The 115,054-nt window shown below is 48.5% G+C and overlaps 3 protein-coding genes and 1 pseudogene across 3 annotated transcripts; 1 reads left to right on the top strand and 3 right to left on the bottom strand.

Annotated features, from left to right (window-relative positions):
• Positions 1-8,187: 8,187 nt before the first annotated feature.
• BCDIN3D (BCDIN3 domain containing RNA methyltransferase) lies at positions 8,188-14,620 on the bottom strand. Its single transcript, XM_053557370.1, has 2 exons — positions 14,367-14,620; positions 8,188-10,715 (listed from the first exon to the last, which is right to left on the bottom strand). The coding sequence occupies exons 1-2, from the start codon at positions 14,598-14,600 to the stop codon at positions 10,080-10,082; spliced, it is 870 nt and encodes a 289-aa protein (XP_053413345.1). The 5' UTR covers positions 14,601-14,620; the 3' UTR covers positions 8,188-10,079.
• Positions 14,621-21,559: 6,939 nt separating this feature from the next.
• On the bottom strand, positions 21,560-28,897 carry LOC128561882 (cytokine receptor common subunit gamma-like; annotated as a pseudogene).
• Positions 28,898-30,664: 1,767 nt separating this feature from the next.
• FAIM2 (Fas apoptotic inhibitory molecule 2) lies at positions 30,665-62,243 on the bottom strand. Its single transcript, XM_053556683.1, has 12 exons — positions 61,959-62,243; positions 59,182-59,377; positions 56,567-56,670; positions 56,070-56,134; positions 55,601-55,654; positions 48,984-49,034; positions 48,637-48,676; positions 48,070-48,107; positions 47,427-47,514; positions 47,058-47,153; positions 45,359-45,412; positions 30,665-30,929 (listed from the first exon to the last, which is right to left on the bottom strand). Exons 1-12 carry the CDS (start codon positions 61,971-61,973, stop codon positions 30,780-30,782), a joined length of 951 nt encoding a protein of 316 aa, XP_053412658.1. The 5' UTR covers positions 61,974-62,243; the 3' UTR covers positions 30,665-30,779.
• Positions 62,244-106,898: 44,655 nt separating this feature from the next.
• AQP2 (aquaporin 2) lies at positions 106,899-114,198 on the top strand. The gene is made up of 4 exons (XM_053556301.1): positions 106,899-107,338; positions 111,757-111,921; positions 112,299-112,379; positions 113,195-114,198. The coding sequence occupies exons 1-4, from the start codon at positions 106,979-106,981 to the stop codon at positions 113,402-113,404; spliced, it is 816 nt and encodes a 271-aa protein (XP_053412276.1). The 5' UTR covers positions 106,899-106,978; the 3' UTR covers positions 113,405-114,198.
• The last annotated feature ends 856 nt before the right edge of the window (positions 114,199-115,054 follow it).

The following is a 115,054-nucleotide window of genomic DNA, read 5'->3' as shown; positions in this document are numbered from 1 at the left end:
TGGGTATGCAGGTTCCTGTTGTTATTGAGTTCAACTTTATTCCATGATGGTCTGAGAAGATGCAAGGAATAATTTCTATTTTTTTAAATTTGCTGAGGTTAGATTTGTGGCCTAGGATGTGGTCAATTTTGGAGTATGTTCTGTGGGCTGATGAGAAGAATGTGTATTCAGTTTTGTTGGGATGAAATGTTCTGTAGATGTCTGTTAAGTCCAGATTTTGAATGGTTAAGTTTAAATCTAAAATTTCTTTGTGTAGCTTCTTTTTGGAGGATCTATCCAGCACTGCTAAAAGGGTGTTAAAATCTCCAACTACTATGGAACTGGAGGAAATCAAGTTGCTAATGTCTGTTAGAGTTTCTCTTATAAATAGAGGTGCGTTGTGGTTGAGTGCATAAATATTAATAATTGAATCTCATTATATTGAGTATTACCTTTAACAAATATGAAATGTCCATTCTTATCCTTCTTTATTTCGGTTGGTTTAAAGCCTATTGCATCTGCGAATACGATTGCAACGCCTCCTTTTTTCTGCTTTCCATTTGCCTGGAGTATAGATGACCATACCTTCACTTTGAGTCTATATTTGTCTTTTAGTGTAAGATGCAATTCTTGTATGCTGCAGATATTTGGCTTGAGTTTTTGTATCCAGTCAGCCAAACTGTGCCTCTTTAGAGGACAATTTAAACCATTCACATTAATCGAGAATATTGATAAGCGTTTCAAAAGTCTGGTGGACATTTTTAATCCTTTTGTCACTGTGTAAGTTGGAATTTGATCAAAATTTTCTGGGTGGGTTTACTTTTGTGGTGGAAGATTACGCTGGTCTTTATGGAGATAGGTCTGAGAATATCCTGGAGAGCTGGCTTAGTTATGGCAAATTTCTTCAACATGTGAATGTCATTGAAGTATTTAATTTCTCTGTCATAAATGAAACTCAGTTTAGCTGGGTACAGGATCCTGGGTTGAAAGTTATTTTGTTTTAGGAAATTAAAAGTCGATGACCATCCTCTTCTAGCTTGAAAGGTTTCAGCAGAGATCTGCAGTTATTCTAATATTCTTGCCCTTGTAGGTGATGGTTTTCTTTGTCTGGCTGCTTTCAGAATTTTCTCCTTCATGTTAACTTTAGTGAAATTGATTATGATGTGTCTGGGGGATGTCTTATTCAGGTTGAGTCGTGCTGGAGTTCTGAAACTGTCTGCTGTCTGAATTTCAGAATCTCTTGGCATGTCTGGAAAGTTCTCCTTCATGATCTCATGGAGAAGAGACTGTGCCTTGTGAAGCCACTTTGTCGCTTTCAGGGATCCCTATAAGACGAATATTGGTTTTCTTCGAATTATCCCAGAGCTCTCTGAGAGAGTGATCCATTTTTGCCCTCCATTTCTCTTCCTCTTTGAGAGTTTGGGAGCGTTCGAAAGCTTTGTCTGTAATGTCAGAAATCCTTTCTTCTGCTTGCTCCATTCTGTTACTGAGGGATTCTACTGTGTTTCTCAGATCTTTGAGGGCTGCAACTTCTTGTCTCAATGTGTCAAAATCTTTGGTCATTTGGTCTTTGAATTTGTTGAATTCTTGAGATATCTTTTGGGTTACTGTTTGGAATTCTAATTAGATCTTATTTGCTATCCAGATTCTGAATTCAATTTCTGACATCTCAGCTATTTGTTTGTGCATGGGATCTTGTGCTGTGTCTGCCCCACTGATCCTTGGGGGAGTTGATCTACTCTGATTATTCATATTGCCAGAGTTTTTCTGTTGATTTCGCCTCATGATTGTTTTTCACCGTTGCCTCTGGCTGTCCTTAGCGTTGGGGAGGTGTCTCTCCAAGATTAGACCCTAGCAGGATCACTCTATTGTTGCTGCATCTTTGTAGGGAGTGACCCTGTGTAGTTCCTCTGGGGCTGCCCCAGCCAGGGAGTTCTGGTTGTGGAAGCAGCTCCGGAGTGTGACACACCCAGATCCCGCAACAGGGCGGGAGGTGGTGCACACGGTTCTGGGAGTGCCTAGCACCCAGTGACTCTGGCACTGAGAGACTAAGGCTCCAGCAGTCTCTGGCCAGGAGAAGGGCTCTGCACAGAGGCAGGGAGGGCTCCGGAGGGCACCCGGCTACCAGAGTCCCTGGCCAGGTGAGTGGGCCGGTGTGGAGACAGGGAGGGTACAGGAGGGAGGATGCAGGGTTGCGCAGCTCCTGCAGTTCCTGGTCAGGGCATGCGGAGGTCCGGTGGGCACAGGTCAGGGGTCGGGGATTGTGGTGCAGCTCTTATGGAGGTCTGGGCGGGGCCAAGCCTAGGAGTTTGAGGTTGCTATGAGCTGTGATGCCACGATACTCTACCCAGGGCAACAGCCCAAGGCTCCAGTGTGCCAAAACCGGTCTCACTCTGCCCCTGAGGGTTAAGGCTGTAAGGCAGCTCCCGTCCCCACCTTTAGGCTGCTCAGTCACTAGGTTACTAGCTCCTGCCCGATACTTGCTCTGCCACCCTGAGGGCGGAGCTTGCAGGAGCAGTTCTCTCACAATGGCTCCCTGCGGCCCACAGCCAAACACTATTAGCTCCGTCTGGCTCAGTGGCTCAGTCTGGGGCCCTAGACAATGACCAAAGTTCTCCGCACTCCTGCTCAAGCTCTCCCCAAGGCAGTTCACCTGAGTGCCAAGTCCAATAACACTGAAACAGTTCACAGGTAAGGCCTTTCTGGTTTGCAGTCTCACTGCTGCTTATATTTACGGCTGCAGGCGGGATTAGGTCGATTGAACACATGCAACCACTTGCCAGTTTTCCACTGTTTTTGTCCTCCTCTTGGGGTCCAGAAGTCCCTTGCTGACTCCCTGTATCCTCAAAGGGATGATTATAGGCAGATCCCACCAGCCAGAGATGCCTGGAGTCTTTTTTTTTTTTTTTTTTTTTTTTGTAGAGACAGAGTCTCACTTTATGGCCTTCGGTAGAATGCCATGGCATCACACAGCTCACAGCAACCTCCAACTCCTGGGCTTAAGAAATTCTCTTGCCTCAGCCTCCCAAGTAGCTGGGACTACAGGCGCCCGCCACAATGCCCAGCTATTTTTTGGTTGCAGTTCAGCTGGGGCTGGGCTTGAACCCGCCACCCTAGGTATATGGGGCTGGTGCCTTACCAACTGAGCCACAGGCGCCGCCCGATGCCTGGAGTCTTATCTCCCCAGACTCACTGTGCCCAGTTGCAGGGAAGCTGTTATTCGGCTGCCATCTTGGATTGTTCTCCCTGTTTTCTTAGACCTCACTTTCTCCCAGGTATCCTCTCTCATAGGTAGGTCTGAGATTGTGTCAGTTTTCTTTTACTTCCTGTTTTTCTTAAATTAAAGGCACAGTTTTTGTCTTTCTTTTAATGTTCAGATGAAAAGGGTCCAGCAGCCTTTCACTGTAAGCCAATAGGCAGAGATGGGGATGGGTCCACCAGACTTTGTCAGAAGGCCAGGAGTTCTGGAGAACAGTGAGAGTAGCCTCTCTAAGACTGTTCCGTTCTCTTTTCAAAATCACAGTTTTATATGTAAACGTTCAAAGCCACCATTGGAGATTTTGACAAAACTTGATTTTGAAGGAATAAGAAAGATGTACAAAGTAAGAAATAGAGATAGGAAATACTAAAACTTTTTCAAGGGTGTGACTCCTAGACCCCTCTCAGAGGAAGTGCTATCACTCTATTAAAAAAACAAAAACAACAAAAAAAAAACTCTTCCAAAATATTGGCTGTGCTGTGAGGGAAAAAATTAGGCAGATGGGTGGGACATTGAGGGATGACAGTTATTTTACAAAGACACTACTTTATTTACCTTAAAAAATTACTCAGTTTTTAAAGAGTAATCTGTACATATGGCTAAACAAATATTACAGAAGCAATTGTTTGCTGCATTTCCTACCCCCAGCAATGAGCCATTTTAACCTTTTAGCTGATTCTTCAATATAACCAGGAGCACCTTATACTGCTTTGTTTTTTTTTGCTTTTAATTGTTTTATCACCTTCTATGTGTATATTCCTTCTAAAAGACAAGAAAATAGCACCTTACTTCCTGAACTTAAAATACCTTGGAGACCTTTCTATAGTAGCATGTACTTGATCTTTTTTTTTTTTTTTTTGTAGAGACAGAGTCTCACGGTACCGCCCTCGGGTAGAGTGCCGTGGCGTCACACGGCTCACAGCAACCTCTAACTCTTGGGCTTACGCGATTCTCTTGCCTCAGCCTCCTGAGCAGCTGGGACTACAGGGGCCCGCCACAACACCCGGCTATTTTTCTGTTGCAGTTTGGCCAGGGCTGGGTCCGAACCCGCCACCCTCGGCATATGGGGCCGGCGCCCTGCTCACTGAGCCACAGGCACCGCCCTACTTGATCTTTTTAATTTGTTTTTATTAAATTATAGCTGTGTACATTAATGCATTTTAAATTTTTTTAAGAGTGTTATCTTGCTGTGTTTTCCAGGCAGACTTATATGCTCAACTGACCCTCCTGCCTCAGCCTCCAGAGTAGCTTTGACTACAGGCATGCACCACTGCCCCCATCTTTTTTTTCTCCAGACAGAGTCTTACTCTGTTGCCTCAAGTGATCCTCTTGCCTCAGCCTCCGAGCAGCTGGGACTATAGGTGCCCGTCACAACGCCTGGTTAATTTTCCTATTTTTAGTAGAGATAGGGTCTCGCTCTTGCTCAGGCTGAACTCCTGAGCTCAAGCAGTCCTTCCACCTCAGCCTCCTAAGAGTGGTAGGATTACAGGCATGAGCCACCATGCCCTGCCCTTAACTTTGTTCTTAACAATTGCATAGCAATCTATTTGTGGTTATACCACATTGTTTCCTACTGAAACGTTTAGGTTATCTCCATCTTTTCACTTTTATCAACTATGATGGCACATATATCCTTGCATGCTTATGTGAGTATATCCACAGGATTTAAAAAAAAATTTTTTTACATATGCATGTGTTTATTAGGTTTCCATTTTTTTGCCTTCACAAAATTAAAAAGCTTGAAATTTAGTAACAACATTTAAGATAAGGACTAGAAACAAAAACCTTGTAAAGAACGAATGAACATAAATACCTTCAGAAAAGGAATCAATTTTTTTTTTTTTTTTTTTAGACAGTCTCACTTTGATGCCCTGGGTAGAGTGCTGTGGTGTATGACAGCAACCTCAAATTCTTGGGCTCAAGCAATCCTTTGCCTTAGGTCCCCGAGTAGCTGGGACTAAAAGTGCCCACCACAATGTCTGGCTGTTTTTTTAGAGACCAGGTCTTGCTCTTGCTCAGGTTGGTCTCGAACCCATGAGCTCAAGCAATCCACCTGCCTTGGCCTCCCAGAGTGCTAAGATTACAGCCACTGTGCCTGGCCCATAGGATAAATTTCTAGCAATAGAATTCCTGGGTATGTGCAGTATACATTTCGTTCATTTGTTTTTTGAGATAGAGTCTTATTATGTTGCCCTCAGTAGAGTGTCGTGGCATCACAGCTCACAGCAGCCTCAAACTCTTGGGCTTAAGCAATTCTTTTGCCTCAGCCTCCCAAATAGCTGGGACTGTAGGTGACCGCCACGATGCCTAGAAATTTTGTTGTTGTTGTTGTAGTTGTCGTTGTTTAGCAGGCCCCAGCCAGGTTTGAACCCACCAGCCCCAGTCTATGTGGCTAGCACCTTAACCACTGAGCTACAGGCGCCAAGCCTACAGTATACGTTTTGATAAATATTGACAAATTGCCTTTCAAGATAGTTGTGTTAATTTTTATTCCCACTAACAGGGCACAAAAATATCTATTTTCCTACCTTCTCACCATCACTATTTTTTTTTTTTTTCGAGACAAAATCTCACTCTGTTGCCCTGGGAAGAGTGCTGGGGCATCATCATAGCTCATATCAACCTCAATCTCTTGGGCGCAATATACCAGCCTAGAGTAGTTGGGACGCAGATGTGTGCCACCATGCTGAGCTAGTTTTTTCTATTTTTAGTAGAGATAGAGGCTCACTTTTGCTCAGGCTGGTCTTGAACTCCTGACCTCAAGCAATCCACCTGCCTTGGCCTCCCAGAGTGCTAGGCTTACAAGTGTGAACCATTGAGCCCAGCCACCATCACTGTTTTAAAATTTTGTGAATACTGTACTAAGTGATGAAATGTTCATTTTTATTATTTGCATGTAATTAACAAGATTAAATAAGTTTTCAGCTGTTTATCTGCTATTATTTTCTGTGAATGACTTTTTTGATAGATTAGTTGTGTATTATGAAATAGGCCCCTTGTCACACACATTGCATAGTTTTCCTAGTTAGTAGTTTGTCATGCAATTTTATTGGATTTTAGGTTTTTTTTTTCTTTTTTGCCTTATGTGGTCATATTTATAAATCTTTTCCTTTATGGTTTTTGTTGTTTGGAAAGTAGGCCAATTTTTAAAATTACCTGTATTCTCTACTGTTTATAGTTTTCTTTTTTCTTAGATATTGCATCCAAAATCTACTTAAATGGCATAGATCGCTGTTATTTCCCACTAGTGCCCAGAACAACATCTCCATTATAGACCAGTTGGTTCAATTCTCAATGTGCAAAACACCCATTCCTGTGTGCCCTTGTCAAGTTTCCTATCTAAGGGTACACAGGGTATGGTCCTTTCCCTCTTGCTCATTGTTCCAAAAGCTGTATTACTTTCAGGGACAATTCAAGTCCCACATTCTCCAGAAAGTCTTCCATGTCCATTGCTGTCCACAAAGACTTTTCCTTTAAAAAGCTCACAAGATTGCTTATTAGCTTGTATGAGTCTCTCCTTTCTCTTCAACATGTTTGCTGAATGAATCAAATCTAACCTTTGGAAGTCCTGAGGGTTTAATCTACTTTTCCCCTATCCCCATCCACACAGCAGCTAAGACCATACTGGATATATGGAAGAAATTTGATAAAATACTTGATTTCCCATTAAAGTGCATTTATTAGCCACACGTGGCTGGCTAATAAGCATCTGAAGTACAGCTGGTCCAAAGTGAGATGAACTGTTAGTTATACTTACATGCCAGATTTTGAATAGTGAGTATAAAAATTAATGTATTTCATTTTTACAGACTGTATGTTGAAATGCAGTATTTTGGAGATATTAGATAATATAAAAATATATATATATTTTGCGATAATATAAAATACATATTTTTAAATGTTTAAGTATACTCAGGACCATTCTGTATTTCTTGTCTCTCAAGAAGTTTCACCGTGGTTAGTGTTGCTTCCTAAATTAGGCCAGTGTGAAGGTAAGTAAGATATTCTCCTGTCTCCAAGGGCTCTTACAGACTATTATGCATCTATTACCTTCTTGGTCCCTGGGCCTCATCTTTTTGAGCATTAATTATCTATCTTCTTTGAAACTACTGCCATAGGCTTGAAATACAACAGCTCTTCCCATCAGGTCAGGTAGATAGAATGATACAAGGGAACAGATCAAGATGCAGAAGTATCTCCCAAAGCTTTCAGCTGAAGATTGTTTTTTTTTTTTTTTTTTTGTGACAGTCTCATTATGTGACCCTCGGTAGAATGCCGTGGCATCACAGCTCACAGCAACTCAAAACTCTTGGGCTTAAGTGATTCCCTTGCCTCAGCCTCCCAAGTAGCTGAGACTATAGGCACCTGCCATAACGCCCAGCTATTTTTTAGAGATGGGGTCTCACTCTTGCTAAGGCTGGTCTCAAACTCATGAGCTCAGGCAACCCACTAGCCTCGGCCTCCCAGGTACAGGGATTATAGGCATGTAATCCTAAAGGCATGCCCAGCCCTTAGCTATTTAAGATTTTTTTTTTTTGTAGAGACAGAGTCTCACTTTATGGCCCTCAGTAGAGTGCCGTGGCCTCACACAGCTTACAGCAACCTCCAACTCCTGGGCTTAAGCGATTCTCTTGCCTCAGCCTCCCGAGTAGCTGGGACTACAGGCACCTGCCACAACGCCCGGCTATTTTTTGGTTGCAGTTTGGCTGGGGCCGGGTTTGAACCCGCCACCCTCGGTATATGGGGCCGTCACCTTACGGACTGAGCCACAGGTGCCGCCCGCTATTTAAGATTTTTAAGTTAACCATGTAAATAGAGCTTCTGTGTATCCTTTGCTCACAGGGGCCATTTTCTGCCACCAGAGTTGTTTGGGACAGGTGCCACTTGGCCACGTAAGTCAGTCTATATTAGTTTCCTGTTACTGCTGTAACAAATCACCATAAACTTGGTGGCTTAAAACAATACACATTTATTCTTAGTTTTTTTTTTTTTTTTCAGTTGAGACAGTCGCACTTTGTCACCCTTAGTAGACTGCCATGGCATCACAGCTCACAACAACCTCAAACTCTTGGGCTCAAGCGATTCTCTTGCCTCAGCCTCCCTAGTAGTTGGGACTACAGGCACCTACCACCATGCCTGGCTATTTTGTCATTGTTCTGTTTAGCAGGCCCAGGCCAGTTCAAACCCACCATGCTGCAGCCCTGGAGCATGTGGCCAGTGCCCTAACCACTGAGCTACAGGCACCCTCTCTTACAGTTCTGAAAGTCAAAAATCTAAAATCAAGGTGTTGGTAGGGTTGAAATCCTCCTGGAGGCTCCCAGGGAGAACCTATTTCCTTGCCTTTTTTAACTTCTAGAAGCTACCTGCATTCCTTGGTTTGCAGTCCTTCATCACATCACTCCAACTTCTGCTTCGGTTACTACATCTATTGTGGGTCAAATCTCTCCCGCTGCCTCCCTCTTATAAAGATATGATTATATTAGGGTCCATTCTGATTATCCAAGTTAATTCCCCCATCTCAAGATGCTTTTGTTGTTGTTGTTGCAGTTTGGCTGGAGCCGGGTTCAAACCTGCTATCCTCGATATATGGGGCTAGCACCCTACTCACTTAGCCACAGGGGACACCTCGTCTCAAGAGGCTTAATGCTTAATTACACCTGCAAAATTCCTTTTACTATCTATAGTAACATTCACAGATTCCAGGGATTAGGATGTGGACATCTTAGGGTACTATTAGCCCACCACAGCCCCACATAAATTTCTTTGCACTGTGTTGGTGAAAGGTGATAGGAGAGAAAACCCACCAGGGTCATAAGGTTTCAAAGTGTTCCTAAATTAAAATCTAGAGAGAAGTGAGTAAATTCAGCTCTGTAACCACTGGGATCACTCTGAGACCAGCATAAACTGGCCTCATTTCCACTGGCTCCATATCTCTCCCTCCTGATGTTGTTTCCTTTAAAAAACTTTGTAGCACTGAAGCTGAACTTTTAAATTCCTCATCCTAGAAAATTATTAGAGGTAGTAAGATGGATGTTTTCTACAAGATGCAATATTTTTCTCATAAGCCTTTGGTCTAACAAACGTAGTTGTGATCTGTGGCATGGTTACAGAGTATAATAACACCTTATTTTTGTCTAACATTCTATATTCCACAAAATACTTTCACATCCTTTAGCTTATTTGGGCACAGGAAAAGGATGGTGTTATGCGTATTTCTTTTTTTTTTTTTTTTTTGTGGTTTTTGGCCGGGGCTGGGTTTTAACCCGCCACCTCCGGCATATGGGACCGGCGCCCTACTCCTTGAGCCACAGGCGCAGCCCGTGTTATGTGTATTTCAATTGCACAGATTGAGTAAACTGTGGCTGCAAGGCAGAGAATGGATTGGAGGGTAGATGACTTAACACAGCCCTTCCTGACAGACACCTTACCCATTTTGCCAAAAGTTTCTGCCAGATTTTAAGGCTGCCTGCTTATGTTAAATAGTTAAGGAAAGTGATCCTGATTCTAAATATAAAACTCTTTCGATATTTCTTTCCTGGTCTTCCTGCTCTCCCATCTCTCTTCCTTCAGAATCTTTTTTTTTAATTTTTTTTGTAGAGACAGAGTTTCACTTTATCGCCCTTGGTAGAGTGCTGTGGCGTCACACAGCTCACAGAAACCTCCAACTCCCGGGCTTAGGCAATTCTCCTGCCTCAGCCTCCTGAGTAGCTGGGACTACAGGCGCCCGCCACAACGCCCGGCTATTTTTTTGTTGCAGTTTGGCCGGGGCCAGGTTTGAACCCACCACCCTCGGTATATGGGGCTGGCGCCCCGCTCACTGAGCCACAGGCGCCGCCCTCCTTCAGAATCTTAATCTGTTCTTTTCTTTCCCTTCTTCTGTCAGTGATTCAGGGATTGGAAGAGTCTCTGTAGTTTGTGTTGTCCTAAAGAGCAGAAGGCTTCGGTCCCAACTAGTGTTGCCAAAGCAACATACTAATTCCATGCCATGGTCCTGGGTCAAGATCTGCACAATCTGATTGGCCATATCACCTCGGATGGCAAGGGAGTGGAAGTGGTCAAAATCATGGAGTCCCAGCTTTCGAAGACGCCTTGCAGCTGCCCGGTAACACTTCCAAGGCTGAGGCTCCACAAGGAGATAGCGGCATAGAGAGGAAAGATGGGCCAGGAACTCCCACAGGCCATGGTCCCCATGGTTTAGATGAATCCACATGGTCACTGACATGCAGAAACCAATGTCAAAAACTGAACGTCCAAATTGGCTTAAGAAAGAGTTCAAGAGAACCTTCCGGGTCCTTTGATTCATGAAGTCCAGGGTGATAAAGGTCAAGGCATCAGGAAAAGGACATTCTTTTTCAGCTCGCTCCACCAAGACTGGATCTATGTCACAGCAGAGGAGACGGAGTTCTCTTGAGGCATCTAAGCAGATCTCCCCATCATGTAGGGAAAGGAAGTGTTTGTATAGAGCCACACTCAGATCCTAGAGGAATCCAAAAGAGCTTTGTCATTGTAGTTCTCAACCAGTGAATTAGAAGAGAAGTCTGTATCTCTCATCCTCCCACTGAGAATGCCACTTACCCCTGGCTTTAAAGGATATGAGGCCCCTAAACCATAACCTAAGGAGGTTGTGCAAAAATTTTCCGCAGAGCAGGCTCTCAGTGCCTTCCAGGGGTCCCGGGTTATAAGACATCATCCCTACATTTTCCTTACACTGACAGTAGATTGGATCATATAGTTCAAAATTATAGTCAAATAGATATAGTAAAGGAGCCTAGAGCAGTATTTTCCAGTGATATGCTGGTAAACTATCTTTTTGTAGGTATCTCAGACCTTAGGGAAGAAAGAAGGGGTCCAGAGCCATAACTAGTGTCCTTTAACCAGGAAGGTGAGGAATAGAGCAAGCACCACCTCCTAGAAACCTGCTAATCACACCTGTGGTTGGAATTGTGCAAGGAAAATATTTATTTATGCCTTTTGTGCAGGCGAAGAAAATGCACAATGGAAAACACTCCCAATAGTAGTAGCATGGACAAATACATCTGGTATAGTCATTAAGATAGAATACTAAATAGCAGTTAAAAACAAAATAATTCAGTTCAGTGCAACACAGATGATTCTCACAAATACATAATGCTGAGTTAGTTAAAAAGCAAGCCACAAAATAAAATATATGATGAGTTTCCACCTATAAGAAATTTAAAAATGGGTAAAATTAAACTACATTGTTTAGAGAAGATAAACAGTACAATATAAAGAAAAGCAAGGAAATGATTATAATAAAAGTCAGGTCTTTTGTTACTCTGGGTGGATATAGGGTAAATTTATGAATAGGAAAAGGCATATGGAGGACTTCTGAGGTGCTGATGTTTTATTCTTAACCTGAGCAGTAGTCATAAAGGTGTTTGCTTTATCATAATTAATAAAAATATAGGTTTGTATTTTATGTACTTTTCTGTATGTGTGGCATAATTCACAATGACTGACTTGTCCACTGTCTCATGGTTAGGCTGTATTAGGTACTTGCCTCTATATCAAGCTTCTCAAACCTTATTTTATTTTTTTTGAGACAGAGTCTCGCTTTGTCACCCTTGGTAGAGTGTGTGTTTTACCATCTCTAACTCACAGCAACCTCAAACTCTTGGGCTCAAGCGATCCTCTTGCCTCCATTTTTAGTAGAGACGAGGAGATCCTCTTGCCTTACTCTTTGCTCAGGGCTGGTCTTGAACTCCTGAGCTGAAGACCGTCTCAGACTCCCAGAATGCTAGGATTATAGGTGTGACCCACCTCACTCGGCCTTCTGGGCTTCTCAAAATTTAATGGGCAATCACTTAGGGATCTTGTTATGCTAAAGATGCTGATTTAGGGGCGGTGGCTGTGGCTCAAAGGGGTAGGACACTGGCCCCATATGCCAGAGGTGGCAGGTTCAAACCCAGCCCAGGCCAAAAACTGCAAAAAAATAAATACATACATAAATAAATAAATAAAAAGTGTATAAAAAAATAAAGATGCTCATTTAGTAGATTTGGGTTGATGACTAAGAGTCTGTATTTCTAATTAGCTGGCAAATGATGTTAGTGCTGTAGTTGAAGCAGGCCCTTGACCATGCTGCTTCTCCCTACCTTTATATTTACTTCTTCACTATCTTGCTTCTCTTGTCTGTTCTTGGGTGTGGTCCCATTTCATAGCTGTCCCTTCTCCACCATCTCTCTTCACTTTCTCCATTTTCATTTCTCTAATCCTATAGTCTCCTGGGAGCTTAAAAAATATATAGACTCAAGGGCTTGATTCCCTGAAATCCTCATTCAGTAGATCTAGAATGGGACCTGAAAAATTTTAAAGTTGAAAAAAGCACCCATAGATTATGGCACATCTATATACTCAAACACTGTATTATGAAGCTGTTAAAAAAATGTGGCAACATAACTAATTTCCAAGATAATCTCTAAGTTATTAAATGAAAAGCAAGGTGCAAAATAGTGTATTATTATTTGTAAAACTAAAAGAGGGCTGATATTTATACATACATAAATACTGGTAAACGCACAGGACAGATACCCAAGGAATTACAAACGGTGGGGCCACTGCGTGAGGGAAAAGGATTTAGGGTTAGGAGTACAGTTACTTTTTACTACATGCCACCCCCCCCACTTGAGACAGAGTCTCACCGTGTTACCCAGGTTAGAGTGCCGTGGCATGCACCTAGCTCACAGCAACCTCCAACTCCTAGGTTCAAGCGGTCCTACTGCCTCAGCCTTCCAAGTAGCTAGGACTACAGGCCTCCACCACAACACCTTCCAAATTTTTCTATTTTTAGTAGAGACAGGGTCTTGCTCTTGTTCAGTTTGGTCCAGAACTTCTGAGCTCAAGGGATCCTCCCACCTCAGCCTCCCAAAGTTATAGGATTACAGGTTTGAGCCACTATGCCTACCCCTCTCTATATTTTGAATTTTTCTTTTTGTTGATTTATCAAGTACAAGCATTTTTAAAAATATACAAAATAGAAAGTTCTCTCAACATACAGCCAGGTTTGGGAACCACCAACTATGTCTTTATACTAATTTCAACTTTAAAATCTCTGGTGGTTTCCTAATGCCTTTCATGAAATTTCAAGCCTTAAACCCAGTCTTTCTTTTTTTGATGCTTTTTACCCTCTGATTTTCTGTATCATCACAGCGTACGAGTATTTGCAGGGGATACCTGGACACCCACCCATCTACTCATTCTAGTCTTTAAGACTGTATCCAAATGTTACCCTCCCACTTAGCTGTGTCCCTCAAGGTCTTCCAATGTCTACTAAAGGCTTTTCTGCCACTATAAAATTCTCCAGACCTCCAGCTCCTGGTCTGGAATGATTGTAATGGTAAGGTTAGCCTGCCTGCTCCCCTAAGCTATCCCAGTGGATAGAAATAGGTGTGAGAGAGATGTTTACTTATTTTGCGTATGGTTTGACTATAATTATAGGAGAAATAATACTTTGTGGTGAGAACAGTGGCAATCCCTAGCGGTGCCTGTGGCTCAAAGGAGTAGGGCGCTGGCCCCATATGGCAGAGGTGGCGGGTTCAAACCTAGTCCCGGCCAAAAACTGCAAAAAAAAAGAAGAGTGGCAATCCCTCCCTTCTCCACTCCCTCGGTAGAATGCCGTCCTCTCCACTATACTAAACTCACTGGTTTAAAAATACGCAACTGGCTCCAGAGTCTGTCTCGCACGAGTCTTAATTCTAGGCACGATTCTGTCACCCCCTAGATCCTCTCTCCCTAGTTCCAACCCCAAGTTCCCAAACGTCTCTGGAAGTCCCCTCTCCCCAGCAAGGTCGCCAGGAACTTTGCATAGGGGCCATTCCTGATACAGTGACCCTCCCTACCTGGGGTCTGGCCCAGAGGAAGGCTGAGAAGGGACGCCAAGAACTTGGAACATAGTTGAGAAGGATTCCTCCCCAAGATTCCTAGGTGAGATGGTGGTGGGACCCCGGTGGACAGGTACCATCAGTACAGGATCGGCCAACACTATGCTTTATGCTCATTTGGTGAAAGTTTTGGTGGGTGTGACCTAAACCCAGTACAGAACCACAGTGAACGCGTAAGTAGCCAACCGCTGGGCTTCCGGTGCTGCCATCCCTCCCCTGTCACTCACCCCGGAGTTACACCCCACGTCGAGCCCCAGGATCGGCCTTGTCTCGGGACTCTGAGGGAAGAGCCGTCGAAGCAGCTCCGGGGGCAGGAGGCGGAGCCGTTGCTCTGGAGGGTGGAAGCGGGAATAATGAGGGAAATTTCCGAAGGGGGCAGCCCCAGGGTCAAAAACTCGCGGGTCCTCTTCCGCCACGGCCTCCTTAACTACCCCTTCAGCCGGTCTCGTGGACGCCGCCATTAGCCTTGGCTCCGCCTCTGGGTCCCTGCGGAACCGGAAGCTGGGAATCAGCGGCAGGCGGGCGGAAGGGGGCCAGCGCGCGTGCGCCGAACGGCGGAGGCAGAGGGACGCGTGGGAGTCGCGGTGGATGGGAAAGGTTGGCTTTTTCTTAGAACTGTCTGTGCCCGATACCCACGTGACGCGCGAGGCTTGCGATTGTTTTGATCTTTTCTCACAACACCAGAAGGTTGTTACTAGAATCATCGACATTTTTTACAGGGAGGAAGCAAGCACCGAAAATTTCAGCGTTTTAGTCAAGCCGACATAGTTTGAAACTGGGGCCACTTGTCCCAGAACGAGTACTTTGTTGGGATCTCGGAAGTCGATTTTGGTCCAACTTATCTTCTTTACAAATGTAGAAGATGAGACCCAGAGAAGAGAAATAGTTTATCTGGGATCACACAGTAAATCTATGACACAAGAACTTACACGCGGTTCAGGAAAGGGTGCAAAAATTTACAGAGGTGACCGACTCAGAGAGAATATTTTGTATATAAAGATGCATTTAGCAACAATTTCCCTTTTTCCCTATGTATGGCGACTTTAGGGTTGACTTTTGGCACACTGTTAATGAGGACACTGGGAACAATGAAGTGTCACTTGTCCACTGTTACAGTTAGAAATGATGGTACTAGGATTCAGACCTAGGCAGTTTGTCTTCAGAGGGTGTGCTTACAGCATTATGTTATTCTCAGCTTTGAGTCCTTTGTGCTTACCATAATGCCTTCCACAAAGATGCTCAACCAATATTTGTTGAATGAAAACTCAACCGAAGATGGAAGTAGGCACCTAAAGCTAGATATGTTTGGGGGAAATTAAGATAAAAAAGAGAAACGAGGTAAAATGACACACGTGGTGGAATGGGGCGAGGCAAGTTATGGGCTGAGCCAGAGATTGGGAAAAAACAGCGGGGCCATGTGGCAATGGCGCCAGCCTGTAATCCCAGCTACTTGGGAGGCTGGGAAAGAGAATAGCTTGAGGTCAGGAGTTGAAGGCTGTAGTGGACAGTGATTGCTCCTGTAAAGAGTCATTGCTTTCCAGCCTGGGCAACAAAGCAAGACCCTGTCTTAAAAAAAAAAATAGCTGGTAAGGCGAGAAATTGAGGAGTCAGCCTAGGCAACCAGGGGTCAGCAAAGTTGCGATGACCTCCCTGCACCTGGCCAACCCACCAGGTGGCTGCACGAGGCCAGCAATTTAGGAAACTTATAAGGGATGAAAACATGACTCCTGCAACAGTACCATCGGGGGTTAAAATAAGCTGTTTTCCTCCAGGTTTTATTTTATTCTTTCATCTCTGCCTGGCCTGTTGTTTCACTATTTTCTTATAAGATTTGGGGACATAAGTTAATAACCAAAAGTCACAGTGCAATTGAGTAAACCACAGTACTCAGCACACCTTCCAGAAAAGAGCAAAAGGGAAATATCACCCTTTTCTCTCCAGTTATTGAACGATTTTGGTGAGCTGAACTTACCCATTTTTTTGCCACTAGATGACGCTAGCACAAGTAATAGACAACCTTAATTTTCAAGGAGCTGGAATCACTTTGCTTTTGTAAATGGCTTTTTGCTTGTTTAAACCCAGCATATACACATTAAGAATAGAGTATGAATGTCTTACCACGCCAAATAAGTAAGCGAGGAGATAGTTCTGTTAATCAGTTAGATGTAGGCTTGGCGCCTGTAGCTCAGCGGTTACAACGCTGGCCACATACACGGGGACTGGTGGGTTTGAACTCAGCCTGGGCCTTGCCAAACAACAATGACAATTACAACAAAAAAATAGCTGTGCATTGTGGTGGGTGCCTGTATTCCCAGCTACTTGGAAAGCTGAGGCAAGAGAATCACTTAAGCCCAAGAGTTTGAGGTTGCTGTGAGTTGTGATGCCATAGCACTCTACCGAGGGCAACATAGACTCTCTCAAAAAAAAAAAAAAAACTCAGTTAGATGTAAGCATTCCACATTGTATATCAAATAGCACATTGTACCTTATAAATGTATTAATACTATGATTTAATAAAGAATTAAAAAAATCAAATCAAAAATAATAAAATAAACTTGGTATATATATATCATACATATATACATATCCATATGTATGTATATATAATGGATATGTATGTATGTATATTATGTGTATGTATATGTGTATATATGTACATATATGTATTTGCCAATAAAAGAGTTTTAATTTCATTAAGGACATGAGCATTCTTTTTGTTTTTGCAGTTTCTGGTAGGGGCTGGGTTTGAACCCACCACCTCCGGCATATGGGGCCAGCACCCTACTCCTTTGAGCCACAGGCACCTGCCACAATGCCTGGTTCTTTTTTGGTTGCACTTGTCATTGTTGTTTATCAGGCCCAGGCTGGATGTGAACCCGCCAGCTTCCGTGTTTGTGGCTGGCGCCCTAGCTGCTGAGCTACAGGTGCCGAGCCAATGAGCATGTTTTGAGTTCTTTAAAGACTGTTCACCAGAAGGAAAATAGGCAACAGGGCCAGAGGATGAATGGCAGAATGGCATATTTCACCTGATCTTGTGGTTCTAGCAGAAGGAAAGATAAGTGTGGGCCTAGTAACATTACTGGTGACCTAAAATGCCTCAGAGGTGAACCTATAAAGACGCACCTGAATGTGACCAACTTTTCTAACCTGTGTGCATTTTTCAGAGCTTTATTAGAGTAGGTGACTGGCCTAAGTAACTAGCCCCAACACCTCAAACATTTGAGCAGCACCTAAGAGGTTTTGTTGCACTTTGATCAGCCAGGTTTTGTGGAGCCCGATGTTTATATAATTCTAGGGGCAGAGGTGAGGGGGCAGAAGAGACCCTCTCTTTAAGGAAAAAAACCTCACCAAATTAAAATATAAAGCTAGGCTCAGCTCCTGTAGCACAGTGGTTACAGGGCCAGCCACATACACCAAGGGTGGCAGGTTTGAACCCAGCCCTGGCCTGCTGGACAGCAATAACAACTGCAACAAAAAAATAGCCGGGTGTTGTGGCGAGCATCTGTAGTCCCAGCTGCTTGGGGGGCTGAGGCAGGAGAATTGCTTAAGCCCAAGAGTTTGAGGTTGCTGTGAGCTGTGACACCACGGCACTCTACCAAGGGCGACATAGTGAGACTCTGTCTCAAAAAATAAATAAAATATAAAGATAGTCATGAAAGTGAATATTAACTTATAATGAGAAATCACAATAAATTACAAATTTTAAAAAGCTAACTACCACAAATATCATAAAATATTCTGATAATTTTATTAATTAAATGCCAGTCACACTTGAACATGTTTTTCTGACACTTTTGGCTGCATGCTCTTTGATTGTTTCTTTACATAACAATAATTTGATAATACCATTGTAGAGAGAAAGACTAGAAAGATAATCCAGTCTTTTCTTAGCCTGGTGGATCAAATTTGTCTTTTATTATTTGATAGTTTTGAAAAGTTTCTTTCAGGTTCTTTCAGGTTTGTTTGTTTTTTGAGACAGTATCTCACTTTGTCACCCTAGGTAGAGTGCCCTGGTGTTCATAACTCACAGCAACTTCAAAATCTTGGGCTCAAGAGATCCTCTTGTCTCAGCCTCCCCCGTAGCTGGGACTACAGGCACCTTCCACAACGACTAGCTAGTTTTTAAATTTTTAGTAGAGACAGAATCTCACTCTTGCTCAGGTTCATCTTGAACTTATGAGCTTATCCACCCACCTGGGCCTCCCAGAGCGCTAGGATTACGGGTGTGAGCCATGGCACTGGCTTTTTCTTTTGAGACAGTCTCACTCTGTTACCCAGGCTAGAGTGCCGTGGCATTTGCCTAGCTCACAGCAACCTCAAATTCCTAGGCCTCAGCCTCCCGAGTAGCTGGGATTACAGGCGCCTACCACCATATCCTGCTAATTCTTTTCTGTTTTTAGTAGAAACAGGGTCTTACTCTTGCTCAGGCTGGTATCAAACTTCTGAACTCAAGGTATCCTCTTGCCTTGGCCTCCCAGAGTGATAGCATTGCAGGTGTGAGCCACCTCAGCTGGCCCCAGGTTTACAAGTTGTAATTGCCAATGTTATATACATTTGTAGGTTTGTTATTAAATAGAAGAGAAATCTTGATCAAATTTCTTTCATAGAAAGAAATAGTCCCACTATGTCTTCCTCAGTAGCATTTCAAATTTTCTTGTGCAAAGAATAATTTTAGATACATATCCAAATTGAGTATCTTTATTAGCCCATTTGTCTTTGAAAACCTCATTATGAATGACACATAAGTTTTTTATTATCTGCATTGATATCAATAATTTGCGTTGTCATGAAACAATTAAATACAGGAATCCTGATAAATTATAATTTGTATAATTCCCATCCAAAAAGAAAAGAATGCCTGGTGCATTTGTAATTGTACATATATGCTGTGTTATTGAATATATTGCTGACAAGACGTAACTTGTTTTCACTGGTGTCATTAGCAGACAAAATCTTCTGCTTATATTTTTACATGGTTGATGATGTGGAAACTTTTCTTCACTCTAGCTCCTTTTTTTTGCAGTTTTTGGCTGGGGCTGGGTTTGAACCTGCCACCTCCGGCATATGGGGCCAGTGCTCAACTCCTTTGAGCCACAGGCGCCGCCCCATCACTCTAGCTTCTGACTTCATTTATTTTCAAACCTTGATTCCAACCTCCTCCATTCCCACATATTTCCCATGCTAGGTACTGTGGGACACATTTGTACCTTTTTGTTTTTTTAGACAGAATCTCAGGTGTTATGCTTGGTATAACGTGCCATGGCCTCAGCTTAGGCTTACAGTAACCTCAAACTCCTGGGCACAAGCGATCCTCCTGCCTCAGCCTCCTCAGTAGCTTGAACTACAGGCATGGGCTACAGGAATGGGCTGATTTTTCCATTTTTAGTGGAGACATTTTAGTGGAGTCTCTCTTTGGTCAGTCTGGTCTCGTACACTGAGTTCAAATGATCCTCCTACCTTGGTCTCCCAGAGTGATAGGATTACAGGTGTAATCCTATAAATGTACCTGGCCATATTTATACCTACAGGTTACAAGACCAGATAAGTTGGTATGGTGGGGGGCTAAGAGTACTCCAGGAAGGCCAGTGACAACTATGCTTGAAAAGAACTGTAAGCCATAAGAATAGGTTCTCAGTCAAGTGTATTCCCAGCTAAACTTCCCCTTAGCTGAATCCCAAAATGCCTATGGCCCCTCTAGTGCCATCTAACACAGAAAGATGTGAAGGAAGGGAAGTCAAAGAGGAATTAACAGCAGCCTTAACTGCAGTTAAATATTTTACTTTTTCAAATTTTACAGAAACAAATGACTTCATGAACACATGGCCAGAATCTTAGAAAGGTCCTGGGTGAGAGGAAGAACCCCAAAACTTGTGTTTCATTAACTCCATGGTAAATCAATCTCTGTCCTGCATGGAACATGTTCCTAAGCATAGTTAAAATGAAGATGTAGGCCAGGTCGGGTGGCTCATGCCTGTATTCTCAGCACTTTGGGAGGCCAAGGCAGGAGGATTGCTTAAGCCCAAGAGTTTGAGGTTACAGTGAGCTGTGATTACCCCATAGCTCTCTAGTCTTGGCAACAGGACAGACCCTGTCCCTTAAAAGAAGAGAAAGAGAGAGAAAGAAGAGGTAGATGTAGAATTGGAAATATCCAATTTGGGAAATGACTCACATGTATAATGGTTTCTTTTTTTTTTTTTTTTTTTAGTTTTTGGCCGGGGCTGGGTTTGAACCTGCCACCTCTGGCATATGGGGTTGGCGCCTACTCCTCTGAGCCACAGGCGCCGCCCGTGTATAATGGTTTCTATCGCCTCCCAGGTAACATAGCACAGCTAGCATTCTAGCCCACGGCGCAGCCCGTCCTACACCCTTGTCCTGTCCCTGTCTAATCACACCCTACAGCCTCTGCTGCCCCTCACCACCACCAGTGTAGGGCTCAGAGGGCCTCAGAACTGAAGATTAAGCAGGAATTTCAGTTTAAAAAACTGAATCCATGTTCTCATAGAAACAATGTTTCAGTAAGGGACTCACATGTGGACTTTTGGAACACAACTCTTCTATGAATGGGGAATTTAATCTTTATTGTAGTTGAGAAATTCTACAATTAATCCTTTTAGAGTTTTAAACCACTTGGAAATAATATTCATACCATTTATAAACAGAGCATAATAGCAGAATGGCAACCAGGAGTGCACCCATTCTAAACCTCTCATTTTCAGATGAAGAAACTGAGACCCAGGGGCCAAAGGCAATTTCTCCAAAATGGGGCCGAATTATTCAGGGTAAGCTAAGGGCTGTAACTGCAAATCTCCAAATCTTAGTGACTTACTACGTTAAAGGCTTATTTTTCCCCAGATCTCAGTGCCCACCTCTCCGACTCACAGAGTTTTCTCAGAGCCTTCTCTGTTTCTCAGAGACTTCATGGAATCATGTGGAAGCTTTGCCTTTCCCTGGAGACTTTGGAGTTCTCCAATGACTCCTCTGCATCTGGCTGCAGGTGAGAGAAGAGAGAGCCTGGAGAATCTCAAGGGAAGATTTGGGGGCCAGATCCAGAGTAGGTGTTCCTAACTCCCACACAAATTCCATTGGCCAGAACTCAGCTTCCCAGGTCACCCTAGGTGCAAGAGGCATGGAGAATGTAGTCTAGCCATGTGTCCAGGAAGAAGAAATTATGAATCTGGGAGAAAACTAGTCTCTGTCTGGGAAGAATGGGAGAGGAAAAAGAGAATGAATATTTGTGAATATTGACTAGAAGACTGGTACGGGGCTTTTATACACTACTTCATTTCATCTGTACTAGACTTCAAGTTCTCCTCGTTCCCACGTTGGTATTTTCTTTTCTTTGTTTTTTGTTTTTTTTTTTTTTGATCAACAGAAACTTTATTTCTCTTTAATTCAGGAACAATTGAAGGGTAAATGGAAAGAGGGATGGAGGGAGAAAACAAATGAAGGGCTAGATTGGGGGACATGAAAAACATGTACAGGGCAAAGGGGCAATTCTCAAATAGGGGATACTGAATAAAGGGATGGTTACATGGGGGCACAATATTTAGTATCAGCCACAGAGGAGTCAGACCCAGATAAAGGGAAGTTAGTGCCTTGGGTTTCTTGGGTTTCTGTTAGGGGGTCAGGGCTCAGGTTTAAGGCTTCAAGGTATAGCATGGCGGGGGCTATGCCGGTTGCCCCCAGGCCCCTTCCAAGGGTCCCTCCTTTTGAAGGAATCTCACTGACGAGGCAGAGTTGTTCACTGTAGTCCGGCTGCAAACTCTCTGCCAATCCCTTAGACACACCACTCCAGGCCGAAAAATTCCCGTGATATTCAATAACAAGATCCTCTCGGTTCTTGAGGGTGGGAATTCGGGGCATTGTCCGTTCCAGCCAGCAATACCCACAGATGAGGCAAATAATCAATCCCATGGAACGAAGGGGGATAAGCACAGCTTCCAGTGTAAACAACGAAGGATTCTCCCCACTTGGTGTTAGCCCAAAGGCTGGGAAGGGATACAACGAAGGATTTTCCTTTGAAGTATTGCTCCCCCAGTGGATTGGATGGCTCCATTCACTCCAATGCTGAGCACTTCCACAGAGTGGGTTAAAGCAGCTCTGAACAAGGAATGTGTAGAGTTTCTGCCCATCCACACTAGGTAGGGAGAAGTGATGTCTGTGATCCACTGATTGTTCAGTCCAGCTGTGGTCCCGGTCACTCCGTTACTACACCAGGTGCTCCAAGCAATGGTCCAAGTATGTGTTGTTCTAGCTGAGAGTCACTCAAATTGCGAAGGGTTAGATTCTTTGGAGCCCAGGGGATTACCAGATTCTGCAGTTTTAGTACCGTGTAGCCTGCCTCATGGGTTTCCGTGGGTCCTGAAGCTGGACAACAAATGTTTGGTAAAGATGGATTTTCTTTTTTTGCAACCAACAGCCGACACTAATCACTTCAGAGAATAGACAATGGCCACACTCCTGGACATCATCGTCAGAATTCTTGTACCAATAGCGCAGAGTCAGGTTGGTAGGCTGGGGCTCAGAGCTGATGTTCCAAGTGCAGTTCACGTATACAGCATTGAACACAAAACACTGAACCTCTGGGAGGGGCAGGGAGGAAACATTGAGGGACCTAGGAGGCATAGAAATCTGAAAGAAATCACCTGTGGTGTCTTCATTCCCATTGAGTGTCAGGACTGTTGTCCACGCTGGTATTAACCTCAGTCCCACATGGATGGCAAAATGGAGACAAGGGCATTTGGTAGCTTCCGTTTCTCTCCCAAGACATATTTTAGACCTCAGGAGGCTCAGTAAGCCAACGATCTGACTCCGCTGATTGCTAAGAATTTGGAGAATGAGGATCTTTTAGATGGGCATGCTCTACCCTACTTTCCACAATCTAAACCACTTTTGTCCCTTTTGAAATCCCACAGGCCCTGCAGGTGATTACCAGCTAATCTCATCAGCTATTTTCAGAGTCTTCTCTTTTTTCCCTCTTAAATAAATCATCTTCATTGTATCAGTCAGAGTTCTTGGTTGTAAGGAACAGGGACGGGCTCTGATAAACAAAGGAAAATCATTGTGCATAGTGCTGTGGTCAACAGGGTTTATAGTCTGGAAAACATAAATGTTAAATATTGATTAATCCATAAATATGGAAATAACCAAGCAGAAGGACAGGGTACGGGTGGGCGTATATGTGTGTACATACCCTTGATTCCTATCTCTCTCTTTCTCACTTAGTTTTTAATCCTTTCTGATATTTTCTCTGTCTGCCTTTATGTTTTCTTCTTCAAATTAATTTACTTTCCATATTAGTTTTATAGTTAGGAAGAATCCCAATATAGGTTGTTACCAAGAAAAGGTCAGAAACTATGTCCTCAGCCTCCCTTCTTAACTCACCACAGATTTAGCATCTGGGAATTTTTCTAAATGTTATTTGAGCCTACTTATATTTTTAGTATGTGCCACTGCTTGGGCATAATGAATTCCACCCAGGTCACCCTGTTGTGCAAAATATTTCACAGAATCGTAGAACCTTACATTTTCATTTATCATCATTCAAACCCCAGGGATTCCCTATGTTCAAGAATTTCAGGCTCAGCACCCGTAGCTTGGTGGTTAGGGCACCAGCCACATGCACTGGGGCTGGTGGGTTTGAACCCAGCCTGGGCCTGCAAAACAACAATGACAACAACAACAAAAATATAGCCGGGCATTGTGGCAGGCACCTGTAGTCCCAGCTACTTGGGAGGCTGAGGCAAGAGAATCGCCTAAGCTCAGGAGTTGGAGGCTGCTGTGAGCTGCGATGCCACAGCACTCTACCTAGAGTGACAAAGTAAGACTCTGTCTCTAAAAAAAAAAAACAAAAAAGACAAAGCCCTCTGTCTCATTGGTCCCCAGTGAGGCTGCTGAGGGATAATATCTTAAAACCCACTGTATGTTTTAAGTTTCAATGGGCACTGCCTTACTTCCAGGTCCCAAATTCCATTCTAGTAATCTGTTGCCACAGAGCAAACTACCTCAAATGTAGTGGCATACAACCATAACCATTTTATTATCTTCATGGATTTTGTGCATTGAGACTTTATACAGGACAGAAAGGGGATGGTTTGTCTATGCTCCGTGGTGTCTTGGATTTCAACCAGGAAGACTCAGTGGCTGGGGATTGGAATAGCTGCTGTTAGAAAATCTGCTTCCAAGATGGCTTCTTCCCTCACATGGCTGCTACCTTGGTGGGCACAGCTGAAAGCCTGGGCTTATTTGGGTCTCTTGGCTAGAGCAACTACACCTGGCCTCTCCAGAGTGGTGGTCTCGGGGCAGTCAGACTTCACGTGTAATGGCTCAGGAGAAAAAGAAGCCAACAAAGGGGTACAATGAGGGATATGGTGAGACTCACTCCTTCTGGCAGGGTTTTCCCAGAAAAAAAAGTCAAGAGCCTGCAGAGGAGTTGGGATTTGTAGCCTGGGAGGAAAGCATCCTAGCCATCTGGGGGTGGGGTGAGGCATAATCTATGAGAGGACAGACAGGTTTGCTGGGAGTAGCCAGACGTGAATAAGGACAGATGGCAGATGTGAGCTGGGTCATGTCCCTTAGTCTCAGTAGGGCCTGAGAGTGAGAAGGAGAAAGTTCTGTGTGAAGACTGCCCCAGGGGTGGGGTGTGGGTATGAGGTCACCATTCAGGGCAGTAGCTGCCAGGAGGAAGTGAATGGTGGAGTGTGTTGAATAGTGGACCCCCAAAAGAGATGTCCAAGTCCTAAATACCACCTGTGCCTATGAATGTGACCTGTTTTTGGAAATAGGATCTTTTTCCAAAATAGGGATATTGAGTTGAGCTCATCATCTTGGATTTGCAGTGGACCTTAAATCCAAAGACAGGTATCCTAATGAAAGAAAGGAGAAGATTTGAGACAGAGAGATGCAGAGGAAAGGCCATGTGAAGATGGAGGCAGAGACTGGAGTACGGAGTGCCAGAGCCGCCAGAGGCTAGGAGAGATGTGGCTCCCTCAGAGCCTCAGAAGGACCCAGCCCTGCTCACACCTGGATCTCAGACTTCCAGCCTCCACAACTGTGGCAGAGTGAACAATTTCAGTTGTTTTAAGCCATCCAGTTAGTGCTGATTTGTTAGCGCAGCCCCAAGACACTCACACAGGTAGTCTGGTGGGAGATTTGGGGAGACTGAAGGACTTTGATGGCAGGAGTTAGCTGGGATCCCAGTGTCTCCCCAGTTGAGACTGCTCTTCCCTTCCACCACCTTCTGCCCCTTGGGCTTCACGCCCTGACTCAGAGGCCTTCCTTTCCCTCTTGAGCACCTCAGTGCTTCTCCTGCTGAGCTTCCCTAAAGAGCTCTGGCTTGGGACTCCCTGCTACATGGTTTGGAGCTGTCCTTCCTCCTGCATCATGGTTGGTTTCTTCTCCCTTTCCTACCTCTCACGGTCCAGGGAGGTGCTTTGCACACAGTGGAACATAATAAAAGTTCCCTCCCTTTTATTCTTCCCTTAGAGTCCCTTAGCTCTTGCCCCTGCTCCTTTTCCTGCTCCAGCTGAATCTGTGCCAAAACCTGGTCAGAGATAAGGATGACACTCCCAAGGCTGCCCTCCTGCTTGCTGCCCCAGCCCCAGGGTCCCCAGGAATGTGGTGATTGATCGTTCACCCACATTGCCTTCTAATCCTACTCCTAGTCACTAATTTGTGCATGAACTCGGAGAATTCCCTGCACCTCTGCTCCTTAGTCCTCTCTTGGGATGAATGAAAGGGTTGCTTGGATTCATTCATTTGTTCCTTCCCAGTGCTGGGAATCACTCAGAGTCCAAGTGGGTCATGGGCTTCATGTGAGAAACAGTCTAAGAGCAAGCCTACAGTATAAAGCAAAGACAAGTTTATTTAGGAAGTGCAGAAGGTCTATTCCATAAAGGAGACGCTTAGGTCTCCCTGCAGAGGAGAACGGCACCTTTGGTTTTTTTTGTGTGTTCGTTTTTTTAAATTTAAGCAATGGCTTATTCATAAGCTAAGTAAGAGAGGAATATTTATGTTATTTCTTAGAAAGGGACAATGATTTCCTAAAACTGAGAACACTCTGCCTTTTTTACTTTTTAGGGTCTCTCCTGGAATGTGTTGGTGTTGGTGGGAGTTTCTTTTACCATGTTAATATATTATAACCAGGGCATGACAAGCTGTAGTTCCTTGCCATCTTGGTTTTGACCAGTCTTAACTTGTTCTGTCAGCACAACTGTCTTTGACCAGGGTGGGTAGGGGCATTGGGCTGTGTCAAGCAGTGCCTGCTGGTTCCCTATCTCACTCCCACCACACAGAAGTTGCTTATTGAGACTATATGCTGTAAATCTGGTGAACTCTGGGTGAATAAGACAGCTCCTGCCTTCAAGGAGCTCTAGTTTTTGTTTTGTTGAGACAAAGTCTTCCTTTGTTGCCCTCGGTAGAGTGCCATGGTGTTGTAGCTCACAGCAACCTCAAACTTTTGGGCTTAAGCAATTCTCTTGCCTCGGCCTCCCAAGTAGATGGGACTACAGGCGCCCGCCACAACGCCTGGCTAGTTTTTAGAGATGGGGGTCTGGCTCTTGCTCAGGCTGTTCTTGAACATGTGTGCTCAGACAATCCACCCACCTCAGTCTCCCAAGTGCTGGGATTACAGGCGTGAAGGGGCTCTAGTTTTAAAGCTATGCTCTTGGGGATCGGTCCAAGTACAGCACAGGCTTTCTCTCTAGGGAAACATATTTTGGCTTAAAATAAGGAAGAATCTTCCATCAGAACTATCCAGAAAAGAACATGAAAGGGAGTGAGCTCTCTGTCCAGAGGACTCTTTCTGGGATTCTTTCCAACACTGGGAACAATCTTAAGAGCCTACTTAAAGGGTGTATTGAGCAGGAGGACCAGTAGCATTTTTTCCACATAAAAATAAACATGGAGATTTAATCTAAATGTAACTATACTGGGAGAAGCAGTTCTTTCATGCTGATCTGAGTTAGACCTCACACACATAGACCCATGAACCACCTGAGACAAAAAACACAAAGCGGGCAAAGGAGATGGCTCAGGTGGCAGAATTGCTTTTATTTTTGTCTCCAGTCAGTCCCAGACCCCACGAAGATGAGGCCAGGGGACGGGAACAGGCACAGGACACTGGGGAACTTGGAGTAGCTGAGGCCAAAGGACAGCAGTTGTGTCTGGGGTGAGGCAGACAAATGGTCCATGGTGCTGTGTCTGCCCCAGACGCTCAGCACAGCTCAGAGATGTGACAATCATTGGACAAAAGGGAACAGCTGGTGGCTGATGAGAAGACAGGCTGGCAGCCAGATCCTTCCCCAATCCCCCTCTGTAGGACCCTGGGTTTCTCTCCTGCAGAACCAGGCCCTGATCTTCCTCAAGTGGCCACAGAGGGGCAGCAAAGTGCCAGTGCAAAATCCCTCCCACCCAGGACACCTAGGACTTGTCCCAGGGGGAGCCAAGGAGAGTGGCACAGAGTCTTTTGAAAAAAGGATGTCTGTCTCATTCTGACTCTCTGCGGGGGAAGAGTAGAGAATGGAAGAACTAAGACTCTTGAGGCCTCCCCAAATGATGCAGAGGGAGCTGTGCGTGTGCCCCGGAATTGGTGCCAAGACCTGTGTGTGCCTCTCTGGCCCACAGCAGGAGGATCTCTTCTGTTCCCCTCTCATCACAGATGATCAGATTCCTGGCTGCCTCTGTCTTTATAAAATCCAACCTATCCTGGGTCAAAAATATGAGGGGCCAGCAGGCTCTTTCCTTCTCTGTAGCTTGCAGCACCTGCTCAGCTCCGGTTTCCATAATCCTGCATTCCTGTTCCCCACCCTTCCTCTTTCCACCACCCATCAGGTGTTCCTGGGCATCCCCACCCCTTAATCGGAAGTGGAATGCACAGGCTTCAGCGCTGGCCCTGCTGCCAGTGTACTGGGCCTGGCCGCCACTCAGGCCCCAGGGCAGGAGACTGCAGCATCTTCTGCTGGGCTGCCCACGTCTATGGAGGAGCAGTCTCTGAGATGCTGTGATGTATGCCAGTGACATTGCTTAAGGCTGAGGACTTGCCTTTCCTCCAAGCTTTTGGTGCTCAGCCTCAAGCTTTTCAATCCCCAGTTTTGGCATAAATTATCCCAGGGAGAGGAGGACTCAGGTAGATCTGGGAAGCATAACCAAGGCCCAGTCTGACAGTGGCAGGACAAAACCCTCTAGAACTGAGGCCAGAGATCAGGAGAGGAACCTGATCAAGGGGCCTTGAAGGACAAGCGGCAACTGGGTGAGGAAATCAGTGGAAAGAAGTATTCTAGTGCCTGTCCCTGCCCCATCCTGGTGATGGACTTCCATCTTGCAGATAGGAAAACTGAATCACAGCAAGAAATATTTGCCTAATGCCATGAGTCCACTGGCAGTGAGGCTAGAAATCAGAAACCAGAAACCCTGCCTCCCAGTTCATGTCCAGAAGATGGAAACTTCAGGGTACAAAATCTGGTGGGGGTTGGAGCAGGAGATAGATGGAAGGCCCAGATGGCACTAAGGACAAGAAATCCCCAGAGATATCAGGGCCTGCCCACTGCCTCTCTGGGCAACTGTGTGGTCTCATTCCAGCCCCCACCCAAACTGGGAGGCAAAAGTGATGCCACTTAAGTGAGGCAGCATGAGTCTGAACCCCAGATCCACCACTTGCTGGCTGTATGACTCAGACTCATTCTCACACCTTTCGGGGCACCTCGGCTATTCCCTCTGCAGCAGCGGTGTACAGAGAGCTGCCTTTGTGGGACTGCTGCATGGATTCATTTAGACCAGCACTCAGTGGGCATCCCACCCATGCCCTAACTGCTTTTGCCCCACACACACATCATCCGCTGGTTCTTGGTTCCTCAAATATCCAAGATGGAACAAAGTTTCAAATGCTTTTACAATATTTCTTGAAAGCTGGAAATAGGACGGTAGGATTGGGAATGAACAGACAGCATACCTAGTCCCTCTTAGGGCAAAGGGAGCCCCAGCAGAGGGGGAAGAGAACAGAGCCCTGGAGGGAGGGGCCTGCTATGTGCATAGAGCCTCCCTGTCTGCACACAGTAACTTTCCACTCGCTCCCCAGGTGTGGGCCCCATCCCCTTCCCGGCAGGCACTCCGCCACAGGCCCTGTGGCTGACGCACACCCTGCTTGAGATCCCAGCCGCCTAGAGGCTGATAAGGAGCCCAGTCCTCATCACATGGGACCAGCTGGAGGGACTGGCCTTGGCTGTTAGCATCAGCTGGACAGCTTCCAAATTGGAGAGATGCAGAGATAAGGTGGGAGGGCTTGGAGACTCTGGGCTGAGTGAGTGACCAGTGAAGCTAGGGGAAGGGACATGGGCACTGCCAACTGCTAAGGCCTCAGGAGGCCTGCTGGGAATAAGCCAGCAAATGGCAGCAGATGTGGGAGAGGAAGGGTCAGGAAATAAGAGGTGCTGAAAGGGCTCTGGCACAGTCTCGGGGCAAGGCTGGGGCAGGGCAGGACTCCCTCCAGATGGGTCTGGCCCAGCAGCTAGAACAACTGCCTCTGTCCCAAACATCCAGCCAGTGGGCCCAAGCACACCTCCCTCAGCCTCAGGCCTGTGGGAACAGCCTCGGGGGTGGAGGGAAGAGAGTGAAAGGGTATGGGTCTCTAGCCCCAGTAGTGCTCTGTCATGACCCAGGAGGGTAAACCAAGGCAAACAGCAGATGGCCCTGGCTTCCTGGCCTTTACCATTGCCCTTGGCCCCAGAACCCAAGTCCCTAGAACAAGCCTCTGGTCCCTGAGCTCAGAGAAGATGGGCAGGCTGGGACAGTCTTTCTATCTACCCATATTCCCTCTCCTGCAGAGCACCCCTTCTTCCCTCCCAGCTGTGTCCCCATCCTCCCCTTTTTTTTTGAAACAGAGTCTCACTGTCACCCTGGGTAGAGTGCCATGGCATCGTAGCTCACATCAACCTCAACCTCCTGGGCTCAAGAGACCCTCTTGCCTCAGCCTCCCAAGTAGCGGGGACTGTAGGCACCAGCCACCATGACCAGCTAGTTTTTCTATTTCCAGTAGAGACATAGTCTTATTTTTGCTTAGGCTGGTCTCAAACTCTTGAGTTTAGGCAATCTACCTGCCTCAACCCCCAGAGTGCTGGGATTATAGGTATGAGCCACTGCACCCAGCCCCATCCCTTTTCTTATAAAGCGTCAATGCCTGACCTGGAAGAGAAAGAAAGGAGGGGCTAGACTGGCCACAGGACAGTGTGCCCCAAAGACATATGGTTGTGGGCTCCCTAGGAGGAATCTTAGGAGGGGTCACAGGTCTCAGCCAGGCTGCCTAGGCCTCTTTTCCACATCTGAAATCCTGCTGGGCTCTTCCCACTTGTCTCATGGGCCCTCCAATACAGAGGAGCCTTCAGCCTCGACTGTCCTGGTTTAGGAGATGTAACTGGGAGGAAGGGGGCAGGACAGGGACAATGTGGCTTCAGTTCCACAGGGCCTGATGGCATATGTACAGGCTGGGGGAGGGGGGGACTGGGCTATGGGGAGTGAGCAGCCTCGCTACAGCTGGGTTGGCAGCTGGTTTTATATCTGGTCTTGTAGGAGCACCGGGGGTGGGGGGGGTGGTCAGCGGACCAGGGAGTGGGCATTCTCTGGAGGAAGGTGGGGCTGGGGAAGGCTTCTCATTCCCGGTTGGTGCCAAAAAGCTGCAGGAAGAAGGTAAAGATATAGATGATGTCTAGGTAAATGTTGAGGGCTCCAAAAATATACTCCTCCGGGCTCAGCGAGTGGCGTCGGTTACCCATCAGCAACTGGGTGTCAAATGCCAGGAACTGGGGGAAGTGGGAAGAGAGAGAGAAGCCAGAAGTCTGATTAGTATGACACTGACTAAAGTAGCCCACCCTGATTTCATCACCCTCACATGCTGCCTGGCACTCCTGTGACAGCCCGGAATATGGAACTTTCCCAGCATCTTCCATCCCTAATTTTATTCAATAGCATCTTCATCCCTAATTTTACCAAGCACCTACTATGTGCCGGGCAGAGGGAGACAGCAGAGAGCAAGGCAGACAGGATGCCTGTCTCTGTAGAGCAGTGGTTCTCAACCTTCCTAATGCCACAGCCCTTTAATACACTTCCTGTGGGTTGCAACCTTCCTGTGGGTTGAGAACCACTGCTGTAGATCGTGCGTCCAAATGGAAGTAATTGTTAGTATGCTGAGTATAACAAAAGAACACACAAAGTGCCGGATTGGGGGGCTTATAACAAGGAGCCACACCCAGTGCGTGGCAGGGAGTTAGGGAGGGCTTCCTGGAGGAGGGGGTCTGCAAGCTGAGGCTTAGTCTTCTTGCCATTCCCTCAGGACTGTGCTCATATTATTCCTAGATGAAATGAGGTCCAGAGATGTTAAATATTTGCCCAAGGTTACACAGCTTGGAAATGGCAAAGCCAGGATTTGAGCAGGCCACCTCCAGAGCCCCCCATGCCTAACCATTCTGCTCTGGTGCTAATGGGCAGCACCAGGGTTACTGTGTTTCCTCCCAGGAAATGTGCTCTCCCCTGGGGCACCTTCTTGGCCCAGGGACTATGGACTATGAACCGATTCCCTTAAAGATGGCTCCTTGGTCCCCTCGTGCCTAGCAGGCCTTCCCAGTGCCTATGGTGACTCCTGCTCCTCCCATGTGGCTTTCCTCTGGGGTCCTATGAAAATTGTTAGCCATGGCGCACGTTTCTGGGGCAAGAGGCCAAAAGCCCACCGATGTCTCAAAGGTTATGAGCTACTGGTCCACACAGGACTGGAATTCTTTTTTTTTTTGTAGTTTTTGGCTGGGGCTGGGTTTGAACCCGCCACCTCCGGCATATGAGGCTGGCATCCGACTTCTTTGAGCCACAGGTGCTGCCCAGGACTGGAATTCTTTAAATTGATTCACATTCCTGTTAACTGAGCTGTGCCCAGCTCTTCCATCACTTGTGTGTGGATGACTTGTACTCCTGGGTCCTCTGAAACTCATTTGTTACACAATAAATATGAACAGGACAACAGCTGTGTGCCAGGGACTAGCTGAGAGCAGAAGAGATGAGAAACAGAAAGCCGGGCCTGCCTTGGGGAAGCTCTCAGCTTCATGGGGGACCTTAAGAATAATTACAGGAAAACCCAGTAAATGCCTAATTAGGGTGATAGCCCAGGGAGCTACTGATTGGGCCGGAGGGAGGTGTCCCAAGGGAGGTGGCATTTCACTTGGGGCTTGAAAGATGGGTAGGAGTTTGCTAGACTAACTGAGAAAACCCCAGGGGAGGCCTGAGGGTGTGAAGGAGAAACTCATTGTGGTAGAAGCAATGGGGAAAGGGGATCACAGAGGGAGGGGCTGGAGCCTGCCCGTAAGCTTGCACTTGGCCTGTAGGCTGGTGGCATGCCCTGTTCCTTTTCCTTCACTCTAGCCACCTTCTTGACTCCCAGACTTCAGAGTAGCTTTAGAAACAGCCCCATGGAATCCTAGAAAAATCTCTGTTCCCCACCCCAACCCAGAGCACACAGGAGCAACGTCAGCACCTGGGATATCAAGGCAGGTCAGTTGAAGGTGGAGAGGTGAGGGTGGGGATTATAAGTACAGGCTTGAAAGTCAACCTGACTTGGATTCCAGTCTCTGCTTTGCCACTCTCTAGCTGTGGGCCCCTGGGCAAGGTATTTAATCTCTGTGAGTCCTCATCTGTAAAGGGGAGATGAGAGTGCTTGTCTCCTGAGGCTGTTTGAGAGCAAGGTAATGCTGGCAGGGAGCCTGGTATGGCGTCTGACACATGGCGAGCACCTAATGAATGGTAGCTATTAATTTGTCTATTGTTATTATCTGCAGAAGGAGAGTTGCCCTCTTGATGAGACTCAGGTGTCTCAGGGAGGAAGAAATGTTCCTCAGGGAAGCTGTGTGGTCTTAACAGAGAGAAAATGGGGAGCCATGGCTGGGGCCAAGGGACCCTGTACAGGGAGTGTCAGGCTCCTGAACTCAGCAGCACTAAGGGGGCAGCGGGGACAGGAATTGGAATGCCTGCTCAGTAGTGGAGCCACTCACTTGATCTCAATGTTCCCATTTACAAAATGGGATAGGAACAATGCCCACAGCATGGTGGGGTTTTGAGGGTAAAAACATGACAGTTACGTGGCATCTACTCTCACTATTCATTAGTGTGAGTTCACTCCATTCCACTCTGCTCCTCTGTATTTAATTTGCATTCCCAACTAAGCTTCCCTCTGTAGCTAGCACGAGCAGGCAGAGGGACCAACTCAAACACTACAGGCTGCTCAGCAGTCACGGCTGCCAGCAGAAGTTAATAAACTGCTGATCTGCCTTATCAATCAGTAGCTTGCTTGGTTGATTTCCCAGAGCCTGGTCACCCCTGGGCGAGCTAATGAAATCAAATCTCTCAACCTGGAAGATTGGACCGGCCCAGGTCCAGGAGTGGCCCCTTCAAGGAGCACCTCATCCAGGAGGCCCCTAGAGCAGCCAGCTGACTTTTCTCTTAGAGAGAAGGGGAATGAAACAATTTCTGTCCCTGCCCTTGGCCTATGGTCAGGGATGCTTATCTACATGGAGCTCTCTGGGATGACCTAGCTCAAATTTCAACTCCACAGCCTGCTACCACCCTTCCCATCACTGTGACCTCCTGCATGTGAGTCAACCAAAGGCTTTGTGTTCATTTATCCCCAGCAATATTTACTGAGCACCTACTATGTTCTAAAGAATGTGCTCCTTAGAACTGACAGTCTACTGAGGGTAAAAGACATTATCGGAGATTCTGTCATGGCAATGCAGTCATTTTAGGGCAAGTAGTTTGCTAGTGTCTCTGTGGGTGAGGAAAACATTGTTAACTAGAGTCTTGGCTGAGATGTCTTGGTTATAGTTAGCATCTTAGCTGGCAGCTCAGACCTTAGCTGAGAGCTAGTAACTGAGTTGACTACTAACACCCAAGAGGGCAGCAGGTGCTCAAGGTAGAAGTCAGTGGAACACAAGACCCTGCAGGAGCCCGTGGGGTGGGCCAATAGGCAGCCGTGGGACCAGGACTTCATCTCATCTCCCACCCCCCCATCTGCCCTAGGAAGTGGTATTATCACTATTTTACTTATGAGGAAAGAGAGAGGTGACTTGCTGATAGTCGCTCATCTCGTGGTGGGACCAGATCATCTGTCTCCTGTTCTGGTAGAGATGGGGGCAGAGTGGGCTTACTGGGAGGGAGGGGACAAAACTTCCCTGTTTTACCCTGTGGCCAGGGTTGGACCTGATCAGGATCCCCTGGCCATGCACTTGGCCTGACCCTGCTGTGCCCAGGATACAAGCTTTTATGTCTATTGTCCTCATGTGCCATGGCAAGCCAGCTCAGAGCCTCCAGCAGGCAAGCACTGAATACAAAAAGCTGGGGTTGCAATGTGTTGAACCAGCATAAAATATAGCACGTGGACTATGTCTGTCCTACAGAGAAGCCAGCATGAGGGCACACAGTGGCACCCCCCAGGCCATTCTTTGCAGTCAGGGTTCTAACAGTGAAATGCTGGGATCAACCCAAACTCTATCCACAGGACAGTTAAATAACCTGTGGGCAGCAGTACATAGCAGTATCTCTGTTACTACTGAGAAAAAGCAAGTTGCCAAAAAATCCATGTCATCTGATCCCATTAAACTACGCCTGTTAGAGGAGCCTGCATAGCAAACATCTAGGAAGTACACACAGAAAGGTCTGGGAGGAGAAACAGCAGTTCCCACTGGGAAAGGCAGAGAGACACACAGTCAAAACAATGCTTTATCTGTACTATTTAAGATAGTGAAAAGTGAAGGGCAGCACCTGTGGCTCAAAGGAGTAGGGCACCGGCCCCATATGCCAGAGGTGGTGGGTTCAAACCCAGCCCTGGCCAAAAACTGCAAAAAAAAAAAAAGATAGTGAAAAGTGAAATATGTGAATAAATGTATACAGTAGAACCTCCATAGTTGACCACCTCTCTGAATTGATCACCTTAAGTTGAGCTAATTCATAGATCAGACATGGGCCACAAGTACATATCAGTATGGTAAGCCTTGTTCCTTATATTGACCACTTTGTTACAGTCCCTGGGGTGGTCAACTTACAGAGGTTCTATTATAATTAGAAATGAAAACAGAAAGGTTAAAATAACACAAAAGAAGCCTTCATGAACTCTTCCATTTAACCCTCACCATAAGCCTCTGTGACAGGTGTCACATTATCATCTCTATCGGTTGCTGAGGAGACGAAGGCAGGAAGTGTATGAGTGACTTGCCCAGGTCACCCAGCCAAGAGGACAGCTCAAGTCTTCTGGCACCACTCTCCCACTCTCTTCCCACCATGTGACATTGCTATGGAACGTGGTTTGTGCATGTGTGTGTTGATGTGTGTGTGTAGAAGGATGAGAGAGATGGGCAGTCAGGCCCAAAGAGCTCATGGCCAAGAACAATGGAAGCTTCTGGGGGGTGGGGGGATACAGAGAGTGTGGACCCACCTGCCCCTGCTCCGCTTTCTGAGCTGAAGGGGAATATGGGCTTTGGGGACTTCTTAGAAAAGAGACAACCAGCCACAAATCCTGGTGCCCTGAGCTGGGCCACAGGACAAGGTGAATAAGGATGGGAGTGGAGAGGAGCTGCTGAGTGGAGACCTGGGATCTATTTCCTGATGCCAATAGAAGGTACTTCTCTCTTCACTGCCTTAGGTGTCAAAAATGTAAATGGCACAGTCAACATTTGTACCCCCAGGAAGGCCACTAATGAAACAGGTACGACAGGTATTCTAGCCAGAAAGCCTGGCCTAGGATGAAAGGGAAGTAGTTATAAAAGTGTAGAATGATGCAACTATCATATATCAAAAAACGTTTTTTTTTTGAGACAAAGCCTCAAGCTGTCACCCTGGGTAGAGTGCTGTAGCGTCACAGCTCACAGCAACCTCCAACTCCTGGGCTTAAGCGATTCTCTTGCCTTAGCCTCCCAAGTAGCTGGGACCACAGGCACCTGCCACAATGCCCGGCTATTTTTTGGTTGTAGTTGTCATTGTTTGGCGGGCCTGGGCTGGATTTGAACCTGCCAGCTCTGGTATATGTGGCTGGTGCCTTAGCCTCTTGAGCTACGGGCGCCGAGCCTATATATCAATTTTTAAAAAGTGAACCAGGAGTAAAGGGAAGCCTCAGTAGCCTGTGGCAACAAATGGAATAAAATATTTGGTGCATTAAACCAAAAAGTATGTAAGGGCCTGTGTGTGTGGTATGAGGAAGGTCATGAGTCCAGTATAATATAATCCTATAGACCTGGGTTCAAATCTTGGCTCTGACCTTAGGAAACCTACTAACAAGTCAGAGTTATTCGTCACTGATAATACACCAGACACTTTCTAAATGCTTTACATGTATTAATTCATTTAAAAGTCACAGCAACCTACATTGGGCGTGGTGGCTCACATCCTTAATCCTAATACTCTAGGAGGCCAAGGCAGATGGATCCCTTGAGTTCAGGAGTTTGAGACCAGCCTGAGCAAGAGTGAGACCCCCATCTCTACTAAAAATAGAAAAACTAGCCAGGCATCGTGGTAGGTGCCTGTAGTCCCAGCTATTCGGGAGGCTGAGGCAAGAGGATCATCTGAGCCCAAGAGTTTGAGGTTACTGTGAGCTATGATGATACCACAGCCTCTACCCAGGGTGACAGAGTGAGACTCCGTCTCAAAAAAAAAAAAAAAAAAGTAAAAAAAAAGCAGGAACATCAAAGTCACAGCACCTATGAGGTGGGTACTACTAAAATTAAAATCCTAAGCTCCCTACTCAACTGAATGGACTCCTCTCAGCCAATAGGACCCCAGAAAGAGAGCAGTGAGTTCCCAGGCATGACAGGGAGAGATAAAGCACAATTACAAATGCACACAATTTCCTATTTCATAAATATTCATGACTCCCTATAGCTTGTTGAATATGCATACCTGACCACCTGCTCAGTGTAAAATCTTTGTTTCTTTTGTCTGCCCCATTGAAGCACACGTGCCTGGCTTCTGGCCTGAGTTCTGCATTCCAATCTGTTGGGATGGCCGCCCAGCAGGCCGCTACCCTTCATGAGAAATAAAGCTCTCCTTTTCCAAAGTATAAACCGTGTTAATTATTTTTTTTAGTTGACAATTATTATCCCCATTTTACAGATATGCAAATTGAAGCACAGAGATATAATATAATTTGATCAGTCCACACAGATAGAATGTGTGTGGAGAAGGAGTGTGTGTGTAAAGAAGGAACTTGAACCCAGGTACCCTGGCTCCAAATTCTGGTGCTCTGAATGACAAGGTTAACATTTACAATAAAAGTAAAAGCTACCCTCTGTTGAGAAAGTACCAGGTGCTAGGAGGTGCTAGTTTTCTTTTTCCCCTTTGTATATTACCTTATTCAATCATTGTCATAGCCTGTGCAATAGATAACATTAGCCCCATTTGATTTTATTTCATTTTTTTCTTTTGTGAGACAGAGTCTCATTATTTCACCCTCAGTAGAGTGCTGTGGTGTTACAGCTCACAGCAACCTCAAACTCTTGGGCTCAAGTGATTCTCTTCCCTCAGCTTCCCAAGTAGCTGGGACTATGGGCACCCGCCACAATGCCCGGCTATTTTTTGTTGTTGTTGTCATTGTTATTTAGCAGGCCTAGGTTCGGTTCGAACCCGCCAGCCCTCGGTGTATGTGGCTGGTGCTCTAACCACTGAATTATAGACGCCAAGCCCATTAGCCCCATTTTAAAGATGAAACAAATTAGGCACAGTGAGGTAGTCAAGTAGCTTGTACAAGGTCGGTCATAAGAGGATGACCGAGGCCTTGGATGTGATCTGGTGGGGGCACTGCCAGCTGGACAGCTCCCTTTCACTCTACACACCCCTGGCCCTGATGATGGTGTCTCTTCCCTCCTCTGCTCTAAGAACCATCATTCTGGGTAAGAGAGCAGTGAGGCCTCCTCCACTCTGGCCGTCTAGTCTTCCCGTCCCCACCCCACCCCCAAAATGAGATATAAGGGTCTTCTTTTAAGAAATGAAGGGACTTTGTGGCAGGCGCCTGTAGTCCCAGCTGCTCGGGAGGCTGAGGCAAGAGAATCGCGTAAGCCCAAGAGTTAGAGGTTGCTGTGAGCCGTGTGACGCCACAGCACTCTACCCGAGGGCGGTACAGTGAGACTCTGTCTCTACACACACACAAAAAAAAGTTTGACGACCTCTGCAAGGAGTAGTGTGCTGGCCCCATATACCGGAGGTGGTGGGTTCAAACCCAACCCCAGCCAAAAACTGTAAAAAAAAGAGAGAGATGAAGGAGCTTAGAAAATGAGTAATACAGGGACTTGGTATGAGAGGAAGAAACGAGATCTAGCTGGCAACATTTGTTATACGATAAACCTCTGGATAACACCCCTCAGGGCAATGTTTTTATTCAGACCTTTAAAGGTGCCAGACTCTCTACTAACCTGTCCCAGATCAAAAAGGTTTGCCTGCATTTAACAGAGATTCTCTACAATGCAAATCTCTCTTCCTGCTTCTTCCCTGACCCCAGACAGCCTTATATCATTATTCCTATTTGCCTAGAGCCATCTTAAAATATGACAAAGAAATATATTTTGGTGGCTCAGTCGGTAAGGCGCCGGCCCCATATACCGAGGGTGGCGGGTTCAAACCCGGCCCCGGCCAAACTGCAACCAAAAAATAGCCGGGCGTTGTGGCGGGCGCCTGTAGTCCCAGCTACTCGGGAGGCTGAGGCAAGAGAATCGCTTAAGCCCAGGAATTGGAGGTTGCTGTGAGCTGTGTGAGGCCATGGCACTCTACCAAGGGCCATAAAGTGAGACTCTGTCTCTACAAAAAAAAAAAAAAGAAATATATTTTGGGTTAAAATATTTCTTATTTCCTTCAGCCCTAAAAATACACCTTCAAATCTTGGTGTGGTGGCTCACGCCTGTAATCCTAGCATTCTGGGAGGCTGAGGCTGGAGGATCCCTTGAACTCTGGAACTGGAGACCAGCCTGAGCAAGAATAAGACCCAAAAGTACCAAAAGTACCAAAAGTAGAAAAAGTAGAAAAAATTAGCTAGGTGTTATGGCGGCCACCTGTAGTCCCAACTACTCGGACGCTGAGGCAGGAGGATCTCTTGAGCCTAAGAGTTTGAGGTTGTTGTGAGCTTCTGATGCCACAGGGCAGAGTGAGACTCTGTCTCTCTCTCAATCAATCAGCAAATAAAATAAAAAATATAAAATCCTCAACCTCTTCTATGGAGAGCCCAGGCCACAAGAGATACTCTGTGGGCTGTGCTTTTCCTGGTTGTGTCCTTTTAAAAATCTTTGGCTTAATAAACCTCAATAGAGGGTGGTGGCTGTAGTTCAGTTGGCAAGGGTGCTGGTCACATACACCTAGGATGGCGGGTTCAAACCAGGCTGGGGCCTACAAAGCAACAATGACAACTGCAACCAAAACACAAAATAGCAAGGTGGCAGCATCTGTGATGCTGGCCCCATATATTGGAGGTGGTGGGTTCAAACCCAGCCCTGGTCAAAAACTGCAGCAAAAAGAAAAAAAAAGAGGGGGGGGATTTGCATTTGGCTCAGCGCCTATAGCTCAAGTGGCTAAGGTGCCAGCCACATACACTAGAGCTGGTGGGTTCAAATCCAGCCCAGGCCTGCCAAATAACAATGACAACTACAATCAAAACATAGCCAGGCGTTGTGGTGGATGCCTGTAGTCCCAGCTATTTGGGAGGCTAAGGCAAGAGAATCACTTAAGTCCAGGTTGCTGTGAGCTGTGATGCTATGACACTCTATCCAGGGTGATAGCTTGAGGCTCTGTCTCAAAAAAAGAAAAAAAGAAAAAAATAGCCAGGCATTGTGGTGGGCACCTATAGTCCCAGCTACTTGGGAGGCTGAGGCAAGAGAATTGCTTAAGCCCAAGAGTTTGAGGTTGCTGTGAGCTGTGACGCCACAGCACGAGGGTGACAAAGTGAGACTCTGTCTCGAAAAAATATAATAAAAGAAAATAAACCTCAATAGAGTGTGACTCTCTTCTTATCATCATAGATCACTCAGTTAACAGATATTCCAAAAGTTCTGAGATACAGGAGAAATGTAAAATCCACAGAAGCTTTGTGTCCCCAATGGTCAGGGGTCAACACCTAGATTAGAGGCCCAGCATCACTACAAATTTGTGCCTCAAGGTGGCTTTCCCATTTGTGCTTGGCTCATCCAAACACCATCAGACCCTGAGGCATCTAGCACTGGCCACATGCAATCTCTTTGCCACTTCATACCTGACTCTGGGACCCTGAAGTGGCCTCCTAACTGGTCTCCCAGCCTCTGGCCTATCCACTTGGCTTCTCACTAATTGATGTTTCTTATTGATTGTTAGCAGTTCCTGAGATCCTCAAACCTGAGGACCGGGCAGGGAGCAGAGAACTCTGTCCCTGTTGAGCCATCATCTAATTTCCAAAGTCCTATGCCTAGTGTCTTCCCTCAGTCTCTGAGAGTTGGCTTTCTGGTTTTGGTGGTTCAGAGACCCTAGCTTCTTCCCAAAAGGACCATCTCTGAGATGGAGCAGTATGTCCAAAGTCACATGGGCCTTGGAGGCCCAGCCACAGCTGGAAAGCAGCTGGCCAGGCCCTTTCCCTCCACATTTCCTGTTCCAGCCCCTGCCCCATCACCTCCACCTAGCCCAGCCCAATCCTCACTCTCGCTGTCTAATTTTCCATGAGTTTCTAAAAAAAGCACTGAAGAGGCCACTAGAAGGGAAAAGGAGGATGCAGCCACTCTGAGGCTAGTGCCTTTCAGCTGACTCACCCACTTCTATGGCACTTGGGTTCCGGCATCCAGCATGGGGTATGGGTGAGGCCCCAAACCCAAGGCTGCCTGAGAATGTACCAAGACTAGAACTGGGTGAGGAGGGGCCTGCTCCTCAAGGCTGGAACAGAGTGCCAAGGTTGCAGCCCAGTCCAGCTGGGTGGCCTTGCCTGAGAGAAAGCAGAATCTCAGGGGAGAGGTGGAGGTTTCAGGGAGAGAAAATTGTTGGATTCTCACAACCCTTCTAGAGCCCAGGCCGGTAAGAGTTTGGAGGGAGGGTCCCAGTTAGGATCTGGGCCAGTTCGATTTAGGGTCTGGGCCTCTTCTGACACTTCTTTTCACCCCCTTTTTTGTTTACCCCTTTCTCACATATTCTCCTCGAGGCAGCACCTGGGCAGGGATGCCTGAGTGCAGCCTACAGCTGAGCCCCTAACTGAGCTGAGGGCTCCCCAAAGGCTAGGTGACAGGGGATAGGATGGGCAGAGAGACCAGGCTGTGGTTCAAGGACAGGCTAGAGCTAGGGGACCCGAGTCCATAGGACCTAGGGAGACAATGAGGTCACAGCATGTTTCTGAGTTGGGGTTAATGGGAAGCCATGGAAATTTTAGTTCTTATGGGGCTGGGCCTTTGAGGGCCTCTGTCCACCTGCAACTAAAAGGAGGGGAGGGGAATGAATCCAGCGGCCCCTCTCCTCAACCTTCCCCTGCCCAGAGACCCAAGGGACCAGTTTTTCCTTTTTTAACCCAGATGGAGATGGGGGATTGATTTCTACCATTGTTTCTATAATCCTCAGGGTGATCCCACCTGAGGCCTTCTGGTGTGTTGATTTCCTAATCAGATAAATGGCACTACGTTCCCCTCCCCTATGACTCATGCAAGACTGACTGGTCAGCTCTGCTTTCTCTGCCTTGTGGCCCCACTGCCTGTGGGTCTGCTGACCCTGCCCCTCAGCCACACTTCCCAGGAAGCCCTTCATGACACAAACATCTCCTGTGTGCCAACAGTGTGCCAGGCCCTGTTCTAGGCACTGGGGCTGCAGCAGTGAACAAGCAGAAAAAAATCCTTGCCCCAAGGAACTTAAATTCCTGGAGAGGGATAAACAGTGAGCCACAGATCAGAAAAAGACATAGTGTCCCAGAGGAAGAGGAGTGTAAAAGAGAAATAAAGCAGGGAAGCGGGGAGGGGGCAACGCATGTGTGCTGGGGAGCATGGATCTGTAACTACAGCAAACATGGGAAGGAGGGGAGAGAGCTGCGAGCATATCCAGGGAACAGACAGAGGCAGCCGCAGGTGCAGAGGCAGCGAGAAGGCTAGTGTGGCCGCAGCTGAGTGGAGTAGGGGAGGGCACAGAGGCTGGATGCCAAGCAGAGGAATGATCTGCCTGGCTCCCTCCAGCTGCTGTGGTGGGCGTGGGTTGTGGGGGGCCACTGCAGCCCTCCAGGCGGGAAGACGGGGCGCTAGCCAAGAAGGTGGAGAGGAGTAGTGGTTAGATTCTGGACAAGGGGTGTGGCCACAGGGCCCCTGTGAGGGGCAGGGAGAGGGGAGGAGTTGAGGATGCCCTTTGTCCTGAGTGACTGGAAAATGGGGAAGCCTTTGGGAGAATAGGGCACCTAGGGAAAGAGTAGCAGCTTGGTTTTGTACGTGAGGTGCCAAATAGGGACACTGACTAGCCAATTCCAAATTCTAGTCTGGAAAGAGAGAGAGAGATACAACATAGAGATGTAATTTTTAGAGTCATCAACATAAAATACTCAGATGTTTTGATACAGCTTGGGATACACTGGGGAGCAAAGGCAGAAAGAGAAAAACTAAGGGAAGGTGGTGGCCTGGATGGCAGGAGAAGATGCTCCTGCGGGCAGGGGACAAGGGGCAATCGTACAAAATTTTATTGAAAGTCCAAGTTGGGGACTGAAATTCAGCCCCGGATTTACCAACCTGGAGGCTATTGGTGGTCTAGGTGAGAGCATTTTTTTTTTTTTTTTTTTTGGCCGGGGGTGGGCTTGAACCCGCCACCTCCGGCATATGGGACCGGCGCCCTACCCGTTGAGCCACAGGCGCCACCCTAGGTGAGAGCATTTTAAAGCCAGTTAAGAGAGAATGCGATGAGAGGAGTTGGAGAACATTAGTGTAGATTCTAAGGAGTTTTGTTATATGTGGAGTAAAGAATGGGCAGAAGCCAGAGGGACGTGGGCCAAGAGTATTTTGTTGTTGTTCAGATGGGAGAGATCTGGCAGGTTTCTATGCTGATGGGAATAACCTAGTAAAGAGGGCAATGTGATGATGCAAGAGAGAGGAAGGAAAAGAGCTTGGAGAGACCTCTCCAGCCCCTCCTCATCTCCCAACCAATAACAGAAGTTGTCCTCTTTGAGGCAGGGGCGTTGGAAATGGCCCCAGGCTGGGCACTGGACACCTGGGTCCCGATCCTAAATCTGCCTCTTACTGGCTATAAGACTCTGTGCCAGCCCCTAATACCCAGGGCTTCAGATGTGGAAAGTGATTCCTACAGCACCAGCGCTGCCTCCCTCCCAGATTGCGGTGGAGATCCAGTGAGGCAATAGGTGTGAAAGTCTTTGTCAATCGTTAATAAGTGGAACAGATGCTGGGGATTATTTGTATTATTCTAATAACACTAGGGATTATTAAGAAAATTTAAGGGATTACCGTTCACCCAGCCCCAATTTCTTGTACAACCTCTTGGCATGGCTCACACACTCACCGTGATCTGACCTGCATGAAGCCAAGTAAACTCCCTGCACCTCTGCAGACACTCACCCCTCCAACATCCCCAGCCTGTTTGCCCTGGCTTGACCCCTCTTCTGTCCCTGGCAAATGCTGCCTTCTAAGACCTTCAGATACTACTGCCCTACTGGAGCTCGCTCTCCTGAATGGGCCTTCCTCTTTCTAACATCAGGGTCCAATTCCCCACCCCATCCCTTCAAACTTTTTCTTTAGAAACTAATGCGGGGAGGGAAGAGCATTCATTGGTCCAGCAGCCAAGATAAGTTAGTTAGTGCCTTAGGGTTTCCAACCATGCCAGCTTGCCTTGGAGGTAGGGCTTCCCTGAGAAGTGGGACTCTCAGTGCTGAAAATGGGAAGGTTCCAGGTAGACTGGTTAAGTTGGAACCCTAGTCTTGGCCAAGGTCACACTTAGTTGATTTGCCATTATCTTGGACAAATCACTTAACTCTCTGGAATCCAGTTTTCTCATCTCTAAGAAGAGGGCTTGGGGTTTCACTAGATCCCTTGTTAGTCCCTACCAGCCCTCAGGCTCCAAGCCCAGCTGGTGCCATGTGCTTCTGTGTGGCACGCAGGTGTGCTTCCTGCTGACAGTGGCATCTGGGTGCACAGCACAGTACCCTGCACACAGCAGGTGCTCACTAAGGACCTGTGGAAAGGATGAATGCAAACCCCACTCTTGGCTTGATCTCTATCCAAACCCCCCAAAACCTCTGCTTACAGTTCTGACTCCCAGTCTTTTCCCCATCTCAGCTTCCTCACATGTCACCCATAAGCCTCGGGAACCCGTGACTAAGCCAGGAACTCTGCTCACTGAGCTGAGCTGAACATCCAATAAGGGACAAGGGAGTCCGGTCACTGCTTCCATTGGCAATGAATGCTCGCCTTGAGTGCCTTCACAAGATGTGTTGCCCACCTCGGTGGATTCTGTACCACTGTCAGTACTGGTACCTGAAGTCCACCTGAGCAAAAGGCCTGAGTTGGGCTACTTTGGGCATGTGTCTGTCCCTGGTCACCTCTTGTCTCCTGGGCATCTGCTTCCAGCCACTCCCAGCCTAGCCTCAGATCCCAAGTGGGACTCTGGAGCCAGACTGTCCAGGTTCCCAGTTTGGACCCACCACTTCCCAGGATGAGGTATAACCTTGGGTGTATTACTTGGTATCTCTGAGCTACAATTTTTCCTCTTGACTTACTAACAGTAGAGTTGATCTTGTAGACCTGTGGTGAGGATTAAATGCATATGGAGAGCTTGCAGAGTGGAATTAGGTGCTCAATAAATATTAGATATTATTGTTATCATGACAGGACCATCATCAATACTCGCAGTTCTGTGAAAACTGAGCAAAGCAGCAACTTGATCTAAAAAATTCTCTCTCACACAGGGTACCTGGAGTCTCCTTACCTCCAAGAAGCCTTCCTAGGTTACCCCTGGGAGAGCAACTACCAACTTGGTCCACATGGCCAGGACCCTCTCCAGGGGAAGGGGCACCTCTGTCTGCAGCTTCCATCCTGCTAATACAGCCTTCCTTCCCCTGGCCGAGGACAGCTGGACTGTCTTAAAGACCAGATTGAACTCCCAGAGTACAGCCTAGCCCTGCCTACAGGTGCTCTGAAAGCGTTCAGAGGGGATAGTGAGGAAGACAGGAGTGGGGTGGGGGTGGGGACTGGGGAAGGCTGAGAAGGCGGACCCCAGGGAGCTGGGCCACACTCACCAATGTAAACACGCCTGCTCCCAGTGCTGCGTAGACCGCGTGGAGCCAGGGCACCTGTGGGCAGAGGCAAAATGGGCTTAAGGATGATGAGAAGGGGCAGTGGGCGGAGCAGGAGGAGGGAGGGCTCAATCCAGAGAAATGAAGGGTGTGCTCCTCAGCGTTCCCTAAGATGCCCCAGGACTGAGAGGATCCCTTTGATTCTCTGTGTGCTCAGGGTGGATAAAGGGAACCCCTGGATAAGAGCAATCAGGGAGGCACAGCAGGGGTGGGGGGGCTCCCCATCAACCTGGTGTCTCCTCCCTCAACACACAGCCCCAGGCTCAGGCTGGCAGAGCATGAGTCATCTGATAGGGCCCTATCATCCTCCTAGCCTGGGTCTTGCTCCAGGTTGCTCCTGACTCCCTGGGTGCTCATCCCTATCCGGTATGGGGGTCTGCCCGTCCCTCTGTCTGGGAGCTCCCTAGCTCTGCCTTGGGGCCAAGGGGCTCCAGTGGAAGGGGACAAGGACTTGAACTTGCGGGTGTGGTGAGGGTGCCGTCTGGAGTCTCTGCCAGCCCTGAATGGCGGGCTTGCCTGCAAAGGCTGGAGCAGACCCCCTCTCAACCTTTGCTTTCCTAGATCTCCCTGTGGGTCTCAGGGGCACCCAACTATGTGTAGAAGTACCACGGAGGTGCCACCCTAGCCAAGCCTGCTGTGGAACCCTCCCCCAAAAGATTCCTGGAAACAAAGGTATCCCATCATCCAGACTTGGGTCAATAAAAGGTTCTTTGAAGTTCCATGGCCCCTTCCTGTAACACTCCCCATCCTAGATACATAGAGGGCCCAAAGGCCAGCTCCGGCTCCTCCCTTCATCAACAGGATCCTGGGAAAAGCCAAGAAAATGCCAGAATCGATTCCAATGTCCTGGACTGGGTGCCAAGTGCTCCACAGCTGGGGCTGGGCAGGATGTGTGTGTGGGGGAGTGGGGAATACTGCTCCCAACCCCAGCAGAAAAGGGGCAAAGGGGGACCATGTACCCCAAACGGGACTGTAGCAGGGAGGGCAGGTATAAGCACTGAGCCCGCAGCAGGGGTCCAACAGCTTCATCTCTGGGTTACCAGGATTCAAATCTGAAGGTCCTCCTGTGACCCCTCTCATCTGCTCCCTTCTCCACATGCAGTGGCCTGGGTGCCTCTAGAGTCCCTGCTGGATTTCCCCAGGGCAGGTGGGACACCTCTAACAGGCTGCGATGTGGCCACTGGCCTGTGGATGCTCTGATGAACTTGAGGATACTCTGGGCCCCCTGCCCCACCTCTCACTTGCCTGGCTAGCCAGATTCCACCTCTTTGGACTTGGCTGGTTCCTCCGGAGCTGCAGAGGCTCCTGCCTCAAGGCCCCTCTGGGCTTGGTGGGCCCCAGGGAGCCCCAGTGCTTCCCTCCCTGCCCCCAGGGTTTAAATGCTCCATGCTCTCCCTCAGCCTACAGAGGGATGAGGAAGGGAAGCCGGATGTGGCTCCTGGAGCCAGGTAGGTACCAGGCCTGCCAAGAAAAACCTCCTTGTTTGCTTATACTGCCAACACGCCTGGGACAGGTGCCAGGAGGGGCCAACAGGATGGCACACTGTGAGGCTTTGGTTCCGGGCCTTCCCTGGAGAGTGTAGGAGGGAACAGCACCCTTGGACCAGTTCCCCAGGGGCCTTCTGGGGGACCCAGAGACTTACATATTGGAAGGGCAGGAGGATGGCTAGGATGAGTCCGCTGAAGAAAAGAGTCATGAGCAGCACAAAGAGCACACCCTGGCAGGACGTGAAGTCAAACTGTGGGGAAAAGACAGGGTCAGCTCCTGGGCCCCTCAGGCCTGCATAGAGAGGCAGGGTTCCTGGGGTCCCCAACTACAGGCTGAGCCCATGCAGCAGGCCATAGTCTTGTGCTCAACCCTAGAAGCCACCTTCCTCCTCCTTGCCCCCAGGGGACCTTGACCCACTTTACCTATCCCCAGCCCTGGGTCCAAGCGTGGAGCCCCCCACCCCATCTGCCTTCCCCTGCTCAGCCTCAGGCCGGCATCTTTGCCTACAGGTGCCAGAGCTGACCTTGGTCTGGAAGCTGAAGACGGTGACTGAGAGGCAGACGAGGGCCGTGATGCCCAAGCACAGCAGCACAGATGTGGTGTTGTAGTAGCTGGGGACCGCAGGCCCAAGGCTCAGCTTCTGGGCAGGGCTCTGGTCTCTCCCAGCCCTCCTCACAGGCCCACCCTCTCTGCCAAGACCTGATCTCCTGACCTCTGGCTCCAACCCCATCCCTCTCCCGAGGTCCTCCCTGCTCAGTTTCCCTGGCCTTTCTGCTGGGCTCTCCCCTTCTCAAAATGCTCAGACTTAAAATCATGTTAGAAGGATTTTGAAGAGGTGGGAGTGGGAGTGGGGAGGGGCTCATACTGGGGCCTGGAAGTGGTTCTCAGGTAGCTATAGAGTCATGAGTCTAAGGCCTTTAAGCTACAACTTAAGAGAAGTCACCCTGCTCCCCACCATCTCCCACCTCCCCCATCCACCTGGTCAGGTCCTGGAGTCACTGCCCGCCTGAGTGCATGAGGAGAGGGCCCTAGGCCAAGGTTCCCTGCCTGCCTGGACCCCCTCTTCCATCTACACAATGGTCCCAGGAAGGACAGTGTGTGGGAGCAGTTCCCTTTGGGTGTGGCCTGGCCTACAGCCTTCCTCTCTTTCCTCCTATTCCCTTTACCTGGACAACATCCCGGTGAGGTAGGCCATGGACAGGGTCTGAAAGGAGAAGCAGAGTGGAGGAAAGCTCCAAAGCTCAGACTTTGGGGGCCCAGGCACCCTCAAGGTCCAGCCCAGGTTTCCACCCCTTGTATGTACCCCTCAACTCTGCCTGAATTTGCTTCACCCTTCCACTCACTGACTTTCGGGACTCAGCCCTAGGTGAGGAGTGTCCAGGCCAGCTTCCAGGCTCCTGTGTTAGTTGTTCCTTCCTTTCTTCTGCTCTTCCCTTTTTAACACCTCCCTCTTTTTCATTATCATAGCTCTATGATGATAGAATCAAACCCCTTAAAACCAAAATTTCAGCGAAAAGAGACAGCAGATGGAGAGTGGAAGGAGACTAAGCCCATTAGGAAAAACAAGGTAGAATGTCTTTGTGGAAGAAATAACGTGAAAACACCTCTGGCCTCCAGGGACCTCAAGTTGGACACTCCTAGCCCAGACTTCCTGGCTCTGAAGCTCACTCAGCTTCCCTCCTTCCTCCATCCCCACACACCATCTGTCCCCAGCCCACCCCCAAGTCACTTACAAATACAGTCAGGAGAATCAGGTTCCAGGGAAAATGCCTCCTGCAAGGCAAGACACAGAGCTCAAAGGGGAGCAGGGGGTGCCAGTGGCATGGATGGCCAACCCCTTCCACCCTCCTTGGAGCCTCTTCCTTCAGCCACATTCCCATGTGCCCCCACCTGTGCATCTACCTTTTCCCACCTCAGAGGTGCCAAGTAAAGGAGGGAGGGGCAGGCTTGATTGACAGAGGCCCAGAGAGGAACTGGGCCCTCTCAGGAGTGCACAGCACACTGCTGGCAGGCAGGGCTGGGGCCAGAACTTTCAAGATCCTGTTCCTATTCCCACATGTTCCTTGAGCAATTATCATACCTGGGTCCAGAACAGCAAGCCAGGGTCAGGTAGGTTGCAAAGAACACAGCACTGTGAAGGACAGATGGATGGGTAAGTGGCAGATCCCTCCCGAGGGCCTTCATCCCATCCTCCTGTTCAGCCCCTCTCTGCCACTCTGCTCACAGGGCAGCCAGACAGGAGTGGGGCACGGTCACCCTGGAACCTAGCAATGAACAGGGTGGTGGTCCAACCCCAAAAGAGGAAGGGGGATAGGACAAGACTCCTTCTAGAAGAAGTCAATCTTAGGTGCCATGGGACAGCTCTTCCTGACCACCCAATCCAAAGAGGCCTCCCCAGACACTATCTTATTACTTTAAAAGCTCATATACAGCATTTCCTACATGCTGGGCAGAGTTTTAAGTGCTTTACGAATATTAACTAATGTAATACTCATATCTTCTCTCTAAAGTATGTTCTTCACTTCATAGTTGAGGCAGGTGAAGTCAGAGGACTTGTCCAAGGTCATGCAGCCACCTTGTTACAGAAGCAGGATTAGAACACGGGCACACTGGCTCAAGTCCTTGCTTATAAACACTAGCCCACACTGCCTCATCCGTACCCTTCACAGCCTTGTCATTAGCTGTAACAATCTTGTTGGTCTAGCCTACTAGAACGTGAACTCAGGAAAGGAAGGGCCCTTGTCTGTCCTGCCAGTCTCTGGCACAAGCTGCAAGCGGCACCTGTAGAATGAATTTCAGGATCAGGTGGCCATGTTCAGTGGGAGGCTGGCAGGGAAGTCAGGGGCAATCCAGAGATAGTGATTGAGGATTTTCTGGAGAGCAATGGAAGCAGAGGCTAGTCCAGAAGGTGAGAGATGAGGGCTGAGGATCTATAGGTAGGGCATGCCCACACCCACCCGCGTTAGGTAGGACAGTTCTTCCTGACCTCCCAATCCAAAGTGGCCTCCCCAGACACTATCTTATTACTTCAAAAACTCATATATAGCATTTCCTATGTGCTGGGCAGAGTTTTAAGTGCTTTACGAATACTAACTAATGCAATTCTCATCCTCACCACCTAGGCATGGCCTCCAATCCCCAGGAGGCCTTCTGCATGGTACTGCCATCCTTCCCTCAGCTCCTGCCTGAATTCTCACCCATCCTCCATAATTCCAGACTTGCTGTAGCAATTCCAAACTTGTCCTCCATCTAGACTTCCCGGGCACCTCACTCTCCTGCACGGTCAACCTCATGTGTCCCAGAGAGATGTGAGATAATGGGGGAGCAGGGGGCTCCCTTGGCTTTCTGACTGCCTCCTATAAACATCATGTGGGCACTGGGCCCTCCTGTCCCTCTTCCCATCCCAAGCTGATCCCCTGGCTTGGGCTGTGGGTCCCACCCCCTCAACTGCCTGGGGATCTCTTGCTCTTCAACCTTTCTACGGGCACCTCTCCACCCCACACAAACCTCCTCAGCCATGTTCCGTCTCTACCCAACATCTTCCCTGGCTCAAGCTGTTGTCCCTTTCTCTGCACTCTCAGCCAAGCTTCTTAAGAAAGTGGTCTCCGGGGCGGTGCCTGTGGCTCAAGGAGTAGGGCACTGGCCCTGTATACTGGGGGTGGCGGGTTCAAGCCAGGCCCCAGCCAAAACTGCAAAAAAAGAAAGAAAAGAAAAGAAAGAAAAAAAGAAAGTGGTCTCCACTTGCCGAGCCCAGAAAACCCAGCCTCAGCCTGCTGGATGGGAGCTGGCTCTGCCACACCACTGTGGCCTTGTGAGTCCAGTCATACTCGTCAGTCCTCATCTTACCTGGCTCTTCAAAGTGTGGTCACTGCCATCGTTTCCCTCTTCCCTGAGAAGTACTCTTGTGTCCCTCCTACCTCCCTTGCCTCTCCTTCAGGGCATTGTTCAAACTGCCTGGTTCCTTCAACACTGGTCCTCTCAAGCTCCTCTCCCTCCATACTCTCCCTAAGTGGGCTCCCTTGTCTTCATATTTCTGATCTACATTTTCCTTCTCAACCTCAGATTCAAATATCTAACTGCCTACTGGGCAGGCATGGCTATTCAGAAATCAATCATTCTCAACAGGTTAGAACTGAGCTCCCCATCTTCCCTGCTCCTTCTCCTGCATCCCTTACTGCAGAGGACATGATATGCTCTCCAAGTCATCTGGCCAGAGGCCATAGCATCATCCCTGACATTCACCCTGCCACACCCAATTAATTACCTAGACCTGTTGATCTTCCTACACAGACAGTTCTCAAATCTACCTTCTTCTCTCCATCCCCACAACCACCCATGGAAGTCAGGTCACCTCATTCTGGACTGGACCATTGCAGGAGTTCATGTGACCCTCCAGCCACAGCCTTGCCTTCTATCCTTCAGGATACAGGCAGATCCAATCAGGTGACTCCCATGTATAAAATTCCCAAAGACCTGGCATTGCCAAGTGCAATCCACACCTCTCGCCCCTCCCCTATGGCCCATCTCTCACCACACTCCACCTCTCCATTCTATCCCTCTCATTATAATCTGCCCTGCCCTCAAAATGTGCCTGCCACACTCTGCTCATGCTGCAAAAGACCGACTGCCAAGGATACCTGTGGCCTGAGTTAGCATGGCATCCTCCACGCACCATGAGCATATTTCACCTAGAACTGTACCCGCACAACCTCTGGACCAGCTTGCGGGACTCCCCACCCAGGTGTAGTGTCTGGAGACCAGCCTGCAACTTATTCATTTTGTGTTCTCACCATCTAACCCAGAACCTGGAACCTGGTAGGTGCTTTTAAAATATTTCTGGAAGAAATGCAAAAAAAAAAAACCCAGAGAATGCAAAGGTTGAAACAATCCTATTGGATTTGGTGAATAGGATCCCTTCATCTTAACCCTTCCCTACTCAGCGGTTCTTAAATAATGAGGAACTGTCATTGTGATTGGGAGGTTCTATTGGTAGCTGGTACCAGGGCTGTGAACACCCTGCTCCGTGCAGGAGAGTAGAACCATCTGCTCCAGTTAAGAAACACCCCAGAATCTGCTTTCTTTTGGTGTCACTTGAGTCATTGGTCAGTCACTTTGACAATAATGATAATAATACCCTTGTCCATGTGTATCCCGGGTGTGGGTCCTGTCTTCCTGAAAGCTTCCTGAGGGCAAGAGCTCATGCTCCTTTTCTCTCTGGTCCATAGCTTCTCATTCCTCAAGACAAGGGATCAGGAGGAAGAGCAGGGGGACTGAAGAATTGGGGATGGTGGTACAGCTTTGGAGCATTCACAGCCCAGCTTTGCTACTACCATTGTGTAGCCTTGGCCAATAGATAAGCTCCAACTACTTTTAATTTTTTTATTTTTATTTTTTCCCCATGGACCACAAAGAATGTTGGAAAACTACTTATTTTTTTTTTTGAGACAGACTCTCAAGCTGTTGCCCTCGGTAGAGTGCTGTGGCATCACAGCTCACAATAACCTCTAACTCTTGGGCTTAAGCGATTCTCTTGCCTCAGCCTCCCAAGTAGCTGGGACTACAGGCGCCTGCCACAATGCCTGGCTATTTTTTGTTACAATTCTCATTGCTGTTTTAGCTGGCTGGGACCAGGTTCGAACCTGCCACCCTCAGTATATGGGGCTGGCGCCCTACCCACTGAACCACAGGTGCTGTCTCCTACAACTTTTGTTTTCCTGTTTCCAACTGTCAGCATTCTTATTCTCCTTCTTTATAAAACAGGAATAGTGGCACCAACCCACTGAGCTGTTAGAAGAACCGATGAGAGAACTTGACTCAATCATTTAGCACACAGCCTGGCACCAGGTAAGGACTCCCCCTGGGAGCTGCTATTATTAAAATTAAAAGCTGGCTGACAGCTTCCTGGAGAGCCTCAACCCACCTCCATCCTAGCTCTGGTCCCACACTTTTCCTCCTCTCTCTGTGTTTCTCCCAGTCGGTGTAAGCCTTCCACCCTGCAGACACTGCAGCTCAGTGGGAGCAGTCAGTCAGGCGGGACCCATGACTAGGGCCTTGAGAAAGCAGGGAAGTGGGGTGTGGATGGGGGGAGGCTCGCATTCCAGGGATCAGAGAATGAGTCACATAGAAGTGAGAGAGAGAACCACTGATTAATGTGTCGGAGCAAGCCCCAGGGCCTGGGCAGGATCAGTCTATTTACAGATGTCAGGACAGGGCTCAGGTACAGGCCACTGTCCAAACCCAATGCCCTCTCCCAGCTTGTCCTGCTCTAGGACCCAGACCAGAGCCCTAAGGAGGTGGCAGAACACAGAAGGCAAGTGCTTAGGTTTCACTATCAGAAAGACCTGGGTTTCTTCCCTGGCTGTGCTGCTCAGAATGCAATAACCTCTCAACCTCAATTTCTTTCTTTTTTTTTTTTTTGCAGTTTTGGCCGGGGCTGGGCTTGAACCCACCCCCCCCACCCCCATTATGTGGGGCCAGCGCCCTACTCCTTGAGCCATAGGCACCGCCCAACCTCAATTTCTTCATTTGTAAGATGAGGATAATAACAGTATCTTCCTGGTAGGGATCAAATGAAAAAGAGTTGTAAAGTTCTTAGCACAGTGCTCTATACACAGACAGCTATCTGATCTTTATTGCTATTGTTCCAAAAGGAAGAGACTAGGACAGAGCCATCAAGAGCCCAGGACTCAGACAGGAGGTAGACTGCAGCAGGATGGAGAGGGTTGGGGATTGGGGAAGGAGCAGGGCAGACCGCAGGAGTGCTTTCTGGAGGCAAAGGGCGTGTCTTGCTGATGCAGCTTCCAAGCACCTTTAACTTTTGTGAGAGCCCCATGAAAAACACAGTCCATACCCACATGGACTCCAACTGCACCTTACCAAGCCAGAGAGGGCATCTCTGTTTTATGCCTGGAGGTGTTAATGGACTCCAAATCTCACTTGTCAGAAGTCAGAGTTTCACACTTCACCCTTCTCAATACCTCTCACCTCCCTCCATGGAGTGGACTCTGCCTCCACCTCCTGAGCCTGTTCATTCCTGAGCTGTCCCTCTGCCACCACCTGCTCAGAACCCTGAGTTCCACAGACCCTCCACAGAAGGCTTAGAGAGGGAAGGGCCTAAGGACTCCATCCCAAGTTCCCAGGGGCCTGAGGCTGCCAGGAGGTGCTTATGTGCTGGGAGTCATGCCAACTCGCCGCATGGGCTGACCGGGGTGGCAGTCCCAGGTACCTCATTAGCTTCACCATATAGCGTCTCCTGGCTCCCCCAAGACACATGCCTCCCCGCCTGGTCTACAGACAGGTCCTGTGTCCTGGGCCCTAGGAAATGCTCTGGGTACGAATGTCTCCTCCCCTGGAACCTCCAATTTGAAGAGACAACTCCCCTTCTCTGATGAGCCCTGGTGACCACGAGGAGTCTCCTTCCTGTCAGCCTTGGCAGGCTGGTGTTAACTCCAGGCCCAGCTCTGAGACTGCTCTGGGCTCAGAGCGGTCAAGGGACTTTGGGCAGAGCCCATCTCGCCACCAGATACCTATTCAGGAACAGGTCTGAGATAACTGCCGTGTGCAAGCCAGGTGGTCACATCCTCAGTCCCCCAAGTCCCACGGCCGTCTGAGATACCTCAGAATTTCCCTACAGGTGGCCTGCCAGCCCTCTGCCACTCTAGGTCTTAATTTAGCAAAGGTAACATGCATTCTCACTCCTATGCTTTTGCTTAAGCTTCTCCTCTCCTGGGAACACTGTCTTGACTCAGCCTTTGAGGGGGATTCCCTGATGTGGGCTACCTGCTCTGGTGCACTGGACTCACCCCTTTGTTCCGCTCCTCTCTGAATGTCCCATGCTGCCTTGTATCACCCACTGCCTTCCCCTGCAGAGGCATCCCCCCATAGCCACTATACAGGGCTGGGCTCACTGTTGGGGCAGAGGGGAGCTAAAGGAGACAGACCATGGTGAAAACAGTTCTACTTTGAGCCCCATGGTGGTTCTGGCCTGGAATTATCCAGAATGACTCCTTAATCACCCAGAAAGCAGGTCAGAATCACCTACACCTCCAAACTTCTCCCAAGTTATCTGCTATGTTCCTTAAAGTGTTTAGGAGGCTGAAATGAACCTGCCAAACCAGGACATTAAGAGCACAAACCTTAACCTGAATTCCGGGTTTGAATCCAGCTCTACTATTGACTAGCTGTGTGACCTTGGGCAAATTACTCAACCTCTCTGAATCTTAGTTTTCTAAGGTAATCATACCTAGAAGATTGGAGGATAGAATGCAATACTATACATCAAGCACAGAGAACAACGCCCAGCCCTTATTAGGCATTCTTTAAGTGGTAGCTATTATGATTCATAAGCATTAATAACAACACAAGAGTGGCAACATTATCATTAACATGGGCCAAGATGTTCCAGCTTCCCCCTTCCCTTAGGACCAAGGTCTGGGTCTCTCCAATCATGGACCCCCACCTCACACTTCTCAATTTGTGCCGGCACCGGAACCTACCCCTATCTCCACTCTGCCCCATTGGATCTAAACACCCCTGAAAGGTCCTTCTGGCCATGCACTGAAGCCAGCAAAATGGGGTACAGCTGGAGGGGATCTGTGAGGACAGTCCCCATGGGAGGTGGAAGCCAGGACTTGGGGCCTATTAACAGAGATACCCTCCTCCTACCACTTCCCTCTCTGGGAAGGGGGGTATACTCACTAGGATGCCCAGTACCAGCCTGGGTTGGCCTGGACATAGTCCTTAACAGGGTCACTGAAGAGAAGGGAGAGAAAAAGAGAGTCAGAATTGACCCCAGGTCTTGATTTCTGGTTCTACATTTGCTCTGCCCCCTGCCCACAGTTCACAGGAACTGAGAGGGAGAAGGAGGGATGCAGTCCCTGTGGGCTGGGGGTGTCCCAGGCTGAGACCTGGGGTGCTTGGGGATGTGCAGCTAGTGGATGGGAGAGGAATGACTGCCACACAGACACCTGCAGGGCCAGAGTCACCCCAGGGCCACTGCACACTGGACGGAGAACTCCTCACCCTGGGCTTTCTAAGGTTCTTCCCCAGCTCGAGGAGGTCCCCACCCCGCACAAATTCCTCCAGGCAGACATTCCAAGAGAGGTCTAAATTTGGGTTCCCCTGCCTCCGGCTTAGCCACAGCCACCCCTGGGAGGTGCCAACTCACCAAAAGGTAAACAGAGCCACAACACCCAGAGTCACCAGCAGCTGGATCAGCAGGATGGTATAGACCTGGGGGTAGGAGGGGGTCCACTCAGCTTGGTGAGCCCTGTTTGAGGCCAGATAGGCTCAGGGAGACCCCAGCCTCCCGGTGACTCAATCAGCTCTCCAGACCCACATCCCACACACTCCACCCTCCCTTTTAGGGGTCACTGAAATGTAGCCAGGACAAGGCAAAAGGAGAATGAAGATGCTCCAGAGCCCATGGCCACAGAAGAAGGGACCCCACGCATCTGGGAAAAGAGGAGATAATGTGTTTAGGTATGGCGGGGTGCTGGGGTGAAAGCTGAGGAAGCAGTTCCTGAGGAAGTAGGTGCTGCTGGCTGGGACCATAAGAGAAGGTGAAGGTAGCTTCTGCAGGCCAAGGGCTGGGCCAGGAAGCTCAGCTCCGGGGGCTCCCCGTACTGAGCTCCCAGTCCCAGAGAGCTGGGGAGAGGCGGTTACCTTTCTGATGAAGACTCTGCGAACTTTCTGGTCATCCCAGCTGAAGGTGGTGAAGAGCTCATGTTCTCCGGTGGGGTAAGCGTTGTCATAGCCAGAGGTGCTGCCTGGGGGGCAGGTGGAGGACATGAGGGCTCCCCATACATAGAAATGCTGTCCCCATGCTCACCTGCTCAGAGCTGCCTTTTTGTTATCCTGCCTCTCAGGACCTGCTGAAGTTTTTCTCCCCAGCCCCACTGTCAAACACCACACCCCAGCCCATTCCAATCCACTCCCAGATGTCTCTCCCTGGTCAATTCTTTCTTTTCCTGCCTACGTTCTGGGAAAAAACTGTGATCTCCCCTCCCTTCCCCTCCACCCTTGCAGGGGTCTTCCCTACTGTGCTCCCCCTCCCTGGACCCCCTGGTTTCCTTGTGGCTAAGGATCACAAAAGGGACAGCCATTCTCATCACAGTCCTCCAAATCCTGTTTTTTGGGGTTTTTTTTGCAGTTTTTGGCCAGGGTCGGGTTTGAACCTGCCACCTCTGGCATATGGGACCAGTGCCCTACTCCTTGAGCCACAGGTGCCGCCCTCCAAATCCTGAGCCTTTGACTACACAACCTCATATAACAACCTGTGCCCCTATCTGGGCAATTTCCAAGTCCTCAAATGTGTCCACTCTGTTCCCCACCAGGTCTCCCTGATCTCCCCTCCCCCAGCAATAGCACCATTTGGTCTTGGTCTTTCAACATTGACCGGGACATCGAGCTCTTCAATGGCTCTCTACTGCCCTTTAAGTTCCCTAACCAAGCCTGCCCAGCCTCTGGAGTGGGAACCTCCACTGCACATTCCTCCCTCCCACTTTTCTCAGCCTGAGTGTATTTTTTCAGCCATTGTATTCACATGTTTCTAGGCCCCTACACGTTCTAACTCTCCTTGCTTTTTTTTTTCCTGGAAATACATTTACTTCCTGTTTTTAAAATTTCAGGTTAATATGAGGCTATGTACCACAGTATTTGCATTTGTAAGGTAAAATCCAAAGCGAGTTGCAGTTGAGTCCTTCACCCACATACACATAGCTCTATGTGGTACCCCATATGTGGGAACTTACCAAGCCCCCCCAATCTTCCAGCTTTAAATGCTTATTTCTCTATCTCTTTCCCAGGTTAACTCATGCCCATCCTTTAGGACTCTGCAGATACCCCTTCCTCCAGAAAGCCCTCCTTGACTGTCAGACAAGTTAGGTGACGTGTCGAGGCCTCTTTCACTGCATTAGTGTCACTATGTGGTAATCATCCATTTACGTGTCTACACAGTCAGCTCTCTGAGGGCAGGGATCCCCGTAGTTCTCATAGATCAATGCATCTCCCAGAATAAGCTCTGAGCTGGACACTGCCTGGCACACGCTTGGTAAATTTAGTCTGTCACAGCTGTCTGAAAGGAGCTGCCTCCCTGCCTCAACAGTTCCTTGGAACGTGTTCCTTAAGGCAGCCAGTGCTGACAACCAAAATATGGGAAATGAGGAAGGGAAGGAGAGGTGGATCTCTTGTAAACCCGGGGCATGCAGACCCTCACCCTCTTATCCTCTACTTCTCCTTCATGTTCCATCCACATCTCCTGCCAATGACCGGGCCATAGATGAAGAGAAAAGGAGAGGGAAAGCAGTCTCTCCTATAGAGCAGCAAGAGGGGGCCTACAACTATCAGACCTTTATTGACCTTCCAGTAGGTCACACTGGGGTGAGTCTTCAGGGATCTGGACCCAGGGGGGTTGTAGCGGGAGGTATGGACCATGGTGGCCACTCCCTGCTAACAGAACCTCTGTCTGGGGTATTGTCCCTGAGATCCCTTCTAGAATTCTGCTGGGAGTGGGGTGATTAAGTGGGGGAGGGGCTGCTGGGGGAGGCTAGGAGACTTGTGGGAAACTGTTTGTTCCAGTCCTGAGGCAAAGCTCCCATAGGCTGCTCAACCCAACAGAGGAGCTCCCACCAGCTGCGATCCTTGGTGTACAAGGAACTGGCATCAGCTCAGGTGAATGTGCCTGGCTGCAAGGGACACTGAGGCTAGCATCCATGTACCTTCCCCACACACGTCCTTCTCCCCTAGCGAAGCTTGGGACAGGGAAGAGAAATACAGAGAGTGATCAGTGAGGTAGATCCCCAGACAATCCTGGGGCCTCTGCTGGGACCTGTCCCCACTGAGGTTTCAGATCAGCCACCATGTAAACAATGCACCCCCACTCAGAAGAGGCCAGACCCAGCAAAGGCTGCTGCCAGTGGCACCCCACCCTGCCCCTTCTTCAGTACACCTTCTCTGCATCACCTTCTTCTCTGCATCACCTTCTTCTAGGAAGGCCTTTCTAAAATAGCCTCAGGCTTTTCTTTTCTTCCCCTCCATTTGCCTAGCACAGAGACCTGAAAAGAAATCCCTTTTCCTATTTGGGAGCACTCTGACTGCAGACATTGTATCTCTAATTCTTTTCATGCAATTCCTCTTTGACTTACCCTCAGAACAGTTCTCTAAATCCTAGGCCTTTCACATTTCATACAATAACCACACAGTCTATCTCTTTTTTGGTAACTTCTTCCTGGGTCCACTATGCCCCTGATGGTCGAGCTTGCAGGAGCTGAAAGACTTACTGGGGTCCACATAGGCCCAGCTTGGGTGGAGAGGCACAGTTGTAGGAGCTGGGGGAAAGGCCCCTGCCTTCAGCCCCTCCCCCAAGGTGGCCTCCTCATAGGAGGGTGGGGCGGAGGGCACTGTTGGAGCCTGCTTCTTCTCGCCATTCACCTGCTGCTGTCCCTCAGTCCCGGGGGCCTTGTTAGCCACGGAGACCTGCAGAGAAGAGGCAGAGAGAGACGGTCACTAGGGAAAGAGAGTCTTCCAACTCCTCCTCACTAGCCCCTCAATTCCTGCAACTTCCACGGTCCTTTGTCACCTGCACTGGGAAGGGCAGGAATGTAGACAAGAATGTCCCGATTTTATAGATGGGAGAAATGATCTGCAGGAGGATGGGGGCAAGCCAGAAGCACACAGTGAAGCCAGGGTAAGAACTGAGAAAGGAGAAAATTCTTGGTTGTTACTGTCCCTAGGTCAGGGATGGGGCCTCTATGGTTCCAATATTTCCCTGGGACTCAGGGGAAGGGCCTGGCACATAGTAACCCCTCAAAAATACTATTGAATGAAAGGTTCTTTCATTTAATATTCCTGACACTTGCTAGTTGTATTTTAACCCCTGTTTTAAAATGAGGGTACTGAGGATCAGAGAGGAAGAGTGACTCGGCCAAGAGCACACAGTTACACATGGCCCACTGGGCTGCAGGGCCTAGAACCATCCTGGGACTGGCCTCCTTCTGCTGGGCTGGAAATGACATAGGGAGAGTAGAGATGGGGGACAGAAGGACAACAGGAAGGTAAAAGGGAGGGAAGGAGGGAAAAGGGAGGGGTCCTGCAGGGTGGAAGAAAGCAAGAGGTCCTTGGGTAAGGGTCCTGGGCTAGCCTAATACTATTGGAACCTCAGCCTTTCCCCAAAACTACACAGAATTACAGAATGTCCTTGCTGAAAGAGACCGTGGAAGACATTTAGTCCCTTCTGGAATGAATAATTGAGGAAATTGAGGCTCTGAGGAAAATATGCTCATGGCAGATTATTATTTTTTTTTAATTAAATCATAGCTGTGTACAATCATGGGATACAATGTGCTGGTTTTATATACCATTTGAAATAATTTCATCAAACTGGTTAATGTAGCCTTCACCGCATTTTCTTAGTTATTGTGTTAGGACATTTATATTCAACTCAAGGCAGGTTTAAAACTCAAGTCCAATTACACTCAGGAATGTCCCTTACCCCTCCCCCCACCCCCCAAAGTACATGTTTAGCTTTGGTGAGAGAATATGAGCTGGGAGGGCCTGAGTGACAGAACCAAAGAAGGAAGGATTGGGGTGGAGGGGGTGGTGTGAAAACTGAAACAGCAACAAAGGGACTGGACCTTAGAAGATGAGATTTAGGTCTGGTTCCCAAGAGAATGTGTTGACCAGAAGGGCCACTGAGGAGGCTGCAGAGTTCCTTATTGGCAGGGGGACTCTAGCGGAGGCAGCCCAGGGACCAGCAAGTGCCATAAGATTTCTGGTTCCTATCTGGGGCCCAGGACCACTGGACTGGAGGGTTAATGTCTATCCCCCAGAAAGCCTGGGGGGCAAGGGGCTGAGGAGGCAGGGGTAGTGCATTCAGTCAGGACAGGGAGCAGTCAGTGAGGTAAATGGTGGCTGTGGCGGTGGGGAGTGGAAGGAGAGGCCCAGCAGAGGGGGTGGGCTCCATGTTCACCATACTCCTCAGGCCTCCTGGAGGGAGGGATTCAGCACCCAGGCCTGTGGAAATGCTTCCCTCCCTCTCCTCAACCTCCTTCATTTCTGATCACCCAGATCAGAAGGATCATGCCTGGGAAAATTCATTTCAGCCCCCACCCTGCCATTTGGGCCCTGCCCCCTACATCCCCCACACATAGGGCATTCCCAAGTGAGGGCTGACAAATGACAGGAGGTGGTATCACCCAATGACATCATTTTGAGGCCTGAAGAGCTTAAAAACAAGGAAAGGAGTGTCTGAGGGACCAGGGAAGGATGCCATTGGCTCTGAGGCTCATCTGAGACATAGAAGGGAGAGGGTGGGGAGGTCCTTCTCCTGTTTGCTCTGCCCAATCCTTAGCACCCCCAAACAGAGGGCCAGACAGCCCTCCCCCCTTACCCCAGGCCCTAGTGGTTGTATAATTCCACAGGCTATTGATGTTACATAACCTTATAGCCAAGCCAAGTCTCTGCCCCAGCCCCTCCCCTGCAATTCAGGCCTAAAACTGGAAAAAAAAAATGTTTTATCCAATCTCATTCAGTCCCATGCCTGGCCAAAACCAAAATGAAAATTCGAGCATCCTGATGCAGGGTTGCCATAGTAACCTCCAACCATAAGGAACATATCCAAATGTCCGGATGAGGAATAATGAGGCAGGGGATGGAGGTTCTGCAGATGATGTGGAAGATGAATGTAAAGTCGTTGGGTTTGGGATTGGAGCGTTGGACCAGAGCGTTGGACTCAGGGCTCACCCGGGTGCTCACACACTCAACACACACAAACCACTCACACTCACGCCAGACACCCAGGCTCGCTCAGGTGGGCCTGGGCGCCGGTTAAGAGTCTTAGGAAGCCAAGGCGTGGGGTGGAAGGGAGACACGGGGGAGAGGCGAGTCCGTGGGCTGGAAGTGGGCCTTTTGGTCCTCTGACTCCAGCAAGGACCACAGAGAACCTTTGCACTAGAGCTAGAGGAGGATGCTTATAGTGGTCCAGAGAGTTTGCTTAGTATGACAGGGAGACGGGGAGCCAGAGGATGGAGGATGGTGCAGGCGGGGGAGATACCGGTACCTTTCCCTGGGTCATGGTGCCGTCTCGGGGAAGGGGTCCCTGAGGCAGGGGCGGCGGCTTGGGTCACCGCAGTCTGCCTGCGTCTCCTCTTCCTCCGCGTGGGTTCTAGCAACATCCACTGCAGCCGGGCCAGGCGGACCGGAGCGTACCACCCGGGCGCGGGGGGGAGGGGGCCGGGCCTGGGAGGATGCTGCGGAGGACGCTGCGGATTCGCGAGCCCAGGGGGAGGAGGCCGCGCCGCCCCCGCCTCCGCCCGCACCCTGCGCGGGTTCCTCAGCCCCTCCCCCGGGACCCCAGAGCGTGGTGCCGCGCTGCGGAGCAGCCCAAGTGGACGGGTCCGCGGGGGCGGGGGAGGGGTGCGAGAACTCCGCCTGCTGTAACCAGAGCTGGGTGGCCAGGCCTTACTGCTCCATCTATCTCTACACTATCTGTGCCGCCTGCTGGGGCCTCTACCTTTTCCCCTCTCTCTTTGGACTTGGCCCTGATTTCTGTCTCCATCTCCAACTCCTCTTATTTCATCATCTATGGTAGAGTGGAAACAGTCCCCAAGGTCTTGTCTACACTGCCTGCTCCTGACAGGGACCCCGGGCTCCACGCTCCTATGGGCCTTGGGCATGCCAGGTAGCCACTTCTCTTTGCCTCCCTTTTGTCACCTGTGAAATAGGAACAATAGGCCCTAGCTGCTTGTCTCACAGAAGACCGTGGGCTGGGAGAATGCAGCTTCTGTTTTTCAACTCTGCTGGGACAGAAACATCTCTACTTCTGTCTCAAAGCCTCTCCAACCCCCTATCCTGCTCTCTTCCTGCCTCCACTCTCAGCCTACATCACCCCTGTCTCCATCTTCCCCCCACTCCAGAGCTAGTTCCACTCCTTTTCTCGGCCCTGTCCTGGGGGCTCAGTCCTCACCAGGCCCCATTTTCTGCAGTTGCTACGGTATCACTGTGGGGTTTGTAATGTCAAGAGCTGGGCTCAGGTCCCAATTTAGTCACCCACTGGCTGTGCGACTTGGCAAGGCCCTTAACCTCTCTGAGCTGCGGCATCACCTATGAAAAGGAGAATGAGAGCAAGCCTGTTCGTTCTAGACTGATGGTAAGGCACAGGTTACGGGAGTGAATACGCACTGAATACCTCGAGTGCTGCAAGTATCCAACTTGTTATTATTAACTAAGGACTCTCCTATCAGAATGTCTGGGGGGGGGGCAAAGAAGAACGTTTTAGGCTGGCCTAAAGACTCAGAGATTTGCCTAAAAGAAGGATCTGAACCTCCTGGGATGAAATGAGAAGCCAAGACCTGGGGCAGGTGTTGATGGCTACTTACCTTCTGCTTCCCTGCCATCTCCCAGCTAGACCCACCTAAAGGCCAACAAGAAAACAGGGGCCTAGGTGAGCAGTAAATCAAATTCTTTATTCTACTTTTTTTTTTTTAGACAGAGTCTCCTGCTGTTGACCCAGCTGGAGTGCATTTATGTCATGATGCTCACAGCAACCTCAAACTCAAGTGATCCTCCTGCCTCAGCCTCCGGAGTAGCTGAGACTACAGGCACATACCTCCACACCTGGCTAGTTTTTCTCTTTTTAGTAGAGATAGGATCTTGCTTTTGCTCAGGCTGGACTTAAAAATCAAGCAGTCCACCTTCCTTGGCCTCCCATAGTGCTAGCTCCCATAACAGGCTTGAGCCACTGTGCCAGCCTTTCTTCCGCTTCTTCTTGCCCTTTCCCACTATTCTATAACCAATAATTTCCCAGACATGGCTCAAGCCTGGACCTCCATGTCCAGAGGCTCAGCCCCTGCAGACATGAGACCTTCCTCCAGCAAGCTGGCCCCTGTCCCCCACCACTGCTGAAGCTTCACCCCGCTGTTTTAGGTTCTAGCCTATTTCCCACTCTGCATCTGCATTCTGGAGATGTTTTCTTCTCTGTTTGACAGCTCAAGTACTACCTCCTCCAGGAAACCCTCTGGCCTCCTATGTGGGGTTAGATGTTCCTATTCTGTGGTTTTGTAGCACCCTGATGGAGCACCTGCCACATGACACTGAAGTTTTCTTGTCTATCCCCCACTTAGATTCCAAAAATCCTGCCTGTAACAGTTTTTAGGTCAGCAGGACTGACTACAGTGCCAGGAGTGTGAAATACACTTAATAAATTGTAGCTAATAATATTTCCCAAACATGTGGCATCACACAGAGATTTTCTGTAAGCCTCAGAATTTTTATGTTTGGGAATTCCTCCTGTCCCTTTTCTCCCCATTTGCTCTGCTCCAGCCACACAAGCCACTTGGCTGTGCCTTGATGGGGCCAAGAATGCTCTGAGCTCAGGGCCTTGGAACATGCTGTGTCTTCTGCCTGGAATACCTACAGATCACTGCAGGGCTCAACCCTCCCTTCACTGCTTTGCTCAGTCATCACCCAAGAGGGCAGGTCTTCCTGATCTTATACAAGGTAGCAAGGCCACCAACATACCCCCACCAGCCTATCAGACAGTCCCTTTTCCCGGAACCAGCTTGATTTTTTCCGTGGCGTTTGTCACCTTGGACATACATTTTTTTGTTTAGGTCTCACTCTCTGGTTCTCTCTCTGTGTCTCCCACTAGAATATCAGCTACATGCAGGGAGGAGTTGGGCGATGCGTGTCATTGCTCTACGCCTGGGAGTTAAAATAGCACCCAGCACAGATATAGTAGCTTGATAAAAATTTGGACAGGATCATACAAAATCCTTGCATTCCTCAGACTTTTTTTTTTTTTTTTTTGACACAGAGTCTCACTTTATTGCCCTCGGTAGAGTGCTGTCGCATCACAGCTCACAGCAACCTCAAATTCTTGGGCTCAAGCAATCCTCTTGCCTCAGCCTTCCGAGTTGCTGGGACTACAGGCACCCGCCACGACGCCCAGATATTTTTAGAGATGAGGTCTTGGTCTTGTTCAGGTTGGTCTGGAACTCCTGAGCTCAGGCAATCCACCCTCCTCGGCCTCCCAAAGTGCTAGGATTACAGTCGTGAGCCACCATGCCCGCCCTTTCCTCAGACGTTTTGACATTGTCGGTGCTATGATGTTTTTCAGATGTTGGACTCTATTACATTGCCATCAGATATATGTCCCCATTAGGTGGTCTTTGAACATTACCCAGATATTGAAATACTTGTGTGACACTCCCCTGGCATCTTGGAGGCAGTTAAGCATGGTAATCAAAAGCATAGCTATAGAGGCAGGCAGCAAGGTCCCAGCTCCTGAGCTTAAAAGCTGTCTGATTCTGAGCAAATGAGTTCCCTTCTCAGAGGCTCCTTTCTTCATTTGTAAAATGAGGGATTGTACCAACTTCATGGGACCAGAGGGAGGACTAAATGTAACATACACATAACATATGTAAAGTGTTTGACACAGTGTCCAGCACATAATAAGCACTGGCGTTAGCTGTTAGTTTTAGCCTTAAGGGTTCTACAATATTGTTTAATAAAATAATTCATTTCCAGCTTGGTGCCAGCCACATACGCCAAGGCTGGTGGGTTCCAGCCTGGCTCGGGCCAGCTAAAGAACAATGACAACTACAATAACAACAAAAATAGCTGGGCATTGTGGCGGGTGCCTGTAGTACCAGCTACTTGGGAGGATGAAGCAAGAGAATCGCTTAAGCCCCCAAGAGCTTGGCAGCACCTGTGGCTCAAGGAGTAGGGCGCCAACCCCATATACCGGAGGTGGTTGGTTCAAACCCAGCCCTGGCCAAAAAAAAAAAAAAGCCCAAAGAGCTTGAGGTTGCTGTGAGCTGTGATGCCACAGCACTCTACCAAGGGTGACATAGTGAGACTCTGTCTCAAATAAATAAATAAATAAATTCATTTCCATCCCTCCAAGGCAGCTCAATTTCACAGTTATTCATCATATCTGCTATGCCGTTTCTGGGTGACACACCAACAGTAGAAGCTATCCTTTGAGGAGGATAAGATCCATTCAGACTCAGCCCGGTGCAGGAAGGGGGTGGCCCATTCTGGGGTAGGGTGGGGGCGTGCCGGTGTGGACTGGAGGCCGGAGAAAGGACACCTGAGGAGAGCTGGGGACAGTAAGAAAAATGACATGTTCAAATCCATACTTCAGAGAGATTTGCTGTAGTAATTTTTGTTATTATAGTATTTATTATAGTATTTTTTTAAAGAAGGAGAAGAAAGTTTGGTAGGCTGGGCACGATGGCTCATGCCTGTAATCCTACCACTCTGCGAGGCTGAGGTGGTGAATGCACTTAGAACTAGCCTTCTAACAAATGCTCTATTCCTGTTTAATAATTTAAAAATAAGACAAGCGCTGAATGCAATAATCTTAGCAACTCAGGAGGCTGAGGCAGGAGGGTTGCTTAAGTACGGGAGTTCTTTCTGTGTTGATCAATCTGGGCAACATAGGAAGACCCTCTCTCTCTCAAAAAAAAAGACAAGAGTCGGAAAAGATGGAGAGAAGGGACAGTTTGGGATAGGACTGACAGGACTTGGGGCAAGGCTGGATGTGGGATAAAGGGAGAAGGGGTGTTAGAAGGGATGGAGGTTTGCCCACTGAGTCCATGGGAGAATGGTGCCATTATGAAAGGGAGGAAGAATTGATGTACTCAGGTGGAATGAGGCTGAGTTTGAGGGTCCTGTGGGACATCCAGCTAGAGGCTTCTGGTGTCCAAGAGAGAGGTCCCAGGCAGGGCCATTTCCAAGTATGGTCCCAGGCGGCACCATGCACTATGTTCTGGGGAAGGGCCATACCCTTTCCTGCCCAGGACTCCAGCCCTGGCCCATGGAGTTGAGCAGTTGGTTCCCCCAGACTGGGCTGGCTGCAGGGATTTGGGACTCCTTGGCTCAAAGAGTGAGGCCAGGGAGAGAAAAGGGGATGACCAGCCCCCAGGTGGCAACAGGAGAGAGAAGGAAGTTCTGTTCTTCCCCTGGTAATCCCCTCACCATCTTCAACATTTAGGCCCAGGCTAAGTGAGAGTGGAGAGATTCAAAGACCATGGGGGTCAGTATTTTCAGGACTGCTCCCAGAGGGGCCTGGGAAGGTTTGGGCCCCAGGCATTTCCTTGCAGGCCCACACTGTGGTTGGCGTGGCAGCCCAGCCCACTCCACACTCTGGTTGCCAGCCAGCTCTGTTTGGAGCAAGTGCCAGGGAGGGGAGGGGACCAAAGGTGTGGACAGAGGCAAGTTCTCATTTTACAGATGGGGAAGGACAAGGCCAAAGAAATTGAATGACTAATCCAAGGTCACACGACATGATGGGAAGGGGCAAACGAGGATGAAAAGGGTGCATTTGACCCCAGCTCAGGCACCACCAGCTCAAGAAAGTTTCAGTGACAACACTTACTTAGGTTGGGAGTCGGGGAGGAGTTGGAAGCTTCTCAGATTTCCTAAGTGGACAGAATCAGCCATCTAGGCATCTGTCCCCAAATGCTCGCTGTTAACCACACACCCAGCCTGCCCCACTCTCTGCCTCCCCCCTCCCGGGTAAAGAGAGAACCTGTGCTTATGAGGCCAGTGATGGGGGAGCTGGAGGCCAGGGCTGGAGCTTCGGTCACTCACAGCAGGCAGGTTTATCAGGGTGGCTCACAGGAGGTAGGTTGTTCCAGGTGAGCTCAAGCATCAGGCTGCTCCTTCTGGGTATACCTGGGGCTCAACCATGGTGGCCCTCTAATCCTCGCAGCCCTACAGCAAAGAACTCAGCACACCTATACTGATCAACCGTGACCTGGTTGCACAACCTTTTATGCTGGGATTTCTGTTCCTGCCTCCCTGCCCCCTTCACACTATGCTGCCCCAGGGACAGTCTCCAAAACATGAGACATAAGCCAAAGCCTTTGGCAAACACCAACATCCTGAATCACCCTTCTTCCCAGCTGTAGGAATTGCTGCATAAGATGTGAAGCCACATTCCAGTCCTTCCCTCTTCCTTTCTCTCTCCTTTCTCCTTGCTCCCCACCTGGGCTTTGCTGGAAGCTGAGACCAGAGCAGTCCCTTTCTGAGAGCAGGAGAGCCAGTTTCTAGGCTCTTCACTCTGGCCTCACATTCCACAAGTTCTCAGCCCCATCATTTCTCTCCCTAGTGAGCCTGGTTTAGGTCCTCTGCAGATTAGATGAATGGAGTAAACCTAGAGTTTTCAAGAAACTGATGTTTTAGTCCAGGATTACGCTCACTTGCAGTAGGCCCTTGAGAAGTCAGTTCTTTCCCCTGGGTCTCGTGTCTGCAGCTGCTGTGCTTAATGTCTGGAAAGGACCCGGGTTCTGCTACTGTCACATGTGCTGCTGTGTGTGTGTTCCTGCTTCTCCATCAGATGGAAAGGTCCTTAAAGGCTCGGGCTGTGTATCTCATGCCTTGCTGCACACCGTCCTACCCCCTTGCACTTGATAGAGTTCAGTAGTGAAGGATGCAGGCTTTGGAATCAGGTCAATCTGAGTGCAAATTCTGACTTTCCCAATTACTACATGAATGATGTTATCAAGTTGTTAAACCTTTGTGAGCTTCAGTTTTCTCATCTGTAAAATGGATAGTCACTAATTGACTCATTTATTCAACCAATTTTTTGGAGGATCTAGTATTACATATCAAGCATTAATGTAGGTTGGGCACCGTGGCTCATGCCTATAATCCTGCTCTCTGGGAGGCCAAGGTGTGTGGATCAGCTGAGCTCAGGAGTTCAAGATTAGCCTGAGCAAAGTATGACTCAATCTCTAAAAATAGAACAGCTAACCAGGCATTGTGGGGGGCACCTGTAGTCCCAGGTACTGGGTAGGCTGAGGCAGGGGCATCACTTGAGCCCAGGAGTTTAAGATTGCTGCCACAGCACTGTACCCCAGGGTAACTGAGGGGACTCTGTCTCTAAAAAAAAAAAAAAACAATTAATGTATAGATAGCGGTGGTCACAATAGACACATGGGGACTATTAGTGCCTATCTTAGAAAGCGATTGATTGTGAGATGACATATGGACAGGGCTCAGCACAGTGCCTGGTACATGGTAGGTGTGACAAATTAGAGCTTTTTCTGTGAACATCCGTTCAGAACCATTTATCGAGAACTTATTATTTGTAGGAACCATGTTGGGAAACAAAGATGTGGAACACAATCTATGCCCTCAAGGAACTTACAGCCTGATGTACATACCGTGTATCAAACAGCATCCTCTTCAACATTGTTCAAAAACTATGATCAACTCCAACTTGTATCACATGTTATAAAGAACTATGAAACTCTAGAATGTCAGAGGTAGCAGGACATTGTCAGATGTAGCTGTTTGTACCCCAGCATCCTGCAGACAAAGCCGTACATGATTGATGATTAACTGCACTGTGCTTTGGGGGCATTTGGGAAAAGGAGAGGTTATATCTGGTTGAGAGATCAAAAAGAACAGATGGGAGAGAGGGCTGGCTTTTGAGCTTCACCTTGAAGAAAATAGTTGGATTTGACAGGCAGAAACAGCGGTGGCAGAGGAAGAGAAGGAGGCACTTCAGGGGACTGGAATGGCACATAAATAAAGGTATGAAGAAAAGAAAAAATGAGATACCAGCCTTGTGGTTGATCCCAGGTGAAAGATGGCCTAGACCAGCATGAAGTTGGAGGCTGGTCCAGGAAAATCGACTGTATTCACGGGGACAGGAAGCCCAAGAAGTGGGGGATCCCAGCCCTCTGTCCTTGGCCAAGACTACACCAGGCTCGAAATTCCACCACCAGAAATTCCTTTCCTTGGGTAAGCATTCAGGCCTGATCAGTGGCAAGCTATCCCTAGGAATAACATGAAAGGATGGTTCTGGGCCAAGAAGGGAGTGATGGGAAAAGCAACCTGGAACCAGCTTGGTGCCCATAGCTCAGTGGTTAGGATGCCAGTCACATACACTGGGGCTGGAGGGTTCAAACCCGGCCCAGACCTGCTAAACAACAGTGACAACTGCAATAAAAAAATAGCCAGGCATTGTGGTGGGCACCTGTAGTTCCAGCTACTTGGGAGGCTGAGACAAGAGAATCACTTAAGCCCAAGAGTTTGAGGTTGCTATGAGCTATGACACCACAGCACTCTACCAAGGGCAACATAGTGAGACTTTGTCTCAAAAAAAACCAAACAAAAACCCAACCTGGAACAGTGGAGAGCCAGAGGGGCCAGAGCCCCGGACATGCCAGGTTTGAACTGTACAGGCCATCCATGACTGACCAGGCACTGCTCAGCCACCGGAGGCTGGCTGGACTGTGTCACTGGGAAGGAACGAGCAAGTGTCAGTGCTATGTTCATGATCTCCCCTTACCTGGCCAAGGCTCCTCAGCCCTACCTTCTGTGGTCCTGGGAGGTGGGAGGTGCCAAGTCTACACAGCAGTGGCATTTTTTTCGGTGTAGTTGGCCTGGCAGCATTGTGGGTCGCTCCTCCCTATTTGAGTAGGGACCAGAACTCCTTCATCCAACAAAGTGTTCACTCAACTTGAGTGCCATGCAGTGGGCTGGGAGTGCAGAAGTAGGCAAGAGACCCGGTCCTGGTCTCCAGGAGATTGCAGTGTAGGGGGAAGCAGACATTAGTAAATAGCACACAGCTGAATGCATGATCACACATGGTAAGGACCCTGGAGTAAAAGCCCAAGTTTCTCTCTCTTCCATGAGAGAAACAGGGCAGTGATTCAGCTGGAGGAGAAGAGGCCCGGGGGATCCCTGAAGGATGGTGGAGGTGATGAGAGGGAGAGTGTTCTAAGCAGAGGGAGCCCTCTCTGCACCCCCTAGCTGGGCATTGTGGTGGGCATCTGTAGTCACAGCTACTCGGGAGGCTGAGGCAGGAGGATCACTCAAACCAAGAATTTGAGGTTGCTGTGAGCTAGGCTGACACCATGGCATTCTGGCCTGGGACAACAGAGTGAGACTCTGTCTCTACATTAATTAATTAATTAAAAGGCTCCTCTGGCTGCAGTACAGAGACAAGACAGAGGAAACCATTGCTGCCATCAGGGGAGGTGACGGTGAGCCAGGGCCTGAGCTGGACGGTGAAGGTAGAGGAAATTCAGGAGTTATTTATTAAGGGGAGAATACCAGGACTTGGTGAAGATGAGAGAGAGGGAGAGGTTTCTGGCGTGAGCAACTGGGTGACTGGCCATAAGGTGGACAGAGGAGGGTCCAGTTTGCTCCTGGAGGGTTGTCCTTGGTAGTGAGTGACCTTGATTCCATCTCAAGCCCCTTCACTTTCCAGCTGTGTGATGTGACTGGGCCAATAATGATAATATTGAGCACTTAACATAAGCTAGGCACTGTGCTAAGTGTGCAGCGAGGATTCTTTTGTCTAGTCCTCACAACAGTGGTAGGTCCTCTTAAAATCTCCTATGCCTGGCTGGTGATGGGCTAGCCTCCCAATCCCTGCATTCAGACCCCCATGCAGCCACTATGCAGTCCATCCCAGGGCCTCAGTGTCCCAGCCAGCCAAATGCAGTTAATGGCCATTCCTTCACTGAGCCAGGAAGCTTCCTGCACAGTGAGACACGTAGCGAGTACTTAACAAGTGCCACATCCCTTCCCTCTCTCGTGAGCCGAAGGCTCTGTTTCACAAGCCAGAAGCCTCGTAAATATTTCAGCGGTTTCTGTGTAGTCAAGGCTGTGAAGCCTGTTCTCTGCTGCACCTGTGACAGTGAGATCTGGAGATGTCTTAGAGCCTGTTGCAAGTGTTTGATCAGCTACGTTTTCAAAAAAAGACCTTTCCTCAGACCAGCTGGCAATCTCTGGGGTGAAATAGATTTGCAGGCTTTTTCTGGAAAGAGGCCAGAGCGTGAGCTGGTCCATGGTCCTGTTCCCAAACAAGGCCACAGCCCAGCCCTGACAGCCATTCAAGGGCTCCTCAATTGCTCACTCAGACCCAACCTGTGGACTGGGCTAAGGGCTCTGTTGCCTTAGGGGGCCTGGAAGGGTTGTAGGGAGTCCAGAAAAGGAAGTAAGGCGAACAGGCTATACCTCCGTAGCAGGACATGAATTCAGAATTGAGGGCAAGCTGGCCTGGATCTGTGTCCCTGAGGAACCTTGAGCATGCCCACCATTACCCAGGTTGGACACTGGGTCCTACCCTGCCGATAAACCCCCTGAAGCTGGGAGAGGAGAGGGAGGAGGGAGAGTCTTGGGACTGGACAGTGTGACCTCTCAAGGGGTCCTCTGGCTTGAGGGTTTTGTGATTTTAGATATTGGAGGATGGAAGTGGGGGAAGGAAGTCCCTTGATGGAGTCACCAAGAAGAAGGAACAGCAGAACTCTGCACAGCCCTGAGGTGTTTCAGCCTCAGTTTCCCTACAATGTGTGGAGAGCCCCTACTGTGTGGCTGACACTGTGCCGGGCCCCACGGTGATGCAGACCCCACCCTCAAGATGCTGGGCAGAAGATAAGACAGGCCATGTTAAACTCAGCACCAGCAGGTTGTGCAGGAAGAACCTCAGCAGAGAGAAGTGATGCAGAGGGAGCCCTTTGAAGACCATACAGGATTTTTTAAAATGTATTTTCCAATTACATAAGTAATTAATGCATGCTCATAATGTAAAAAAGTATAAAGAAAATAGAAAAAAGCAAAAAGATGAAAATAGTTCCTAGCTCCACAATCCAGAGAAAGCCATGGTTGAAATACAGGTCTTTTCTCTATGTTAAACACTGCCTTCTTTGTTCGCTGAATTTTGTAGCTTAAGCATTTTGGGTTTTTTTGTTGTTGTTGTTGCAGTTTGGCCAGGGCTGGGCTTGAATCCACCACCCTCGGCATATGGGGCCGGCGCCCTACTCACTGAGCCACAGGTGCCGCCCAGCTTAAGCATTTTGAAGGGCAGCATTTGGCAGATGCAGTTGAAGGAACGGGTAGGAAGGCACTCAGAATGCAGGATGCAGCAGAGCAAGGGGATGGTGTCTCCAGACTCTTTGGATGTGAGCATTTTTTTTTTGCCTGGCACCCCAAGCTGGAGTTCCAGACAGGAAGAGAGGCTATAGCACCCCCTTCTTCCAGGCAAAGTCCCTCAGGGAGATAGAACCCATTTGGGGGGTAATGGAATTGAGTCTCCAGCTCTAAAACTAAGTAAAGCAGTCCAGATCCCAGGATTGATAATGTAGCTCTGTGCTGTCCAATATGGTAGCCACTAGCGCTTAATATTTGGCTACCCAAATTGATGTGTGCTATAATGTGAAACGCACACTGGGTTTCAAAGGCAGTAGGGAAAGCAAATGCAAAAATGTTATTTGTAATTTTTTATGTTGATTACATATTGAACTGATAGTATTTTAGGTATATTGGGTTAGATAAAATATGTTATTAAAACTGGCAAGTTTTAAAATGCAGTGGCTCATGCTTATAATCCTAATACTTTGGGAGGCCAAGGTGGTAAGATTACTTGGGGCCAGGAGTTTGCGACCAGCCTGAGCAACATAGCAAGATCTCGTCTTCACACACAAAAAAATTAGTTGGGCGTGATGGTGCACAATGCCTATAGTCCCACCCAGCTACTTGGGAGGCTGAGTCAGGAAGATTACTTGAGCCCAGGAATTTGAAGTTACAGTGAACTAATATCATTTCACTTTAGCCCCGGTGACAGAGTGACACACTGTCTAAAAATAACAATAAGTTACTTGAATTAAATTAAATCAATTTTACCTGTCTTTTTACTTTTTTCTTGTGGCTGTTAAAACAATTTAAATTGCACATGCAACTCACATTAGTGTTTCATGTTATATTTCTTTCTATTTGTGCTGATCTGTAACTATTCCTCACTCCCAACTCTGGAGGAAAAACTACCAGGAGAGGGTAGGAGAGAGACTCAGATGGAAGATTGCAACACATTGGAGTAAGACCCATCTAGACCAGGCTGGAGACAGGTAGGAATTCAGGAGGGTGCATAGCCAAGCCTGAACAAGCATCTGGGAAGAGGGGAGCATGGAACAGGTATTTTCTCTTTCATTCTCATATTTCTCTGTTAGTAGACTATGAGCACCTGAGAAAAATAATTCATCTTTATCCGCAGGGCCAAGCACAGTGCCTGCCACGGTAAGTGCTTGAAAACACCAACTGAATTCATAAATGAGGTGAAGGATACGGTGGGGACTGAATCCACACAGACGGGCTGAAATGATGCCAGGCCTGCCCAGATAGCTGCAGGGCTTGGAGTATTTGCAGATTTTTTTTTTTTTTTTTGAGACAGAGTTTCACTATGTCGCCCTCAGTAGAATGCTGTGATGTCACAGCTCACAGGGACCTCAAATTCTTGGGCTTAAGCGATTCTCTTGCCTCTGCCTCCCAAGAAGTTGAGACTACACGCGCCCACCACAACACCCAGCTATTCTTTTGTTGCAGTTGTCATTGTTGTTTAGCAGGCCCAGGACAGGTTCGAACCCGTCAGCCTTGGTGTATGTGGCCAGTGCCCTAACCACTTAGCTATGGGTGCTAAGCTGTGATTTTTTTTTTTTTTTCTAAGACAGAGTCTCATTCTGTCACTCTGAGAAGAGTGTCATGGTGTCATAGCTCACAGCAACTTCAAACTCTTGGGCTCAAGATTTCCTCTTGCCTCAGTCTGGGACTACAGGTGCCTGCCACAAGGCCGGGCTATGTTTAATAGAGATGGGGTCTCGCTCTTGCTCAGGCTGGTCTTGAACTCCTGAGCTCAGGCAATCCACCTGCCTTGGCATCCCAGAGCGCTAGGATTACAGGTGTGAACCACTGCGCCCAGCCCTATTTGGAGATTTTAATTCTTAAATCTTTTAGGTTATAATCTCCCAGAAAGCAAGGAAGCCAAATTCAATACACCCACATATGCACTTCTCACTAGCTAGAAACAACTAGGAAAAGGCAGTGAGGACACCCCAGGGCCACTGCATCTAACCTTCTGCTCTCTGTCCCCTGCAAAGAAGCAGATTCTTCCCACTCCTGCAGTCAGCCTAGGAGCCCCAGCCTTCTGGGTCCCCGCATGCACACTTAGGCCAGGATGGTAAAGGCTGAGCCATGCGCGTAGCACAGGAAAGAGGAGGCATTGAGCTGCCTCCACCTGGCACAGCCTGCTTCTACTTCAGGCCTGTGCCCTACCCTTGCTTAAGACATGGGTCATTGACTCTCAGGAACACATTCACACACCTTGACTCTCAAGGTGGGGTCCCACTGGCAAGTTCTCACAGGCGCCACCCTAGCAAGCTTCTTCCGGTCTAGCAGTGGGCAAGGTAGTGTCGTGGCAGGATCAGGGAGAGCCTGTAAATAAAGAAAAGATGCCAGAGTGGCTTAGATGGGTGGATAGTGAGCCCTGCATACAGACACCAGCATATCTGGAGCATAAGCACCAGGGCTCTGGACCCAGGGCAACTGGATTCAAATCTCAGATGCAGTGATCACCATTAAACAGTTTAGCTCCATTTGCATTTGAAGAAATGAGGCTCAAAGAGGAGCAACATCTGGACAGCAGTTCTAAAGATGCAATGGTTTTATATCCCACAGTTTTGGGGTTTTTTTTTACTTTTTATTATGAAAAATTTCAAACTTTTTTTTAGATAACCTAGCTCACAGGAACCTCAAACTCCTAGGCTTGACTGATTCTCCTGACTCAGACTCCCAAGTAGCTGGGACTACAGGCACCCACCGCAATGCCTGGCTAATTTTTCTATTTTTAATAGAGACGGGATCTTGCTCTTGCTCAGGCTGATCTTGAGCTCCTGAGCTCAAGCAGTCCACCCACCTTGGCCTCCCAGAGCACTGGATTACAGGCATGAGCCACCACACCCAGCCAAAACTAGCAATTATTTAACACCAAATACCCAGTTTCTTTTCCAATTGCCCAGTTTTCTCATTTATAAAATAATTTGGGGTAGCGCCTGTGGCTCAAGGAGTAGGGCGCCAGTCCCATATGCCGGAGGTGGTGGGTTCAAACCCCCCCCCAAAATAATAATAATTTGTTGACATCAGGGTCTAAATAAAAAAAAATAATTTGTTGACATCAGAGTCTAAATAAAGTCCACATAGTGTATTGCAAATGATTGATGTCTGTTAGATCCCTTTTAAATTATGGGTTCTCCTTTATTCCCTTTCTTTCCCCTTATAATTTATTTGTTGAAGAAACGAAGTCATTTTTCCTGTAGCATTTCCCAAAGTCTAGTGTTTGATTGCATCTCTCTACCTGGAGGTTTGAGGGGATTTAAGTTCCACACTTGGGATGACTACTCACCGGTGGTTTGTGGTCTTTCATCGGACCCAAGCAGCTGCTGGGAACCAGTGCCTGGCTCCATTCTTTCACTGGGGGTTGTATAATAGTGATTCCACTGCTCCTTCTGCACCTAATAGTTGCACCTAATAGTACTTTTACCAAGTACTGCTCCATTAACCATTTGGCTGATGTGAGTTAACTTTTACCAGTTATGCAGAAAAAACAGATCAGTGCTAAATTCTTTCCCTATATTTATAGTTTACAAAATAATGAGCTCACTCTCTAGCATCTCTAAAAGTGATCAGTGATTTTTTTAAATCTTGAACCCAAAGACTTGAATATATTTAAAATGTCGTAAGTCATTACCATTATAGTTAGGGTATTTTTTTTTTTTTTTTTTTTTTGTCGGCCTGGTTAGAGTGCTCACAGCAACCTCAAAGTCTTGGGCTTCAGGGATTCTCTTGCCTCAGCCTCCCAAGTAGCTGGGACTACATGCACTTGCCACAATGCCCAGCTATTTTTTTTGTTACTGTTGTTGCCATTGTTGTTTTCCAGGCTGGGTTTGAACCCGCCAACCTCAGTGTATGTGGCCGGCACCCTACTCACTGAGCTACTGGCACTGCCAGTTAGGGTATTTTTTTTTTTTTTTTTTGTAGTTTTTGGCCGGGACTGGGCTTGAACCCGCCACCTCTGGCATATGGGGCTGGCACCCTACTCCTTTGAGCCACAGGCGCTGCCCTAGTTAGGATATTTAAAAAAAATCTCTTTTCTGGCTTCAAATTAGGGAATGAGGGTAATAATAATAAGGGGCAACATGGAAAGATTGAGAGAACTCTGACTTGGGAGTCCAACAACCCAGGGGTGGAATCCCAGATCCACCACTTACAAGCTCAGTGTCTTTGGTGAAGTTACTTCTCTTTCCTTTTATTTACTCTTCCCCCAAATAGGGAAATGAATGATAATAACATTTAGTGAGCGCTTAACATCTTCCAGGCAGTGGGCTCATTTAATCCTCGTATCAGCTCAGTGAGGTAGGAGCTACTATTATCATCCCATTTTAGAGATGTGGGAGAAAATGAAGCACAGAGAGGTTGAGCAATTTGCCCAAGGTCACACACCCAGAAAGTGATATGCAGGGACTTGAACTCAGAGCAGTCTGACTCCAAAACCAAGTGCCCTCTGGTGGTTCTTGTGAAGGTCTGAGAGGATAATGATGATCTTTCTTCATGTGCCTATTGCAGGCGCTGGCAGATGGGAAGACTAGGGCCCAGAGGGTGAGTGGAGCTATCCTTGTCACTTCCCATTGGAAGTGGAGCTCAGCCAGACTTGGCAAATGGGAGGCAAAAGCCCTATCACAGCTACGCTGTCTCCCGCTCCCCAGATTCCTCCCTCACCTGCTGTGACCCAGATCCTTGCTGAAGAATACAGCTGTTCTCAGAGTTCAGTTTCCACTGCCAATTTGGTTCTGCTCCTAATTGCTTCATTAATCAGAAAGGGCTGATTGCAGGAAAGTTCCCTCAGCTTCCCCAGAGTCAGCTGTTCTGGGTGGCCGTTGGGCAGTCTTAGAGGGCAGAGATCCTGGGTGCATCTGGGAGGGGTGAGACAGTGCTGGGAACACGAAGAGCAACAATAACAGCTATCATTTCCTGACCACCTCCCTGTGCCAGGCAGGGGCCAGGCCCTACATTATCTCAGCTCATCTTCCCAGCACCCCTAAGAGGTGGGTCTTGTGATTATCTGTTTTGCAGAAGAGGTAACTGAGGCTGAGAAGTTAAGCAACTTTGCTCGAGGTCAGAGCCAGGAGTCTCACCCAGGCCACACCTCCACGGCAGATACAGACAGACAAGGAAGGTGGGTACTGCGGAGGCAGCTGATGCGGGGTGGGGGCCTTCCCAGCAGAGGGAACGGTTTGTGCAAAGGTGTGTGGGTGTGAAACGGTATGGCCTGTTCAGGGTGGTGACTAACGGTGGCCAGAGCGAAGGGTGTATACACAAGAGTGGCGGCAAGGAGGGAGGGGCTGGGGCTGGGGCCAAGGTGGAAGAAGCCCAGGTTCCAGGCCGAGGAGCTGACCTTTGTCCTTTGGCAGTGGTGGTGGGGGTGTATCCCAGAGGCATTAAGCAAGAAGGCTGATGATAGAGGTAACTTGGGTCTACGCAGTGAGCTTCCGGCGACACGTTATCGGGTGGAATCCTCATGTCCACCCTGGGAGTCAGCCCAGTTTTACAGATTAGGAAACAGATGCAGAATGGTTATGGGACTTGCTCAGGCCACGCAGCAATAAACAGCCGGCCCTACACCAGTGCTCTAGCTACCACAGGACATTGCTTCAAAACTCAGGGCCAGAGAAGGAGGCAGCAGTGTCCTACAGTTCCTGACTTCTCCAGCCCTGCTCCTGCTCAGCTGCACTGGGAACAGTGAGTGCAGATCCTGGGCTACGCATCGCTGCCCACCTAGAAAGTGACAGGCAGGCATGAGAATGAACATCCATTGAGTTCCAACTGTGTGTTAGGCACTGGGCTAGGAGAAGACCAGACACAGAACGTTAGCACTCAGCACTCTCTCTGATAACTAATATTCTGGGCTGAGGGTCCCCCATGCTGGACTAGGAGAGTCTCCCAGATCCACCTGAAGAGCTATAAAGGGCTCCAGGTGAAGAGAATCTCAGGAGTGCTGGCTCAGTCCCCAACCATGCTGTGACCTTGGACAGAGCAGGCCCCCAGGAGCCTCAGCAAGCCTGTTGCTAAGTGAGGGGACTGCACCAGAGAAAGGAGTTTTGATAGAATTAGGTATACTGCCCAAATATACCTGCCCCCGCCAGGTGGGACTGACCCACCCAGGTGGGGTGAGGTTCGTGACCTGCCCAGGAAGGGTCAGACTCATGTCCCTCCCAGGAAATATGAATGTCTCTAATTGCTGCCCTCTCTGACCCTTTAAATCGCCACCCACCACAACCCATGTGTGGCCTTCCTTTCCTGATTTCACCCCACCTGCATCCAGGTGAATTAAAAGCCACATTGACCACATACACCAGGCATCTGTTTTCCTTCCGTCTCCCGCCTTGGAATAATGTTTCATCTTTGGGTCTGTAACCTCTCGGGTTTTAATATCAAAGGCCTTGAGGAGCTTCTCAAGCTAACTTGGAAGTCTAGGGGAAATACACTGGCTGGGGGGTTTTGACAAACTCAGCAGGAAACTCTGAAAGCACACTGATTCAAAATAACTAGATTGTCAAGGTCCTTCCAAATTCAACTCAACAAGTTCAATACAACAGGTTTACTGAGCACCCACCACACTAGCTACCATTTTGCAGGTTTGGGGTATATTAGCGAACAAAAGAACAAGTTAAACGAGTTAAGTTTCTAGGAGTTAGTGGTGCTGTGCAAAGAGGAAAGTGGCGCTGGGCAAGGCAGTGGCGCCGGGCAAAGGCAGGCCTGTGGCAGTTATAGGACTCAGTAAGACAGGCAGGGCTGGACTTACTGAGATGGGGACTGATGGGGGAGCATATGTGTAAGGTGAGCAATGTGGCTGAAGCCGAGTGGCTGGGAGCTGGGGTGGGCTGGGGGAAAGAGACAGCCATGGGATGCTGCTCTTATGTGCTGGTGTTCTAAGATGCATTTAGCACTGCTGGGATATCTTGACCTGACCTTGATCTTGCACTTGTCCCTGCTCTAACCCTTCCTCCACTGAACACTAACTTCAGGGATGCACCCATCACAGTAAATGCCAGAACTGCTGACAATATTATTTGATTAGGTATGCAGTTTGTATACCTTAATCCCAAGTTTCTTCAACCTCTCCTGTCTTCTGTCCCACCCAAGTGTCTCCCCTTTCCTTCCTGACTCCTTCCAGGGGCCTTAAGTGACCTGGAGGAAGGAGAGTGGGGCAGCTGAAGAGCAAGTGGCCAGTGTTATCTCCATAGTCCCAGGAAATCAGGGGCCTAGGGTATAGCATCCAGGAAAGTACCTTGACCTGACAGTGAGCACCCACCCAGAGCTTCTCAGTGGGAATCTCAAGGTGAACAGGACTGTGCTTGGCTCCTGGGCTCCTGGCCTGGGGTAAGGAAAGAGGCATGGAGCTAGGTAGGAAAGGAGACAAGCATAGAACCCAGAAAATTCTAATGAATGTACACTGCATGGTTTGGGATTCCCGTCAGCATTGTGGAGAGGGAGTAGAAGTATGTGACCATCTCCAGGTTGCAAAGTTCACTTGGCCACTATCTACGAGCGTGGGGACCCTGTGCAAATCATTTAACCTCTCCTCTCAGGCCTTGAGAAGCACTAGTCTCAATATGGACTTGTTAAGCGAATCCGTTTCTGTGTGTGTGTTAAATGGAAGCGATATTGTTGACTGAGGACTCCTATCTACTTGCAATAACTCTGCCCCCACACCTCCTCACTATGCTTGCACACCCCTCAAGCATGCCGCCAGGTCATCCCTGCTGAAAAGAGGATTATTTATGCTAGTGATGTGAATTGACTGCTAAGGCCAGCACACAGCTGATGTAATGGTCACTAAGTATTCCACAAATGTAAGTTGTTACTTTTATTGTAAAATAAAAGAATAAATAAAATAAGAATGCTCTGTACGATAAAAAGTTATTCAATGTTTATCTGAAATTTAAATTTAACTATGCCTTAGATTTTATCTGGCAACCTTATGATGGCAGCTTATTGATTGGCTGGGGAATGACAAGGTTGTGGGGGCCAGGAAATGGCTCTGTGAAAGCTGTCTAGAACTGAATTGAACATGAGGATGAGTCAGTGTCAAGATTCCCAGTGGGACTGTGGGATCGTTACTACAAAATCATCTTAAGAGTTTATTTGTTAGTGAATCCCTGAAACTCTGGCCTTCTTTCCTCTGGGTCAGAACATGCTGTCCTACCAGCACCGGCCTGAACACTGTCCTCAGTGAGCTCCCAGGCCATATTTATACAACTTATTGTGTGCCTGCTGTGGCCAGGAGTCATGCTGGGTATTCTGTGAATGGGCGCTCACACAGCTGCATGGGTGGGATGCCAACAGAGGTTGGTCTGACCCCAAGGCCAAGATCTCTTTTTACTGTAAAATGCTATGGCCTGTCTAAAGACTCAAGTATCCAGGACAGAGTTGGGGAGCAGGAGTGGACATGAAATATCCTGAAGTGGCCTCCTACTGTGTCCCATTGAGTTGTCATAAAATTCGGCAACATTCATTCTGTAGGAGACTGTGGGTTAAGTACCTTGCCAAGGTCACACAGACTAAGAGGTGGAGCAGGGAGACTCTCATCTCAAAGCCTAAGCAATTTTGCCCTTTTTTGTGAGTATGTATCATGGATCTCTTGAGATGACAGGTAATTGGTTCCCAGGCCCTTAGGCATAGAGCTGGGGTCGGGCGGCTGAGGATGGTGGAGGAGACACAGCCAGGAAGAGACTGACCAACGTCACGGAAGCCTTGCTTGTCAGTCCCTGCACGTGTCCTCAATAATCTCTAGAATCAAACAGTAGTAAAGCTGGAAGGGGCCGTAGAAAACATTCTCTCCTCATTCTACAGACAGAAACAAAGACCCAGAAAGCAGGAATGACTTGGAAAGATCACTCCTCAAGCTGGCAGTATAGAAGTTTAGAACCTCTGCTTCCTGGCCCAGCTCCTTCCACTACTCCATATCCATTCCTCTCTCTTCCAGTGGGTTGACATCCATGCTAACATTACAGCCAAAAAGAATCTTAAGTAGGGAAGGGGCTGGAGAATGTTAGTGGAAGATTTAACCATTTCCCTTTAACTCAACAGGGAAAAGAGTATTCAACACATGGATGCCTGGATTATTGTTGGAATGGGGATAATTAAGATGGAGCCAAAACAACTCCCATTTAGATCAAAGGGAGTTTTCATTTGTGTGTTTGTTTGGAGACAGTGTGTCACTCTGCTGCCCAACCTAAAATGCGGTGGTGTCATTGTAGCTCACTGAAACCTCAGATCCCCTAGGCTCAGGCATGGATAGAAGATTTCAGTGCAATAAGACCATATAAGTTATATAAGGAAGTATGGGTAAATTGATTTATATTTTGGGATGGGAAAGCTTTTTTAATCAGGAGGAAAAACCCAGGAGTCATAAAGGAAAAGATTGATGCATTCAACATTTTTTTTTTTTTTTTTGCAGTTTGGCCAGGGCCGGGTTCGAACCCGCCACGCTTGGTATATGGGGCTGGCCTCCTACTCACTGAGCCACAGGTGCCGCCCCTTTATCAGTTATTTTTAAAACTTCTCTATAGAAAACTACCATAAAAATATTTTTCCAATAACTGAGAAAACATATGATATGGGGATATTTTCTTTTTTTGGAGGGGGGGATATTTTCTTAATTTATAATGAAACTCAAACTAAGTAATAAAAATATTATTTTATTTGTCTATTATTATAATTCCTAATACTTAATTATCATTTATCTGTGCTATTTAAGTACATAGATTTTTTAACCCTCACAATATGTGATCCTGTGAGGTAGGTGCTATTATTATCATCTCCATTTTATAGATGAGGACACTGAAGCAGCTTTTAAAAAATAGTCAAAGAGGGAGGCGCCTGTGGCTTAGTGAGTGGGGCGCCAGCCCCATATACCAAGGGTGGCAGGTTCAAACCTGGCCCTGGCCAAACTGCAACAAAAAAATAGCTGGGCGTTGTGCCAGGTACCTGTAGTCCCAGCTACTTGGGAGGCTGAGGCAAGAGAATCTCCTAAACCCGGGAGTTGGAGGTTGCTGTGAGCTGTGCTGCCATGGTACTCTACCAAGGATGAAAAAGTGAGACTCTGTCTCAAACAAATGAACAACAAAAAAAAAAAGTTTAAGAATATATACAAATAGAGTACATAAAAAACATATCAATGGCCAATAAACACATAGAAAGGCATTTGATAGTGCTCAAAATTCAAGAAAAGCAAAACAAAGCCAGAATTTATTTATTTATTTGAGACGGGGTCTCCCCCTATTGCCCAGGCTGGAGTGCAGTGGCACAATCAGCTCACAACAGAATCAAACTCCTGGGTTCAACTAATCCTCCTGACTTTATCTCTCAAGTAGCTGGATGTGCCAGCTATAGGTATGTGCCACCACATCTGGCTAATTTTGTTATTTTTTGTAAATACGGGGTCTTGCAATGTTGCCCAGGCTGGTCTCAAATTCCTGGGCTCAAGCAATCCTGCTGCTTCAGCCTCCCAAAATGCTGGCATTACAGGCATGAGCCACTGTGCTCAACTAAAGCTAAAATTTAGACATCACTTTTTTACTTCTCTGCTTGGCAAAAATAAACATTTGCCAATACCCAGGGCTGTGATGGTAAGTGGAAACAACCTGGTTAATATAACTGTTTGTCTGCATATTCTAAGTTCTATCCTAGCATCAGTTATATCACCAGAAAACTATACATTAGAACTACATTAGTTTAGCTGCCCAGGCAAAAGTGCCTTCAGCCAAGTTTCATTTTAATGTTAAACTCTTGCTGTCTGTTGATCGTTGGCAGAAGAAATGATCACATGAAAAACTACATTTATTTTTGTCCTAGAAAAGCTATCACTAAAGGAATACTAATACAATTGTAATCTATGGTAGTTATACAAGCAAAGATCCCCACAATAAATTAGTGTTTGCTACCAGGAAAAATTTTCTCTCTCCCGAAGACTAATCACATAATGGTAATTATGTGAACAATTCTGTTCTCTTTTCTCCTCTTTTCTCCTTGGCTGCCAGAAAGCTCAAAACCATAGCACAGTGGCCACATACACCAAGGGTGGCAGGTACAAACCTGGCCTGAGCCAGCTAAACAGCAATGACAACTACAACAAAAAGATAGCTGGGTGTTGTGGCAGCTACTTGGGAGGCTGAGGCAAGAGAATCACTTCAGCCCAAGAGTTTGAGGTTGGTTGCTGTGAGCTGTGACGCCACGACACTCTACCAAGGGCAACATAGCAAGACTCTGTCTCAAATAAATAAATAAATAAAAATAATGAAAAAATATTTGAAGGTTCACTATAGTAACAACATAACTAGGGTAGGTGGTTGACACTTGACTTCTCTACCTAGTCTGGCCTCATCTTAGCTCACTTTTTCATTTTTTCTCCTCTCTCCTTCAATTGGTTTTTCTCCTTTCACTTGCTTTTTAGTTTTCTAATTCTAGTTTAACAAAATTTTTGTAAATGTATGTTTTTGTTTTTGTTTTGTAGAGACAGAGTTTCACTTTATTGCCCTCGGTAGAGTGCCGTGGCATCACACAGCTCACAGCAACCTCCAACTCCTGGGCTTAGGCGATTCTCCTGCCTCAGCCTCCTGAGTAGCTGGGACTACAGGCGCCCACCACAACACCCAGCTATTTTTTTGTTGCAGTTTGGCCAGGGCTGGGTTTGAACCCGCCACCCTCAATATATGGGGCCGGCGCCCTGCTCACTGAGCCACAGGCGCTGCCCAGTAAATGTATGTTTTGGAAGCTATCTCAAAATCTTTTAGAAGTGGGTGGGATATAAGTTACAAATAGGTGGTTAAGCTCCCTTATTCTATAGATGAGAAAATTCAAGTCCTCTAGAAGTTAAATGACTTACTCCAAGCTGTTAATTACTACATATCTATGTGTGCATGTAACTCTTTATCAATTGTAACCATTGAACCAAGCAGATGTTCAATAAATACATTGATTGAAAACATTGTAAATCTTGTGAAGAAAGGGACACTTTTGCATGGAATAACGTCTGGCTTATAGTAGGCACTCATGAAAACTTGATTAACAACAGGTCACTGATCAGCCCCCGGCCTTGCCCCACCACATCACCCAGCACCTTCATCACCCAAGACTCTCAGAGCTGGACCCAGTGCAATTAGTCTGCCTTACACCCTTAGTCTGCCTTTGTCTCCACCCTTGACCCTTTGGCCCTCTTGCCTAGTCCAATTAGTTTCTAAATATTTCTGAGCTTTGCCTTGGGTGAATACTGGCACCCATGTTCTCCAAAGTCTCCTGGCCCTGAGATGCCTAAAGGGTAAGATATGGCATTACCTTTTTAATCCTGTAAAAAGCCCAGTTTGTCTTTGAAACCACCTGATCCACTCACAGCCTCCCATCTGTCTGGTGCTTCCCAACATGTCCACCTTCATGTTTTTACTGCCAGTTGACCACGTTCTTTTAATATGTTTCCTTTTATGAAATTTTAGGAATTTGCTGTCACAAAGGATGTCTTCTAGCTGGTGTTGAGCAGATTCTAGGAACTTCTTTCCTGTATTAACCTGTGTGAGCAGCTGCAGTCATATTGGAGAAAAAACTCACCTAGAAATTTGGGGTCACTTATTATGTGACAAGTAGATACCTTTCACTTTATCAGATATACATCTGTCTGGTTTTATCTGAAGAATACTAATAAAATAATTTAAAGCAAAAAAAAAAAAAAAAAGCCCAGTTTGGGCTGCTCATTGGTGGTAACAGGTGATGAGGAAGAGGAGGAGAACCTGTAGTCATAGTTCCTTCTGTGCTTGTAACCCTCAAATGATATGTGTCCCCATGCTCCTAGTTGGGCAGAGAGGGCAGCAGAGGTTAGCAGGGTCACTCTTTCTCCACTTTCCTGTTCTTCCTTCTGTACTGAGAGGGAAGAGGGAAACACAGACAGGGAGGTTGAGCTGGACCACACAGGCGAGGCCATAGCCGGGGCTGCCTCTCTCATGCCTCCACCTACAAGGCAAGGCACGGAGCTGGCCTCGCTTTGGCTGCCACTCCTGCATCCTCCGCCCACACCTCACCACCTGGCTCTTCTCCTGAGCAGCCTCTAGAAGAGAGCTGAGGTCTGGGCACGGCCTTCTGACCCAGATTTTCTGGCCCAACAGGCAACAGGCAACCTATATTGAGAAACTGAACTAGACAAGCAAAGCTTCCTCGGACACACCAGCCAAGGCACAGGGAACGTAAGGCCTGGAGCTCCCCTGAGCCAGTCACAGCCCAAGACCTCAGCCTCCTGTGAGGAGCTGGGTTAGCAACCTCCAAGGGCAATTCTGTCCCACCTAGGACTTCGTATAGTCACATGGGGATGCTATCGGGGAAGGAGTGAGTGGGCTCAGTGTGGTCTCCCTGTCCTGGTCTCTGCATGTGTAAAGCATTTGTCTTACACAGCATGTTCCTGTGTGTACACAGGGTGGCTTTTCACACTGCTTAGGCAATGCCAGGGCCAAGGAAAACGCAGCAAGCACCACAGTTCAAGCTAATCGGTGTGAATTCATACCTTCCTCTTCCTGGGTGGCAGGACTATCAGATTAAGAAGTGCCTGATGCAGGAGCTGAGTGTTCTGGAAACTCTTGCCCACTTCTGTGAGAAATCATGGCCCAATCTGTAGTACTAAGCCCATGCTTAACTTTTGTAGGACTCAGACAAGTTCTCATAATAGTTCAAAATATCGAAAAGGTATTAATCAAGCTAACAGAAGTTTAAATAAAGTATGCTCTCTCCACCTACCTTGACAGTACGCTTTCATAATGACAAAACTTAAAATGTGTAGAACTATGGTTTCTACATGGCTGAAAGTCGACAAAACACCAAAAGACTAAATTTAATTATTATTGCACATGACAAGCTAGCAACATTTGGGTTAGTAACAAATATATACATAATTCATAAATTATTATGTTTATGTAATAAAATAAAATTTATCTTTTTCTTTTTTTGCAGTTTTTGTCCACAGCTGGGTTTGAACCGACCACCTCCAGCATATGGAGCCAGCGCCCTATTCCTTTGAGCCACAGGTGCCGCCCAATAAAATTTATCTTTCTTGCCTTTGTCATAGCAAAAACACCAATTATATACTTGTAATCAAGATATTTATATAATTTATGTTTTGTTAACAATGTGCCAAATTGAACAACCTTTCTTGGGTCATTATAGTTCTTAGATAGTTTTTTATTTAATTTGGAGAAACTTAACTCTGCCAAGGCTGGAAATTATTGATATAATTCTAGAACCAATTCTTGGATGCAGAACTAAACCGTAAATTTTATGTCTCATGTACAAACAAAATAACAGGATGACATGTGATAAATTATTACTGTTATAAAAAGATTACCAAAATGTTTTTATTCATCACATAAACAGTTATCCCATACATCATGAAAACATTTTAAAGTAGGCTTGGTGCCCGTAGCTCAGTGGTTAGGGTGCCAGCCACACACACCAGGGCTGGAGGGTTCAAACCCGGCCCAGGCCTGCTAAACAACGACAACAACAACAACAAAAGAACAGCTGGGCATTATGGCGGGCGCCTGTAGTCTCAGCTCCTTGGGAGGCTGAGGCAAGAGGATCACATAAGCCCAAGAGTTTGAGGTTGCTGTGAGCTGTGATGCCACTGCACACTACCAAGGGTGACATACCAAGACTGTCTCAAAGAAAAAAAGAATTTAAAGTAATATCTAGATCTGTAGAACACCATTCTCAAGCTTTTTGAGGACAGAACTTCTTTACACACTTAGAAGTTACTGAGGGTCGGGTGCAGTGGCCCATGCCTGTAATCTAGCACTTTGGGAGGCTGAGGTGGGAGGATCACCTAAAGTCAGGATTTCGAGACCAGCCTGATTAAGAATGAGACCCCATCTCTAAAAATAGCCAGGCGTTGTGGTGGGCACCTGTAGTCCCAGCTACTCGGGAGGCTGAGGCAAGAGAATCACTTGAGTCCAAGAGTGAGGTTGCTTTGAGCTATGATGCTATAGCACTCTATGGAGGGCGACAGAGAGAGACTGTCTCAAAAAAAAAAAAAATTAGTCCTACAAAACATTCCTCAACCAACTTTTGTGAAGACTACACTAGTTCATGAGCATATCCAGAGCCAAGAATGGAAACATGAGAAGCAAGACAAGGACACTTGGCATTCCTAGGAAGTGACACTTTGTTAGTTGAGAGTCTCTTACATTCACTGAATCTGAGAAGAAGGCTTGGATGAGTTAATCAGGTTTTTGTTTTTAAGAGACAGGGTTTCACTCTGTCACTCAGGCTGGAGTGCAGTGGGGGCGATCAGAGTTTGCTGTAGCCTTAAACTCTTGAGCTCAAGTGATGCCCCCACCTCGGCCTGCTGAAGTGCTGGAGTTACAGGTGTGAGCCATGGTGCCTGGCCTAATAGGTCTTTTTATTAAAATCCCTTCTCTCAAGTCCGTCTGCTCTCCCCTGAGAGCATTGTCTGTCTCCCACGTGGCAGCAGCACAACCCCCGGACCTTGTAGCATCAGCATTCCACAGCTTTAGGCTTTAGGGACACGAGTTAAGGAACTCAGAGGAGCATTTCCCTGGGGCCTGGCCGGTGTTGGTCAGGAAAGTGGATGATTAGGGGCCAAGCCATGCTGTGTCCTGAGAGTCAGAAGTCCTTAATAAATCTATTTTGTAGCTATATGTGACAGGGCAGTACCCTCTCAAGCACTGGGCCGAAGCAGAAGCCCCCTGGCCTGGTCTCCTGGACAGACCTTTGGACACAGAATCTCCAGATCTTAATCTGAGAAGGGACCTTGGTGGCCAGCCAGCCAGCTCACCACCCAGGCAGCAGATCTTTTCTATGTGGTGGCAGAGGCAGACTTGCCACAAAGATCATGAAGCTTAAGATTCGGGGTCCTTTTAGGACCTTGGAAGGGTCCCTAGCAATATGTTCACATGGTCATATATTCCTGTAAATTTGGTAATTTTTCATCTTTTTCTTAAATTGCTCACTCCACATCACACAAACTTCAAGAGTCACACAACCTTGATCCACCCCTGTGCAGGGAGGCTCTTCCCTGCCAGGCACTTCTCTCTAAGCAACATTGAATTTTGAGCCAGAATGTGACCTTAGAAATAATAACAATGGCTGATGTTTACTGAGCTCTGCCATGCTGGGCACCATTCTAGCCTTTGATGTGTTAAATCTCATGTAAAATTCGGAAATGCTTCTTAATATCTCAAAGCTTAGGTTTTTTCTTTTGTGCAAAGATGATAACATCCCTCTATCTATACAGGTGTCCCAAATATTGCCCTTAAACTCACCATACCTGGGGAAAATGGGAAATCATAGCTAAATGTACGTTTATTTACTAAACATTCATTACAAAATTTTATAAAGAGGTGGCTAACATGTAGGAAATATTTTGTCAATATTTTGTAAAATTTTGTAATGAATATTTTGGGGGTTTTTGGTTGTTTGTTTTGTTTTTGAGACAGAGTCTCAAGCTGTCGCCCTGGGTAGACTGCTGTGGCATCACAGCTTACAGCAACCTCAAACTCCTGGGCTCAAAGGATCCTTCTGCCTCAGCCTCCTAAGTTGCTGGAACTACAGGTATGCACCACCATGCCTGGCTAATTTTTCTATTTCTTATAGAGACAGTCTTACCTTACTCAGTCTGGTTTTGAACTCCTGGCCTCAAGAGATCCTCCTGCCTCAGCCTCCCAAAATGCTAGGATTACATGTGGGAGCCACTGTATCCAGTCTGGTCATTTTTTATTTAGAGGTCCAAATTCATTTTTTTGCATGAAGACATCTGGTTTTCTCAGCATCATTTGCTGAAAAGTCTATTATTTTCCCATTGCTCCATTGCCCTGGCACCTTTGCAGGACAATAATTGCCCATAAATATATGGATTTATTTCTGAACGATCAATTCCATTCCATCAGTCAATTACATCTATCCTTATGCCAATACCACACAGTCTCAGTACTTGATATAGAGTACCACTGTATCTTTGTAGTAAGTTGGATTTTTTGAGACAAGAGTGTCACTCTGTTGCACAGGCTAAAGTGCTGTGGTGTCAGCCTACCTCACAGCAACCTCAGACTCCTGGGCTCTAGTAATCCTCCCTCCTCAGCCTCCCGAATAGCTGGGACTACAGGCACCTGCCACAATGCTCAGCTAATTTTTCTTTTTCTTTTCTTTCTTTTTTTTTTTTTTTTTTTTTAGACAGAGTCTTACTTGCTGCCCTCCGTAGAGTGCTGTGGCATCACAGCTTACAGCAACCTCAAACTCTTGGGTTCGGCAACTCTCTTGTCTCAGCCTCTGAGTAGCTGTGTCTATAGGTGCCTTCCATAACGCCTGGCTATTTTTAGAGATATGTGTCTCATTCGTGCTCAGGCTGGTCTCGAACCTGTGAGCTCAGGCAATCCACCTGCCTCGGCCTCCCATAGTGCTAGGATTACACTATTATTTTCCCATTGAGCCACCATGCCCAGCCTTTTTTTTTTTTTTTAATGTAGAGATGAGGTCTTTCTTTTGCTCAGGCCAGTCTCAAACTCCTCAGCTCAGGCAATCCTATTGCCTTGGTCTCCCAGCGTGCTAGGATTCCAAGTGTGAGCCCGCATATGCCTATAATCCTAGCATTCTGGGGGGCCCAGGTGGGTGGATTGTTTGCACTCAGGAATATGAGATCAGCCTGAGCAAGAGTGAGACCTTATCTCTACTAAACATAGAAAAACTATCCGGGCATTGAGGGAGGCATCAGTAGTAACAGCTACTAGGGAGGCTGAGGCAAGAGGATTGCTCAAGCCCAAGAGTTTGAGGTTGCCGTAAGCTCTGGCTCCATGGCACTCAACCCAGGGCAACTGAGTGAGACTGTTTTAAAAAAAATTTTAGGAAGCATGATTTCTACAACTTTGTTCTTCTAATTCAAGATTGTTTGGACCGTTCTGAAGCATGAGCTATTCTCATGGAAGGAAAAAAATGATTACTATTAAGAAAATTCTATGTGTTCAACTTATTCCAACCCAAATGCTATCTCCTCCAGGGAACTTTCCCCAGACTCAGCATCAGGAGCTTCCTTCCACTGGACATTTTGTTAGTGCTTCTCTTACAGTGCCTTATATTCAAGTAAGGTTGCTGGAATCACAAATCTCACAGAAAATGAACATATTGAGGACAAGGCTAATGTCTTATTCACTTGAAATATTTCCCATGGCTCTGGCATAGTGGCTAGGACTATGTAGGGCTGAGGATATGCCGAATGAATGAATGAGTGGAAAAATAAATGAATGCTATTGAGTCATTCACACAGTTCATGTTCTGATCAGAACCTGGGCAAACATTCTCAACAAAGAAGAGCTTAGGAAAGGCAGTTATTAAATCAGCTTTATTGACAAGTGTGGTCATGTGTTGTTTCGCCAGAGATTTACTTAGTTTATTCCAGTCATTATAATGCCTGTCAATAAGAGAAAAATGTTCCCCAACTTACCTGAGGTATTATGCATAAACTGCACACTCAGGCATTCCACAGCCAGGTCCCTCCTCAATCAATACAGTAACACAATGACAGGTCTTATCAAAGCATCGGATCTTGCTTAAAGGAAAAGATTATTAGCCTTTGAATTAGCACTCCAAACAGAACTCTTAATTAATCTTCTAATGATTTTCTTTGTTTAGAGGGATTAGTCCTATTCAATTCTAATATACGCACCCAGAGCTTTATGTATTTATTTGTTCCCTAAACAATCTGACCGGAGAGCTGGGGTGGCAAAGCCCCTGCCCTCCAGGAGTGCACAGTGCAGAGGTGGAGAGAGAACACAGTTGTCTTTTGAGTCGGTGGGGCTATCGCTAGGTCACATGGTGGGTCCAGAGGAGGAAGAAGGATTCACTCTGCCTGGGAGGCAGGGAGGTGTTGGGCCACATCACACATTTGAACTGAGCTTGAAGCGTGCCTCAGAATCTGCCAGGTAGGGACGAAGGCCAGAGGGATTTGGGCAGGTGAACAAGGGTTCCAAGCAGAAAGAAAGAGCAGAGCAAAGGCGTGCTCACAGGCACGTACTTACACTAATACATACTCATTTCTTCAGGAGCACTCTTCTCTCAGGAACTGGGCCAGGCAGAAACTGCCTGAAAGGTGTTATTGTGTCCACCTGAGTCAGCCCACAGTTCAAAGGCCCACCAGCCCTGGTGGCAACTGTGCCTGGGGGAAGTTCCCTGGAGAAGGGCGTTTAAAGTGTGTTGCCCCCTGCCTGCCTCACCGTTGGCACAGGCCCTCTCTGGGTCACCAGGGTCTTCACTCACTGCAACTGTGGCTCACATCCCTGGAGGCTCCACATGAACTGGCCCATAGCTTACTTACTGGGCCAGACGAAGCTTGGGTGTTGCTAAATGCAGAATTTTTCACCTGCCTCTGCTGGGGCCTGTGGCTGATCTGCCAAGCTGTGGGCGCAGGGTGGGCCGCCCCAGCACTGGGGACTGCTGATGCATTGCTTAGAAACAGTCCTTGTGAGCTTTCTTCTTAAATGAAGACAAGTGTTTATTGATCACTTGACTTTTAACACTTTTAAACTGAACATACATCCATACACTAAAATGGACATAGCATGAGAGTGCAACCCGATACGTTTTCACTGCCTGAACCCGCCAGTGTAACCAGAACCCAGATCAAGAAACAAGGCACGGCCAGCTCCCCAGACTCTTGTTTCCCTTCCACTTTCCACCCCTCCTGAGTGGAGTTTGCTGCCTGGCTTGTAGCAGTATAGATCAGTTTCGTCTGCTTTTGTACTTCATATAAGTGGAATCGTATAGCACGGACTCTCTTGGAACTTACTCTTGAACAAACAGGTTGGGCAAAGTCCTAGAAGTGGGGAAGTGAGAGGGGTTTAAAGACCAGCTCTCATGAAGAGGAGGAACCTAAGATGGAATAAATCATGTGTGTAGGTCTCTGTGGCCCCTGGGAGGATGGAAAGGGCAGGCAGCCTGGGGGAAAGTGCTCTAGTCCAAGAATCAGGGACTTGTGTTCAAATGTGATCTCTACCCACAGTTTGCTGCGCAGCCTTGAGAAAATCTCTTTCCCTCTCTAGACCTCTGTTGCTTCCTCTGCAGGGTTGAGGCAAATGATAATTTCCTACCTTTTCACCACCAAAGGCACCTTCTGTTATCTATCCCAACCCCCACTGCTGGATGTCAGGCTTTGAACAATGTTGCTGACTGGGCAGACTGCATGTAAGTGATGATTAATTTGTTTCCTCGGTTTTTGTTCACTGAAAGACATATGAAGCAGACTCAGATTTATGACAGACAACAAGCAGAGCCACCCTGGGTTGATAGATTCCAGCCATAAGCACAGGCTCTTTCTGGCTGAGTTACTTGACTGCAGCCTCATGTCGGCAGAAAGACTCAAAGCCTGGTATATCCCGTCAAATATAGCAAATAGTTTGAAAACACTCCTTTGTGCAGCAGGGTCCAGGAACCACTGATAAGACGATCACTAACTTTCCTCCCAACTCTGATAAGCCTAGTCCTGGGGGTTCCCTGGCTTTCCCTGGAGCTCTCTCCCCTGACCTTAGCCTTCATCGCAACTCTGTGCCCCTAACCCCAGCAGGCCACCTGTCCAGCCCATTGCTGGAGTCCTCGGGGCCTAGAGCTATCTAGTGTTGCTCCACGGGACTATTTGGAAAATGCTGATGGAAATTTAGTTCCCAAAACACTGTGATAATTGCTCCCTATAGCACTAGACACCTTCCACCAGTCCAGGGATAAAACCTCAGGGGGCTCTCAGAAATGTGGCCTGGCCCCCAGGGACAGCTCGGGCTCTAGGACTTTACTCCCTTTGATGCACCCCAAGAGCTCTCTGCTTTCTAGCCCTATCCTCATTTCTGTCCATGATCCTAGGATGGGGTGAAGTCTGCTTGAGGACAGGCATAGCACCCTTGATGGAGAGCCAGAACGACACTCAGAATAAGTCAGAACCAGTCTAGAGCTAGGGTAAGGGAGGGCGACAGCCTGGGACAGAGGATTTGGTCAAGAAGCGCGTCTTAGAAAAGGTGACTCACACATGGATGTGGAAGGAGGAGGGGACAGAGCTCTGTAGAACCAGATGTCCCAGGACAGGGCATTGCAGCTTGGACAGTCTCCATGCAGTATTCTGGGCAGGATGAGGGTGTGCAGGGGACCGAGGGGGAGATCACCTCTAGTGGAATGAAGTAGCCAGAAATTCCCTACAGTGATGAGGTGGGGAAGGGAGAGGGATGCAGCTGATTGGGAGTAAGGGGTGATATTCAGTGAGTCTGCTGAGAATCTGGAACTTGACATCAAGACACCTAGAAGCCTTCTTGCCATGTAATACCAAATAATGAATAAGAAAAAGGAAAGAGAGAGACACCTAGAAGTCTTGGTTGGATGTTTAGACATGACTGGGGCAGATAACTGGGTATCAATGAAGAACTTAACTTTTAAGTTAAGCCAAACAGTCCAGCACATGGTCCATTTTGATTGCCTTTAGGGCACAGTGGGCCTTCAAATAGTGAGGTGTGAAGGGCATTGGAGGCCCTCGAAGGTGTCACCTTGGGATGAAGAAATACTTCCCTGCTTGTCCATTTGGGTAGACTTCTTAAAAGAGAAGCAGTTTCTGGAACAGTGTGACAGATGGCTTGATTATAGAAGATAGGTTGGGAGCATGCACTATGGGCTAGCATAGCTCTAGAAAATAAGAGTGAATAGTTGTGAGCCCTGCCCTCAGGGAGCTGACATCCTAGTGGAGAAGACAGATGATGGAAAACTCAACACAGTAAAGATAAAGACCTGGCAAAAGGCTAGGAGGGGAGTGAGGCGGGTGGGAAAGGGTCTAAAGTCAGTAGTGTCTGAATTGTGTTTCGATGGATGAATAGAAGTTCTCTGAGAGGTGGAGGGGGCATGTGCTCAGAGAGAGGCTCAAGGACCTGTGAGAACCTGGTGACAGTGACAGACCCTCTCTCAGAAACACACATATCCCTCTATGGTCCTTAGAGTGGGATCCCACTCTAAGGCCTTTGAGAGTGTGGTTATGATCATGGTCATTGATCACAGGGCAAAGATGAATCTTGAGGGCAAAATGTCCAGCCAGGGCACAGCCTTCCCTTGGGCAGCAGTGTGGGTAGTGAACGCAGAAGCATGACTGGCCAGACCCCAGGCGGAGAGGGAGGTGGTCTTCAGCAGGAACGAGTTCTGACTGAGTGGTCCCAGTGGCCGTGGGATAAGGGGCCCTGTGAGGAGGAGCATGGTGGTGGGACACCTGCAAAGGCAGGCTGTGGTGGTTCGAGTCATGAAGGCAGGAATAGCAGCGGTGGTCGTGATAGGGGCAGCACAGTGGGGTGATTAGGTGCAGGTCCTTCCGAGCCCAGAACTCCTTTGTTTGAATCCCAAGGATGGTCATATCACCGGGAAGATGGCCAAGAGCTCAGCCTAAAACAGTGAGAATCCCCTGGGGTTCTAGGGAGAGTGCAGTCAGTGTCACCCAGGGATTTTTCTCAGAGAGTGTGCCCCTTCCACACTCCCACCCCTACCTCAGGCAGTGTGGCCCCCAGAGGAGTGGAGAATTATGTTGTCAAAAGCTCTCCAGGGAATTCTGATCCATCCCAGATACTTCCTCTTTCTGCCCCAGAACTGTCCAGGAAGATCATTGAAGAAAAAGAATAAGACATTGTCCCTCTGAACTAAATAGACCACCTGGAGCTCAGCCCAGCCTAGTTCAGCAAACTTGCCTATTCAGCAGCCACCACGCCTGCCCATTCAACACATTTTTATTGAGTGCCCACATGGACCAGGCATCTGTACCCCAGGTAGGTACCCACTGTGGAGTAGGCAGGCCAGGGCAGAGTTGATCACAGTACTGTGACAGCTCTGTGATAAGGAATTCAAGAGTACTCTAGGAATGCTCAGGAGGGGCAGCCTTGGTTCATCAGGGAAGGCTTCCTGGAGGAAGATTAGGTGGGGGACAGGAGTGAGCCAAGAGGGTGAAGGACTTTCAGGAAGTAGCAGCCACTTGTGCCCAGCCTGGAGGCAAGAGAGAACAGACTCCTGTTGCGGTGCAAGTAATCCAAGTGTGGTGTGTATGGGAGAGGAGGCTGAGAGACCAGGGGTTAGGGTTTATCTCAGGGAGTGTGGGGATGCTGCTATTACACTGGCTGCAGTCTGGGGAATAGACCAGCCTGTAGAGAGAGGTCCCTACAATCAGGTTGGCTGCTGGGGGATCTTAGCAAGAGTTGCTGAGGCCTGAATTAAAAGAGTATTCATAGGGCCAGAGACAGAGAGGGGCCGGATTCCTCAGAAATGTAACCCCTACTGTGGCCCATCCCTTCTGCGAGGCCTGCGTCTCCCAGGCCTGCCAAGGGGATTGTTCTCAACAGCCTTGTGTCCAGCTACCACTATCCAAGACATGGGCCCCTGCAGCCATCTTGCTCTTCCTGCTGTCCTTCCTCTCCTTGCGTCCTTCCCTTCTGTCCCTCCATATTCTTTGCACAGAGTCCTCAGACAGCCTTCCTATTTCCTCGGCATCTTCCTCAAAGCCCTTGTCTACCTCCTGGCTGCCCTTGAAGCCCAGCTCCACTCTGCTCCTTCACCTTCTCTGCTCAAGGCATCCCCTGCCCCATCTTAGTCAGGCCCTCCCAGGGCCACAGTCTGGAGGCTGTCTCCCCCCAAATGCCTGCACGTCTCAAAGCTTACATTACACCCTCCTCTCTCTGGCCGCATCCCTCTGTGCTCCTGCCTCTAACTCCCTCATTCCTGCCCACTTGTCCCAGAGTCTGGCTCAGCTCAGCCTCCAGGACCCCACCACCTTCTCCAACACCCCCCCTCTGCACCTAAGCCCCTCCGCCTTCACCCCTTTCACTCCCTTTCCTGTCTGCACCTCCAGCCCAGCTGCTATCACACCCACCCGGCACACCCCAGGCCTTCCCAGCTTCAGCCTGGGCACAAGCCCCTGCAGAACAGCAAGCCAGCTGCAGATCCTGGCATCTTTCCTCAAACAGGCCATCTCCACTGCCCCCACTCTCTCTGTCCTCCACTTGCAACTCATGTCTCTCTTCCAGAAGGAGAAGCCCTAGGTGGGAATTCCCTCTACTGCCTGCCTCCCTTTACATTTCAACATCACACACACCCTGCTTTTCCTCCTGGAGCATGGCCTTCCAGCCAGGAGCACGGCCTTCCAGCCTCCTGGCTGGGCCCAGTGGTTGAGTGCAGCCCAGCTGCTCCCTCCTCCCTGGGCTCCATCTGTTCTCCTCCTCTTGCCCCCCTCTCCACCCTTGCCTTCCTCATCAGCCCACCCATAATCATAGAAACCCCCATGCTCCCCTTCTGCCTCACCTCCCATTCATTCCCACCCACTACCTTCTGGCTTCTGCAACTCCCCAGAGTTTTCCTTCTCTTGCCTGTCCCAGAGGCACCTCAACACCAGAACATCCAGAGTTCATCTCATCATTCTTCCCCAACCTGCTCCTCCTGCAGTGCTCCCCATCTCAGCAGAGGGTGGCAGGGCCCAGCTGCACACCTGGAGTCATTCTCTGTTCCCCCTCCCCCAAGCCCAGTCCAACACCCTCAAGTCCTCTCAAGGCTCCTTAATATGCCTAAAATCCATCATTATGCTTCTGCTGTGGGCCAGGCACTTACCCTGCAAGTTCTGGCACGTTATCCGTTCATGTATTCATTCAACAAACATTTCCTGGAGAACCCACCATGTGCCACTGACATGACTCACGTTTATGATTTCAGCAGGATAATTGCTCCTCATGACATTTAACATCTTTCATCCTAACACCAGCCATCCACCCGGACTTCACCCTGTGACTTTGTCTCACCTCCCACCTGCCTGTGAGTTCGCTGCTCCTGCTCTTTGCCATCTCAGCTCCCACTAACCTCATCCTGGCCTGTGGGTGGGCTTGGTCAGTGGTAGTCATGAGGGCCCAATTACAGCAGTGTTGGGGAAACATTTGAGATGGGGCTGGTGAGGGTAGTGACTCTATTACAGTCCCTTAGGAACATTTATTAATTTATGCACTCAGTAAATATTTATTGAGCACCTACAAGGGGCCAGGTAGCGAACTAGGCCCAAGCAACAAAACAATATACAGGTTCTTCCTGGAGCTTACAGTTTAGGGAGGGAGACATTTACGTTCACCATATAAATGGCATAATTATGACCAAGACAAGTACCCCACCAGGGTGGAAACTGACACGCTGAGCATGTAACAGAGGGACTCGGTCTTCTCTGAGAAAGTGATGATTAAGCTGAGATCTGAAGGACAAAGATATGTCAACTAAGAGAAGAGACGCAGGTCATCCCAGGACCAGCCTGCGCCAAGGACCTGTGGGGACGCAGAAGCAACACAGACCAGGACCACGCTGCACACACTTTTTTAAACTAATAAGTAACATAACACAAAATTTACCATTTCAACCCTCTCAAAGTGTACAGCTGGGTGGCACTTAGTATACTGACACTGTTTTAGAACCATCACCACTACCTAGTTTGGATAGTTTGTTTCATCACCCCAGGACACCCTGTGCCCATTAAGCACCTTCTCCTCATTCCTCTCCCCCACCTCCCCCCGCCCTTGACCTCTCATCTATTTTCTGTCTCTATGGATTTTCCTGTTTTGGACATTTCATCTAAAAGGAATCCCTCAGTATGTGACCTTTTATGTCTGGCTTCTTTCACTTAGTGTAATGTTTTCACGGTGCATCAGCATCGGAGCCCGTATCGGTACTTACTTCCTTTTTGAGTAGTATTTCATTGTATGGACACACCACAATTTGTTTATCCACTTACTAGTTGTTGAGCATTGTTTCCACCTTTTGGCTGTTTCCACCTCGTGGCTACTGTGGATTGTAGCCTGTATTGGTACTTTCTTCCTTTTTACAGCTGAATATTTCACCATATGAATACACACAATTTGTTTATTCACTCATCTAGTGGTGGACGTTTGGGCTTTTTCTGCCTTTTGTCTGGTGTGAATAACATTGCTATGAACATGTGTATACGAATTATGGTTTGAATATCCGATTTTGATTCTAGGAGTGAAATCATGGGGTCACATATTAACTCGTGTTTAAATTTTTTTTTTTTTTAAGACAAGTCTCTCACTCTGTCACCATGGGTAGAGGGCTGTGGCATCATAATTCACAACTTCAAATTCCTGGGCTCAAGCAATCCTCTTGCCTCAGCCTCCCAAGTAGCTGGGCCTATAGCCTCCCACCACAACACCTGGCTAGTTTTCTATTTTTAGTAGGCACGGGGTCTCAGTCTTGCTCAAGCTGATCTCAAATTCCTGAGTGCAAGCAATCCACCTGCCTTGGCCTGCCAGAGTGTTAGGATTACAGGTGTGAGCCACTCACTGCACCTGGCTTCTGTGTTTAACTTTTTAAGTAACAGCACACACTTTTATTCTATTTTATTTTGAGACAGAGTCTCCCTATGTCACCCTCAGTAGAGTGCCAGGGTGTCACACCTCACAGCAACCTCAAACTCTTGGGCTCCAGTGATTCTATTGCCTCAGCCTCCCGAGTAGCTGGGACTATAGGCGACCGCCACAACGCCTGGCTATAGCACACTTTTAATTGCATTACTTAACTGCACACATTGTGGTAAGATGAGGTAAAGATGACACCTAAGAGTACATGTTGTTATTTTTCAACATTTACAATGTCATTTCTTTTTGCTCAGATGGCTCAAAGTGAAAGAGAACAGGCTGCAAGGGGCAATCTAATAAACTGCCATAGACTGAATCAACTACCCCATACTGTAGGTCCTATGTGGCCAGGGATCTTTGTCAGTTGTCCTTTGTTTTCTTTGTTTGTTTTTGAAGAAGAGTTTTGCTCTATTTTCCAGGCTAGAGTACCATGGTGTCAGCCTAGCTCCTGGGTTCAAGTGATCCTCCTGCTTTAGCCTCTTGAGTAGCTAGGACTACAGGTGCCCACCACCAAACCCAGCCAATCATTCCATTTTTAGTAGAAATGGGGCTCACACTAGCTCGGGCTGGTCTTGAACTCCTGACCTCAAGCAATCCTCCTGCCTTGGCCTCCCAAAGTGCTAGGATTACAAGTGTGAGCCACTGTGCCCAGCCTCTTTGTCAATTTTGACCCCTGACATATCTCAAAAGTCTAGGCCAGTGCTTGGCATAAGGTTGGTGCTCAATAAATGTCTGTTGCATGAATAAGTAAATACAACAAATTGTTTCAAGTTACCTAAAACACATTCATCAACTATTACAGAACCAGAGAGAATAAGCCAACATTATAGCCAGAAGATGGGTAGTTAGATATGGTAAAGGACTTCCTAAAGCCACAGGGCTCTCATCCTTCGAGGCAACCTCAACTTACATTCTTTAATACTTGCCATCTGTGGGTACTTTTCCATATGTTTACACAGAAGCTCAGAGAGCCCAAGTGGCTTTGGATTCCACAACTGGACAGCCTAGAAGGCGGAACCATAGTATACCCCAGGCTACTGGTCATCCAGCCTTGCTCCCTTGGAGAGAACAGTTGTCCCTCCATCCCAGGCCAGTGTTTATCCCTCAGTAGACCCGGGGATGAAGGGACCCTCAGAAGAGCTGTGAAGAATCCACAGTTGCCTCTTCTCCCTGGTAGAAGCAGGAGGAGGAAGGAAGAATGGCAGCGGAGCGTGCAAATTGGAGGCTGATATTGAATTGCAGCAAAATGAGCAGAGGATTAGGTGCCCCACCTAGACCCACCCCAGGAGAATACCAAGGCCTGGGCTGGCCCTTGTGAGAAGCTGGAAGGTCCAGTACCAGGTGGAATCATGCCCAGCAAGCATGAGGCGGGGTATGTGGGCCCAAACGCAGGAAGGTATCATTGATATAGCTGAGGCCCTCTACCCTCAGCCTGAGCATCCTGATTCAGAGTGTTCTTCCTGGGCTCTCGGGGGCAGAGTTGGGGATATCAGAGCCAGAGTGAGACCCTATCCCAAGTCCCTGCCTTCTGAGAGTACAGGGGAGAGGGAGATAGGAACACACGCAGTTCCCTAGGATTCTGGGGATGGGGAAGGGGAAGCTGCCTTGGCTCAGTCAGGGAAGGCTTCCTAGAGGAGGGTGAAGGGTACAGGACTGGCTTGGAATACAGGATGATCTGGGCTTAAATTATGGCTTGGCTGCTTTCTAGCTGTTAGCCTTGGGCAAACATTTTCATCCTACATACATTTTTCTGAATGTATACTCCATGCCAATCATGTGTGACATGTTGGTACAACTAATACAAATTCCATCCGGGCAGCATGGTCCATGCTATGATGGAGGTGGAGGGGCTGTGGGGCAGGGGTAGAGGCGGTGGTGGTCAGCTTAATGTCCTTAAGCCTCCTTGTCCTAATCCTTGTGAAGGGAAAGTACGATTAGGCCTTGAGGAGGGGTGTGAGGCTGTCAGAGGCTGAGGCTAGGGAGGGGCAGGAAGGAGGCAGTGTGCTGCAGGGTAGGAGGTCCTGGACAGACTGAACAAAGTGCTGCAGGTCACCCCTCTCTTGAACCTGTGGACACTGAAGGCAGGCTGCAGAGAGCCAGGGCCGGTCAGCTGCAGCTGTTCTGAGTGGGGAGTCAAACAGGTCATGTTCTGAGTGGGGAGTCAAACAGGTTTGGATGACCTTTGTGAACAAGGTCATGGGGCATCACTCATTACCACTCTCTTCTCCAGCCATGACCCCACGTGGCCCTGGCAGTCACAGCTCCTCTCTCTCCCTAAAGGGTGGGAACACCCACTTTCCTGGACCCGATGGCAAATACCTTCTCCGTTCCCTCCAGCCCTGAGAGGAGCCCCTAAACCCTGGGTGCATGGAAGCACACGGATTCATGAGGCCCCAAGGCACCATTAGCTCTGGGGGTCCAGCCTGGCCAGCCTCCCTGAGATGTAATGGAGAAGGAAGCCAGGGGCTAGGAGGAGTTCAGAGAAGTCAAGAGAGGAGCCCTGGAGATGGGCCATCCTGCAGACTCTCCTCCGAGCCTGTCTCTCCTCCTGCAAGTGCCCACAGTGGCTCCCAGTTGCACTCCTGTAAGGAGGCTTTATTAGCCTGCAGCTCCACTCCTGCATGCTGCAGAGCTATTTGGGACCCTGATAGTCAGTCTGTTCAATCCTCCCCCTGGTGCACAAACTCCTGCCAAGCTTCTCTGGCATTTGCTCAGCCTATTTGGACCCCTCCAAACAACTAGAAACACATCTTCTCACAAAACAGGTTTATTAAAAAGCTCTCCCGCGGGCGGCACCTGTGGCTCAGTGAGTAGGGCGCCGGCCCCATATACGGAGGGTGGCGGGTTCAAACCCAGCCCCGGCCAAACTGCAACAAAAAAATAGCCGGGTGCTGTGGCGGGCACCTGTAGTCCCAGCTACTTGGGAGGCTGAGGCAACAGAATCACTTAAGCCCAAGAGCTGGAGGTTGCTGTGAGCTGTGTGATGCCACGGCACTCTACCGAGGGCCATAAAGTGAGACTCTGTCTGTACAAAAAAAAAAAAAAAAAAAAAGCTCTCCCTGCCTCCAGTCTCTTACTCCCTCTAATCCTTGTCTAATGTGGGCAGACTTGTTCCCAGTCCCGCCTCGTCCCACCAGTGCACACATGCACACATTCCCTCTCTCCATCCGTGCTCCAAGAACCAGCTGCTTCCCTGAATCATGTTCCTGAGGACAACCACGTGGCTACAATCTAGAGGGTGCAGAGCAGGGTTCGGGTGGCCTTGGGGGACAAGGGCTGGCAGTTTGCTCATTCATTCACTTGAAAACCGCTATTGAACATCTATAATGTGCCAGGTGCTGCACGAGGCTTTAGGTGTGCAATGATGAGCAAAGCCAGATACAGTCCCTGTCCTCTAGGAGTTCATAGCCAGGGGAGAAGAACAGATAGTTGCAAGTCCCTGAGCAACACAAGAGGCAAGACAAACCAGGAGGCGGAGGGTCCTGGGACTGTGTATTCCTGGGGCTACGGGAAGCCTCTCCCAGTGAGAGAGGGTCATTTCAGCCAGGACCTGGAGGTGTTCCACAGTCTGTGAGTGGCAACCCATTATGGATCATAACATCAGTTTAGTAATTTCTAGTGAAATAGAGTAAAATTTAAAACATCCCACTTAGGGAATACTGTTTAGTGAAATGTTCATTAGGTATCAATCTGAGAGATAATATTTATGAGTTAGGATATGAAATGTATTTATTACTACAGGTATCAATCAAAAAGATGTGAAAGCCACTGGCCTAGAGTAGGAGGGAGTGTTAGCCATGAGAAAACAGTGATGACACATGTTCCAGGGAGAGGCAGCAACATGAATCAGGGCTCCGATAGAAAGGGACACACAAGTTCATGGGAAGTTAGGTGAGATCTTCTTCGTCCATGGGCCCCACCCCTGGGCAGGAGGGACACTGCAGGAAGCTGTCTTTGTGTTTCCCCAGGCTTTGTCTGGGCCTCTGCTGTCAAGACCTCTTGGTCCTTGGAGGAGGAAATCAGCCTGTCACTGGGAGAAAGCCTGACTTCCTGTGTTCACAGCTCCTCTTTGCCACTTATCAACCATCTGACCTTGAGCAAACTTTATAATGAGGCTCTGTGCCTCAGTTTCCTCCTGTGTACAGTGGGGCTATATAAGGTTTATCTGCAGAGAAGTCTTTGCAAGGATTTAGTTTGTGACCCAGCTGTCTCCAGGCCCTCAGTAAAATGAAGGATTTTTTGGTTTTTTAGTATTAGTACATGCCAAATATGCTTATATTACCAAATCATTTGTTATTTATCTGAAATTCAAATTCACCTGGAAGCTCTATGCAGAAATCACATAGCTCATGCTCCATCCCAGCACTGCGTGGATCCAACACCCCGGATACTTCTGAGGCTTCCCGAGGGGGCCGCGCTCTGTCCCCTCGTCCCAGCTTGGGTCACTCAGTCCCACTTTGCCCCAACTATGGATCTGTCTTGTTCTTTCTCCCTCATTCCCCAAAGTACCAGCAGGGCACTCTGCTCCAGAGGGGGCGTCCTCCCTGGCCCTCAGGGCCTCCCACAGACCCACCCACTCCCTCTCCTCAAGGTTCCAGCCTCCTCTTTCAAGCTACACTCTAATCCATTTCTGTATTTTTTTTTTTTTAGACAGAGACTCAAGCTGTCACCCTGGGTAGAGTGCTGTGGCATCACGGCTCACAGCAACCTCCAACTCCTGGGTTTAAGCGATTCTCTTGCCTCAGCCTCCCAAGTAGCTGAGACTACTGACAGGCGCCTGCCACCAGCTATTTTTTTTTTTTTTAAATTGTAGATGTCATTGTTGTTTGGCAGGCCTGGGCTGGATTTGAACCTGCCAGCTCTGGTATATGTGGCTGACACCTTAGCCGCTTGAGCTACAGGCACCGAGCCCCATTTCTGTATTATTTAAAGACCTTAAGCATTGGTTCTTGCTTCTCTCCCATCTTGATTATTTCAGGGAGTGAAGTAGTGATTTACTTTTTACAATCAGAAAAGTCCTCTTGAAGCCAGACTACTAGGATTCTGATTCTGTCTTCCTACCTACTAGCTGTGTGACTTTACGAAAGTCACTTAACCTCCCCCTCCTCTTTAAATGTGGGATGATAATTTAGCTCATAGGATTGCTGTGAGAATTTAAGAGCACATATATTCAAGAATGACTAGACCAGCACATGGCAGAGTGGGCATTAAACATGGGTTGGATATTATAACTGTCATATTTCACCAATTCTAGGCTGTATCTTATTTTCTCACTGTAAGATTGCTTACAATCATGCAGCAGCTGGCAGTGGCTGTCATTGCCAGGGCATATTTAAATTTGGTCAGGTAAGTTCTGTACCATATCTTTCCTACATGTCTTCAGTTTAATTGCTGGTTTGTTTGTTTCTGGAGACAGGCTCTCACTCTGTTGCCCAGGCTGGAGTTCAGTGGTGTGATCATAGCTCACTGTACCCTCCAGCTCTTGGGATCAAGTGATCCTCCTGGCTCAGCCTCCCAAAGTGCTGGGATCACAGGAATGTGCCACCTCCTTGCTATTTAAAATGTCATCAGAAAGGTTACACTGTGATTTAGCATTTAAACAAAGTTATTGTCTATACAGAAAGGTGAGGAACCAGGAACATAGGGAGAATTTGATACAGTGAAGTAGTTATCGTTAAAAAGTGCCCACAATTTCAAATTCTCTTGCAAGACAGTCAGTGTTTTATGAACCCTGAGAAAGGAAGAGATGAAACTGTGTTGTTTGGTGTTATTACTAGTCACACATGAAGTAAGAAAGCACCTGCAACAAAGCTACAGAATGAGTATCAGAGGCTTGGAAAGAAATTTAGGAAATAATGGCGGATCATGTTTTTAAAAATGATATATCACTCATGCTCCTGATGGCACAGAATATGATACCATGTAGAAAACCATCAAGGACTGTGAGTCAAAGAGGAACTCAGGAAACTCCCCAGTAGCTGGGACTATACTACTGCTGTGTTACCACACCTGGATAATTTTGTTTTTTTTTTAGAGACAGGGGTCTCACTACGTTGCTAGGCTGGTCTTACACGCTTGGCCTCAAACAATCCTCCCACCTTGGCCTCTCAAAGTGCCCATTCATTATCTTACTGTATTCTCAAAACAACTTTGTGCAGTAGGCATCATTACTCCTGTTGTCCAGACAAGGAAACTGAGGCTCAGCTCAGAGTGTGGCTCACCAGTGCACGATGAGGTGGAGAGCTCTCAGGTTCCAGTCCCAACCCAGCTACTAACGTGCTGGACCATCCTAGATAAGTCGTCCGCCCTCACTGAGCTTCAGTTTCCCTGTGAGACCACAGCACAGATGGTCTCAGTCAGTAGTCTCCAGTTCCTCCCAGATTTCCATTCCTGGGACTCTGGCTTCCCCAGGGATCTGCAGGACAGGAGGTAAAGTGAGTCCAGAAGCCCATCCCTCCTCCTGACCCCACTCTGAGCTCAACCCTGCTTTTGGATCCTCAGGAGAGAAAGCAGGGTTGGAAGGATTAGGGAAGAGCCGGTGAGTAGAGACCTAAACATCTCTAGGACCCCAGTGGGCCACAGCAGCTTTAACAGCAGGAAGGGGCATTGCCCGGATACTGGGCTATGCGGACATTAGGACATTAGCTGCTTATCAGGCATCACAGCCGCCCTGGGCCTACACAACTCACTGCCCCACAGAAATGTCTTCCTGCTGTGGCCAGGGAGTTCCTAGGGCTTGTCACAGCTTCTGGAACCCTGACATGTGAATTTGAGAACAACTGCTCTCCTCAAAGTATAAATACTACTACGAGTAATGGCTGGTATTAAATGGCCACTTATAGCCAGCCTGATGCTGCTCTGAGCACTTTACAGACATTGTTCCATTTAATCAAACCTCGGTCCCATAAGGTCAGTCTGGTTATCCTGATTTTACAGAGAAAGACCAGAAAAGTTAAGTCACAGATCAGGATCAGGTATTGGAAGAGGTGGAATGGAAGCCCTCAGCTTCCTCTGTCAACCCTGGGTTGACTCCATCGCCTGGGGCCAGGGTCCCCAGGCCATGGAAACCACCCCCTGCCTTTAGGCTATGGAAGCTGCTCGTTGGCTGGGATCTCTGGAAGAAGGTGAAGCTTAATGACTTATGGGTGATTAACTACAAGAAAGCAAGAACAGAAGAGACACAAAACGTGTGTGCTTTGGAAATTTATCATAAGTCAACCAGTTGTTTTCCATCCCCTTCAAGAAGGAATAATTGGAGGTTGGACAGCAGGAAGAACTTCCCAGTCCCTAGAAGAGGTGGTATTGACGTCCTCTCACTGTCAGTCTTGGGTAAGATGTTGCCTCTGCCTTGGCAACATTTTGAGTCAGAGAGGGGCAGGGGATGCATCCCCCACAGAGGTTCCCATTTACAGAAGCCCGTGGGGTGGGGGAGGCCCTGGGGCAGCCGTCCTGGGGTAACCAAGGGAACAAACGTGGAAGCCAGGGGACGTCAGTCCTTATCTGGAGCTCATTAATGGGGAACATTAGTCAGCTGTGAAGGCCAAGATGGGATGATAGGCATGCGAGTGGGCAGGGGTAGGCAGTGGGGGCAGAGGCAGCCATGGGGGAGAAGAGGTATTGGCCTAAACAACTCCACCTCCACCCCACGTGCCCAAACCCAGGATGGAAAGACCCTATAAATGCCCATGGCCCAGCCTCCCCAGAGACCTTGAGAAAGAGAGAGGGAGCGAGAGCACGCCACTAGCCTGGCCCTGAGACTGCCAGGCCAGCCCACAGAAGGCTGTGCAGCATGTGGGAGCTCCGGTCCATAGCCTTCTCCAGGGCTGTGTTCGCGGAGTTCCTGGCCACACTCCTCTTCGTCTTCTTTGGCCTCGGCTCGGCCCTCAACTGGCCGTCGGTCCTGCCCTCTGTGCTGCAGATCGCCATGGCCTTCGGCCTTGGGATCGGCACCCTGGTGCAGGCTCTGGGCCACGTCAGTGGGGCCCACATCAACCCTGCTGTGACTGTGGCTTGCCTGGTGGGCTGCCATGTCTCCTTTCTCCGAGCTGCCTTCTATGTGGCTGCCCAGCTACTGGGGGCTGTGGCAGGGGCTGCTCTACTCCATGAGATCACGCCGGCAGACATCCGCGGAGACCTGGCTGTCAATGCTGTGAGTAGCCAGAACTTCCCTCGTCCCAGAAGGGGCAGATAGTAGGAATACCTAACAAAGAAAGAGATGAAGGGATTGGCTCTGGGTGAGAGTCTGGAAAAAACAGTGACACAAACAGAGACGGAGAAGCAGAGAGAGGCTGGAGCTAGGAACACAGTGGCCATAGCAGAACCAGGGTAGTAAGATCCATTATGTCAACAAAGGCAAGACACAAATGTCTGCTGATACTGTTTGCTCTGAGCCTCCTGCAGGAAGAGTAGCACCAGGGTTTCTTTTGGACTTTTCATTTTTCTTTTCTTTCTTTTTTTTTTTTTTTTTGTAGAGACAGAGTCTCACTTTATGGCCCTCGGTAGAGTGCCGTGGCCTCACACAGCTCACAGCAACCTCCAACTCCTGGGCTTAAGTGATTCTCTTGCCTCAGCCTCCCGAGCAGCTGGGACTACAGGCGCGTTCTTTTCTTTTTTTGAGACAGAGAGTCTCTCACTCAGTTACCCTGGGGTTGAATGCCGTGGTGTGGTCATAGCTCACAGAAACCCCAAACTCTTGAGGTTGGAGACTACAGGCACTCACCACAATGCTCAGCTAGTTTTGTTTTGTTTTCATTTTTAGTAGAGAGGGGAATCTCTCTTTGCCCAGGCTGCTCTCAAAGTCCTGAGCTCAAGTGATCCACCAGCCTAGGCCTCCCAGAGTGCTAGGATTACAGGTGTGAGCCACGGAGCCTGACTGTTTCTGTTAAATTTGATGCTTGTATTGCATTAAGAACTGGGCTTGGCTTGGCACCTGTAGCTCAGCAGCTAGGGTGCCAGCCACATACACCGAAGCTGGCAGGTTCAAATCCAGCCTAGGCCTGCCAAACAATAATAACAACTACAACCAAAAAATAGCTGGGCGTTGTGGCGGGTGCCTGTAGTCCCAGTTACTTGGGAGGCTGAGGCAAGAGAATCGCTTAAGCCCAAGAGTTAGAGGTTGCTGTGAGCTGTGATGCCACAGCACTCTACTGAAAAAAAAAAACACCTCACCACAGCCCTGCAAGCAGGAATGAGCATGCTCACATCTCCAAACCCTGAAGAAATACCCCAGAGCCCATGAACTAGCTGCATGGCCCAGTGGCTAATTGGGCACCTTGGGTACTTTGGGAGCTGTGAGTGATACGCCCTCTTCCCCCTTCCTGGGTCTGTGCAGGGCCTGAGAATGCCAGGGGCATGGGCGGGGAGGAATGACCTGTGCCCGCCTCACAATGGATCTCACTGCATCCCCTCATCGCAAGTCAGAACAAGTGCCTCTTCTGTGCCCCAGTCTCCAGCACTTCTTGGCCTGCTCCATCCCTGGGCTACTGGATAAGAGTCTTGAAGTCTTTAAAGAGCCCTGTACAGCTGGTCCTTGCCATAGGACTTCTCAGTTCTTCCAAATAGAAAATATAACATGGCTGGGGGCCCAGCGTCAAGAAAAGGCTAGAATGGCCAAAGTGGTGGGCAGATTGATGAATACGCTATTTCCATTGAGAACGAAATTAGTTCAGTTTGTGCAAGAAGAGGTCCAGTCAGACTGAAAGAGGAATTTCCTGAGAGCATAACCAAGGAAGTCCTTTTCTAGAAACAGGGCACTGGAAGCACTAAGAAGCCCTGGAGAACACTTAGTGCTCCTCCTCCATCACATCACAGTGACTGGACCCTCAGAAGGGAAGGGTCTGGGAAGGCTCCTCCAAGCTACTGCTCAACACTTACCTTCTTGAGGAACTGGGGAGAACCTAGCCTGGCTGGAATGGGCAGCAGTCTCTCGGAGACTAGGGAGAGTCAGATGACCATGAAGACTGCCCCAGGTGGCTTGGTGCCTGTAGCTCAAGTGGCTAAAGTGCCAGCCACATAGACCAGAGCTGGCAGGTTCAAATCCAGCCCTGGCCTGTCAAACAACAATGACAGCTACAACCAAAAAATGGCTGGGCATTGTGGCAGGCACATGTAGTGCCAGCTACTTGGGAGGTTGAGGTGAGAGAATCGCTTGAGCCCAGGAGTTGGAGGTTGCTGTGAGCTGTGATGCCATGGCACTCTACCCAGGGTGATGGCTTGAGGCTCTGTCTCAAAAAAAAAAAAAGACTGTCCCAGGTGTCCTCTGTGGACATTAAGAACCAACCAGTCAGGTGCTGCCTATGGCTCAGTGGGTAGGGTGCCAGCCCCATATACTGAGGGTGGCAAGTTTGAACCTGGCCCTGACCAAACTGCAATAACAACAAAAAAATATATAGCTGGGCATTGTGGCGGGCGCCTGTAGTCCCAGCTACTTGTAAGACTGACGCAAGAGAATCACCTAAGCCCAGGAGTTGGAAGTTGCTGTGAGCTGTGACACCACACCACTCTATCCAGGGTGATAAAGTGAGAATCTGTCTCTTAAAAAAAAAAACGAAAGAAAAAAGAACCAACCAGTCCACCAGGGAGTTATCCCTGATGTGCTCCTGGCCCTTCTCAGGGCAGACATCATCTTACAGGGCAAATTCTGTGATTCCCCCCTCTTGATTGGTAAATTGCACCAACTCACAGATCTGTAAGTCATTTCTAGTTCTCGCACAGTCCTCCAGAATCTATTTTATCATCCCCACTTTACAGAAGGAGAAACTGAGGCCAGAGGTCCAACAGCAAGTCAGACGCCTCCATACTGTCTGCCTCCAAAGCTCTTTTCACTGTTCCCCAGAGGCTCAGACATTAGACAGCAATAGGAGGCACTGAGGTTAGACCCAGAGAGACCCAGGCCAGGGTGCTGGCCTGATGGCTAGGACCCAGGGGTGAGGGTTTAGGCTCTGGAGAAGTGTAGGAGCTGACAGCTGTCAGAGCTCATCTGATGAAGTGCCTAGCCCCAGAGGGCAGGGCGTAGGGTACAGGATGACAAAACTCAGGGAAAAATCACTCTGGGTGCGGCTGAGTTATAAAATAGCCTCTTTGCTCAGCCCTGAGTTCTCTCCTTACACAATACAGGGTCTGCTAGGACCATGGACACCCACATGGGTATGGAGGCATTGCAGTACAGAGCCCCGTGCCCCTACCCCAATCTCCACAGGATATTCAGGGAGCAAACCCACAGGGCAAAACTGAGGCCTGAAACACAATGGGAGCAGTCAAAAGTCAGGGGAAAGAGTAGTATGCTGGACTCATGGAAGCAAGGGCACACTAGGAACAACCCACAGATCTGAGTCCCTGGAACCTGTCTCTAGGAGCCACTTGACCACAGAAAAGGACACTGTCATCTTAGGGCCTAGACAGTGTTTTTTAACCCTTTTTATCTCATGGCACACTTGAACCTATAGTTAAATTTCCACAGCACACTTAAGGTATGTTGATTAAAAAAAAAAAAAAAGAGTAGAAAATAAAAGAATATACTTACTGTGCTTTGAATTTTTTCTTTTTTTTTGAGACAGAGTTTCACTCTGTCATCCTGGCTTGAGTGCCATGGTGATACAGCTCATCACAACCTCAAACTCTTGGGCTCAAGTGATCCTCTTGTCTCAGCCTCCTCAGTACAACAAACAGGTGCCTACCACAAGCCCAGCTAGTTTTATTTTTCTTTCTATTTTTAGTAGGGGGGGGTCCTCTTTCTTGCTCAGGCTGGTCTCAAACTCCTGAGCTCAGGCAGTCCACCTTCCGCTGTCTCCCAGAGTGCTGGGATTATGGGCATGAGCCACCGTGCCCAGCCCATTTTGAATTTCTTTAGAAAATAATTTAATTAATGATTTTTTTTTTTTTGAGACAGAGTCTCACTTTGTCACCCTCAGTAGAGTGCTGTGGTGTTATAGCTCACAGCAACCTCAAACTTCTGGGCTCAGGTGATTCTCCTGTCTCAGCCTCCCAAGTAGCTGGGGCAACAGGAGCCTGCTATTTTTTAAGAGCAGGGTCTCTCCGGCTATTTTTTAGAAGCAGGGTCTCTCTCTAGCTCCGGCTGGTCTCGAACTGGAGAGCTAAGAGGATCCACCCACCTCAGCCTCCCAGAGTGCTGGGATTACAGGCATGAGCCACCGCATTCTGCCTTAATTAATGATCTTTAAAAATTGTCATGGCACACCTAAGATCCTCTCACCGCACTAGAGAGGAAGATCTTCCTATTAGCTGGCCCAAAGCTTACCACTGCAGTTGAAATCTCTTCCCTTTTTGTGCTTCAGGAGACAGAATTTCTAGATCTTAGCATCCATTTCCTTTCACACTATAGGCACACAGCCTCAGTCTCCACTTCTATGATGACTGGCTGGAGGCCTCGGGCAGTTCAACCCCCTGCCCTTGGGCCAGGGCTCAGGAAGGTGTCAGTAGTTCCAGCTAAGGTGTCTAACAGGGGTTTAGACTCGCAGCTTGGGAGCCTCTGTGGTGCCTCAACTGCAGATGGGCACAAGATAGAACCAGTGTGGGGTTCTACCCTACCTACCTCCTCTCTCTCCCCAGCTCAGCAACAACACGACCGCTGGCCAGGCTGTGACTGTGGAGCTCTTCCTGACCCTGCAGCTGGTGCTCTGCATCTTTGCTTCCACTGACGAACGCCGTGGAGACAACCTGGGCACCCCTGCCCTCTCCATCGGCTTCTCTGTGGCCCTGGGCCACCTCCTTGGGGTAGGTCATGGCCGCAGGTGCAATCCTCCCCAGAGGGACAGACACATAGATCTTCCCCAAAGAAACAGACACACAGACCATTTTGGAGACAGACACAGAACTCCCAAAGGTGACAGACACAAAGACCCTCAGAAGGACAGCTACACTGAACTCCCAAGTGACAGACATCCTGAAGGGCTTGATTCCCAGATGCCCCAGAAGGACAGATGTCACTCCAGCCCCCTCCAATGAATGCAGAGTCCCATATCTAAAACATAAACTATCCAGTGCCTACATTCCCTTCAGGTTGAGGCTTAGCATAGGCATTCTCCCCCCGCCCCGCCCCACCCCACCCCACCCCACCTCTCTTCTCTCTTGACCCCCACCTCCCTTTGTAGATCCACTACACTGGCTGTTCCATGAATCCTGCCCGCTCCCTGGCTCCAGCTGTCATCACTGGCAAGTTTGATGACCACTGGGTAATGGCTGAAACCTCCCTGCCTTCCCCTTCCCTAGAAACCCATTTCAAATGGAGAACAAGGGCTGGAATAGAGTAGGGTGGGGTCCTCAGCAATAGACCCTCCTCTGGGGGCCCTGGAGAGCCTCGGGTTCCACCTCTCAGACCTGATGCCAGAGACTCAGTTTCCACATCTATAAATAAGGATAGCACCGTTCTTACATCATTGGCTTCTTGGGAATGTTAAGTGAAGTTACCCATGCAAAACAGGTAACAGTGGGCAGCACCTGTGGCTCAAAGGAGTAGGGCGTTGGCCCCATATGCCGGAGGTGGTGGGTTCTAAACCCAGCCCTGGCCATAAACTGCAAGAAACAAAAAAACCGGATAGCAGTGCCCAGCACTGTGTTCAGGAATTGGTAATGTTTATACAAACTAAGATACATTTTTATTGGTTAGCATTTATCTAGCGCTTGTAAGAGTTTTTAGAACTTAGTTCTAAGTGCTTTGCAAATATAAATTCATTTAGTTTTCACAAACATCCTAGGAAGTAGGCATTATTATAACGAAAAGAAACTGAGGCACAGAGAGGTTAAGCAATTTGTCAAAGCTTACGCCTAGGCAGTTGCTTGGGGGAATTCTCACCCTTAACCCCAGCTCCGGCTCCGCGCTAACCAGTTTTCGTTGCTAAGTTCGTGAGTAAACATTTTACTATATTAATGGTGCATGAGCACCCCCTTTCCCAAACGAAGTGGGGAGAGGACTAGCGAGGGGAGGAGGGGTGCGCCCCCAGACCGTGCCCGCGGTCGGGTGCGAGCCGCCCTCTCCGCTCGCCCCCAGGTCTTCTGGATCGGACCCCTGGTCGGCGCCGTCTTGGGATCGCTCCTGTACAACTACGTGCTGTTCCCCCCAGCCAAGAGCTTGTCGGAGCGCTTGGCCGTGCTGAAGGGCCTGGAGCCCGACACCGACTGGGAGGAGCGCGAGGTGCGGCGGCGGCAGTCGGTGGAGCTGCACTCGCCGCAGAGCCTGCCGCGGGGCAGCAAGGCCTGAGCGCGCCGCCCGCCGGCCTCGACGGCCCGGCCCACCCCGTCCCCCACCTCCCCTAGGTCCGAAGCCCGCCACCAGTGCAGAGGGGCTGCTGGCAGGGCCGCGAGGACTGAGCTGGTAGTGGGCAGGGAGGGGCTGTGTGGAAACGGTGACCCTGGCAGGTCCCCTGTCCTGAGGCTGTGGGTGGCACGTGGATGACCCTCTGGCTCCTTGCTGGGATCTGAGGAAACGAGGGAAGATGTGAGGGAAGAAGAAAGCTCTTCAGAACCTTAGGTGGGGAGTGTACAGACCCTGGGGGGAGGGTGTCTGGGAATGGTGCACCCCCATTCTCAAGTGCAGGGTTGTACATGCCCCTGAGTGTGCAGTGCTGAGGCAAGTGTGCACAGCTGGGGACCTCTCCCTCCCACCTAGGCCCCTCCTCCCGCAGCTGCAATAAATCCACTTCTTCTGCAGTGGATGAACTGTGGATGCCCATCATCCCCAGGAGAAGGGGAGGGGAGGATCTGAAGGCCACTTTCAGAAGAGTGTAGGAAGGGTCCTGATTTCCAATCCCTACCCTGCCCCTCCTGGAAGCTGCAGCACTGGGCCCCAAGACTTACCAGGACTCATTGCTGGAAGCAGAGAGGTGTGAACTAGAGACCAGGGTCCCTAGAAATGGGCTCTGGAAAAAGGAGGGCTGGGTAGCTAAGGATTTCCTTTTTGCCCTGAGGGATGACCTCTCCAAAGGGGGAAGCAGGTGGTTGGGGCAGGGCGTGTGTGTGTGTGTGTGTGTGTGTGTGTGTGTGTGTGTGTGTGTGTGTGTGTGTGTGTGTGTGTGTGTGTGTGTGTGTGTGTGTGTGTGTGTGTGTGTGTGTGTGTGTGTGTGTGTGTGTGTGTGTGTGTGTGTGTGTGTGTGTGTGTGTGTGTGTGTGTGTGTGTGTGTGTGTGTGTGTGTGTGTCTCAGAGGACCCTCATCTCCTGGGTCCCCGGACCCAGAGATTAACCTCCCACTTCAGCAGAAAAAACAAAAGCCCTTTGTGGGCCCCTAGCCTTTGTCTTGGGTGAGGGGGAGATTTGCAACTAGACACTTCTTGAAAGGAGACACTCAGTTTCGCAAGTGAGCCTGTCACCCTGCACACACCTATGCCTGGCTGGGCAAGGCGCTCAGGCATGCAACCACCAACACCAGGCAACACCCCTCCACCACCGACTGCTCTTCCACCCTCAGCACCTTCCGCTCCCAGGCAGCCACTCCTTCTCAGGAACCTCTGTTCCTCATCCCATGCTCACCCTTTTCTGACTCCCACCACTGGGTAGTTATTGTGGACAACCTGCTGCTCAGGACTAGAGAAGGAAAATGACTTGTCCAGGCAGAGGCAAGTCTGAGTCTAGAATCCAGGCTTCTAAATTTCTAGGCCAGTGCATTGGTTCTCAAATGAGATTAACAGGGATTAAGTGAGATGATGCATGTAAAGACTGTGTGAACTCTAAGTCTTAATGCCATTATCACGCATTACTAGGATCATTTTCATTACTTCTGCTTCCTGGGGGAACAATGTAGAAGGGGCCTGAGCTTCAGCCTCCTTTACCCCCTTTAATTGATGGTCAAATCAAAGGAGAGTCCTGGAAACCCCAAGGTCCTGCCAGAGAGGTGAGGGGGCTGGCCCCATCCTT

Source organism: Nycticebus coucang, chromosome 12, assembly GCF_027406575.1.
Source record: "Nycticebus coucang isolate mNycCou1 chromosome 12, mNycCou1.pri, whole genome shotgun sequence".
NCBI lineage: Eukaryota > Metazoa > Chordata > Mammalia > Primates > Lorisidae > Nycticebus > Nycticebus coucang.
The sequence above is the reverse complement of the archived record's forward strand: the minus strand, read 5'-3'. Positions and strand labels throughout refer to the sequence as shown.

Excerpts from the sequence above, each read along its gene's own strand:
- BCDIN3D (XM_053557370.1), bottom strand. The coding sequence starts at position 14,600 with ATGGCGGCGTCCACGAGACCGGCTGAAGGGGTAGTTAAGGAGGCCGTG. Across the intron at positions 10,716-14,366 it reads ACGTGGGGTGTAACTCCGGG|GATCTGAGTGTGGCTCTATA; the intron begins GTGAGTGACAGG and ends GGATTCCTCTAG.
- FAIM2 (XM_053556683.1), bottom strand. Across the intron at positions 47,154-47,426 it reads TCTTCAGCTTCCAGACCAAG|TTTGACTTCACGTCCTGCCA; the intron begins GTCAGCTCTGGC and ends TTTTCCCCACAG. Across the intron at positions 45,413-47,057 it reads TCCTCCTGCCCTTCCAATAT|GTGCCCTGGCTCCACGCGGT; the intron begins GTAAGTCTCTGG and ends CTCTGCCCACAG.
- AQP2 (XM_053556301.1), top strand. The coding sequence starts at position 106,979 with ATGTGGGAGCTCCGGTCCATAGCCTTCTCCAGGGCTGTGTTCGCGGAG. Across the intron at positions 107,339-111,756 it reads GAGACCTGGCTGTCAATGCT|CTCAGCAACAACACGACCGC; the intron begins GTGAGTAGCCAG and ends CTCTCTCCCCAG. Across the intron at positions 112,380-113,194 it reads GCAAGTTTGATGACCACTGG|GTCTTCTGGATCGGACCCCT; the intron begins GTAATGGCTGAA and ends GCTCGCCCCCAG.